The sequence below is a fragment of the Thunnus thynnus genome, chromosome 11, assembly GCF_963924715.1.
Source record: "Thunnus thynnus chromosome 11, fThuThy2.1, whole genome shotgun sequence".
NCBI lineage: Eukaryota > Metazoa > Chordata > Actinopteri > Scombriformes > Scombridae > Thunnus > Thunnus thynnus.
In genome coordinates this window covers 18,642,859-18,768,434 of record NC_089527.1, presented here as the reverse complement: position 1 = coordinate 18,768,434, position 125,576 = coordinate 18,642,859, and the positions used below count along the sequence as shown (strand labels likewise).

Sequence of the window (125,576 nt, the reverse complement as noted above, 5' to 3'; positions counted from 1 at the left end):
AAATGTATTATTGTGGTATGAGTTAAATGTTATTTGTTTTAGGTAAAAGGATAGGTTCACAGTGTTTCTAATCTGTTGTAAAATAACAGTCAGGTGCCCATATGAACATGAAAATAGGTTTTTATCGCTCTAATTCCTCCTGTTCATGCTGACCATTAGAAGATCCCTTCCTAATGTGCTTTCAGTGTAAGTGATGTGGGACAAAATTCACAGTCCTCATTTTGTGCAAAAATGCATTTAGAGTTTCATCTGAAGCTAATATGAGGCGTCAGCCATCCAAACTAGTTAAATCAAGAGGATATCTTTTAAAGTTACTGTCTTTTCAGTACCAAATTGCCTCTTTCTCTTCTTACTATCCTTCCTGTGCTGTTCAACAGGGAAACACTGTCTGTCCAGACACAAAGAGGGCATTTCATAATAAAAAGACTGTAACATTGGAAGATATCACTTGATGACTGACTTGATTGACTAACTCAGACTGCTGAAGTCTCTTTATAATGTCAGATAAAATTTTAAATACATTTTTCCACAAATTGAGGACTCTGGATTGTGTCCGCCATCACTTCCAATATAAGTGCATTAAGAAAGGGTCCTTTGATGGTCAGTATGAACAGGAAGAATGGTATCAGCAAGCAAAACCTGTGTCAATGTTCATTTGGGCACCTGACTATTACTTTAAGACAGACTTGAAAAACTGTGAACCTATCCTTTAATAATGACCTGGTGAGTAACAATGTTCTACCTGGATGTAAACAATATCCCTCTTGTTAATTAACTGATACAATGTAAATTGTAAAATATTAACAGTGATGTGTTAGATGTAGCCCACATAGTGCAGCAGCTCACACCAACTAATGCCTTGAATCTGCCTCTGCTTTTGTCAACACCATCTCACTCCCACAACACATTGTTCTTGAAAACATGATGGAAACGAAAGCTTGATGATTCGTGAGTTGCAGTTGCAGCAGCCTTGTCATTCTTGCAGAAATATTATTTTGAGAGGGATCATTTTGGCTCTAAATATAACAAATTTTATTATCAGTTGAAATGTTGGAACTTAAACAAGTGCTAGAATGGAAATAAGTGAGGCCGGTGTACAAATAGGATCAGTTAGTAAATCATATAAAAGAAGAAGAATCAAATTAAAGTTGAGATGTGATAGTGCATGACTGCATACAGGGGCCATGTGACCTGAATAAAGTGTCCAGTCAGCACAATAAGTCACTTCTCTGATGTATACTATTAGCATACTGCTGCAAAAGGGGGATAGAGGACATGGTGGTAACCTTATGGGAAGCCTATAGAATAACATCCACACTGTCATCATCCACATTATAGCTCATTGGGAATATACAGGGACACATACAGGGATCAAGCAAATTATGTAAACTACCAACATGAATGTCTGTAGTTAAACAGCTTCTTGTATAGCTGACTTCAACTGGTATGACACCTCGTCTTCTATAAAAATGGGAAACATTTCCATAATGGCCCTGAGAAAATGATGGCTTGTAATAAGAGGCCACATAATGAAAGGGTCATTGGTCTCTTTCAGTTACCTTGGCAACAAACTGCGACAGAGACAGAAGTATAGAGATTCAGCGGTGCAGCTCCAGAAGACGAAATGTTGAGGAAAACAGCTTGTATGTTTATGTTGTTACGTTTTTTCTTTTTGATTTAAACTGAGAACATTATTTGGGTTGCGGTTGTTATTACAAGGGGTTTTTTTATATTCTGTCATTATATCAACACAAAACATCACAAAATCACCAAGATAACACAAAACAAACAATTAAGTCCTTTTGCTTAAATAAAAATCTTATATCATGTAGAATGGAGGGTTATATGACTCATTGTCCGTAATACCTTAGATAACCAAAGTAAAGATAAGCCTTTTATTTGAAAGCTTGACTTATTAAAGGTGCAATCAGTCTTTTTTATACAATCTTAATTTAACAATATTTATATAGATAATTAAAAGAATAGGCCCATTTCACCAGTGTTTCTGAACATTATCGATGTAAACAAGTCTTTAGCTGCCATTATTAATAAGTGAAGCTGCTACATAGTGTTTTTGTTGTGTGATAAATTAGCTTTTGTTGATTCCATTTTAGGAATCAATATTTAAAATCCAGTACTGTCATATACCAGAAGAGGGCAGCATTCTCTCTGTAAAAAGTCAAAGTATGAGCATAGGACAAATATTCAATTCCCCATTTAGAGAGAAAAATGAGAAAAATTCTGACTTACCTTGTGTATAACAGATTGTTTACATCTGTAACCAGATAGATAGATAGATAGATAGATAGATAGATAGATAGATAGATAGATAGATAGATAGATAGATAGATAGATAGATTGTCATTGCATGTTAAGCACAATTCACAGTGGCAATTCACTCCACTTAACAGTATATATAACAAAGAACAAGTAACATTGAACCAAGGCCTCAGTCTGACAATGAAATATCTAATATGGGCAAAAATGTCCACAACACTGTGGGTTCTCATAAATGTTATCCATCATGTAATACATTTGAAATTATTTTGGAAACAATGTTGACAATTTTTACATGTTTTACATGTTTTTGACAAAATAAACTCAACTAAAAGTCAAAGTTCTTGAGTTCAGATTATTTTGTTAAACTATACTGTTTAAGGACAAAAATCAACTATAATGCTCACATTTTATGGGTGCAAATCTTCATCTTTTTCCTCAGAGTGAGTGGCATCAGCACTTCCCATCACATAGTCTGCCCCTTTTCTTGTTATAATAAATAGTGAGAAGGATGCCAGACTGAGCTCAGGCTGGGGCATGCACACACAAAACATACATTCCTGTAGTGCTGCATACCACCAACTCACAGCAGCAACAGACCAACACATAACAATGTGCGACGATGTCACTACTCACTGCAGTACTACACCTTTGGTATTACTTCACATATGCTACAAGTTCACTTGCATTCGCTTAGTTCTCTCAGAGATACCAATTAATCACACATTTGTGGATACTCTTAAAGTTTACAATGACACGAGTGGGTAATTCATCTTTTTAACCTTTGCATGTAAATCTTCAAGCAGTCCTGCATCCTGAAAAGGCTCCAGTTTTGCTATACTGAAAAGTGTCTGACTGACAGTGACAGTATTTAAACATCAAACACATTACAGCAAAAGGTAAAAACAGCAGGTGTGGAGACAGTTTTGTGTTGGATTGAGTTTGAGACATTGTCTCAAAGGTTCCACTGGCTGCTCTGACCAAAGATCTTCACCTGCTCCTGTTTCCATTTGGTTAGTCTTGGTCTTTCGATGTTGTTTGAGAGGTTGCCATAGGGACCACTGGCTTGGCTGCGGCGTGCCATGTTACCCCTGGGAAAAAGCCCACTGACTGTGTATATATGGCTTTTCAGACCCACAGTTGCTAGGAGATGATCCAGCAAGCTTGAAATGGTAAACACACGGACACATGCAGCCCTTATGTGCACACACAACATAATTTCAAATGCTGAAGAGCACTTGGAAATATGTTTGTTACTGCTGGTATGTAAAACTCTTAGAAACTCATGCAATTATAAAATACTGTATGTTTAGATTCAGTTAAAATTTATTTGTTTCTTCTTGTCAGATGAGAATTTGAGATTTGTTTTAGCAGTCATGAGTCTTATTTAAAAAAGAGCAAAGTTTAAATTCCAGAGTCAAAAGGAAATGATGTTTAGGACAGTGTGCTCCATAATTGACACTGTTAAGATTTTTCACTCCCATTTCTGAGAGCTCACAGCACCATGGTGGTGAAATGTCATAGGATTCACATACAACAAATGAATACAGAACACCTCAGAAAGCCATAATGTTCATTGCAATCAAACAAGACACTTAAATAAATAATGTATATGTGAGTAGTTTTAAGAATCTATATAAAACTGCACATATCAGATAACCACGTCTCAAATGGAATGCGAGGGCAGATAACTCCAAAGGAAATGCCTGAGGATTGGACCTTTTCCAGAGAGGTCTTTCTGAATGTTTTAAAACACTAATTTATAACCTTGATACGATGGGTTGAAGTAGCCTAAAATGCAGCAACATATTCATAGCATGTTTTCAAGAGAATCTGATAAGGAGGGCAAAAAGTGATGCTTTCCAGAAGAAAAAGCTCACAGTGTTGATGAGGGTTCAATATTTTATGTATTGTGTAATTAAATATGTAGATGGGATTACACTTTAGGCAACTGTTATTCTCACAAAAACATTCCTGCTAAATAGATCACCATCTGTTTATGCCTCTCGCTGCAGTCCAGGCTATTGTTTGTATTTTGTTACATAATTATCCTCATGTTTAGCTGCATACATGGTTTTAAACGATTTCAATATGTAGGTGGAAACAAAGACAATTTATCAAATTTAACATACAAAACTAGTGAAAACATATAATCTTAAATATATAAAAGAGCAATGCAAATTCATTATCTTCTACAATATATTCAAATATTCAGTTGATATACATAAAAGTGGAGATCAAAGAATATCTTCTCCCACTTAATCTGTCTTGCGTTTCCTAGGTTATGTTTGATTGGATGATATTTTTGCAATGTAGGTTCTCAGCCACCAAGGAAATCTATCTGCACTCTCATTCAGTATCTTTGTGACCGATCTGAATGAAAACAATACCTCTGTATTCTGTGACTCAAACAAGCAGGTACAACCTGTAATATAGTACATGACAGTTTTGCATAATAAGAGTTGCACACTATTGCTCTCTGGGGAAGGGGCCTAATTTTAACTGAGTATGACAAGTTAAAACTATCTACATCATGTTTTGAGAGAGAGCTCAATTTCTATCCAGCTTTCTATCCATGAAGTGTGTTTCAGTTGTCACTGAAGAACAGATCATTTTAGCATAATGAAGTTAGAAATCAGAAGTTGTCTCACAATACCATGCACAGCCTTCTAAATGTATGCAGAATATAGGATCTCTGCTGGCGACCCACTTTTATCGAGGCCAAATGTAATGTGAGCAGATGAACCGACAATTTTATGCGAAGGAACACTGAGCCACAAGACGCACCTGCTGTGACTTCAGAAGTTGCACTAATCCCACATCATAACCTGGAATAACACTAGTGAGGTGTTCATTCATACAGTGAGGAGGTGCAGCTTGTTTACTGTGCACAACAGAGCTGGAACAAACTTCAACAGGATATCAGACTGATTTAAAAATAGACAAAGACTAACGTTCATGTTCTTCACTGCCTTTGACTTAACATTGAGCACCCATCATTATCTGCCTTGCACTTACATATTTACCTGTCTTTAATTATTTGTTTAAATTGTTTTATCCCCTTATTTATGTCTGAATATTTTATGCTGTGTTTCCTGTTTATTGTTTTTAATGCATTGAGTACATTAAAACCTGACAAGAGGTGACACAGAGGGATGTAGACCTACTGAGAGACCTTTAGACCTTAAAGCATAGTTTCACAGAGCCTTCAGATAAGGCTTTGGCCACTCAAATTAGTCAAATCAAGTGGATATCTTCCATGTTTAAGTGACAAAAGAGGGAAATTTGTATTAAAAGACTAACTTTGGAAGATGTATATCCGCTTGCTTTGACCAATTTGGACATCTGAAGCTTCATATTAGCCTCAGATAAACTTTGGAATACAATTTTGCACAGAACAAGGACTGTGGATTTTTGAACTTTGAACTTGAGGAATGATAACAGCAAGCAAAACTTCGTTCAGTGTTCATTTGGGCACCTGACAATTGTTTTAAGACAGACTTGATAAAACTGTGAACCTGTCCTTTAAGAGCAGCCCTGCTCCAGTGAGATGAGATTTAAAGGGAGCCCTGTAGTGGTTCCCAACCTGGGGGTCTGTTCCAAGATGGATCTGAAGGATGATTAAAGGGGTAACAAAGAAAAACATATACATACACTGCACTTCACACTAAATCTGGTTGATTCTTTTCTGACTTTTCTCAAAAGCTAACTTTTTTAGTGAAATACTGGATACTTTCAACTCTTCTACGCCCATAAAATTCATTCAAATGAAAAAAATGTGAAAAAGGAAAAATTACCGCTGCCCTGAAGCATGTGACCTCAAAATCAACCTCTCAGTAATAGACCCCCCCCCCCCCCCCCCCTTTTTGGCAGGAAAGGTACAGGTGTAATCAATAACATTAACGATGGCTCCATTCCATTACTTGTCCCAGTAAACCATGTCAGTGAGTTAACATGCACAATAGAGCGCTGGAACTGGCTCAACTAAGTGGAATGCAGCCATCATTAATGTTATTAGTAACACCTGTGCTTTTCCTGCTTTGACAAGTCAAAATGTCTGTTGTGAAAAGGGAAAAGGGTTTATTACTGTGTTTGTGTGCCAAGTCATGGCCAGATTACCTGGTCAGGGGATTCCTGCATGGGCACAAATTTGTTGTTGGGCCTGTATGAGGTACAGTGCAGACAGAAGACTGTATGGCAGCTTGGTTATATGAAGCCCAATCAGTTCTCCAGTAATTTCTGTAATTTGATTAAATACAACTTTATTTAGAAATATGTACAATATGAACTAAATACAATAATAACAATCTTATAACTAGACTTTGACAGAGAGCTCATCTACAAGATGAAAAATGAGCTAATAACGACCTGCCAAAGTTTATGTTTTATTTGAGTGGGTCAAATTCCAGGGATCAAATTTAGCCAGCTTGCTTTTTCCACAGCAGGCATTTTGACTTGTCATTGTAGGAAAAACACAGGTGTTACTAATAACATTAATGATGGGTCTGTTAATATTCAAGTGTTCCAGTAAGCCGTGATGACAGTGTGACAGTCAGCCAGCATTCACAATGCCAGACCCTGAAACTAAAGCACATGAATTAAGATAAATGAAGTTCAACATCATAAATTGTATTAATTGTGCTTTTTATTCTATGAAAAGGGCCTATTAATCAGATAACCAAAACCCACTGACATGCAGTGAACCTGGGGCTTTGGGGCCACAGTTGCCAAATCTACTTCCCATCCATAGTACAGTAATGTTACATCATTTGAAAGGAAACTGATGCTTCAGCAAAGTACTTTAATGCTAAGATACTATAATAACTCAAATATAATAACTCGCAGAACATTGCACAGGCTAGTGGAAGGGTTATAAGGAAAGCTCCTTTCCTACTGGAAATATCTTAAAGCCTTGGCTACAAAACCTTCGCAGCGTAGATGAACTCGTGTAAGTTGTTTTTATAGTCTAGGTGTGGACTTCTGCCAGTGCAGAGGTCTGATATACAGTAAGCTCTTTCCCACGCTTTTGTCTTACAACTCCTCGTGTGTCCGCGCCGTGCTGTTGAGAGAGTAGGAGGAGTAGGAGTAGGAGGAGGAGGAGGAGGAGGAGGACTAGGAGGAGGAGGAGGAGGAGGAGGAGGGAGGGAGTGAAGTGGACTGGTGGGTTCAGTCCTGGAATGTGTGCGCGCTCCCGAGTCGGAGTCTCTCTGTTCTCATCCGGCGCGCCGCACAGACAGACAGACCCGAGTGCGCGCGCAGCCCGCGACAGGTCTGGAAGTGCAAGGAGGAGGCAGGAAAACGCTGGAGCGGGGAATGATGGCGGTGAGCAAGAAGAAGGGACAAGTTTGATACTGTAAAACTGGGACGTTGTAGGCGATCTTTCGGCGCCTTACACGATGAAGCAAGTAAGAGGTGAGAGCGTTGTAAAGTTGTCGACATTTCTGCGCTGTTGTGTTCAGGACCAGTGTTCACATTTTCAACGGCTCGGACTTCAAACTGCCACAATGAATTGTTCACTGAGACACTAAACGTCCGGGTTGAATTGAACTGTTGGCCCAATAAGTGTAACTTTGCTCCGTCTTTTTGTCTGTGATGTGGCGCTACCAACAACGCTAACATTGATTAACCGGTTCAACTACGTACAATAAAAAGTCATGGCGTGTTAAAGTTATTTTTCACGGTCAACTTTTGTGTAGCTAACGCCAGTAGTCAGACAACCAGCGAAATACATAAAGCTACTACAGCTAAGTTACTAGCACTAAAAAAACCTTTGAACGTTAACTAACGTTATAAGTTACTAACCGTTGACGTTAACCTAACGTTACTTCAAGTTCTAACGTACCTTTAGCTTACTTAACGTCACTTTTTCTGTTTTGATTTGCATGTAGATAGAGATAACGTTTCCTACATTTAACGTTAATCATTTTAAATAACTATGGGGGATGGTGAGATAATGATATCTGGTCTCTATATTAACATAGTTTACTGGTTCTTCTCTTCAGATGACTTCACTTTGATTCGTTAGTTGAAACAACAGTGCTCCAAAGAAGCTCCGCCGGACCCATGGCACCGCCTGCGTAGAGGTGGGGGAATAATAGTTCACCAAAAAAAAACACTCCAACCAAACAGTCTTTCGAATTGATCAATAGAAAAGAAAACAAAAATGATCAAAGCGGAAAGTAAAGGAGGCGAGAGGACCCTGAGGAGCGCGTCCCCTCACAGAAATGCATACAAGTCTGACTTCCACGCCATTAAGTGCTCCTTTGATGGGCCAAAGTCCGAGGGCGCCGCCAAATCATATGCAAATGGATCCAGTGACACCAGAGAGGACTCCAGGGGGAGGCCTTTTGGGACCCGAGTGAACAAGATAAAGAACATATTCCTACAGATGGATGGTCAGCAACAGGAGTGCCAAGATGCGAAAGTACCCTTAAAGTCTGAGGTGGCCCCAGTGTCCCCGCCAAAGCCGCAGTTTCCAGTCAACACACACAGAGCTAACGTAAATAGTGCTACAAGCCCAGAATCTCTTAATTTAGATAAAACACCCAAGGGAGAGGATGTTGAGATTGACAAAGTGGCTTTGGCAGAGAAGTTTTCTGTGACCAGAAAACTCTTCGAGAGGGGCATCAAAGAGCAGCCTGCAGCCGAAAAGCAGTCTCCAAACAGAGGAGTAACTCGCTTGTCTCTCGGAAGTGCTTCTGATGAGGGGAAAAGTGCACGCAGAGTATCGGGATCCTCTGAGACCACTGTCAAATCAGAGCAAACTCCTACATCAACAGTCAAATGTCGACCAGATGAGAATGCTGATAGTGAGAAAAGGCATGTGTCTAGAGTGTCACTAAATGCAGGACCCATATCCAAGAGGTTGGAGAATTACATGGCTGAGAATGACTCGGAAGACAACAACATATCTGCTACTAAAGGGGGAATGGTGTCTGCTAAACCACACAGCACCGCTGAACATTTACTGCCTACCTCTCCAACAAGGGACAGCATACACAAACCCACTTCTCCTGTTAAAGAAGTCACTAACTCTTCACCTGTAACTGATGCTACTAGCAAAAATATATCCCAGGCAGCATCCTTTGGGTCTAGTATTGGGCTTAAACCAACATTCCCAGTTTCCAATGCAGCTTACAAATCTGTTTCTCCAACAACTGATGCCACTAACAAACCCCTGTCACCAGAGCAAACAACCCCGGTTGGCCAAGGCTACAAGCGCTCCTCATCATCCGGGGATGGATTAAGTAGGACATCTGTTGGTGGGGATGAAGGCAAGCCACATAGTCCGCCCCCAAGGGATGGGAAGCAGCCTCCTCCATCCGCTTGTGGCTTTCAGAACACCAACATGGCCAAACACTCTGAAAAAGCCAAGAGTAATGACAATGTGGTACATAGTCCTACCAGGGATAAGACATCCAGCCAAACATCATCATTGGATCCCAAGGGTGTGGGTATGGTACGGGCAGAACTTGTAGTTGTTCAGAATGAGTCTTCAGAGAGTGAGGAGAATGAAGATGAGAACGTTGAAGGTAATGTGTTTGAGGAGCAGAAGGTGCAAAGCAACAAAGACCCACCAACAGACCCAAAAAGAATCTTTCGGAACCTGCAGAACAGCAACAATGCTCGTCATATCATGGCAAGAGATGTCACAAAAGAGACACGAAGGGTAGCAGAGACGGTTGGTGAAGGTAGAGTCTTGGAGGACAACGGGCTGAAAGAGGAGAGAAAGGAAGGCAGTTTAGGTATGAGTCAAGATGGTGAACAGAATCGTGAGGAAGATGATGAGGTAGCGGAGGAGGAGAGAGAGCAAGGGGGCCAGAGCATCCTGGATAGAGCTTCACCGGTAGTGTACGGTATTGAGAACGCAGCATTTGTGGATGACAGGGATGTAGACCAGGTCCTAAGGGAAGAGGAGGAGGAAGAAGAGGATGAAGAAGAGGAAGAGGAGGAGGATCAAATGTACAGAGAGTATGATGACTTTTATGAGGCCCCCGGTCTGTCAGATGAGGAGGAACCTCCCTTTAAGAGGAAAATCAAGTTCTCCACAGACCCCATTCTGGTAAGTACTTTATGTTTACATCTGAATCATTGCTGCTCAGCTCAAGCTCCTAAAAACATATTGCACAGCACCTTCATTATAAATCGCCGTCTCACTGATTCAGCAAATGTGTCTGGCCTAGGTGTCTCCCTGTAGACACAAGACAGTACAAGTATATGAGGCTGTGAATGAATGCTTGTGTTGGGCATGTTGACGTCACAGCTACTGCACTGTATCATTAGACAAGTGTTTTCACAGTTTGGAAACTCTAAACTATGGTTTATTTAATCTTATTGACCAGGGAGGCTGGCAGTTTGGCAGCCTTATCTCCTAGTTCGTAAACCCTGGGGAGGAGATCAGGAGTAGTAGGGGTAGTCTGGTGACATGAGGTAACAACATTGTTTGCTGTATTTTTGTAGACATTGTTGACATTGCATAAGAGTTTGTGAGAGCAGAGCTACAGCTGAATGAGTGCAGCAGTGAGGTAGAAACATGAGAAACTTAAGAATGTACAGTAAGAAATCATGGCCACCCCTGACTCTGTGTGCTGGATGGGTATTTTTACTCCTTTAGAGTGGTTCCCCCAATTTGTGAATCATGTGTTGCACTCATAAGGGACTTTTCACTTATACCCATCAACCCATCAAAAGGGATTTTTTTCCCCCTTATAATTACTTTTATAGACCATGGCTAAGTTATCTTATTACTGCTGGGGAATTCCTGATTTTTCTTTTTTGTTATCCATATATTTTTAAGGATATAAATCTTTTGTGAAAAGCAGTCAGGCTGAGGGAAGAAGTCTTGTTTTTGTAGAGCTAGGTGATGTTGAAGTCACTAGTATCACATGATTTTTAAGTCTGTATCTGTGTAAATTATGTGATGATATTTTAAATACGATTGTAGCCGCTTTTGTATATTATCTAATCTCAGCTAGGGATGTGAGAAATAGTTTGGAAAAAGTGATGATGATGATGGCCAAGCAGAGAGAGGAGCAACATTCATTTAACTATCCTATAACAATCAACTAAGTTCTGATAATTGTATCAAATGATGACCAGGAAAACAAAGCACTTTATAACAGCATTACAGCAACTAAAATCTCTAATGTTGTGTGTAGACTGATATCATAATATCCATATTTCATATTTGATGTCTTCCAGCTTAACAGTTTTGTATTTGAAACTGGTATTCCAGCTGGCGTATTCTGTTTTGGTTTTGCCATGCATCATGTGTTGTAAACATTGCCAGTGGGTGTTTTAGGGGTGTGGTGGAAGTGGAGGTAATATCTTCCATCATAGAGATTTCACCATCACCATATCTAATCAGCATTTTTGCTAAAACAGGGAAAAACAAATCACTCTAGTGCATTCCACACAGCTTGTGAACAGCTCAGTGTTTATCCAGGCTTTAAAATGTGCTGTTATCTCAGGGTGTGGATTCCCCACCATCCCAGTCATCCTGGCAGGGGGTCCTGGGAGAGGGGACCAGAAGCTGACCTGCTGGAGGCGACACAAACAACAGTGCGTCTCCTCTGCTCCAAGTAGAGCAGTAACAGAGATAAACACAACTTTTATAGTTCACAACAATTTGCTAGATTGTGTCTCCTCTCTGTAGCAGTTCACATACTGTTCATAACAACAGGGAGACTTTACGCAAAAGAGAATAGCTGACATAAGGTTGTAGCCGTTGATATGTTAGCTTGTTTCAGTGTACATCTTGACAAATAATTATTTTTAGAAAGTTTTTTCTGTGCTAAAAAAGGAAACAGTCTTGGTGTTCTTTTGTGGGATCGGTGTTTTCAGTTAAGATGATTGAACCAGGGTTGGTTGAAAGACACTTGCTGTGTCCAGTTGTTGTACATTGTACATTTTAGCATGTGCAATGCTAGCACGTAAAGTTATGTGAGTTTTATGTGAAAGGTATGAGTATGCATACAACATGGACCAGGTATTACAAGCTGATTGTCCTGGAATGAAGGGCTACAACTAATAATTATTTTCATTACTTGCAGATTATATTTTCAATTAACTGCTTAGTCATTTGGTCTAGCCTATTGGTTAAGATGCATATTTTTTATGGAGATTTCTCTTTACCCCTGTTTCTGGTCTCTGTGCACTTTCAGCTGTCACATGAAGACAAAAATGCAAAAGAAGGTGACATCTTGAGTTTTTTCCACCCAACAGTCCAAAACCCAAAGATATTCTGTTTACCATCACTATCAAAGAAAAGCAGCAAAGCAGAATTTAAGCTTAAATGATTTAAATGATTACTTGATCATCAAAATAGCACATTATTTTTCTGATGATTGACTTATTGATGAATTTACTAATTGGTTCAGCTCTACCAGAATGATCAAACTCTCCCACAATACTAATGGGACAAGTACTATGGTTATTATGGTATTGTCCATGTCAGTGGGTTTTTTCTGAATAGCAACTGAGCAAGAAAAATGGTGATCCATGTTGATCAATCCAAATTATAATCGATGTATATTTCTAACATCTTGATCATAAAGTATGTGTTAGCTTTGCATCAAAGCTAAATAATATGGCAACAAAGTTCTTGTATGTATTTTGGACATGAAAGTCAATTCGATATTGAATTGTATGGACTAATAGTATGTAATGTTCAGTAAATACTTAAAATATTAGTAAGTATGTACAATATTAAAAGAATTCAGACAGTTTTGCACCCTGTCCCTATTCCACCCTGCCACCTGTCTGCTTTGAAATATGGAAAGTAGAATCAATGTAATGTGAAGATACTTAGCCAGTCCAAAAATGTCTGCATGTTATTTTAAGTTTATAATTGCATGAATTGGAGCATGTAGTAGACAGACTGGAAGGAACAGATTTTTCAGAACAGTGACATACACTTGGATTAAAACTATGGGGTCAAGGTTGCGTGGTATGCGTGTTAGCCAACTAAGTCACACACATGTCCCTCAACCAACATTTCTACCTGTGACCAAGCTAACAAAAGCCTCCCGTTGGCACTGCATGACTCTCCACAGTCTGCTAGTCAGAGCTGCCACTGTGAGCGAGCACTCTTGTGTTGTAGCCGACTAGGAGAGAGGAAGTGCTTTGTGCTTCTGGCTCACAACGGGATTAGGTCCCTACGTAACCCAAGTCTTCTTGACAGGGGAGGTGTCCTGTGTGGAAGAAAGGTTCTCTTTGTGAAGGAGAGGAGACGTCCATTCTCAACATAGATCACTCTTATCAATGCTGAAAAGACAAACTGGATGAACAGGGATTTTCTAAGACAGTCAGGATTAGTAGAGGGTGATTTGATGATTGCTAGAAGTGAAAGTCCTATGTCAAGGCAAATATTGGATGTCTACAGTTGCTATTGAATGTGCTATGGCATGTAGTTCCATTGTGATGAAAATAGCCAAAATGTGTTTGAAAGAAAAAAGTATTACAGTTGTTTTATGATGTTTTGTGAGAGGAAGATTCTTCTGCATATATGGTAACACAGTCACACTCGCTGCATTCCCATTGCTGCTGTATCAATAAGTCTGCTATACCCTCTGGCTGTATGAGCCGTATAAATATTGCACCACTGCTTTAAAAATATAAGTTTGGTCTCCATAGAGAGGATGTTGTTTCCTCTACAAGTGCAAATGAAAAACAGGCCTGTATTATTCAGTTTGCGTGCATGGAAATGTTTTTATCCAGAGAAACTTTTCAACCTCAGATCACATTTGTTTAGCAGTTTACAGGTTAGCATCTACTGGAATTTATTTAAACGCTGAACCCTATAGTAGCAGCAAAAAGCCAAGGTTTATTGAATGATTCACACACCCAGCTGCAGGTGTGTTATTTGCTTGAGGACAAAGACTACACAGTCATTTCCAGGGCAGTTATGTTGGATATCTGGAGAGGTCAACTCGGATTTTATGTGTCTTGTGTCACGTTGCACACGAGGGCATGTGGAAATGGAGTCGAGAACCTGTTAACTATTACAGAAAAAGAAAATGTCTGAAACCAGGCACCTGCTGCTTTTCCCCATCCTCACAGAGTATCAGGAAGTACCGCCAGCAGTTCTTGGTCAAGTGAACTCAGTGTCACGTCTCCAACACACAGGGTGTGGTGAAGGATTGTAGAGTTCATTGTAACGGAGAGAATTCAGCATTTCTTTCTTTGTTTGCACTGTAGATAATTACACTGTCCACATTGGGCATTGTTCAAGCACACACCTCCTTTTGTCAGTTTAATGTCCCATATATGAAAAGTAAAACTTGTGTTTAGTATCTGTAGACATTTCACCTGTGTCAGGTAGAGTACAGGTTGTAGACAGTAATGTGGAGCATGATGACAAAATTTTAATTTGTACCCTGTGGTGTCTTTGCAGAAGCACATTCTGCCAATTCATATATGCTGGAAAGTTAACATCTGATTTCAGTAGGGCTTCTCCATCTGTATTTCATGTGAGTGAAAAGCATAAAAGGGCATACTCACAGTTTGGACTCTGGCCCCTGTAGCAAATTCATCCGGTAGTGTTACACTTTCCACTTCCTATCTGAAATGGGTCTTCTGCGGGCCAGAGGAATGTCTGACAAGACTCCACCCTCATCCAACCAGCAGAAAGGCCCTCATAGTATCTGGGCTCCCTTCAGCCACCTGGGCTTGCGGGTGACTATCTGACAAGACTATCGCCACATGGGTGGAATACTAATGCGGGCAGCTCAATGCTGTTCATTAAACGACTTGGCATGGGATGAGTCTCGGGCTGATTGCGATTGCCTTGAACACTTTCATTATGTGATTAAAGGCAGACACATCTGCGGGTGCTGTGTATTTTTACTGAATGTTAACAGTAACTGTGTGTTAAAAGTTTTCAGCAGCCCTTGTGGGACAAAAGTAGCTTTTGTGGGCCATTTATAAACAAACCTGTTTAGCCTGTTTGTGTTTGATGTTCTTTGGAAATGTGATTCCATTATGTCACTGTGTTCCTCTCTGACTCCACCTATTCCTGCTGTAGGTCATGCATTAACACTTTGAAGTTTCAGGCATATAAACATGATTGTATCTGTTTTAGTTCATCAGTGCGAACTTCAAAAAGTGTTAATTATTTCAAGGGCATGTCTATATATATATCTATCTATCTATCTATCTATCTATATATATATATATATATATATATATATATATATATCTTGGCCTAGAGTCAAAATTCTTTCATCATTTTAACCTCTCATTTGCATCTTTGCTCAACTGGTCTTCTGCTCTAAAAATGTCAAATTTTGCAATTTATATATATATTTTTTTCTGGACCAATCATCCCAAACTTAGTCAAGATCTTCTACAGACTTCACTGATCTTAAGTTGAGAAATTTTGATACATCAATCCATTTCAATTATACAAGCAAATCAATTCTTATTAAAATAGCTACAGCTGTAGTCATGTGAAACACATCTTTACCGAAGGTTGTAGGTCGTAAGCTAAATGTTACTGAGAGTAGATTTTCATACCTCAACAGAGCATCAGCATATAGTGATGATCACAATTAATTTAATTTAATTTAATTTAATTTAAAGAAAATCAAGAGTTTTGCTCCTTGTCAATTAAAAAAGACACAAGCATCCAAATGCTCGCAATCTGCTTGGACCCTGATCATTGCCGCTTGTGGCTATATTTTGTTCTTTTTCCTGGTGTGTTTACACTGGACTAAAATACTGGGCCTCATGCCTTCTTTCCTAATTGCTCTATGATCAGCGCCAGGCCACCACCCCTGCCCCAGCTGGCTCACGCAGCATGTTTTGATTTGTTGTCTTTTTGTAGGCCCGCTTACATTACAAGCCCTCCAATCCAGTGGTCAGCCCTCGTTTTGCACTGGCAAAAGATTTCTCTGGTTTGCTTTCCTCGCAGCTGCTGACTCATTTCCCACATTGGTATTCTGTTGTGGGAATGGGAATGAGGGAAAGATGGAAAGGTATTCAGTTTGGGTGTGGGCATGTGTACATCTGTGCATGTGAGCACATCTAGATTAAACAGACCACTGTAGTTGTTGAAGACGGATGACCAGCCCACACATACTGCTGGAACCAAGAGTTCTGGAGGAAATGGAAATATGAAGATGGCATAACAGTCTACTGATCCGCATCACAACTGTAGTGGCCACAGTAATATTTTAGAAGAAATTGGCATCAAAAGGACACATTAAATATCCTTTTACGTATGAACTTGAATACTTTTTTGCCTGCCTGATTAAAAGTGGTGTGTTCGGTCTGATTACTGGAGACAGTGATAACAATGAGCTGTCTGTAAAGATTTTTCCAGAGGGAGTGCTTAATAAAGAGATTGATTTCTGTCTTTCTTGCAAATAAGACAGTGGTTGAGTGATTAGGTTACAGCAAAGAACAGAACATTGTTCGAAAAAGGCCTGGGAGTCCATGGCAACAGGAAAGTCAGACATGGGAGTCAGGAGGGGAAGTAGGAGGGAGAAGTTGAGCTGAACTGCTGGGGCTCAGGATGCAGTGGGGCTCCCTATATTCTATTAACCTACATTTTTGATCCTTGATTACTTTCAGTCTCCAAAGTCAGAAAGTGAAAAGCATTTTTCAGCCTTAATGACATTTCTGTCTGCTCTAGTTCTGTGAATCCATTTTTAAGCATCTAAATTAGAAGTTGATAAGCTTTGTCTGTCCTATTAATAGAAGCCCTTTCAAACTTGTTGTTCAGAGACATGGAGTTTTGGTTTCAAGACGCAAGCATGGCAAAAATGAGTTACTTGTTGATTATTTGAAAACAAGTTTTAATCTTCACTGTTTTGTGCAGTGGCCTCGCCTTTGTGTAATAAAGATAAGAGATCTATATGCCATGGGAGAAAACACAAAATAATTTTTTGGGGGAGGGAACAAAGCCTTGTTATAAGCTTTGCTTAAGAGATAAAGGAAGGAGAACTCACAAAGGTTAACAGAGGGTAGAGGCCTCATGATTAGCATTCTTCTGTCATTCGGTTTGGGAGGCTGCATGAGATGGGTACCTGCAAACATACCAAATACACGTGCATCTTGTTTTCATGATAAAACAGTATTATTCCACTTTTATAAAATGTGTGTAAACAGGATCTGAAATTAATACCCGCCAATTGTTAAAGGCAGGAAGATTTTCCGTTTGGCAAGTAAATCTTGGGAGGTTATCCGCCACACTGGTGGGTAAATGTTTGTACCAAAACAGTCATGTAATAAAATATCTGGCATGATGGCTCGGAGGAAATTACTCATGTTTGTCCTTATACAGTGTAGATACAAGCACCATATGTGTGTTTTACGTGTGTCTAAACAGTGCGGTGAAACTGGAGGAGTGTTTGAGACGGTCTGAGGTGAAAGAGTGCCAGCTACAGACCGTCTCGAGTCCTCCTACAGTTTCGCGGCACTGTTTACCATACAGGACATCAGCTACTCAACATCGCAGCTCTCCACTAAACTAAATTAATACCTTATTATCTCAATGAAATGTACTGAAACAAATGTATATTTGACAATTTATTATTTTGGCTGGTAAAAAAATATGCTTGAACGGTGGATTTTTTTAATCTACCAGTCCACTTGCAGGTGAGTCAAAAAGTTAATTTTGGACCCTGTGTGTAAAAAAATGAGCATGGATGTTGTCAAATGGAAATGGTAGTAATTCACCATGACATATTGAAACCCCCATGTAAGAGTTTGGTGAGTTATTATGGAAACATACTATCTGCACAGCTGTTCTGGGCCGTGTCCAAAGGCTACACAGTGAGGAGACAGAAAGACAGTGGGAGAAGGAGATTGTTTGTGGCCGATTCCTCAAGTCTGGACATGCTGCAGGATCTAGACCTCAGATTCTGATGCCCAGAGTGGAAATATTTACTTGATTACATCAGACGTCCTCATGGCAAATGTCTGAGTCAATCCTGTAGTCCTATAGCATTACTCCCTTTTTTTTTTTACTTGGTTAATGGTCATATCCTCTTGTTGTTGGAATGATTTTGATTGTGTTAACCACACTTTGGGTTGCCACTCTTTACATAATGGGAACACAACTCAAACATTTGCCACAGGGACAAGGATAAGTGGCTTCAGATATCTAAGATATACAGTAGAATGCAACTCATCACCTAACTGCTCAATTTTTGTGTGTTGAGTAAGCCAGTTTATTAGGTTCTAACATGCTGGAGCTTGATGAGTCATTGGATTGTAATGATTCACCACTAACAGTAAATAACATCTGAGGGATTTGAAGTTGCAATCACAGAGTTGTACTGTTATTTGAGAAATGTAGCAAAAAAGCTCAGAGAATATCACAGGACATGGATGCCCTGTAGTGTCGCTGTCGTCAGAATGACAAACTAGAGACCCATAACACTGACCAAGTGCAACACTATTATTAAAATATGCTCCATTATCTTCGTAGTGAAACAATACTGTGTCCCCTTGACCCCCTCCCCTCTCTGTGACGGTCGACTTTTCACTCTGCCTTTGAGTGGAGCCGTTCAGAACAGCGATAAACACGTTTGATTTCAAACAACACGTCGCAAGAACCAGTTCTGAGAGAGAAAAATGTAGTTTAAAAGTATTAAAGTAAAAGTAGTGGTTTGGTCCCTCTGACTCATACATTATTATCTATGACATCATTAGATTATTAATACTGAAGCATCAGTGTGTAAGCAGCATGTTACTGTTGTAGCTGCTGGAGGTGGAGCTAGTTTCAACTGCTTTATGTACAGTTAGACAATAAAACAGCTATTAGCAGGGGTTCTGACTCCTTGCAAGAAACAGAAAAGGTGTTTTCTTTTCTACGGCAGCACAACTTAAGTGTTTCAGTAATAGTTTCTACTGCAGCACAACTGAACTGTTTCAGTAATAGTTTCCACTGCAGCAACTAAACTGTGAGCCATTGTTGGATGTTTACATTTTTCAAAATTAAGGACCAAAATATTATTTTCTACCTTTTATTTTTCCCCCTGCTATACGAAAACGGAACCGTGACACCAAACCAAGGTTGCATCCAAAGTCTGAGACCACTTTCCCATTCTCAGACTTCTGGACCTTACCTTAATGCTGACTGACCATTCCTAAGACTGACTTCTATGACATTTGCTTTTAACCATGATTTTATACCAATGACATGTTTCAAATGCCCACTACAGAAAATTCTCACTTCTCTATAGTAAAATACAGTGGATTTTCATATGCGGTGTATTGCTGAATTGTGTTGAGGGCACTTTTTTCACAGCATTACCCTTCCCAAACCAAGTCTATTTGGATTCTGTTGTTGGATTCTTATAACTACAATATAGCTCCAACAGATAGTTGTTGTACCTCTCTAAACAACATCATTGCAGTATGTAGAATAACAAATTGTACATATCTTTGTCTGTGAATGACATTTTGGCAAACAAGGAATATTTGTTCATGCATTGTTCATATATAAAAACTAATATACTTCCAATGTCAACAAAATTCAAAAATGCTGGAATTAGTCTGTGAAATACCCACCATGTTTAAATTTAAACTGCAGAATCCAAATCTCCTGAGCTCCCTACAATCCCCAAACTCTCCGAAGAAATACAGAGTAGTGGTTGGTTTCTGAGGCTTGGGGGAAAATATGTTATTTATAGTCTGCAGTGTGTAAAAGCAGAAAGTTATTGAACATTGCACAGAAAGGGGGATGAGCAGGGGGTCATTTTGGGCCCACACCTCGTTTATGCCCCGGGGTCCCCCAGCAGGTTAATCTGCCCCCCTCATGTATGCCAATGGAGTGGACAAAATATTAGGAACACCATTCAATGTAATGCAGCCTAGTACAGCACCACCCCCCACTACGACCTCAATAATAAACATAAAGTAGAATTATCACCTTTCTGACAATGTCAACAAAAACTGAAAATGTATAAACCTCATAAATGTACAATTTATGGCATCACTGCTGTATTGGATTGAATTAGATTGCACAGCTGTTCCTAATGAAGTGGCCAGTGAGTGTACATCACATTACAAGTTTGCTGATTTGTAAATTTTGTTGTCATTCAGAATACAGTATCACAGGCAACAAACAGTCATATTTTGCCCAAAATATGTCTCAAATAGACTGCTTCTGTCTCGGCCCTCACAAAGGGTGTTTTTGAGCTTGCGGGCGTTTGCATGCCTTGGTTTGTGCATGTTATAGCCTGGCTCCTGCTCTTCCAAGGAAACCTTTATCCCAGCTCTCTAACTTAACTTAATTTGATAATGTCATACCCACAAAAAACATAATGTAATTTAAAAAGAGAAACTGGCAAAAAAAATCTGGTCAAAGCACACACAATACTTGATGCAATTAGTCACGGTTCAAGATGCTTGTGTGCCTATATGGAATAATGAATCAAAAAACTTGAGTCTATCCTCCTGCGTCAAGACTAGGATGAAATCCAAAATTAAATCCCAAATTCAAATCTCAAGTTTCTGAAGTTGCAACTGTGAGGTTTAAGACTATCTTCTAAATCATTTTTATGTATTTAATTCAATTATTTTTATCCTTTTCATTCATATAAATCATGACTCTTAGCTTCATTCCTTCCATAACGTTTTCCTTCTGTCTTCTGTTTAATTTTCCAGAGGCAAATTTCTCCTGTTTTGCTCCATTCCGTCAATAAGCCTAAAACTTACACACTTACACACAGTGGAGCCAAATAATCAGCTACACCTGTAGGGTGCATCTTTTGACATCCTTCTACCACCACCATCATGACTCCACCCAGATTAGGAGGACTGATGATGACTTAGCAGGGGGTTTACATTACGGACCCACTATTGGGTTCATCCCCATAATCAGGCATTAGCTCCTGATGGAGTCTGCTCTAACATCTAATCTATTTGATTAAATGCTTTATATTCATAAATTTGTCTCATGAATGAACTCACTCATTGGTTATGAAAAGATTCCTTGGAAATATTTTAATAGACTATGATCAGTGATCTTGCAGAGTTCAAAGAAGACTTGTAAGAATCTGCTTGGATATCCCAGCAGGCCTTGTTGGCTTGAAGAGAATTCACGGGGCCTTGCAGTACTGCTAATGTTGTCTTAATACTGAATGAGCTGCATACTGTTACTACGCTGTAGCAACAGAGTCACAACAGATGGTCGTTTCCAATCCATTTTATGCAGAATACTGTAGTGCTCAATTTAGCTCGACCCTGGGAGTTTTTTTTCCGAGTGGATTATGGATACCATTTCAGCTTGAAAGTATCAGTGCTATTCAAGGTAAATAGCACAGAGTATTGTTTATGAAATAACCCGTAAGGCTGGTGTTGAGCACTGGGTCAGTTCACTAAAGGTTATGGGATTTGTTTTTTGGGGGGGTTTGTTTTTATTGCTCTTTATTTTATGTAATTTTTTAAAAAATAGTACTGATGACAAAACTTGTCACCTCTGAACATTGATCTATGCTGCATTCACTGCTTAGCTCTCCCCAGCTGTGCCCTACTTTCTGCACTGCTCATGTTCTGGCGCACTGTGTGTGTGTGTGTGTGTGAGTGTGTGCTTTGTAATTCCAACCAGAAAACAGCCGCAGGGACTCATCCAGAGCTTTTTGCGAGGCCTGCCTGCAAAGTTCACAGCTTCTTAAAAACTCTGATCAGAGTCCTCAAGAGTATGTCTTGGGAACGCATACTGTAATGTCAGTATGACACTTGATTTACATGTGTTCAACATTTTCACGTGATTTAATAAATCATTCACTTAAGAAACAAAAGACATTCATCAAGAGTTGCAGAGAAACGCAGCCCATAAAGTTAGATGACTAAAGATTATGAAGCTTTATAATCTCTGTTTTACACTATTGTGGCGATGAGAACAATGGGCACAGTTTGATAAATAAAGGAGTGACTTTTCATCAAAGGGCTCTCTGGTGTTCATCAGCATCTGTTTAAATGTGCTTGAGGAATGCGCTGAACCCTGGATTTTCCCTACAAAGGCACCGTGAAGAGTTGAAGTATGCTTGTATTTCTCCCTCCCCGTGTAATTTCTCCCAAATTAAGAATACGTCCTTGGTCAGTTTGCCCAGATAAATGATCATTTAAAATAACTAAAAAGTGAAATTAATACGCCTATATGTGTGCAGTTCCCAGAGATACTCCTGAATCTGTCAGAAGCCTAACTTATTGGTCAGGCCACAAGAGGTGTTGTATTGTTGCTAAGCACTATTTATATTTTGACAAACACAGGTCTTCAGTACCTTCTCTAATGAAGATTATGATCGACGCAATGAAGATGTGGACCCTGTTGCAGCGTCTGCAGAGTATGAGCTGGAGAAGAGAGTGGAGAAGATGGATGTGTTCCCTGTGGAGATTGAGAAAGGTGAGTTTAATAACACTGAACATAATTTCCTGCGAGTCATAAGCAAGTGGTGAGGAGCATTGCATAAGGAGGAAAATATTCATATGTGCTGCCCTACAAAGATAAACAGTATGTGTGACTTTGGTTTGTGTATTTGAATGTTTTAGGGTTGTGATTTAGATAATTATGATGAGGGTTGATGGTTCAGGCGTTAACTGGCAATATTTATGTTGACACATGCTATAAAATGATATATAAACATGAAAGCTGTTTCTCAGTACCACAATTCCCACCATGTCTGAATGTCAAAGGCAAAAATGTGTGGAATTAAGCAAATTTGTATACAATTCTTTGCTCATTTCTAAGTCCTCTGTAATGTCCCTGCATCTAGGAGACAATGGACTTGGCATCAGTATCATAGGAATGGGAGTGGGAGCCGACCAGGGTCTTGAGAAGCTTGGCATTTTTGTAAAAACCATAACAGAGCAGGGAGCAGCTGAGAGAGATGGACGGTGAGTTACAATGCTGACACCCTCTTTTTGCACAACCCAACTCTTTTTCTTCATAAGGGTTTCACTCTTAATGTTTTTGATACAACGGGAAACATGGCGCACACTCACTGTACACTGCACTACAACAGTTTTTAATGTCATACTCCAGGAATTCCTCAAACCAGATCTATTTATAACCTCTCGAGGAAGCTTAAGTAAACAGTCTCACTACTTCTGTTTCCCAGGCAAATTTAGATTTGATTTATTGCCAGCTGCATTTAGGCTACTGTATGTTTTGTAAATCTTTGCAGTTACCTTAAAGATGGTGCATAACTCTTGAGTGGAAATGCTTTGAAAACCTCTCCTTGTCATTATTGTGTTCTGTCTCTCTAGCATACAGGTGAATGATCAGATAGTGGAGGTGGATGGTGTGAGTCTGGTGGGAGTCACCCAACTGTTTGCTGCTACAGTCCTGAAGAACACCAAAGGCACAGTGAGGTCAGCTCAAAGGCCATCTCCTCCGCTCCTAGAAATAACCTGATTGCAAAGATTTTGTTGATGACCAGATTGAGCCGCTGTTATCTCACAGTCATTAGAAATAACTGGTAAACTGTTTTATTTCCTGAGAGTCCAGAGGCCATGAATGAGTAGTGTTTATCCTTTTAAGCAAAAGAGGAAACACTAGGCACATGATAGGATCAGGCTTTAACTGAATCCACAAAAATTTGCATTTCCCTGTAGTGAGTGAGCAAGAAATGACTGAAGCTGTAGTGCTAGTAAAATATACCATTATATGGCACACTAACATGCTCTAACAAACAGGTTCTTGATTGGTCGGGAAAAGCCAGGGACGCAGAGTGAGGTAGCCCGCCTCATAAGTGAGACACTAGAGCAGGAGAAGAACCAGCAGCAGCAGCAACAACACCTTGATGACCCCTTTGAACACTCCACAGAGGAGGTGAGTCACCTGGTCAGAAAGTCTCGTCACTGCTGATCCTAAGCCCTTCTACCACCCCTCTATCTTCCAGGTTCACTGAGCTCAACAGGGAAACGAGCAGCTGGCTATGAGTAAGCGGTGTGTCACCATTCTGCTGTGGTGGATACTCAGCCGCCGGCTGTCTGCCTTAGTTGTGAAATGTTTGCTTTCTGAAGTTCAAGCAGCCACAGGCTTCTGTTTTTACAGTACACATACCGAGAATATGGGCTTAGAATTAGGGCTGCATCTACCGATTATTTTCATTATCAATTAATATGTTGATTATTTTCTTGATTAGTCAATTAATCGTTAAGGCTATGAAATGTTAAAAAAAATGGCATTCACAATTTCACAGAGGCCATAGTAATGTCTTCAAATTACTTGTTTTGTCTGACTAACGGTCTAAAATGTTAAGATATTCAATTAAAATGTATTATATTATATATATATATATATATATATATATATATATATATATATATATATATATATATATATATATATATATATTATATCATATATGAAAAGGGAAAAACTGCAATCTTCACTTTTCAGAAGCTGGAATGGTGGAACCATCAAATATTTTGCATTTTTGTCTTGAAAAATGACTGAAACGATTAATCGATTATCAAAATAGTTGTTTTCTGATGATCGACTAATCGTTGCAGCTCCGCTTCGAATATATGTAGGATTTACTAGAGCAGACAAAGACAAAAAAGGAATGTGGCATAATTTACAAGAAGGAAGTTCACACCATTCTTGGTAGCCTTGTGGTTATGCACAGTGTCTGTATTCACTGAGAATTTAGTTCATGTTAATGTGTTTTATGTCTGCCATGCTACAGACGTGTAGCCAAACTTCTGTGGCGCCTCTTGTGGACCAGCCCTCTGATGTTTGGATATGATGATGTATTGATTGCATTGCAATGTTCTCCCCAGACTGCGGTGAACTCTGCCACTGGGAGTGTTGTTGGCACATGCTGAGCATGTTCCCAGGCATGTAGGGTGTGTTTACGTTTGGAATATTTGATGCCATGTGTGATATCATATTTCAGGAGGAGCGCTATGAGGAAGAGGACGGACTGGATGAGAGAATTCTGGGCTCCAACTTCTCTCCAGGGCAGAACGTAGAGGTGTTTGAGCTGCCTGATTCAGAGTCTTTGTTTATGCCGACCAACATGGACAGCTCTCAGATGGCCTTCAAGTTCAAAGAGGTATCAGCCGCACCGTGACTCTCAGTCTCATGTGATTTAGAATCAAAATGAAAGTTTCAGTGCTCTGTTTAGGCAACCAAAGATTAAATAACATAATGGTTGTAACAAAATGTTTCCTCTTTCCATAGCTGCAGCTCAAACACAGCATTGCCATAGCTGAGATACATCAACTCAAGGAAAAGGTATGATGGAACTAAAATCAACATTCAAAATATTCAAGTCCGTATATATGATATCTTTTTTTTGGTGTTTTCTCAGTAGACTGTCTTTGCTTCTAAACTTTGTTTTTTAATCAGAAGTTATGTTTTGTAAATTTGGTTAGGTTAGGTTGTACACTTAAATTCAGTAGCAAGATCAAAAAAATGTTGTACGTGAAATATTGATGAAAATGGGCTAATGCTCAACAAAATGTGTCACCCAGTTCTTTTTAAACGATTAACTTATACAGGAAGTGACACACCAACTGTCTCAGTGCTGTGGCCCAACTGCTAAACAAATATAATTTAGTCAACCAAAGTAACATGACACCATCTCTTCATAGCTAAGAGTGTCTGAGGAGGACAAATCATTGTGGGAAGCCAGAGAGTCTGCGCTGGAGCAAAAGATGGAAGATGGCAACGAGAAGATCCTCAAGTTGGAGAGTTACTGGCTGGAAGCCCAGGCCCTGTGTAAGAGCGTCAACGAACAATTATCTGAGACTCAGATGCAGTATGAGACCCTGGACAAGAAGTACAACAAGGCCAAGAAACTACTCAAGGACTACCAGCAGAAGTGAGTGAGGGATCGTGGGAGGGGTTGAGATAAGGAATTTTATCGTTTCAATCTTGCCAATACACAGTTTAAAGGAATTTTTATATGCAGCAGGTGTTGCAGCTAGATAAATAGTGACATTGTGGTTCATTACTGTTTTTATTGTATTGAATAATTTGGGTCTATGGGAATTTTTGGAAATAATCTGAAGGGGAGTTGGTGCCAAGCAAAACGTGTTGCCATGTGTAAAGGTGTTACCAGTGATACACTGTGTTGGGGCATACACCCATTACATTACTTGCTCACTGACCCCTGTGTCATTTTGCTCGGTTTTTTATAGAAATAAAACCCATTTTCGCATATCAGCGCCCTCATCAAATAAAAAACCGTATGAAATACTAAGCGTGATATCAATACTTAGTGGGATGACAGATGTTACAGTTATAAACTGAAAGCGTCTGCTCCGTGAACATCCGTAGCACCAGAGTCTCGGCACAGAGTAGCGGAGTGAGACATCTGTCCTCCCTCCTGCTCTCTGCTGTAAACACACATAGCTGTTATCGAGAAGCTGCTCTCATGACTCCCCAAGTCCCAGTGCTTGTTTGCGGCAGAAATTCTCCCGCTCTCTGCCTGCTCAGCCTGCTCTTGAATGGTAGGCGGGTTGCTTCACTAGCTGCAGCCTCACTGTCACACGCACGCTCTCTTTCAACTTCACACTCGCTCCGCACTGAGCTATTCCCTAAAGGAGCTACGCTACTTGTATAAATCAACATTCAAAATATTCAAATAACATGCATTTTAGTTTAGAAAACATCTTAAAATACTTATTTTTTTAAAATCCCTGTTGCTCAGGCCTGGCGGGGGGTCAACTGAGGCCCGGCGGGCTGCCAGGCTTGCAGTACACTGCCGGAAACCATGAATTTAGTGATAATCACATAAAATAGAATATGTTTACAAGGTGAAGGACTGATCTGAAACCACATTTCCTTGTTTTCCTCCCCAGAGAGATAGACTTTGTGAAGAAGGAGGAGGAGCTGAAAAAAAATCTAGATGAAAAAGACAAGTGGTACAAGGAGCAGATGGAGAGCTTGCAGAACAGAGTAAGACCCAATCTCAAAAAAAAAAAAATGTTTGTACACCACAGCAGACTTGTTAGAGACATTGAATCTGGATGTTGTTTTGTCCATAGGTAGTTGCCCTGGAGTCCAGAGGGGCCTCAGGTGTGGACTGTCAGAGTGGTCATGACTCAGCAGTGGACGAGAGACAAAGCAGCCAAGACCCAGTGACCAACACACAGTCTGTTGACTCACTGTTAGGTACAAAGGGTGGAATAAAATAAAATTTACAACAACAGTACAACATCACACTTTAATTTTGTGTTCTGTAAAACATTCACAAGTGCAAACCATAAACTCCAGTTAACTCTGGTAAATAATTTAAACCGTGCACTGTCCTTTGATTTATTTGGTATGTGTTTGTTTTCTTGCTCCTGTAGAGCAAGACTGGAGTGAGTTGGTCCCTGAGACTGAGCGGCTAGACACCAGCGCACACAAAGCAAAAGGCCTGCTGGCTCAGAAGGCCAAACGTCAGCCTCCATCTCGAAGCAGACTGAAGGAGAACCTTGTTGTGGCCTCATGTCACTCTCAGGTCAGCCAGAAACAGATGAAAGTGTAATACTTGCTGCAAACCAAAGACCCACGTTGTATCAGCATGATATTGGATAGAAGAGTCAGCCACCTGAGGTCAGACGTCAAGTCAAGTTTATTTATGAAGCTCATGTTAAAACAACAGTTGTCCAAAGTACTGTACAATCAAAACAGCAAAAACCACAAAACACCACAATAAAAACTCAGACTAGTTTTAAAAGACGAAAAGACAATAAAAAAGCAATAAGACCATAAGAAAAAGAAAAGTAACTTTCATACTGAATTAAAAGCCAAGGAATCAAGATATGTTTCAAGATGGGATTTAAAAACAGGCAGTGTAGGGGCCAGCCTAACAAGAGAAGGCAGCTCTTCCAGAATTTGGGGGCTACAACTGCAAAGGCACAGTCTCCCCTGTGCTTCAACCTTGATCTTGGGACAACCAGAAGCAACTGGTCAGCAGACCTGAGTGACCTTGATGAGACACGTGGTTGTAAAAGGTCAGAGAGATAGATTGTTGCTAGCACATTTAATGATTTCAAGGCAAACAATAAAATCTTAATCAATCCTAAAATGTACAGGGAGCCAGTGAAGGGAGGCCAGTACGGGGGGAAATGTGCTCTTGCTGTGTGTTCTTGTTAAACGATTAGCTGCAGCATTCTGGACCAACTGCATGCGTGAGAGGGAGGCCTGTCTGACACCAACATTAAGGGCATCACAGTAGTTAAGTTGGGATGAGATAAAAGCATATATAACCCAATCCCTGGAGTCAGTAGCTAATAAAAGATTGTTAAAAAAAACTTTTAAAAGTGCAGATTCAGTGCTGTGAAGGGCTTTAAAACCAGACTAGAACACCTCAAGAATGCCATGAATGTTTAAAAGAGATTGCAATGTAGAAGTACCAGTTTCTCCAAAATTTTTCAAAGAAACAGGAGTTTGGAAATTGGTCTAAAATTGGAGAGGACTGAGGTGTCCAGATTGGATTTTTGATCAATGTTTAGATGTAATGTTATGACACAAAACCCAAAACAAGTCATCTTGAGTCAAAACTAATAGTGACAAAAGCACCCTGTGCCTTCCATGTATAGAAGAAGCAGAGCATTCATTAACATGAATAATATTTAACTTGGCCAATCACAGTGAACAGAGTTTGATATTATCTGATGATGGTAGCTTATAATTTACAGCAGTGTTGGGTGTCTTTTTGCCTTTTCAAAACAATAATACACCACATTAATGAAGCATAAATGTTTGATAAATTGAAAGGTGTTTCATGGTAATAGTACAACGTTGCTTGTATTATGCCTAGCCTAATTGTGATATGTAAGTATCACAGGTGTGTCATGCACAGTGAGTTTGTAAATGACTCAGCCAATCAGAACTAAAAAGAACTTTCTGTTATATAAATAGCTTTTATCCTCGCTTCCTTGCATTGTCCTTGTAAATAATTAGCGCTGTCCCCACAGGAAACTGAAGAGGACGACGACCAGGAGGAGCAGGAATCTCCCCAAAGGAGATCCATCCAGGAGAGCCTTTCTCTCCAAGTGCCTGTCTGCTATCCAGGGAACGGACAGAAAGACGATCCCAGCGAAACGAGAGATGGATCCAGGAGTAAGCCGGAGCTCTCCAGCAGCCCGTCTTTGTCACCATCACAGGCAGACAGCATTGAGAGCAGTGGAAGTCCCTATTTGTCCTCTCCAAAAGACTCCTCATCACCACATACCCCCCCTGGATTCATGCGTAACGTGAAGAAGAGGGAGTCCAAAGGCAAGGGAAAAGAGTCCAAAGGTATGAGAGACCCAAATGTGATGGCTGCAATAGCAAGGCTTTATCTTACATTGTTACTGAATCTGATCACTCTTGATTCATTCCAGAGGACTTAATTGAGCCGGTGACAGCAGGAAAACCTAAAAGACGATTTCCTGACTTTGGGTAAATCTCCACAGTAATCACTATCATTCATTTCCAAGTTGTCACAATTTTGTGCTTCCTAATCCAACATTACTAATGATCAAAACAGGGGCCTCCGGAAGTCAGGTGGCAAAGGAAAAAAACATGACAAGGAGGCGATGAGAGCATCTTTGGACAGCAGGTACTACTGTCCAAATTCACTAATGTTAAATATTATAAATAACAACATATACTTGTTGGTCCCTTTCCATGTTTTGTAACACTTTTGTTGGAGATAATGCTGGAAGTGCCTCTACAAGCCTTTAAAGTTAGATGGAAACTTTTTTTTATTATTGGATTATTAATGGAAACAATGTCACTCCATTGTTGGATAATGAAGGCTTGTAAAAGACTTTAACAGCAGTATTTCTGGAATCCCTCTTAGCTAAGCAGGACTAACTTTCTGCTTTATTGTTGCCATATCTTAATATGGATTATCTGTTTCCTCCTATTCCTCCTATGGTTATTGCTTAATGACTCATTTTTAATGCAACACATCATGTGTTAAGCTGCCTGACTATTGTTAACATCCTCTTTCTCCAATGCTTAGGGGGTCGGCGGAGTTACTGGAGGAGTCTGGAGGTAACCTGTCTCCTGCAGACTCGATGACTTCCATCCCTACCTGTATGCCCTTCTCCTGGTTCGGAGACAGAGAGAGGGACAGAGACAGGGAGCCCTCCTCCTCCAGCAGCAGCCTGCCATACACTGCAACTGAGACCAGCAGTGAGCAAAGCCAGGATCGCAAGAATAAGGTACGAAGCTTCTTGTCGCTTTCCGTGAAAGTAAATACCAGGCACAGAGTATTTGTATCCAAGACTAAGTTAATATTAGTTTTATAGTATTTAACACTAGATAAATGAGATATAACGTCAATGGGGTCAAGAGCATGATCCCTTTCAGGCAGTCATCCTCTGTCCTCCATCATCATAACATATTTTTGTCTTCTTTTGAAAGGGTAAAACTAGTAGAAACATAATAGGAGGCTGTTTTCCTGCTTCCAGAGATGTGCCGTCACTGACTAATTCTCCAAATAAGCTACACCAAGCAAAGGCAACAATAACTGAATCCATATGTTGGCCATCGGGAGAGCTAGCAGGGAAGGATCTGGTGGCTTTTCAATGAATTTGCAAATAGTGACACATCAAACGCATCCAGTGAAAGCCTGGCTGACTGTCACACATGCTGCGGTTGAGCTGGCACTCCCATGATACTGTTTAATGAGTTCAAGACACAGGCTGAGCCAAGACGAAGTGATTACCAAGAGAATGTCGCTGTGCATTATGGTAGTTTTTGTCAGTGCTTTGCCGCCTGAACATACATCTCACTGAACCGTGTTTCCTTTAAACAGACAAATCTCTCCTGGTCCTCTTTATTCAGTCGCTCATTAGATTTGGTACAGTATGCACATTTTTGTTTTACCTTTTTGATTTTAGATGACACGGTAGAGCATCACTAACAAATGTAGCTCTGGGATTTCTCACCTCAACGCATCCTATGAATAATTCACTGCTTCTTTTGTAGTGGGTATGTGGTAGTGTTACAGGAAACTAATGTTAACTCATTTCTCTTTTATCTACATTCAGAAAGCCTTGTGGCTTATGTTAGAGGAAACAGATGAAGCCAAATGTAGTTTTTAGGGTTTGTTGCACCAGCTGATAAGAAGTCTGATCAGAGATTTGAGTGTTAAGTCAACACTAACTGCTACATGTAACTAACTTGTAGTGTTCAAACTGTTTTACATACAACTTTGAAATTAAAGTGCACTTGAGCTTGTACTTAGCTGGTGCAACAGCCTGCAGGTCTGGATAATATTCGCACATTTGAGTCTGAAAAACAAACCACAGTTTAACTTTGAGATGGGGCTGCAACTACAGCTCGTCTTCTTTATCGATTAATCAACTAGTCATTTGGTCTATAAAATGTCAGAAAATGGTGAAAAAAGTGTTCCCAAAGCCCAACCTGAAATGTGTTGATTTGTCCCGACCAACAGTCCACAACCCAAAGATATTTAGTTTACAATTACAGAAGACTAAATAAACTATAAAATAGTCACATTTGAGAAGCTGGCATCGGAGAATTTGGGATTTTCAATTAATTTTCTGTCGATCAACTAATGAATTAATTGACTAATTGTTTACAACTCTAGCCTGCATTACATGTAAATATAATAACTTTTAACCAAATAGTTACTCTAATAGCATCTGCCGGACTAAACTGAAAACATTACCCCATACCTGAATATATTTGTGTTTTGTCAGTAGTCGTGTTAGTTGTTGTAGTTTAGAAGTTGTTATATTGTTTTTGGTGGTGAATGGGTGTCATTGTGCTTCATAGTAGACACTTGATCTTCTCTCTTTCCTTTCACATGTTGAACATCACAGTGACTCAAAATCAATGACCTGGATTGCTAACACTGATCACAGTTTTAATCATTTATCATATTAATGTCAGTCCTTTTTGAAACAGCCCTTCTCTCACCCCTGTCGTGTTGTATTTGTTCCTTTCCTAGTGCAGAACTGTTGTTTGGTGATGTGTTACTTTAGTAAATGCGTTCCTTGTTTCCACTTGTTCCAGAGTTTTTCAGTCATAGATGATTCTAACCCTGCCAGTCCCAGTTCAGACATCTCTGGGTTAGTCGCTGAACCCAGTCTGTCTGGGCGCTCACACACTTTAATCTTCTCTTCCAGCGAGGTGAGTGCTCTCCTTGTTGCGCAGTCACAAAAGCTGTGTGTGACGCCTTGATGAAGCTGAAAGGGGACATTTTCTCAAGCATGCTCTTTGAGCCTCCCCTTTCACAGCTGAGATTAAATCACGAATGGAGAGAGAATAGAAGAGAGCTGCATGTGTGTATTAAAGCTGTTTTGTTTTGTGTTAAAGCAAGTCTTGCGGCCCAGCTTTTCTAAAGGCAGCTGTGATGTTAGTAGTTTGTACGTTTGCCTCTGATAGAACCATCAACCAGTGCTTCATGTTCTTTACAAGCTTTGGCAGACCACAGAACAATTAGACTGCTCTGCTGCCTGCTCAGTGGTGTTTCAGCATCTGTTTGTTCTGATGTTAGTCAATTCTTTACAAGTGTCTCCGTCCATCTCAGTAAAATACGTGAAGACACTGACATGCATCTGAGAATGTCATTGGTGTTTTGCTTTCATTAACTTGCTCCCTATGCACGCTTGTTTTCTCAGTGCTAGCATGGGGATTTGTTCACTGCACACTCATCAACAGAAGTCGCACTATATGTTCTTTTTGTTTGTTGTATACACACTGTAGTTGGTGTAGGTGACCCCCAACTTGAACTGCTTTTCAGCACAATACTAAGAATTCATTTACTCATATGAAATCATTCAAATGGTATTTATTTTAGGTGATTTTGTTAATGAAGTGGATCACATGACTTGTCACCTGACTGTTAGCATTAGGACCGCTCATCCAAACCTAATACATACATGACATGGCATCATATAACTGATACACAGTGACAGACATCAACAATATATTTTTATGGACTTCTTTTTAAATTTTTTCACATCTGTTAAACAAAAGATTGAATCCACTCAGACTTTCAGAAATCCTGCACAGAAATGTTCAGATAAACACACTTTGAGATACTTAAAGTAGAGGAGAGTGAGTGCTCTTACCAGAGCAAGAGTATATCTATTTTTCTATGTGATTGTATTATCTGTGTCCCCTGTAGACTTTGGATGATGAGCCAGTAGCTACAGGAAAAGAGTATCAGTGGCAGAACCGGCCTGTCTCTGAATGGACCAATCAGCAGGTCTGTCACTGGTTGATGGGCATGAATCTGGACCAATACACAGCTGAATTCACAGCTAAGGGAGTGGACGGACAGCAGCTCTTACACTTGGACAGTGACAAGTTGAAGGTAAAAAACAGCATTTTGAAGAGCAATTTAGTTTTGATGATGTGCATAATGATGTAATGTATGATGTATCAGAGGCTGTAATGAAGTTTTTATTTTTATTTTTATCATACAAAGAAGCCTTTCAATGCAGAATCATTATTAGTCAGACCTTGCCAGCCTGTGACTGCCACCCTGTGGCCAGTGTTTTTTCTGACTCACTATTTATATTTTACATTTGTGGTGAATTTCTTAGGAAAAGTTTGTTATATTAATGAGAAAAATGATGGCAAGAATATTGAAGTGGGAAGATAAGAGTAAACATGTTTTGGTTATCTGTGAAATCATAATGAAACAGTCATTTAATCTATTTGTTAAAGTCTGTGTAAATAATAAATATGTGTTCTGAGTTTGTCACTCTACAGAAAAATGTGTAACTAACCACCCAGCCAAATTATAGCCAGCCAAGTATATAAAATTAGGTTTCAAAATCGTGGAAAAATGAGCAGTATTCTCTGCTCAGAAACACTGGAGGCGTGAAGGCGCTGAAAGCACGGTCCAACTGAACAGCCTCTGAGTTAATGCTCATACCAAACTCCCGTATAAAACTACACAAATTAAAATAGACCTTGTTTGTAGGTGTAAGGCAAGTAACATGGATGATATTCTAAAAATAAAGGTTAGGAGCCACCATTTAATTCTGTGCATATTTTGTGGTAAATGTAAAAATGTAACTTAAATGACTAGTTAACAAGCAAACCATCACAAATCATCGTTATGTTAAATTGAAGTTTTTTTCAATGGATTTCGATGTACTTAAACTTACTCACTTTTCTGCTGGAAAGTCCTTGGCAGCTTCATTGTGGCCGTCACCCTTGGAGCAAAAGCCTCTCACGCTGTGCTTTTTGGTGAAGTGTTGCCCGGCAAATGCTCTCCCTCTGGCCGGGGACCTCCCAGCCGCACAGCCGGTGCTGAAGCCAAAGAGGCAGCAGGCGGCTCCACCTGTCAATAGACACTTCAGTTGGATTTAAAATAACTCCTTGACCAAAAATGGCCTCATTCATCAGTAACAGCGGATTAACCGAAATCAATCCCAGTTGTCTCTGATGAAAGTTTGTTAAACTACCTGGTGTAAAAATAGTAACTATGAGTACGTGCGTTTATATAGTAGTGGTGGGTGGGGGTCATGCTAGTAACCCCTCTACGTCATGGATCCACCATCTCAGGCCCGTCCAAAAAATCCTGTTTAAAGCTCTTACTTTACAATTCAATACTGCATAGTTCAGTCTCTTCATGTTTTCAGCAATTATTTTCTAACATGTGTGATGTGTTTATAAAGAAATCTCTGATTTTCCTTTACACCAACTTTAATTGGCAGAAAATTAATTGGAAAGATTATAATTATTGAATCATGTGTAACACTTATTTTTCAAGTAAAAATGATGTTCTGGCTCTAGCCTGTCAAATGTGAATATGTCCCACTTTAGTTTGTTGTACCTGAAAGAAAATTTAATATTATAGTTCTGCACTATTGTTTGGACAAATCAATCTAAAGACAAGCTCTGGGAGCCTGTGATTTGTTATTTTTAGTATTTTCTGACCAAATTAGACCAAACTAATAAATGATGGTGATTAAAAACACTCAGCAGATTAATTGATGAGTGAAAAAAATTTGTCGCAGCTCTACTTTGGTCCTTAGTTTGTGACATGTTAGAGAAATACAGTAACACCATTCTGCCCTAAACCTGCACTTTTCCCTTCAGATGCTTGGTGTGTCAAGTCAGAGTGACCGATCAACCATCAAGAAAAAGCTGAAGGACATGCGGAAGACCCAGGAGAAGCTGGAGAAACAGAGAGAGAAAAGAGAGAAGGAGGTTCGACGCAGTGGGAGACTTCCAGCCAGTACTGACTCTGTCTGCTGAGGCAGCAGCTCTGTGGTCTAAATTCATGCAGCTCATAAAGTTCATCACCATGCAGAACCCCGAGAAAACCTTTTTCTCAAACCAGTGCCATGCTGTTCTTGTCAAATGGTGTTAATGCCAACAGCCACAGGACGTGACTGTGCCAGCAGTTGCACCTGTGCTAACTGAGGTGTGATTAATGTTCATACTCTAGCTCCTGTTTCTGCCACATTTTTAACAAATGCTCTAAATATTTTAACTACAAGATGGGGAACATCAAAAAAGGTGGATATGAGACCAAAAAGGTATCCTAACATTTTTTTTACCACTATAAAGCTTGAAACTTATAATTATAAAAGTCAATTATAAAGTAGTTGTCGCAGATCATGCACACACGTACCTGTGGAAGTCAAATGTATCCTGTTTTGTCAGCATTTTATATTTTTGCTAGTATAACTTGCCTGTTTCCACGTACAACTGTTATGCAGTAACGGTTATTGTACAGTTAAGATAAAAGCACTATATTTGTCTTTTAAGCTTCAATGGGCGACAAGGTTTTAAATGTATAAATAAGTTTTATACATGTGCATATTAACTGCATAACTTTTTTTTTTTCTTTTTTTTTTTACTCAAAAACCATTGTTCATTTTATACTATCTACATTTTTCTACTGAGTAGAATAGCAAGGCCGTGATTTTTGCTGAATGAAAAGCAACAAACAAATCAAGTAGGGACCAGATGAATGCTGCTTCTGCTGATTCTGGCTGTATGTCGCCGGGATGGTACCATGATGCTCCATGTAAATACACACAACACGCAGGTCTGCTACATGTATGCTTCACCGGTCCGTTAGACGGTAAGATGTGCCTACGACAAGGACTTGTTAGTCAGGAGCACAGTGTCGTGTATGAATGTGCGGCTGAACGATGAGCGTTCACAGCCAAACCCCCAAGTGCTTCCTTTCTTGCTTCCTCTCAAGCGTGACTCCATGTTCTGTACAGAAAACGACATGTTGGACTGCAAGAAATTTGTTTTCACATCTTCTGAATCAGAGAAACTTTTCTTGGTACATGCAGCGTCGATAAACTGATTTTAACTGTATGTGGTTTCCTGATTTGCATTAAGAATAAACTGACGTGTTTTTATACATTTAATACATGAGAAATCAACACCAGAGAAATTATACAATCAGACACAGAACTCCTGTAATAAATACAAACTTACCTGTATGGTAATGTTTGAGACTAGTTTTGATATTTTAGACTGCCTTATACCATCATATCTTTGCTCCGTCATATATTGTGTGTGTAAATACACCAAACAGTAATTACAGCTTCAATACGTAGCATAGACCTAAACAGAAATTGAGCATTTTAATTGAAGTCTTTGTATTTATTGCATTTGTAATAGGGTACAGGTGTTGATTTTCTGGTCACAATTTTCTGTCAGGTAGGATTTTCTATATGCAATAATTTAATATGCCGGAAGATGTAAGCACAAACATTTTTTTTGTAACTTTTATACACAGTGGACTCCTGAGATTATACAGAATATTCACTCTTAAAATATATTTTCTGCCTCTAGACATTTACAGTGTTAAATCATCAGAAATAACATTTCTTCAGATGCATTCCTCCCAACAAAATGCCACAAACACTTTCAGAATCGGTGGCCTGGTGTGAACTCTAAACTTTGTACTGTTTAGTCTCAAATCAGTAGGCAGGTGGTCTGAGAACATTTCCTCCAATGACTGTATTTACCAAAAGCAAAGTTAGAGAAAAATGTGGCACTTCAGAGGATAAAAATAGCAAAATTATCACCCCGTGTTGATCTATTTACAATCAGTAGGCTGACAAATCTGCATCTGATGAGGGCTTCATGCCAAAACATGTCAGCATATTTGTCAACCTGTTGAATGTAAATCAATTTACCCAAAAGATCAACAGGAAGTGATTCTAATGCCAGTTTTTTCCTCTGGAATGTTGCCTGTTTTTGGAGGGGAAATACAGATGTTGACGTTTGACACTGGTTGTTGCAAACTCATTTCATCCAATGATGTACCAGCCTGGAAATCAAACATTTCCATATTAACAATGATTTTTATTTTAATGTCCTCAGGTGAACTGTGCCAGGATTCAACTAGAACATCACTGTCACTCTATTTTAAATTTACATTGCACATTCAAGGAGTGTCCCTTTAGACAAAATCAAAAAAATCTACCATTTCAAGTTGACTTCCATCACTTTTACTCCAACTGCTTCAAGCTTTTTGACAAAAACAAGAGTCTGTCTGCTTCAAATAGTCATTTTTTAACGGAACATGATCCAATCAGCATAATATGCTTTTGTCATGCTAACTATGACTGTAGTTTAATATGAACAATATGAATCATAGCTTATTTAACATGAGTCCTAATAATATAACCCAAACTGCATTATGCTCTTATAGGTGACACAATTTAATGAGAAAACAGCTTGTTTCAAGACTGCATCTTCATATCAGCCTAGATATTTATTAGACTTCAGCTATGTTACATACAGTAAAAGTGTGTGCACACTTTACCTTTACAGATGGTGAAATAAATACTTCTATCACATGTTGCTTGTAGTTACCATACAGCTTAAATAGAAATGCCCTTTATGGAAGCAGGAAAACCAAAATGACCAAGAAACAAGCAGCAACTACTTCTGTAACGTGTTTCTCAGAGCATCACACAAAGTCGAGGGGATGGACAGAGCTGAACAAACTGTAGCGCTTACTGTTCTACTTTCATCAAAATATAAGCAGTGAAGCAATCAGCCAAAAGCAGCAAACTGAAAACTTATTGTAAAGACAATGTGTCACTATACACATCAGCTCAAAAGGTTAAAGGTCACCCAAATGACCTACTGTAACACGCCATGCAGATTGCTCCAATTTGATTTTGAAAGGTTTTGAGATCTCTGTTAAAACTTCGGCCACCACCTCAATACACGGACGATTAATTGAATTCTGTTTGTGGAGCTCCAAGCATCAAAAAAAGGACATTTTACCTGTCAGCTGATGTTAGCTTATTGCTGATATATGTTTTATATGTTGTAACAAGAAATCAGGGGTTCAGAAATGTTTGAGGTCATTTAAAAACAGAGTTGCCATTACAGGGAGTACTGACAGATGTGTCTGCTCAGTACACATCTTATTCACAAACCTCATGGTTTTGTGATTATGATAAAAACAACAACAGGGTTCCTGCAGTTTTCACCAAATTAAATTTAAGACTTTTTATGGCCTTTTTAATACCACCTTGAACACAATTTAAAACCTGTTTTATGGTCATATCGGAATAACAGAATGACGGACAATGAGGCCTACAATTAGGGGCTGCTGTGGCTCTGGAGGAAGAGCGGGTGGTCCAGTGGTTCGATCCCCGGCTCCTCCAGTCCACATGTCAAAGTGTTCTTGGGCAAGATACTGAACCCAAAGTTGCTCCTGAAGGCTGTACCAAGAGTGTGAGTGTATGTGTGTGAGTGATTAGAAAATCCTCCTGATAAGCAGGTTGGCACCTTACATGGCAGCCTCAGCCATCAGTGTGTGAATGTTTGCATGTAGTGTAAAGTGGTCAGAGGACTACACTACGCTCTATAAATACAGTCCACTTTAGCATTTACCAATTATTTATGAAGTACAATCATCTATTGACATTTTTGTCTGTACTTCTTGGCAATAAAATTATAATTGATCAATTAATGTCACCTGGGCTCAAATAAAAGAAAATCGATGGATGGATTAATCAATTACAAAATAATACAAAGATTTTGTACTTCAAACTGAGTTAATGAGCTTCCTACAGTAGTGACGGTGTTTACAGCTGTGATGGTGCCGACTGAATCTCCACTAAAAAAGATTTAACAGCTTCCTGCAGCACAATCCACCGTCACACCAGCCTCACTTGTAGTAAAATATTCAAGACTTTTTGTCAATGAAATTCAGTTTTTTCAGAGTTCAATTCAGAGTTTTTAATACCTTCTGAGGCCTTTTATGAGAGAACTGAACTTGATGCTTTTTAAGACTTTTCAAGATATCCTGAACAAATATTGGCCAGTTTATCAATATCGGGATTATTTTAAACTCAAACGTCTAAAAAAATCCAGCATTGGTTAGGAAATGTTACTACCATTGGTGTAAGTACCATTAGGTCTGTGGGGGCGGCTGCACTCTAAAGTGTTCATGGTAACAACATTATTGTTCTGTATGAAATATATGGCACTAAAATTTTGTTCTGTCTTTGTTCATACAAACAAATTTGAACTGATTCGTTACCGTCACACACACTCACTCACACACACACACCATTCATTTACACCAGTCCACCGACCATGTTGTGAGAACAATCTTGCTTGCTTTGCTACGGGATCGCAGCCATTTGACTCTAGAAACTACGAAATGTAGTCATATCCTTGGGCTCTTTGCTCGGGACGCACCAGTCATCGGCCTCGTGGATCGTCTTGTAGTGTTTCCAGGCTGACTTGTTGTACACCGGGAGCCTCTCGATGGACTCTGTTGAAAGTGCCTAACAGGTGATTGAGAGAAGACCAGTCATTATGCATCAATGCTCCTTAGCTTGTATAAAAAGACACACATACACACACACACACACACAACTCATTTACCCGAATGTAGATCACTGCATCGGTTCCATAACCCTCCAGAGAGTACAGCTTCAGGTCCCCTTGAAAGTACCGGGCATAAAGGCGTGAGATGGGTAGACCGTACCCGTAACCAGCCTGGGAAAAAAATAATTAACAATAAATATATAAATAATAAATAACTGAGCAGTGTTTTGGTATAAAGCAAAACTTCTACAATCAAATGTGTTGGAGTAAAGACGGTGAAGAAATGTAACAATCATGTTAAAAGCTCAGAAAAAAAGCTAGTAAGTGGACCTTGAGTGGGATTTATTAGTCTGTTTCAAAGTGAAGAATCAACTTTTAAGCCAACTTGGACGAAGAAGTCCTAAAAGTGCTATGAATGATGAACTAGTGTCAACAGATCCATCTCCATGACAACTGAACAAACTAGGGCTGCGACCAATGATTATTTTCATTATCAATTAATCTGGCAATTATTTTCTCAACTAATCAATTAGTCATTTTGTCTTTAAAATGTCAGAAAATTGTTAAAAATGCCCGTGATAATTTCCCAGAGTCCACGGTGACATCTTCATATGTGTCCAAAACTGAAGATATTCAGTTTAATATCATTTTAGAGAAAGAAAAGCATCAAAGAATCATTTATGAGAAGCTGAAACCAGCTAATTTTTGGATTTTTTTCATAAAAAATTACTAAAATGATTATTTGATTATCAAAAAAGTTGCTGATTAATTTTTTGTTAACTAACCCTTGTAGCTCGAGAAGAAACATTCGTTGTGAAGACTGTGTGACACGGTTGAAAGCTCTGGCAAAAGCTAGTGAGAGGACCTTGAGTTGAGTCTGTTTTGTGACCAAATTGTACAATGATTTCAGTAAGAGGACAGATTAAGATTTGGGAAAAAAAAAAACAACAAGATTTTGATGACAGCCTTTGTTCTTACAGCTTGTGGTGTGATTGAAATCAATACGACAATAAGAAGAATATTGATCAGATTTTGACATATATTTAGCAGATCTTTACAGAATCACATTGAAAATAATCAAATTTATGTTCAGACTAGTGATGTTTCGCTCTCAACAGATTATTCTACAGTGTCACAGCAGGATGTTTTGATACCATGGCAACAATCTGCCACGACATGTACAACAGTGATCAGATTTAATAGTATAGACGTTATTGAACAAATTAACAATAACAAAAAACAGTGAGACCATTTACATTCTGACTAACTGTTTCATCACGGTCTCTTTATCTGTCCATATAAATGCTATGTCATGAGTTGCCCAGCAGATGTCGCTAGTTTGACTATCAAATGCTTCGAAACAGTGAACCATTTTCAATTAAATTGCTTCATATTGATTCAGTTATTCAGGAAGTTTGATTTCCTGCATCACAAGTTCAGATTCTCTACAAACTCTACAAATGCTCTCATGTAAAAAACAAAACAAAAAAAAGATTCATTTATTTTGTTACTTTTTAAATCACAATTCGGTTGGAATCAATTTGGACATTTTGTAAAATGATAAAACAATGTGATCATAATGATTTGTTTCCAACAAAAGTCAATAATACTGAATTGCTCAGTAATATAATATAAATACACACGTCGTTTCTGACTTGTGTCCAAATCTTAAAGTTTCATCAGCTTTAGAAAACAGAAGTGACTGACCAGTTCAACAGCCCAGAACATCAATTTGTCTTAATTCACCGCCGTTGAGTTTACGAGTCGGCTAATGACATAAAATAAGCAAAACAAGCACACGAATGACAGAATTCTCCGGAACAAAGATCCTGTATCCTGGTTAACGAGGGACTTTACAACACTGACTACTGATTAATAGATCAATACAATCTTAACAGTCTGATATGTTTGAGGCCAAGATACGAATGTCTGAAGTAGTGAGTGTTTACTGCATAAAGCGATTTTAAAAAGTATAAGATTATAGTCTGTGCTTCTGTAGCATTTCAAGACCTTGATGGTGCAAAGTTCACATCTGATAGTCAAGAGCAAAGTGTGAAAAGTGGGCTCACTGTGGGCTCACATCCACCCACAGTCGTTCAAACACTGTTAACTTGATATCAGGATTACTAACCAGAGGAGCGGCACGTGACCCGTCGATGCTCGGCCGAGGAGCAGTGGAGTACGTGTAGGTAAACAGCCTGTCGATCTTACGCAGCGGCACGCCTCCTCCACGATCACTCACCTGCAAAAGAGTTTATTGTATCAACACTGTCCTTATCCAGCAACTTCATCTTCAAGAATCCAGCTGATTGCCGAGAGCGATACATACAAATCACAAAAAAATATGTCGCTTTAACATTTCTAGGCTTCACTTTACAACTGGACAGCAGTAAAAACAAAAAAAAAAGAATAAATTAGTCATAAATTCAGCAGATCAGACGGAGCTGTAGCAGCACAACTTCACCTTGACGGTGAGATCTTCAGTTCCTAGAGCGACCTGTGCGTGGATAGAAGGATACTCCATGGAGTCGCCATATAACTCCATGGTGGCTCGCATGGCGTTCTACACAAAAGATAAAGCACACAAGAGTTTCTCCAGATGTTTAACACAAGAGAAAGACGTCACGTGCAAGATTAAAAATGTTGTGTAGCAGCCGTCCGAACCCAAACAACCTCACAGCATGTTTAAGGGGAAAAGATTGAAAAGCAAATCCTACCTTAAAAAGTTCAAACACCATGTGATACAAATGAGATGGAACGTAGACCATCGTGATGGGCTTTTCTACCTCTTTGACTGTCAGGACAAACAGATAATTAAAGATTAGACTGATATGTTTGAATCAAACAACCGATCTGTATTAATTAAAGAATATTTATGTCACTACATATTTTTTCCTGACTAATATCCAAACAAATTACCGTTGAATTCATCCAGTATGAGATCAGGAGAGTTCATGTAATACCTGTCACAGAGGTTTCTTGCATTTTCGTAGGCATCTACAGGGAAGAGGGTTTGTTTACAGGAAAGATCACATGAAAACTTGAACAACAGCATATTTGATCACCGAGTCACAGCAGGTTCCTAATAAAACTGTGTTCCTCACCTCTGATCACATCACTGACGCGACAGTTCGGATCAATACTGCCGATCTGTTTGGGATGTGCTGGATTCACCTTCACCTTCCCACCGAAGAGGAGAGCTTGAATAAAACACACAGGGATGTGACTATGCACTGCAGTATGAAGTGATTATTATTATAAAAAGTAAAATACACCTGAAATAGACTAGATTTAAAAAAAAAAAAACTTTTTAAATGCAGTTAACCACTTGTTATTTTTATTAACTTTTTTAATCTGCTTGTTACTTAGACCTATTATCCCATTTTTTCTATTCAATCTATTATTTCTTACTGTTTGGTGTGTTTTTGTTGTCATCAGTATTATATTATTATTATAATTTTATTGATTCTTTGTGCTCACTGTCTGGGAGAGCCGGAAACCTGCTGAAAAAGCTTTCTTTATATCCGAGTTGGCTGACAGCGTGTTTTTTTTTTTTTTAACATGATTCTGCTGTTTTTCTGCCAGAAGTAAACTGATCCACTGAATGAAGTGAATCCAAAAGATAGACTGTAAAAGTAATGCAGAGACATATTTTTCATGAGCAAAAGAATATTTGTGGTATTATCTTTCACAGTGTAAATCTAAGCAGGTTGACTTATCCTTTACGCATGAATTAGCAACTCGTTCAGTCATACTGTGGGTGTGGATAACGTGCAAGTCATTTCAAAAACAAACGTGGCAACGCCAGAAAATGACTTCAGGTCTGGTGGTTTGTTTGCTGCTGGCATGCTGTGGCAGGAAACGACTTTACCTCATTGATAAAACATTATAAAATCTACGACTGATAAAAGAAAGAGATCATATTTCATTACGTGGAAGTTAATCTACTCACTGTGCTGGTTGAGCAGCATCCTGATGGATATCCTGCTCATGTAGAAACGATCCAGAAAATACTGAAGGTTTTGGCTGACGACCGGGTCGGTGCCGTAAGCCTCCTTGTACTCCACAACTCCCTGAGCCATGGTCGGAATGACATCATTGTGTCGATTTCGGATTTTTATCACCGCGTCTGTGAAACTATAATAAAGACGTTTCGTAAGGGTCAGACAAGCTTTAGAGTTGAATAGAAGAAATAAAACAATAATGTGTGTGTTTCATTTAACTTACTCATATGTGACTTTCTCATCATCTGCATTTTTGTCTCTGAACTCAAGAATCTCCTGAAGACTTTGCATATACCTGCATATGAAGAAAACACATTACTGTCTATTTTATATGCAGGCGGATCTGAGAGATGATGGAGGGAAAAAGAAGAGAACGAAAACCTGCATACCAGCTCTGGACCAGCCGGACTGACGGAGTCCTGAGCAGGTTGTCCGGCAACAAATTGATCTCTTTCATGATGTTTGCCAACCGCACAGGTAACTCCTGTCTGAGGAAGGCGAATGATGTTTTCTCACATGCATTTTCTGAACCTGGAGGGAAATAATGAGAAATCTGTGATATTATTATTTCAAAAGATCAGTATAGATAGATATATAGATACTTTATTAACCCCAAAGAGAAATTAAAATGTTTCAGCAGCCAACAATGAGGTAAAAACAAACAAACAATGAGGTAAGAAAGGTAAAAGAAAACAATGCAATTAAAGGCTGAATTATATATAACTACATAAACTAACTCGTATATAAAAACTTAATAGAACAGAAAGGATAGCATGGTTAGGTGGATATCGCTATGGTAATAAGGTGCAGAATTGTCTCTTGATGTAAGACTTGAGTGACTAAATATTGATACCTGAATAATCTACGCAATGCATATGATAACAGCAGCAGCATATACCCAAAATATGAATCTGAAATACAACAGATGTTATGGACAATGTAATAAAGTAAAATAAAAGTCCAGGTGAGCAGTCTGTCTTCACTGTCAGATGAGTGAGTTTAGTTGAAAGTAAACCTTTCAACAAAAAAAATGCCTGCCAACATTTTATCATCATACAATTATGGCCATTGTGTGCTTCACTGCAATATTGGATTTTTATGATCTGAAGAAGTGTGGTCTGTCCCTTTTTGGAGACAAATTTCAAACTTAGGACCAGTTACTTGAGGACAGACAGCTCATCCAACTGGGGACAAAAGCCGAGTTCCCAATTGGGAAAAAGCTGATTTTTGGGTCAGTGGTTAGGAAAGTAGTGGTTATGGTTGAGGTAAGTCTCCGGGACATTAATGTAAGTCTAAGTAATGTCCCTAAAAGTGACTATGAGCTCATGTGTGTGTGTGCGTGTGTGTGTGCGTGTGTGTGTGTGTGTTGTGTCACCTCTTACCGAAATCCAGAAATTGCTTCATTGAAAGAGGGGATGGCGAAAATTTAGAATAATAGTCTATGTCCTTTCCAATGGACACGCTGCTCCGCAAAAATCTTAAAATCCTCATTGTGGCCGCCGGTCCTCCGCTGACTGTAATTATTAAATGTGATTACAGCTCCTTAATCTGTGTTGACATTAGCTCTAATGCTAACTTCAGCAGCTCGCAGAGACACTGCTGGGATTAACATCCTGGTATCAAGCGGTTTGAAGAAATGTGGTCATCCATGGGCATCGCTACAGCAAAAATATGTCTGTTAAATGGTCCCTTATCTCAATTGCTCAACCCTTACAGGCAGAAATGTCAACATGTCGAGAAGGCTGTCCGGACAGGCAGCTAGTCCGCCCAAAGAGTCACGGCGCCGTCAAGATAGTAGCCTTCCACTTTGTTTAAATACTTTATTTGAAAACTTTATTGACAAATGTTTCCTTTTTATATTCGCTATAACTACAGTGTTAAACTGTGAAATTTGACGGCTATATGACACAAAACAAGTACAGTCGAGAAAAAAAGAGAGAAAAACATGATGGCATTTCAAACGTTTATAAAGGCAACTGTCGGTAAATTGTGTATTTAAATTTCACAGTCTTTAAGAAAAACTGTAAGGCGAATGACATTTGTGAATAAAAATCTACATGTAGGAACTATTACAATTTTCCTTTATTAGTATATTCTACGATTGTGCTCATTTGTTTTAGTGTTAGCTTTCTTTCTTTAGCTTACACCGGTTATAGGCCGTTTAAAACTGTTTATATTCGATATTGAAATCAGTACCAAACAATATTAACACTGTTTAACATCAAATAGACCGTCATTTATTCATTTCTTTTTACGCTTAACAGTCGTTGATTTGATTTCTCTTCGTAAACTAGGTACTCTTTGAAAGATTTTTCGTCATCTTTCCCTGATGCGTGTTTCTCAGGTAACGAGCTGTACCAATGAAATTTAAGCTTGGGTCTACACAGGTCACGTGGTTGGTGGTTGGACCTGTCAATCATACTAAGAGAGGCGGGACTTGTGTGCAAATGCGGCTGACAGGCAAAACTCAGGGCACAGAACACCAAAAACAGTTGGTCCTCAATGCCGTCATTTCCTTTAGTCAGCTACAGAGACGCCTGATTAAAGAAACGTCGAGGCTCTGAACCACGTTTCCGTGAGGGATGTGTTGTTAGTTTTTGGTCGCCGTCACGTTCAAGGTAACGTTAACTAAACCTGTGGCAGACTTTATCACCCGTTAACGTGTCGAGCGTCATCGTTGGACTTAAGTTTCCTCCAGTAACTTCCGTTGAACCAGCTCGTATTTGTGACCCGCCAAAAGCTACAGCGTAGGAAGTGACCATTTTGTAGGTTAGCTGTTAGTCGGTAACGTTAACAGCTCAATCTGGGAAACGAGGATGAGTGGCGGATTCAACTTTGGGCAGGCCCCCACGGGCTTCACTTTCGGAGCTCAAAAGACCGCCGCCGCAGCTACGGGCACCGGCTTTGGTATGACAGGCTCCACACCTGCACCCTCCGGAGGGGGCTTCACCTTCGGGACTCCTATCGCGGCCAATACCAACCCTACCGGCGGGTTTAGCTTTGGTACCCCTGCCAAGAGCACTACAGCCGCTGGAGGTCTCTCCTTTGGGACCCCCGCCACCACATTTGGGCTGGGTGCAGCTCCTCAAACCACCACAGCAGCAGCAGGGCTGACGTTAGGCTCCGCAACAGCGCCAGTGGCGGGGTCAGGGTTCACCCTGGGCCAGGGTTTGTCTGCGCAACCCACTGCGGCCGCTCCTGCAGGAGGGGGCTTCAGCTTTGGCGCTGCCGCTCCAGCTCAGACCCAACCAGCACCACAACCAGCGGCAGCGGCGGCGGCGGCAGCAGCAGCAGCAGCAGCAACAACAGCAGCAGCAGCAGCAGCAGCGACCACATCAGGTGGCCTCTCATTTGGAGGGTTCAGCTTTGGGGCTACCAAAGTCCAGACGACAACAGCTGCAGCCACTGCTGCTCCCACAGGGGGAGGCTTCTCCTTTGGCAGCAGCGCTCCCTCCAACCTCACCCTGGGTATCCAGCCTCAGCCTCAGGCCCAGGCCCAGCCCCAGCCCCAGCCCCAGCCAGCCTCCACCGCCGCAGCCACAACAGGACAGGGTGGAGGATTTACCTTTGGGATTAAGCCCTCATCAACCCCAGCTCCTCCAGCATCAACCCAGGCAGCCCCACCTTCAGGCCCCTCACTCTTCTCTGCTCCTGTCTCTACAGCACCTGCTGCTGCTGCTGCTGCTCCTATTGCTGCTGCCCCAGCATCAGCCACAGGGTTTACATTGGGTGTTGCTCCAACTTCAACAGCAACCCCCGCTGCTGCAACAGGCACAGCAGCCAGTGGCCTGTCTTTTATGCTCAAACCTCTGGGGGCAGCCACCACTATCTCCACCTCTGTTCCAGCCTCAACTGCAGCTGCCACAACAGGCGCTGCTACCAGCTTTTCACTGGGGCTCAAACCTGCATCCGGCACAAGTGCCACGACACTCTCTACAGCCTCCGCAATCACTACAACCGCTGCTCCTCCAGTAATGACCTACGCCCAGCTAGAAGGTCTCATAAACAAGTGGAGTCTTGAGCTTGAGGATCAAGAGAGACATTTCCTACAGCAGGCGACTCAGGTGAACGCCTGGGACCGCATGCTGGTGGAGAATGGCGAGAAGATCACAGCGCTGCATAAAGAGATGGAGAAGGTGAAGCTGGACCAGAGGAGGCTAAACCAGGAGCTGGATTTCATCCTGTCCCAACAGAAGGAGCTGGAGGACTTGCTCTGCCCGCTTGAGGAGTCTGTTAAGGAGCAGAGTGGAACCATCTACATGCAGAACGCCGATGAGGAACGTGAGAGAACGTACAAGCTCGCTGAGAACGTGGATGCTCAGCTTAAGAGGATGTCACAGGACCTGAAGGAGATCATCGAGCACCTGAACACATCCAGTGGCCCCGCAGACACCAGTGACCCAGTAAGACGAGACAAAATATCAGTTAAACCTGCCTTGACAAAGTTTAGTGCTTTGACATTTATTGTCACCATTTAAACTAACATCTGTGTTTCTTCTCTCTCTTCTTTAGCTTCAGCAGATCTGCAAAATTCTTAACGCCCACATGGATTCACTTCAGTGGGTTGATCAGAATTCAGTTCTTCTGCAAAGACGAGTGGAGGAAGTGTCCAAACTGTGTGACAACCAGCGCAAGGAGCAGGAGAAAACCTTTCGTTTAACATTTGATTAATCCGCAATAAACATGCTGATATGTATATTCTCCTAATGCTAATACTGAAATATTTGTTTTGGCAGTAGTCATAAACAGGGATGCCTTTTGAGGGGTCAATATTATATGAATGTACAACCAAAGCATTCATCACTATTCCTGTTAAAACCTGCTTTTTCTCTCAGCTGTTTGGGTTGCATAAAAAATGAATATTTTTCAATGCAATAGCTTTTATATAGAGTTGTGAAAATGATCATCTGTTTTCATGTAAATGCTTGTTCTAAATAGTGTGATTAAATAAATCTTTGGATTAATGATGTGCCTTATGGGTTCGTAAAGCAACACAAGAACTGCTGCCAGTTATTTCAGTGGTAATGTTTTAGTCAAAGGTAAACTTTGGTTAACAGATTTTGTCACTTATTGTATATTTAAGCTTAATATTCAATTATTTGTCTTGTTTACAAGAGACACAGGCAGATAGAATCAGCTGAAACAGTTGATTAGTTGAATGACAGAAAATTAATTCTGATAATTGATTAATCTGACTTTTTTTTTTAAGCAACACCAAACATTCCTTTGTTCCAGTTTCTCAGTGTGATGTTTTGCTACTTTTCTTTGATTTATATGATAGTAAACAGAATATTTTTGGTCTCTGTACTGACTGAAAATATCAAATTGGGCAGTTGGAAATGTTTCACTATTTTTACGTTTTCTAAATCAAAAAATCATTAAAAGAAAGAATTAATCAATCATTAATTGCAGCTCTACTTGTATACAGGATACACTAATAGTAATGAAATTCAACAGTAGCACTCAGTTTTTAGGCATTTTTATTACACTTGACAGTTCAACAAGACACTATTCATTAAATCTTTAAAAAGTCACAATTCAGGTGCTTTTTTCTTTTTACTATGTTCCCTTTGGATTCCTCACATGGAACAAAAAGAGTTATCTTCGCTTCAGTGATGACCTACAGTACAGTGGATGCTACCTGGATGCCACAATAGTGAAAATAGGCCTCTGCTCGCATTTTGAGTCAGCTGCGGTCATTTGTACATTTTTCATGATAATATATCCAAATGTCAAACACTAAACATCAAAATTTATATTGATTTACATTCATAAGAGTCTTAGCTAGCTGTACCTTCTTTGCATAGATTTACGTCCGGTAAGGTTTCAGACAGTACGCCTCCTTAAAATCAGTAGCAAACTTTGCCCCTTTCTTGTTCTGCTTGCAGGGCAAAAATAAGACTGAAAAAAACTCTTTGGCTGAATGAAACTGTTTTTTATCAAAAAAAATAAATATACAGTGTGCAGAAGTATTTAAATATATACAAAACATACAAAAAGACATTTAATCATCTATACAGTGTAAAACTTGAAAGACATGATGATGATGACATGATACATTTTTCATGTTCACCAAATTAACAAAAAAACAAGGTTCAGTGGGTTTGTGGCTTGTGACACTATTTAAGAAAAAAAAAAACAGGTTATCCCTGTTAAATCATCTAACAGAAAAATTGTTCACGAGTAACTTTCATTATCAACCCAAGTTGTCATCCACTGTTTTTTCTCAAAAGTATCCAGCTTGACTTGTCCATCTGTATACTGAGGACATTCCTTTCTTATTCGCACAGCGTGGTATCGAGGGACATTGTCATCTTGCTTGGAGCGTTTGAAGAATCCACACTGGGAAAAAAACACAATGTGTTATTAAAATTGATAAATATCTGGAGTAATTGTGCACACTGTAAACAACAGAGTTACAGAGATGTGTAGAAAAGTTGAGCATGCTTTGCAGTTTTTAATAGGACAAACAGCCAAGCAGTAAAAGCGATGTCAGCGAAGCACCTGCAGAGCACACAGTTACAAAAAATATTAATATTAAGCCTGTTGGTATGAAAAGCATTGATTTTTTTGGCAAAATTCAGAGACACATATTGTACAAACACCAGAAACCTTATGAAAGAGTACACATTTCTACTCTTACACATACACAATTGGGGTTTAATGTTTTTGTGTGATGTATATTTTCCCAGATGACCAGTTTCATTAGCTCAGTACAATATGTGTCTGATTGAATTTAAAGTATAAAGTCTGCAGATTTAGCTTTTTTTTAGTGAGTTCATTAGTCACTGCACATGCTGACAGCTAGTTTTTACCCCTGTTCAGAGAGTATAAATCAGGCCTCAGCAGAGAGTTTGTCTTTGTCAGAGGGCTGAACATGGATCTCTGCCTTGTGATACGCAGCATCGTATTGGTCTTTTGTTGCTCTCTTGAAGAAACCACACTGAGGGGGAGCAAGGGTGATGAGTTGTTAAGAGTGACAGACTAAATCAGTAAAAATAGTTTGCCAATATGACTTCTATCAGCAAACAACAGAAAATATATGTTAAGAAAATACTGGACAGCTCAAATGTTCCCTTTTCACACAATAATGAACATCACCTGAAACTCTAAATCTTGATCTTTCTACACAGATGAATACAATACTTGATAGTAGGTTTACATGGAAGCAAATAAAGGTTTTACTGTTATAAGCAACTGAATACTGAAATTTAAGCTTATTCGCAGTCTAGCGAAGAGTTAGATGAGATGATCGATACCACTCTAATCTTCTCATCTAACTCCTGACGAGAAAAAAAAAATTCCCTAAATGTCAAAAATATTCCTTTAAATGCCACTGACTGAATAATATTTTACTTTGACAACCATCTATCCAAATATATGTGGTTCGAATTCCCCTCTTTATTTCAAGTTTTGCAATTCCAAAAATATGAATATTGAATTTCTCTCTCTTAGATAATGACAGAACTTAGTCCGAGAGGTCAGAGGTCTGATCAGGTTCTGTAGCCCAAAGATCATGTTTGAATTTTTCATATTGAATTTGTCGGGATTTGACCAATCTAATTAGATTTTTAAACTGAAAATACTAAATACATTTAAGCAATTTTTTAAATATATTTGACACAAGAAAAGTCTGAATTTGTGAACCCTAAAAACACACTACTTAAATTCGTTTTTTTCAAGTAAAATACTACATTTCACTGCTATAAGTTCAGTGGTATTTATATTTCAATATTAAGTATTCATTATTGATTACATTTCACAATCAGGTAATAAGTTGCTTATTAAATTAAAATGATATTATGGCTTTTATTTGCTTTCAGTTTGCATTATCCAAATAAAGTTTGTTGCTTCTTAACTGTTCAAACTATCAGTCACCACTTAAATTAATTATTTTTTGGACAATAAACAGTAGTACACATTGTGAATAAAACATTTGTTCAGTCACGCTACCTTTTAGATTTTTTCTATATATTTTCCTCTACTATATTTTGTATAATACAAAATATAATGTAAATTCAAAAGCACAACTGCAACTAATTCATGTTGATTAATCGGATTTTTTCTTTCAATTTCCAATTAATCAAGTAATAATTAAACCTAGAAAGGTCAAATGCCCGCAACAAGTTACCACAACCCAAAGTGAGGTCTTCAAAGGTATTATTTTATCTGACCAACAATCAAAACAACAACAAGATATTCACTAGAGATGCACTGATACTGATACCGATATCAGATATTGGTCTGATACTGACTCAAATAGCTGGATCAGGTATCGGCGACAATGTTTCGATCTGATATCGGATACCATTATTTTAATAAATAACAATTCAGTAAATTTATATCTATGTTACATTTTGTTTTACAAAGTTAGGAAAGCAACATTAAAGTCAAGCTTGATGTTGCCTTACACATAAAACAATGATCCCAGTCTCTTCCATACAGTGAGGCATACAGCTTATTAATTCAACACTTGTATCAGATCGGTACTTGGTATCAGCAAAGCCCAGGTATCGGTATTAGGACTGAAAAAATTGTATCGGCGCAATCCTGATATTCATAATAATATAAAAAAGAGAAAAGCAGCAAATCCTGAAAAAAATTTAGCTTGTTAACCAGCAAATTAAAACTAGCAAAACTTTTTCATGTTACTTTTTTACAAGTTCAAAGTGTCCTGACAGGGTTTAATGAATTTCATGTTTTATCTCCCATTTTCATTCATTGTCTTCTTTTTTTTTGTGTCTTACCAAACATGGGCAATATGAAGATGTAACATCCCTGCACTCACCTTCCAGAGTAGAAATACCAACAACGCCAAAATCAAGATGCCTGCGAGAACCGCCACCAGTATGATCCACCAGGGAGCTCCTCCATACTGTGCAACTACATTTTCTGGAGACACCCTCAGTATCACCTGCAATAAACATCAAATGTGAGTTCGGATTAAGACAGTAAACAGTTGATAATTTGGTCTGGTCGTTGTGATATTTACGTCAGTGTCAGGCGTTCTCAGGATCATGTTTTTAGCCTGAGTATGAAGCACGAGCAAGGCCTTCACAATGATATCCAAGGACGAAAGAGAAGCGTAATCCTGTGTGAAAACAAAAACAGATGCTCAGATAAGACAGAGTGTGTCAAGAGGTGTGATTCCAGCAATATCATGAGACACGGTTGAAACACACAATGTGTTACCTCAAGAAAGGTCGAGTTCCACAGACGAGATCTCAGCTCCACTGTTGTACCGTCCAATCCCTGCAGGGGGCACTTGAACTCCACACATTTGAGCCCATTCTCACACGACTAGGAAGGAAAGAGATCTGTAAGACATCATATCTATCTATACCTCTATGAAACATGAATGCATCTAAACCAAAACTCACCAAAACCTTCTTTTTGCCTGACAGTGAGGACTTTTTGCGACCAGTTTTTATTTCTCCAATTTCCCGTTTTGTCCTGGATGCAGAGGACTCCTGAAAGCACATTTCTTTTCATGAATTCAAAAGTTAAACTAACCAGCGCAGGTTTTCTGTGATAGCTGACATCTGGCCAATCCTGATTTTGCATAAAGGTTCAAAAAACACTACCTGGATGTGTTTGAGAGAGTTGATCTCAGACTCAGGAGAGCAAAAGATGTCCTCTGTTCCTCCTTTAGCAGTGATCTTCACCAGGTACAGAAGCCATTTCCCATCTTTGTTCCATTTGGGCCACTTGATGTGTAGTGATGCTTTGACAGACGACTTCCACAAGTCATTTATCTAATGAAAAAATCAATACGGTTGGATTTGCCTATTTCATATGAAAAAAATATATGATAATACTGATTCAAACATCTGATTAATAAACATACTCTGAATGTATAGTTAATCAAACTTCCAATCTCTTCTTCTGTCTTCATGGCACTTTCTCCTTTCACAGAACCTCCAAAAGACACCGAATTAGGGCTGACTTCCCTGAGGTAGACAAACATTTTTATTTCATGTACTGTTGCAGTTGTTGTATTTCTAGCCAAAATGTTGTTTGACAAGATGATCTACAACAACACACTTACCCACTGACCGACAACGGCAATTCAATCATCACTTTGGCTTTTACTTTCACAGAGCCAATATTTTTTTGTACGCTGGTTCTGAAGGACAAAAACACACCAATATAGTGTCATGCACTGATCTGTATTAACAGCAACTTACTTAAAAATACAGGAAATAAGCACGAACATGAAGCAGCTGCACTTACGTTTGGAGCTGCAGGTCAATGTCGATCTCTGTGGTGTCCAGAGTCATACCCACAGTGCTCAGGATGATGTAAAATGAAGTCTTTTGGGGGAAAAAAAAGAAAAGAAAAAGAGCTCTCTCATTTGACGTACAACAATTAAGTGTCAGGATGAGCATGTGATGAGAGCGAGTTCGTACCTCTGAGTCTCTCTTAAAAGGGTTCCCCAACTCACAGTCCGCCTGAGAGCCGTTCTGATTGGCAACACAGATAATCTGCTTTTCCATCTGAAAAACATGTTGAAAAAATATATACATATACTACTGGATGGTGTTTAAACTACAATTCACAGTCATTAGAAATATTGCAGCTGCAGTATAATTTTCAATTTTTTTGTAACTAGACCCCAACCAATAAATCGCCCGGCCGATAAACATATCAGCCAATATTATCTTATTTCAGATGGATAGATATCTGCATATTTGTTGACCAAAATCTCACAAGACATTGCTGAACAGAAATCATAAGATATGTTTGAGGTGACCTAGAAACAGTGGTTCCATTATTCCTATGAATGCATCCACAGATATTTATGGGACCTGAACAAATGTTAACATTGTAACATTATTTACATGTTAAATACAGCTGGATATCAAACCTCAGTAACCCAAAGGTAGCATCAAATGTTCTAATATTCTTTGAAGTTTTGACAATCTCAGATTATTTTATTTAGACAAAGTTCTTGTAAAGCTGCTTGTGGTTAGACAACATTTGAGAAGTTTGGCTTCCTATGTGAAAAAAAAGGATTTTGAATTTCTCATTTTGTTATACTGTATCTTAGCATGTTTTAAAACTACTCAGCCCTAATGCTAAATGTTATCATGGTAATGATAGCATTACACTAAAGCACAGGTGAGCCTAAGTACCGTCGAGTCTGGAAAAATACAGCTTAGAAAGAGGAAATCTGAGCCAAGTCTGATAATGCAGGAAGGAGCCTGACAAGCTGAGGCTGAGACTGAGATCTTCTCACCTCAGGCCAAACTTTACTTTTTCTAGTGGTAGTAAAGTTATCTCATCATTTCTCATCTATGCAACATTCATTACACCCACATGGGGTCACTGGTGTGGCTGGTTTACCATCTGCTGTGAGCGGACTCCAGAATATGACAGAGTATCTGGGACCGAGCACACCAGCTTTGCCTCATAGGCGTCGTCTCCATTCATGTTGTTCACTGTCACCCGCAGAGCCAAGTCCTTTCTCTCGTAATTCAGATAAAACACAGGGATGTTGTTCTCGCTGCAGATACACAAACATGACCGCTCATTTCAGGTTGAGCTTGGGGAGGAAAACAGGCTTGTGGTACATTGTTTTCATGTAATAATATTGCCTTATCAAGATGTTTTATCCAACAATTATTACTTGCCACATTGAGCAGACACATATACTGTACTATAGTTGTTTAATGCAGATTTAATTAATACATGATACCTTATCTTAAGACAATTTTAAAATAGCATTTAACCACTTTTTTTTTTTTAGAAGAGTTGAAATGTTAGAACTTACATGGGTAATGGAGTGTAAATGTCTTTGATGTCTTTGTTGTTTTGTTTGTAGAATAATTTGTAGTCCATCTTCAGGTTACTCCGACAAATATGATCATTTCCACATCCCTCTTTTACAAAGTTAACCTGCAACAATGACAAATAACAACAAAGCCATATACAAACTGTGAGCATTATGTCATTAACTCTATTGAGTTTCTATGTTTAATAATAATTATTCCAGCCTGATTGTTTACCTCAATGACTTCTTTGCTCGGTTGAGAGGAGTCCAATATGGGCATAAGCTGGGGGAGGCCGTTCTTTGCCTTGTGACGCTTAGTACTCATGATTTCTGCAGACACCTCAATAGGAACGCTACGCATCTTGTCCTTAATATTGTCCTGTGAAAATCAGAAACAGTCATGGTAGTGTAGAGCATAATAACTATTTTACAATAGGAATGTTTCTCTATGTAAGAAGAGATTGTCAGTATTTTATTGAAAAAAAAGATAACATTATATTCTGCTTGTATTAATTAAATTACTATCCTCTGCTGCAGGTGTCTTTCAAAATGTCTAAAGCCATTTCTTTATCATAACCAGCCTTAGTCTTGATCGGCTCCCATCATAGGAGGAGAGAGGCTCAACTAAGGTTCAAGACCATGATGGTCAAAATATTCTGCAGCTTACTATCACAGTATGCATGCAGACTTTACACATTTTCACTTCAGCAACTGTAGCAAAAATGTGCACATGAATTTCTCTATTTGTGATGCAATACACACAAGAAAGGAAAAGCAGAGAGATATTGTGACTGTTGAGTTGTATGGACGAGAAAAAAGATTTCTACAAGCTTGCAACTCCAAAAATGTATTGATACATGATGTGCAAGCACTCCGATGAATTGCTACAAAAATACATTTATATAGCTTTTCTTTTACATTTTAGAATTTAATTTAACAGACACTTTTATCCAAAGCGACATATATCTGAGAGTTGATACAACACAAGCAGGGATCTAGTCAGGAGAAAACAACGTGATTAAGTGCATTGAGGCAATGCATAGAGTGCATAGAAGCAGATCATTATTTTTTTTCAGTCCATGAAGTGCGGAGGTGTTCACCAAAGAGCTGGGTCTTTAGTCTTTCCTTAAAGACTGAAGTAACTCGTTCCACCACCAGGGAACTACAGAAGAGAAGATTCTGGCTCGCGACTTAAGGCCCTGTTGTGGTGACGGTACCAGGCGCTTTTCATTGGCAGAGCGTAATGAGCATGAGCAAGAATACACCTGAATGAGGGAGTTCAGGTTGGCAGAAGCTGCTTTAGTTGGTGTTTTGTAAGTGAGTGTCAGGGTTTTGAATTTGATGCGGGCAGCGACTGGGAGCCAGTGGAGGGATATCAGCATTCTGGATCATCTGCAGAGGTTTGAATGTACATGCGGGGAAGCCTGCCAGTAAGGAGTTGCAGTAGTAAATGCATGATATTATGAGAGCCTGTACCGGGAGTTGTGCTGCATGCTCAGACAGGTAGGATCTAATCTTCCTGATAATGTTCAGGGCAAAAAATAGACACGATCAAGCAATTGAGGCCACATGATCCTTAAAGGTTAGTTTTCTGTTTTTCTACCATTAAGATATTGTGCCATCACTACTCTAAATTCAGTAGATCTTTCAGAAAATTCCTCCAACAGGTGCTGACTAACCCAAATTGCTCTCTGAGTGGATTATATCCCGCTAATGTGATGTAACTGTGATCAATATCTTTTACCTTTAGTTTAGCTTTTATCTTGACGCACGTGTCCTGGTTTTGGCCACGGAGGTCCACGGTGCCGTTAAACTGGTAGTCTGTTTCGGTGCGGGATTTGTTCAAGAACATCACTCTGGAGGGCAGCCCTTGTTTCCTGCTGTCTCGGTCCGCCTCGACAGAATAGCTGATAGCTGCAGTGTAGAGGGAAATTACATGTAAGAAAGAATGACTGGACTATCTTGGATCTGGGAAATACTTGTTTGTCACTTACTTATTCTGGGGTTGTAAGATGCATGGTTTGCTTTGTAGGCAAAGCACACGTCCACAGTGAGGCTATGAATAGAAAATGGATTTTTGATCAATTATAACACAGGGAGTTTTTACTATGAAGCCCATTGAAATGTTTGAATATTAGAGTACCTACCAAATGCTGTTACCACAGGTTTTGATTGTGAGGTCAATTTCCTGTGGAGATACTTTGACATCTCTGCGGATGCTAATGACAGGCCGTGCCCTGTAAGAAAGGTTGTTAAATGAAGTTGTTGTAGCAATCAGTGGGGTTTGAATTCACTTATCATGAGTAAGGAAACAATTGCCTGTAGATTAGAGCTGTGTCTGCCAGAGAGCCTACAGCCAGGTCTGGATAAGAGTTGCTGTCCAGGTCCATGTTCCCGGCCAGAGAATATCCAAACATTCGGATGTTATGGTCTTTTCCTGAAAGGATCTAATAAAAAAAGAATTATAATTTAACACAGGAAAAAAATCCTGTTAAGCTATTTTATTTTATAATATAATTTTCTTATTTTGTTTTATATATAGGTAAAAGTTTTTTCAAATCCAATCAAATTTAATTGTCCAAAAGAGGAAATTAATTTGGTCAGTGGTGCATACAGGGGTGAAAAGACTACAAACAGAGCAGAAAACGCTTAAAGTACAACATTAAAGACAATCCTGTGTCCAGTGTGTTCTCCCTCCCTGTCTGCTGGCTTCTCTATAATTATCAATTCTGCATAAATAAAAATACCATTCTCTGATCTCTTTTCACATAACACCCTCCACAAATCGATGTCTTGACCATCTGAAAAGTTTTCTCCAGAATTTCTTAAACAAAGCCCACAAAACCAACCTGTGCAGGGCTGGTGTTGATTCCTTTTGCAGACCCGTGATAAATGTAGACTTTTCCTGCCCCGCCGTCAGCGTAGGGAGCTCCAATGGCGATGTCTGTATGAGAGAGAGAAAGAAAACAGTTTATGTAACAGCTACTGATAGAGAAACCATTAATAAAGTACAAACCAACAGCTAAATTACCTTCATATGAGTCTTGATTGATGTCTCCAATGTTCTCCACTGCCAGTCCAAACATTGAATCTTTGGTTCCATTGAGACGGAGAGGAGTGACCCTGTCCCACCTTCCCGCCTTGTTGATATAAACATAAGCAGCCCCACCAACATCTCTGTCCTTCATGTAGAACTGTGGGGCTCCTACAACTATGTCTTGCCATCTAGATCAAACAAAGGAAGTAAATATTTATCAGGATCATACAGAATATAACCTAATAGATTAGTCCACTGAAAGCTAATTTCTAACATTTTAGAAATAGATAAAACATAGTCATATTAAAAGATGTCAGGTCCTTTTTTTACAAATTAATTGCATACTAGCGCAGAAAAAAGGCAGTGAGACATGTTACATACCCATCTGCATTCAGGTCCACTATAGCCACGTCGTATCCAAAAGAGGATGCCAGTCCTTGCCCGTACAGTGTATGCTCCTTAGAGAGACTGGTGGAGCTTTTGTTGTCTTTTTTCAACAGGACCACAGCTCCACTGTGATTGGCTCTGGGAGCTCCAGCCACCACTGTTAGGCCACGGTTCCTGGTGACACTGTGTCCCGAATCAAGGGAGAATCCTAAAGTGCGACAGATGTTGTACAACATGATTGTCTCACATAAAAGAAGAAGAGCGAGTTCCCCCTGTTGTACGGTCATTGCCAACTTCCACTGATGGCTTGGGGAGGGTGTAGACATCTAAGTGTCTCCTCAGATAGAAATGGAGTTTTCAGCCATTTCTTTTTATCTACAAAGATTCACAGTATCCTCCGATCTCTGCACAGGTACCCTGACCAACCTGTAGAAGTCGCTAGTGAAGCAAGGACATGATCTCTTGTAGTTGTTCCCACACTTTTTCATGCCGTGCCCTTCTCCAAAGGAAGACAAAAATGCATGCCCTTTCCAATTTATATTTACTGCATTTTTTGTCATCTGGTAGCAATACTTGGAAAACTAGTACCAAAAGAAGCCAAGTTGAGCTTTATTAAAATACCATTATCAAGAACATGACCTTCAGTGCATGTTTCTCATTTGTTACTTGTTGTGAAAATAAAAAATGCAAGTTAAACTTTCCAAAAAGACACAAAGCTCTTCTGCTATATTGACAGTCAACTTGAGACCAAAATAAGCTTTTTCATATTTAGATAGGTTTGCTTTATTAGCATCACTGCCAATCTTGTACTTTTACACGTCATTTTGCTTTCTAAATCATTCTTGCAAACCTCAATCTTATTGTTCCCAAATGAATCAGATCCAAAGACCTTTTTCGCAGCAGATGTTTTGACTTCCACTGGAAAAGCGTGAGAGGAACTAATAACAATAATGACTGTGACGTTGTGACAGTTACAGCAATTATTCCAATGCAGCAATTCATAATATTAGTCACACCTGTGTTTGACAAGTTAAACTGTCTGCTGTGAAAAACTATATATTCAACTTTCCATCATCATCATATGTGCCACCCAGTATCGGATCCACTGTTTTAGTGGAACACACTGATGTTGTGGCTTGTTGTGGGAACTGAACATCTCATCTGTGTTGGTGGGAAATGCTTTTACATGTATCTTTGTTTGAAACAAAAATCCAAAACCAAAAACTAACTAAAGGTGAAAATTTACATGAAATGCCATGTTTACTAGTTCCTGTGAACACAAATTGAATGAACAACAGATGATTTTTTCAAGAAATAACGAACACTGATCTCAAGGTAAGCATGAAAATATATCCAAACAGTAAATCACGACTCACAACATAATTTTGTTGGCAATGCTGCCCTACAAAGGAAGTAATCACAACATATTATTGAGCCAACAGGATACGGGCAAACACATAAAAATAGCTACAGTATATCCGTCTTGTGCATAGACACTTACCGAGGTAGCTGTTGGCAGGTACGGGCACAAGGTCAGGGTTAAAGAGATTCTCATCTCCAACTTCATAAGGGCCGTCATCATACACTCCCATTTCCAGCAAAGTGTTGTTCTTTTGTTCCACTCGCACAATACCTGCGTTATAAATGTTTATTTTAGGATGACAAAGAAAACCCCAAACAAAAAACAGACCAAATGGAGTACAAATGATAACATTACTTGTTTAAAAGAATGAGAAACTTGGTTCCTACAATAATTACTGTAAATTTAAGGTGTAGTTATGGTTAATTAGTTATTGTTGGTTGGAAACCTTTCCAGTTGTAAGCTCCTGGTGCTCCAAACACCACATAATGGTAGTCCTTGGTGAAGGTGGCAGCCAGACCCTGCTGGCAGGATCCAAACCTCTCATGGCCTCTTGTTCTGCCCTCGCAGAATTTCCAGTTGCCACCGTCCTCATCAGAGGCCAAATCAATGGTCAAGTCCTGACTCAGGACATAGCAGCGCCCTGTGATGTCACGGGACTCCTGGGGGGTGTTCACAAACAAGCGCCTCTGATAGCGGTGAGCACATGTCTGAAATTACAGAGCACATCTATGTTTAAGTTCATATGTTGATGAAAGATAACACCAGGACTAAAGATCACTTATTTTTCAGACACTCAGTTTGACTTACCACAATCTTTCCTCCAGGACCCTGGCTCTGGACCGTCACCCCCATCCACTGATTCTCCTTGTTCTCAATGGATATGTCCTCTTTCAAAATTTAGCAAGACAATGACATAAACAGGGATATTAATCCTTGACATTTGGAAATAAATAAATTGAATCAAAACAGTCTACTTACTATCTTTTTTGCATGTGAGATTTCAAAGCTTTAAAGCTAATTAAGTCAAACTTTGTGCTTAGATTATGACAACAAATTCAAATACAAATCTGAAAAGTGTAATAATAGATAGATAGATAGAGTGATTGATTGATTGATACATATATCATTTCTCACCTTCAGTGTCAAATTCAATGCGCTCACAATCATTGGACTGGGTAATTTCACATTTATAGAGGCCTCCTGTGATGTTGGCGGTCTGTTTTCCCAAAGCTCTGGCTCTGGGGGCACCAATCAAAAGCCTGAAGAAAAAGAAGGAGAAAAAAAAACAAAAAACAATATAATGAAACTATTATTTTCTGAAGCATTACAAGATTCTGTGATAAGAGCTAGAAATTTTCTTTTTGTTGTAGTTGCTTGTTACCACCTTCAGTAAGTAATTTTCTATATTTGCAACCTTTCAACAAGCTCCACAGCAGCATCTTGTTGAATTTATTACATGTATGTGAAAAGATAAATAATGATAGTAACAGTGATAGTGATGGCATAGCAACAGCAAGAACTCTGTCAAGAAGAATGACAAAAACATCTTGTTGCATTTCTAATATTTTATGGAAATGCCACTTTTGAACCAATTATTCAAATGACACAATCTGAAACTCTTTGATACTTAAGCCACCATGACTCACAGATATATGAAACCTGCAGCCAGGGTTTGCAGGTTGACACTGTTTTGTTTTAAGGGGCCAAACAGGTTGGGAACCACAGCAGGGCGTCAGCAGAGAAAAGCATGAACAATGTGCATCATGCCTGTGTAAAGGATAATTTGATGTGGTTACAGCAGATATAGTTGTGTCTGACTGCTGACACCATTTTAATACTTTGTGTTTGTGTTGATCACATGCAGTACAATTCAGCAGTAATACAACAACCAAAAAAATTAGATAAAGAGTGCTGAGAATCTGCTTTACATTTCTGTTTTCAATGTATTTCAACTCAATATTTCAGATTCATTCAGAGTGGTTTCTCAGCAGCATATACAGTATAACACAAAACTATGTATAACATCAAAATATGAGACCTAAGACTTGATGTGGCTTAAGCTAAAAAAAATCACCTAGAACTTAATTGACACTTAACAAATTTTTAACTTGCTGTTGTTTTAAATTCATACACGTTTTACATACTGACAAACTGTTTGCAAGCTATATTGCAAGACTTGTGTGCTCGATAGACAAAGCCAAAACTTCCTGTCAGTGGTAGTTTCCGCCTGATGGGCACAAAAAAAACAGACCACATTTTGTTCAAAAAAATCGAAGGTTGCATTTCTAACATTGTGGTCAATGTTGGCAGAAGAATCCGTTCCACGTCTTCTTTTCTCCATCTGATTGTTAAAGTGAAAAAACAAAGTCTAAAACACATAATCTGAGAGAGTAAAAGGGGACATTTAGCACTTATATTTTCTATTACAATTGTCATCTGCAAGGATTAACAACAACATGTCCTGGTGGGGTAATGCACTGGTTCCCAACCTCATTTGTCAGGCGTACTCTCTCAGCCATATTAGATGAACTCAAGTAGGTACTCATCCTTTTGAATAACTGGACATTATTGAACTATTCATGATATAAAAGCGTATATTTTTTCATACAATTGAACAGTCCAGCTGTCCAACTACCACTTGAGTTCACGCTGGACCTTTCAACCAGCCTTGTAGCTAACTATTCAAACCTTTTACCTTTACTTTTGCTAACTATTTTACTCATTTAACATAACCCATTACTTTTAGCTAACATTTTTAAACATTTACCTATTATTTTTAGCTATTCCAACCATTTATCCATTATTTTTAGCAAACAACTACCGAGGGTGTCCGAAGCTAGACTTCTAAACCATATATCTTTTACTTGTAGTTAACAATTTTAACCATTTATCCATAACTTGCTAACTATTTTACTCATTTAACATCATCCATTACTTTTAGCTAACAATTTTAGTATTAAAACCATTCATCCATTAGGCTACTTTTAGCTAACTATGATAGTGTGAATGCAGCTTTTCAAAACTGTTACAAATCACTGTTAAAAAATAATGATGTTTTATGGTGTGACAAAGCTGTGGTTAAGGTCTGGTTAGGTTAAGGCACAAAAACTACTTGGTTGGTATTTGGGTAAATATCACTTAAAATGTGGTTAGTACTTAAACGTACAATATGTTATTTCAGCCGCTAGGGGTCTCTCAATCAACACAATAACAGAAGACGGAGAGTGATGATGGTGTGAAGTAGTGTGGGATTATGGGAGTTGTTGTCTTCATTGTTAAACAACCAGCTTCTCCAGAATAGGATTACTTCAGCGTTCACCGTTCAGGATGTTTTTACTGGGAGCAGAATTACCCGCAGAGGTCTCCTCCTCACCAAAACAAACAGACCCGGTGATTACAGGTAAAAGCACTGAATAAAGCCGTTTCACATAAAAAAATCAGTGTTTTTCTGACGCTGTTCGGCTGGCACCGGACGTCCGGTACGGGCTGTTAGCTGAGCCAAATTATCCGCAGAGGTCTCCTCCTCTCCAAAAATAAATGCACACACAGATTAAATCAGTAAAAATACTGAATAAAGCTGTTTCACCTAAAAAATCAATGTTTCTCCAATGATGTTTGACAAGCACCGGACTTCCTGGAGGGGCTGTTAGCCGAGCTGCTGCTAACGTTTGCCCAGCTTATTTCTCTGATAACTTAAGATCCAGACGTCCGATAAATAAAATCCTTCATCCAGCTAAAAGATATAGTTAAAAACAACCTAAATTTATCATGAAAATGTGGCTTAAAACCGAATAAAAGTCAATTTATAACAGTTTCTGTCGAACAACCACAATATATATTATCTTGTATGTGTGTCAGTTACTCTTTGGTAGACACAATTGTAGTGGACAAACGCAACGCCGACGCATGCATCTTGTGCACTATACTCTTTAGTGGAGGGGTATGACGCCATTGACAGGCGACCACATGAAACGGTCCGTTACCTTGATTAAAATGACAGATTTCTAATTGTTGGAAACATTTGGGATAATGTGAGTACACAACTCAACAAAATATATAACATAGGTCTAGTTGTTTTTAGACATTTTAATGTGGAATAATTACATATTATAGCTTTAAAGTTAGGCAACCTTTGTCATCATGTCAATTTACGATCTAAAGTGTCGTTTTTCGTGGGAGAACAGGCTCGCCAATTTATCCATTGCTTTTAATGCTATAGTTATTCCAACCGTTCAAGCCATTACTTTTAACTAACATGATCTAAGTAATTATATAGTATCGTTATCTAAGTAATATTATTAAATATTATTAACATGCCAAACAAAGCTGTCATGTGGCTATTTGACTGGTTCAATTAGTCTCTAAAAGAGCTTCTGTATTTTGTGATAAAAAAGAAAATGGGAGACATAGGCAGACAATCTAGTTTGGAGCAGGTTCAATAATGTACTTGTTCTGCCCAGTCTTAGCTCGCAGACCACAGCTTCTCCCCAAAACCCACATTCTCACGTAGCCTGAACACGAATGAAGTGATTCAAGGGTGACTCATGTTGAAGGGCACTGGGGTGACATAATTAGCAACACTTATCTGATGAAAGAGGTTTGTCAACTTTTCTTTTACATGTCAGTTTTAAGACCCATGTGAACTAGACATTATAGAAAGTCTATAAGTTGTATAGTTATATAATTTATAAGTTGTGTGAGTTTATGTGAACTCACGTCACAATCAAAATATTTGTGAATTTGGACTTTGAAAAGAAATAATGTGATTTGTCTTTGAATTAATCGATGACTTGACACCTGACCTACAAGTTTCTGACTCATCATGACTCAAAAGAGAAAGTAAAAAATTAATAATATAATTTCAGTATTAATTGCTTTTGTAATTTCATTTCTCTGTTAAGTCAATGTCCATATGGTTTATATGGTACTGCCACAGACTGACTGGAGCAGCCTCCAGTGGCTTATAAGGTAAATCTGAGACTTGGAAACAAGAAGAAAAGTTCTGCTAAATAGATTTGATTTACTTTTCTCTAATCTTGCTTTTTTGTGAAATACTGGTCAGTGTTAGTAGTTTTACCTCTTTGAACTTCTGAACCAATTATTCAAATGACACAATCTGAAACTCTTTGATATTTCAGCCACCATGAATCACATATATACATATATATATATATATATATATATATATATATATATATATATATATATGAAACCTGCAGCCAGGGTTTGCAGGTTGACACTGTTTTGTTTTAAGGGGCCAAACAGGTTGGGAACCACAGCAGGGCGTCAGCAGAGAAAAGCATGAACAATGTGCATCATGCCTGTGTAAAGGATAATTTGATGTGGTTACAGCAGATATAGTTGTGTCTGACTGCTGACACCATTTTAATACTTTGTGTTTGTGTTGATCACATGCAGTACAATTCAGCAGTAATACAACAACCAAAAAAATTAGATAAAGAGTGTTGAGAATCTGCTTTACATTTCTGTTTTCAATGTATTTCAACTCAATATTTCAGATTCATTCAGAGTGGTTTCTCAGCAGCATATACAGTATAACACAAAACTATGTATAACATTAAAATATGACACCTAAGACTTGATGTGGCTCAAGCTAAAAAAATCACAAAGAATTTAAATGACACTTGTTTTTTTAACTTAACAGGTCTTAAACTTGCTGTACTTGTAAGTTCACGAATTGTTCTTCACACCTCTGGAACGCAGAGACGTCTCTCACCTTTTACATACTGGCAAACTGTTTGCAAGCTATATTGCGAGATAAACAAAACCAAAACTTCCTGTCAGTGGTAGTTACCGGCACAAAAAAACAGACCACACTTTGTTCCATAAGTGAAAGGCCCCCACTCGTGATCAGAGCTTATTTAATAATTTTACAGTTACAAAACTGTGTGATGTTTAAAACTGATGGATTGTGGTACTGTGCCCCATGGACAAATGAGATCACTGCATCCCTGAGTCTATGCAAAGAGGCTGGCAAGTAAAATATTCTAATACTCATAATTATTTAGTATGATTAGTCTGGTTATAGACCAGAACTTGATACTGTGTGGCCAGTCAGCCTTGTTGCCAATTTGCTGTGCAGTATTGTAATCAAAAATGTAACAGCCCTGTATGACTGCACACGTTGAATGTTTAATTATTAGACATTATGCATTGAAGCGACTTGGTCTTAGCTGTGTTAAAATAACTATTAACAAACAGCACTGAAATGAAAGCATTCAGAGACTTTGCAACTGACTTGCAATTTTCTTATGAAGACTTGAGACTTAAGACTTTTTAACCAGAAGTTTAACAGTAAATTTATTGAGATCAGGACTTTAATGAATGTGACTCCAGACTAACGGCTACGCCAGTCACCAATGATTGGTTAGAGCCAAATCAAATACATTTTTGCCTCACAGGAAATGGCTAACAAGAGGGCAACAATAGTAAGTATGAATAATGGAGTAATAATGAAATGTCAATTCGGTCTTTTTTCATGCTTAAGTATAAGTGCCAAAACTACAAAAATAAGATCCATTGTTTTAGAATATGAACTTTCACAGAGATGTAAGGAAGCTACAGTATAATGTGGGAAAGACCTGACGCTGCTTACAGTGTAGGAATTTTCTCAAAGGATAGAGAGGAAATCCTCTCCACCCTTTTCTTCTCGCCATGGTTCTGTGGTTCCCTCTGTAACCCACCTATTGATCTATGCGGCCCCGTGCCTCTTCACTTGCTAAACAAGGACTCTCCTGAGGGGGTCTGATGTAAGACTGAAGACCAAACTGCAAACCCTCAAACAAAGGCCACTGAAATGCAAATATAAACATGAGCCTTTACAAAGTTGCTACAGTTTGACATTTCAGCTCCTGAGCGCCAGCAGTTTAGCCTAACACGTGTCATATAGGGTGACACTGAATGCCAAGCTGAATACAAACTAAAAATATATTTCCTGTGTAATTAGAAGGGCTGTGAGAACGTCGTTCAGTTATTTTATATTAGATAAACCTTGTGATATAATGCAATCCAACACAATAACACTGCAATCTACTGTACGGCCTCAGAAATGACCAGTAAGTAAAACCAATACACTAAATTGGATTGCATTGACTTTCACAGGTGTCCATCAATTTATTCCCACAAACAGAGATTTCATTCAAATCAAAGAAGCAGCACTTACACGATGAAAATGCAATGACAAAAAGAATGCAGTAGTACATTTATGGGACTATGAATTAAATATTTGTCTAAGTAGGACTTAACCCTACTATCTAAACATATGTTTTGCAGTACTAATAGCTCCCTCCTGCTGTTTTGATTCACAATCAATGCAAGACCACTTAAATCCACAAGGTCATGTGCAGGAAAACACCACATTTGTGAAGAGATAAAGAAAAAAATGCCTCCAACTTAACAGCAGGGCTTCTCAGGAAAGTGCCAGTTGAAGAATTTAGCAAGTAACTGAGGGGTAACATTGACATTTACACACCAGTCTAGCAGACACAGGAACTGGCTTTTCAGTTTACAATTTGAATGCATTTCAGTATTTTGTGTTATTTTCTGCGGAAAAAATGAACACAATGTTTTCTTGAGAGACTAATATACAAGAAATCCTCCCCCTTATTTTATGAAGTAAGTCATAACCAAACTGACTACAGCTGCAATCCATGTTTCCTTCCCAGGACAGTCACCTGGTAAATCCAATTACACACTGCAGAGCCAATGTGAAACCACATCCCATCATGCAACATGTCTTTCACTGCAGCGTAAATGGGAACGCATAGTGACCGGTGTGGGTTTACACAGTGATCTCACTGGTCTTTGTTAGCAGATGTGCTGCAGTGCCCTCACAGCTGTGTACTTAAAGCCACAAGGACTACTGCAGCTGTTCTAACTGTTTCAGTTTACACACACACACACACACAGATGCGTAATGATTGGTGCTGACCTGTAATCGGTTAGTTGCACATCACAAAAGGAAGCATGAATATTTAGATTAGTAAAGATTAACTTTAAGTAGAGGTAAAGTTTTTTTTTAAAAGATTTATATAGTCTCAAATTCACTTGTTTAAAATGTGTTTATTAACCCTTTCTAAGCTACATTATGTCTCTTCAAACAAGCCAAACTTCATCTATCAGGTTACATGTGCACAGATGGCCTTGCATGTCCAGTCAAATGGCCTTTTTCTCTGGTTTCACTGAGAGAATGTTTTAACCACATCATCAACCCGACACATTATTCATGGAAGAGGCATCCAGTTGCCTCTTTCCAATACAGCACATTATGTCCAGTCTGGTGGTGAAACATGGATCTGGTTGTTTCCTCCACTCAACCAATATGAGAAGGAAGACGTAAACACACAGTGCTTTCACTGAAACCATTAGAGGAACAACATGGATATCTCTTGAATCAGCAGAGGATTAGTTTTTTAATTACAGTAAAGTGGGAGAGATTTGTGTTTTAGCTCTGAGACACAGAAGGGACAAAAGGCTCGGGTTCGGGTTTGACATAAGAGAAATGTAATCTATCAAGTTACACATGTTGCTCAGATTCAGTGTTTATAGATGCCAGCGTTCATCTCCTCACATATGATTTATTATGATGAGATTAATGAAAGCAGTTGATGGCCAGCAGAGTTTTACAGCTGCTAGTGATCATCATCAAACACGTGTCTGTACAAGAACAAAAGAGACAGATGCAGCGTGTGTAACACATTGCTGACTTGTGGTTTCATGAGCCCAGTGGGTCTGAGAGGCCGATGTGCCTCACAGCTTTAAGTAAGGGCTGTTTTGTTGCATTACATACGTCGGCGCTCAGCGGAGCTTTCACTTGACTCGTCTGGCTGATTAGCTCAGGGTCACATGAGGATTTAGAGCGGAGATCATGGCCACGCGGAGGGAGCTGCTGTTTATTCCATACTTTACTTAATCACAACGACGAGCAGTGCAGAACATTTCAATACAGCAACTCAGTTTCAATATATTTTCAACCAAGATGTAAGAGACAATGTGGATGTGTTATAACCAAGGCTGCAACTAATGATTGACTTCATTATCTATATATTTTGTCCATTAATAGATAAATTGATTAGAGCTCAGCTGACAATTAGTCAATTAATTGATTAGTCCGAAAATTAATAGGTTTTGACGAGTGATCAATCATTTAAGTCACTTTCAAGTAAAAATGTCAAACATTCTTTAATTTATGCTTCTAAAATGTGAGGATTTGCTGCTTTTATGTGATTGTAAACTGAATATTTTTGGGTTTGGACTGTTGGTTTAACAAAGCAATCAATTAGACGACGTCAGCTCGGGCTTTATGAAACTGTGATGCACGTTTTTAATTATTTTTTTGATATCTTAGAGAAGAAACAACTAATTGATTAATTGAGAGAATAATAGTCAGATTAGTCAATAATCAAATTAATCATTTGTTGCAGCTCTAATTGTTGTGTCTGTAAAAATTGGTGCCTTCAATCATTGTTAAATTTTACACGCTAACTTTAACACAGTTTATGTCTGTTCACAAGAAGCAACGAGTTAGCTGAATTCTGTGTATGTTTGCCAAAACTAGGTCTCATGTAAACACGGCAAACCTTCACTCTCCTCTGACTTTTATTGGCTGAAACCCAACTATCAAGCCAGTGTCACATTTCGAGCCTCTGTTTGCCCAACAAATACTACATTCAGTTTCATGACTTTTCACTCTGTCTACACTTGTCAGCTCTGACAGATGTAAAAATGACTCATTTTAAGATGTAGAGACCTTTGTGTTGTAAGATAACACATTTTATAAACAGCTTCCAGTTTTGTGTGTTCAGTTCAAATCCTACATGAAGTCAAAACACCAGTTAGATAAAATTCCACAAGTTAAAGCTAATCTATGTGATCTTTGGCAAAACTCTCTTTGAGTCTTGTTATCAGGGCTTCTCATCCTTGTTCTCTTTCTCTCAACATGCCACTGCAGGGTCTTATATAGTAGCTCTTGCATGCTTCTTCGCCGCAGGCTTTGACATGCCACCCCTCTTCTCACTTTGCCCCCGTAGCAGGATGATCTGGCTCACCACGCTGACGTCTTTTCTACCCCCTCAGAGCCACCCAAAGGAAATGGCTTACTGTATGCACTGAAACATCACCAGACATCCCTACAACTCCTGCATCAAGGACACATTTTACAACTTCACCTCTCTGACCTGGATCCTTTGTGTACATGTGAATGTCTTCCTAAAAATGTGCCATCTGTAAATTTTCCATTTATACACACCAAAGTCAACTAAAAAGCTTCCTCACGCAACTTCTCACTGCTGTTCACAGACCAAACTTAACAGGTAAAACTGTAGAGTGGAAATGCACCTGTTTAATTATTAAAATAACATTTAAGTTCTCTAAACATCACTTAACAGTAGATCATTAAGGATAAAAATGTAGGCAAGCAACTTAATAGAAAAATCTTCTTTGTGAAAAAGTTTAAGAGCAATAATTTATCCTCTCAGTGCTCCTTACATTGACCTTACAGATGCATTTGCATGACAGTTATAACCATTGTTTATTCACTTGTTGTCTTTAGACTGCTTCCCATTTCACATTCAAGGCATCCCATGGAGACAGTCAATCTCTTTTTAAAAGGCTTTAGTAGACTGGTACTGGAGCAAAATTTTTATAGGATGCTTCTACGCCTGAAATCATGAGTGCTGCCAATGCAGAATCCTGTTTAAATTAAGAGGATGTGGCCCCTTGAAACACAGCCCAGGACAATCCAGATAACTTCGGATGGAGAGAAGTCAGGTTAATGATATGTTTAAAATGTTTAGATCTGGTGCTTCTGATAACGGAGCTGCAATTTTACAAAAACAATCACAGGTAGATGGAAAGCAGACATCACTCACATTCTTTTATCCGGGTTCAGTTGCCGGTGCATGGCAAGAGAAAACCCGAACAGACTCCCCGGCTCTCCGTTTTTCCTGATGACATGAGTGGTGTCCAGGTTGAAGGCGAGCACCAAAGTGGGATCCAGAAAATATAAAAGTGCAACATAAACAGCCGAGTGCGCTCCCTGCAGCAGCATTGCAGTGCGGTCCAGATGTTGTCCTGTAGTCCGAAGTTAGAGCTGCTCAGCCCGCTGCTCCTCTGCGCTCAGCCGGTGCAGTTTGACTGGAAGCTGCTGCTGCTGCTGCTGCTTGTTTCCCGGCCGGGCTCCTGCTCCACTGCGCCACCACTGGTCACCAGGATGAACAGTGTTCAGTATATTTTTGACTAGCCTTTATACTTTTTACAACTTTGTTTACTTACGTACTTATGATACAGATCCTAGTAGCAACAACTACAATAGATTCCTACAGAAAGAGAAACAAATTAAACAACAGTAAGGCTACAATAACCATATACAAAAATAAATAAATGCATATATTTAAAAGTAAATATAATTAAACAAAATAAATTTATATTCCAAGAGTCAATAGATCAAATTTCCATTTAAAATTGGATAAATAACTAAAAGTTATATGAATATGATGTAGGTTGTGTTTACATGTACATAATTGAAACATTTGTCTAAGATGGACAATCTGTGTTTTATGTGTTTCTCAGCTGATGATAATTCAAAAATATGAACCCAACTGGCGCCCAGATAGCCTACTGATTAAGATGCACGCCTTATAAATGCAATGGCTGTGGTTCAAATCTGGCTCCGGACTCTTGTTTGTCTGTCACCCACAATCACTCTCTCCCTTCAACTCCTGTCCTCTCCTATGTCCCTATAATGAAAAAAAGGCATAAAAAGCCCCAATATATATAAAAACATATGAGCCCAATTGACTCAAACTAGAAAAATTAAGTTATCAATAAACTTTGGTGCATGTCTAGATTTTGCAAATGCACTTGCACTTTTGACATAATGTGTTTTCATTGTACACTGCAGGTCAGCCATGGATTTTTTTCTTCATTTTTATGATTGTATTCCTCTTCTCAGATATTTAGTCTTGTGTGCAAATAAGTTGTTTATTATGATTTTGTGTTTTATGTTTGCAGACCAGCTTGCCTCAAACAGGCCGCAGCAGACATTTCAACTTGTCATAGCAGGAAAAGCACAGGTAATAACATTAACAATGGATCTGTTCTATACAGTAAGTGTCCCAGTAAGCTGTGACAGTGAGGCAACATGAACAGTACCAGGACTCTGAAAGTGAAGCAGCTAAATGGAATTCAGCCATCATTCATTTCAATGTCTGTGTTTTAAGTACTGTGACATGTCAAAATGTCTTCTGTGAAAAAGGCCTTTTGCCCCCTGAGGGACAATATGGAACTTTGAACTGAACGGAACTGAATCAAACTTTCTGCTGCTTATTGTTGCTTGTTTAAGTCCTTCTACAGTATGTCCTTGTAATTTTTTCCTGTTAAAGTTTTTTGGGGGGAAGTTTCCTTATCTGAATCGTGGGTCTGAGGATAGAGGATGATGTATGCTGTACGGATTGTAAAGGCCCCTGAGGCAAATTTTTGATTTGTGATATTGGACTCCATAAATAAAAAGTGACTTAACTTGTATGAAAGAATCTGTCAATAATTCTGAGTGTACTAACATGTTCCAGTTTTGCATTTTGAGTTTTGATGGTGGTTCTACTTTTTTTGCTCACATTTGAATTATAGATTAAACCAAATACAATAACAATTTCATTATAATTGACTTGCATCTTCCTTCATGTTCCCCCATGCTGAAAATGCAAAAAATTAATGTCAAATCCAAAATCACATGACAAGTTAGACAACCATACATGACTTCCTCTTTCACTGTTGTTGAATCACAAGAAAAATAAGAATTTTGTGGCTTACAGATCAAAAAGATTTGCTGAATATTAAGAATTAAAGATTGGATTGCAGATTGCAGATTTAAAAAAAACAACTGCAGAATAGCTATTAACAATATACATATTATTTATCTATCTGTCCTAATCTTGGCATCATATGTGGCCACTTTCCTCCTACATTTTGAGTATCCTGTTGTATTTGTATTGTGTTGTCATCTGTCATACTCCTTTGGGTAATATATTTGAATAGCAAGCAGACAAATGGAACAACCAAGACATGCTAATGAGCATTACTTTGCTATTTTTGTTGAGGTGGAAGCAGCTAAACAGCAAGTGTGTCAGTCAGCTGAACAAATAAACCTCCTTCAGCCAGACAAGGAGCCAAGCTGCTGTAGGTCATTAACAGCCTGTTGTATCTTTGAAAGGTTGGAAGTTCAGTTATATCAGGATTTATTGGAGTGTTATCTGACTCAAAAAATGATTTGAACAGGGATTATTCATCCAAGAAGAAATGCATGAATTATTAATGTATGCTCTCATCAATAACACCTGCTGAGTGACTACGCTGATAAATAAGTAATCAATATACAACAAAAGATCCCAACACTGATTGCATTTCAGAAAGTCATCTTTTCTAGTTTTGGTTAAGGTTTTAAATTCATCCGAAGGATTATCCTCCATCTGGGACATTTTATTGTCCTCCAGGATTCATAAATCTTTACACAAACTTAACTTAACTGTCATTTTGGAGATTTGCAGTTTCTACCCACCATTAGCAGTGATATGAGTCAGTATGTGTTATCTTCTAAAAAACCTGCCAGCAACACAAAACAGCTCCATTGTATCACTCGCTTACGTTTATATCTGCCGATGTTTGATGGTAGTGTGAAGTTTGAACCAGTCTGGGCCACAACCACTCAGTGGAGTACAACACAATGCAGGCATTGTCAAAGATAGAAAGCCCCATGCGTGTCTTTGTGTGTGTGTGTGTGTGTGTGTGTGTGTGTGTGTGTGTGTGTGTGTGTGTGTGTGTGTGTATGTGTATGTGAGTGTGTTTCTGTAACTCTGTGGGTCAGTGGGCGAGGGTTGGGGGGTTCAGTGGGGTCTTCACCACATTCCTAATTGCAGCAAATGACTCAGGAGGTTCCAGTGTGAGATATGTGAATGGCATCTCTGTTGCTGTGGGTTCGGTAACAGATGCATCAGTCTTAATCATCATAAGCCTCTTTACTGAAAGTGTGAGATCTCCTACATCCAGTAACGGCTGGCAGAAAACCTGGTTAAATGTTGAGGGCTGGTACACATCAGTGTCTCTTCTACTAGCCTCTCAATAATGGAAAACATATATTCTAATAAAGATTTAGAAATCAGATGTACAGTGATAAGAAATGTCTGCTCATTTACAGTCTGAGTGTGAGACAACTTTTTCAACTTTGGGCACGCTTTTTCACATCCTCTTTTGGTTGTAACTCTGCTGTATTTCACAATTCAAATCACTCTCTAACTGAAAAACATGTGAAACTTGATTTATCTCAGAAAGTTAACAGCTGCACATCCGGACTGAAACAGACTGAAAAGCTGGAAATCGACATGTGTCATATATTGTATATTATAGCAATTTTAACCCAAGCTAATTTGGGTTAAAGTTGGGTTAAAATCTGTTGCTTCAATGGCTTGTTTGAGATAATCCGGTGTGTGTCCCCGTGAGCGAAAAGGTGTGTAACTGCCTTTACCTGGGTTCAACCAACCACACAAACAGCACTTTCATGTCCACTATTGCCCTGGGTGGTTGTGTAACACGAGCTGTCGGAGGAGGTGAACCTGCCCGGCCTCTGTATTGTCTCAGGTCAGTGGGAAGAAAAACCAGAGAAACCAGAGAGATGGTGCAGGTCGAGCAGATGGACCCCTGCAGGTGACGAGGCCTCTCTTCACAGATTAGCTTTACTTTTGTAGGAACAAAATGAACACCGACTTGAGAAAGGTCTGTGTGGCCCCCTGGTCAATCTGCCGGTGAAGATATTAAGTTTCATTTGCGAACAGAGACTTGAAGCCCTTTCTAATGCTACCTACATATATATTCTACATGTTAGCTTACTGAAATTTAGCCAGTTAAAGGTAAAATATTGCTCATGCTACCTCACAGTTAAACAACCACTTGAAAGTTTTCAATATGATTTGAGGAAATAACACCTTCTAATATATAAATTTCTCTTAATGTTGCAGCCTCTCTTTCACTGACATACTTTTTGTTTTTTACAATATCCATATGTTGAAAGTTGACTTTGTCCCTTATTTGTCACTACTGCAAGGCTGTTCCTCTGAACATTGTTTTATAGTTGGACGATTCTAGCTGCTGTAATCCATAAACTTTCCATTTCAAATCTTCTCACTTTATGCGTAAACACAGGTGTTCTTCAGAGAAGCATACTTGTTAATGGTTGTGTTTGTCAATGGATTTCACTGATTTGCCACCTTCATGCTGAAATGTTTAAAGCCCCCCTTCAAAAATGTGTTTTGCTTCATGTTCCCTCAGTTGGATGTTTGAGCTTCACTGTGCAGAATGATGTATGTGCAGAGTTTGACACTGGAAAGGTGTTTTCATTTCACCTGCTAAAGGAGGAAAGTTTCTCTGTGCTCATTGAAAATCTAAGTTTAAGTTTAAGGCATATACCTACGATCATATTTTGTGACATCACTACTAGTTTGGAAGCCGATCCTGGTCCAGAATTCAACTTCCACAAGTGTGATGTTGAAATGTGAAACCTCCTGTACACAAACACTGAGAATGGACATCTTGTGTGATAATTGATTTTTTTGTGGAAAAACTATATTAGACACAAATTATTATTCAAAGTAGAGTATTTACATCTTAAAACATGTCTGGAGGGGATCTATGAGTCGTAGAAGCTCTGAAATCTAAACCAAGAAGACAGGCCACCTCCTTAAGTTTCACAGTAATGAAGTCAACATAACAGGGACTGATGGAGGAAACCAAGCCCAGAAGTAATCAGACAAAACATCCCCAAAATGCACAGTTGGCATTGGCAAGTTCCTGGTGTGCCAAGGCTTAAAACTGTAGCGATGACTACAATGCAATGCAAACAGATGCTGAGAGATGCTGATATGAGTGATACCAGTGTTAAAGGTCAGATTTTACTGATAAGCTACCATCAGACTCAAAATATTAAGTTAAAGAAGTTCTGAAACCTTTGGTGAGACAGAGGGACCAGCTCCTTACATTTCACAGTAATTAAGTCAACATAAGAGGGACTGACATAGGAAACCAAGCCCCGAAGTTATCGGGGAGGCAAGGAAACATGCCCAAAATGCACAGTTGGCATAGGCACTTTGCCAGCTGGTGGGCCAAGGAATTAAGCCGTATTGAAGACCACAATGTTAAACAGATGGATGTTGCAGCTTTAAGGACTTCTGATAGACTGAAGGCCCAATCTTATTTATAATGACATTTAAACAGCACCAAAGGCATGTAAAATGATGACATATTATGCTTATTTTGTTATTTTTCTACATCTTAGTTTAGTAGATTACTAATGAAACCGCTTCTACACCAAAATCTTCACTGATGTAGTCTCAAATATCAGTGCAAAAGTGTCAGCTGTGAGGGAAATAAAGAGATAAAGGGTACGTTTTGGACTTCTGGACAGTACTGGAATCTGGACAACTCACACTATTCTTGAAAGAGATACTGATAATAGTACCAGTGTATTTCATCCCCACTGTGTTGCTGTTGAGGTGCTTGGATGCTGACTGACTGTAGAAGTTGTGTCTGCATCAGCGGCCGTGTGAAGCACGGCGTTAAATCACACTGTGTGAAAGTGGGAGCAGCTGATCCTGGTCCTGTTGTGACAGTGGCACGGTCCTTTGTAGGGAGACCATCCGCAGTAAATCTGCTCCTCTCCTCTCGCACAAAGGACTGCCTCCATTTATGGTTGCTGGGTGGGGGTGTGTGCCGCTGAATCAACAATGAAAGGAGCGGGACCTCGCAGACCTCGCTGAATTCTTTCTCAGGCAGGCCGTGCAGATGACACAGGGAATTCTGGGGATTCCTTTGTTACCCCTGCAAAGTGCAAAATCATTTTTGCTTTGGTGTGAAGGAATTCCCTTGAGGGTGTATTATCATTATGTCATGACCATCTTGTTATTTACTAGGCAGGGATTTTACCTGAGTTGGGACTTTGTTATTTTCTGAAAAACGCATCTTTCAAAATAGAGAAATAAAGATTTTCATGAACACAAAGGAACTAGCAGGTGTGTAGAGCATTTTTTAATTCTGAGATTTCTCTGGTTTTCATATACAACATCAGGATCATCATTTCTCTGAGATAGGCTAATCTAAAATATACTTTATAGTTGACGGTAAATGAATCGATCCGAAAGACATAAGGTCCTGAGATGGAGCATCAAACATTAACCAAAGCATCTGTTACAAGCTCAAAACTGAACACTTCCCTCCAATTGTTATTGTCTTACAGTGCTCGTCATTAGAGCCTTTGTTGTTAAAAATAACTTTTCTTCGGGGGGAAAAGCCGCTGTGACTAATGCTTAGGAAACACATGCTCAATCATGAACACCCTGGTGAATGTTTCCATCTCCTCTTGTGTCCGGAGTGCTTCAGAACAGGCTCAACCCCTCAAACAGAGAGGTCAAGAAACACTTGGTAAGATCATTTCCATGCTTACAAGAAGCACATGAGGTACATGTATATGCAGACACTGCAGAAGCTTTATTTGCTGACAATGCGTCTTTGGGCTAATGCTTGAAAACATTTGGAAACAATGGAAGGACAAATAAACCACCTACTGTTACTTTGGTTTGTTCAAAAGTGTTTCATGGAGGTATTTAAACTTTTAAGCCAAAGCTGAAAAAAGTCATGGTAATGTGATTTGACTAAAAGGGTGAGTTGCCAAGGTGATGAATGCTCCAATACTCCCAGCAGGAGACCAGCTAAGAGAATCCACCAACAGCCAAATCACTCTGAGCTAGAAACCTGCCCGCATTTAACACAGGAGTATACTGCTCCTGTTGACCCCGAGTGCAGCACACAGTGAAAACATATTGCATCCTTTAGTGAGAGCAGAATCACAGGGGATGGGTTAGTTTAGTTCACACGCTCTCACAAAATAAAAAATCTCAAAAACAGCTCATATACGTGGTAAAATATTGTGTCCACTAATCAAGAACAGCAAACACATGGAGACTCCCACCTCACAGAACAAAAGCAAACAAGACTTTCATGCAAAAAACCCCCAAAAAATAAAAACAGTGAATCTTTTTTTCACCGTTGTAGGTGTGTACACCATCCACATCTTGCCAAATGGCAGCAATGTCAAACTTCCTGCAAGTAAGACATCATCATCATTATCATTGTTCTGCACACAATAGATTATGCAGAACACATTATAAAATAAGTAGGTTAATGAACAGTTTCTTCAGAGATGTTTTTCATTTCATTTCCTTTATTTCGAATCAAGACCATGACCCTAACCCATGTGGAGCAAAAACAGAAAAATATTAAAATAACAAAACAATGGCACTCAGCATGGATAAAGTACAACATATTTTACTTAAATTCTTCAAGAAAGCCCCTAATTTACAAATAACCTTTGGTTAATAATTGAAGCATAGATGGGCAGTATAAGTAATACTTTGGCAAGTACCTTTGCCTATATTTCACTATATTTACAAAATATGATTCTTGCCCATCTATGTATCCAGCTCTTTATATCTTCCAGGGGAATTCTGGTGTTGTGCACCCTAAAGTTACAAATAGCCTTTCTGTACCTAATAGATACTTTCCCAATTTAAGCTCTTGTTTAAATTCTACATAAAGATCACACACTGTCATATTTTGAGCCCACTTTGCCATTTCTGCATGAACTGATCCTTCAGCCTCTGTTCAACAGTCAGAGGTAAGACAGTCATCCAGTATCTGCTTGACCTGCAAGAGTCATAGTATATACACCTGAATTATGCAGGTTGAGCAAATAGTTGTACATTATCTGGTTGAGTTTAGTGTCTTACCCTTTTATCAGCCTCCCCCAGAAGCCAATAATTCTCTTTTTAACTGTGACACAGACTGGGTATCTTTCCAGTTCCTCATAGACCATATTATTGCAGGTTGTTATTTTAACTTTTAGGGTGTACTCATGAAATTTGAGGTGTAGCTACCTGTTCTTGTATTTTGTACCACATCATAAGTATATAAACGTTATTTCTTGAGGACAGGGTTGCAGGAAGAGATTTACTCCTGCTCTGTCAGCCCTCCTGTATTGTGTTTTATTCTATATCATGTGGTAATTTTGTAAATGGCAGTACCATCATTGCCAGTGCAAATGGACAGTGTGTGATGATGATTTCTGTGACTCACATTCCTCTATTGAGCCCTGACTTCAGTTAATGTTTCTTAAACCTCAACTCACGGTGTGAAAATGGTGTGTCATTGGAAAGACCTCAGCTTTTGTTTGCCTTTTGAGCTTCCACAACACAAAAAGATAGCAGACGCTCAATAACTCCTCCAAATGTCAGGGTTGTTAGTTTTCCCAATGACTTCCTGTTTTGTTGCACTTTGATTCCTCTAGACACAATGTCAATATCAGCCATGCAGCGTTGCCATTTTATGAACGTGTGTTTTCTATTCCCAACCTTTCTAAGGGGAACTCAGAGGCTGCCATCGTGTACAGGCTGTAATCATAATCCAGTGTTGATTGAAATAGGCTGCAGTATAATTATATGGACTATACTGTATATAGCGAGAATGTCTCCAATACAAGGTGTCAGATACACTTTGTTTGCTTGTTGCAAACTTTTAAATGTAACTTTTCTTTTTCTTCAAATATATTTTGAACATGTTCATAAAAAGGATAAAACATGGCAAGTTATAAGTGTGTTGAATTCTAAGTAATACTTCAGTGACAAATATGTTATGGACATTTTTACATAATTTTTAATAATGTGTGGCGATGTTTTCTAGCATTCAAGAAATATTAAATAATGGATGGGCATTTCAATAAGCATTAGGCTAAATTATTAATAGCAGAGCAAAAGACAAGGGCAAATGCTGCTGTTATGTACAGTGTAGTTTTGTCCTTAATAACACAGAGAAGAAACAAAGATGATACAAACTGGAAGAAAAGATGCTACTTAAACACTAATGGGTGTAAAGAGCAGGTCAGGAGAAGCTTCTGTAATAGTAGGAACTTGGAATGCATACTAAAAGCGCCTACGTCTGTGTCCTGTCTTTTGGCATCATTTTCGTGTCACTGAACACTGGGAAGCTCCACTGTACCAGCTGCTCCGTAGCAGAGGAGAAAACATTGACATTATAATCAATTAACTGGACTAGAACATTAGCTGCAATCATTTATTTCTAAGGCCGGAAGAGAAGGTAGATTAAGAACTATGCTGCCCAATTGTTACTTCACAGTCTGTGCTGTCTCGAACACTCTGGCACATCCTGATATTGACTGTGAACTCTAAGATTGTGTAATCTTCTCTGACCACTATGTTAAAGACTATGACTTTTGTTCCTCAAAAGGAAGCTTCTTCTTCTTTCAATTGACTTTGAAGCTGTTTTCATTTTCCTTGTGAAACAACTGAATATTTTACACTGGAGCTCAGAAAACATACAGGATCACAGTTATATGGCATGAATTACATAAATTTGGGTTTATGGGTAAAAGGCCCTTTCAAAGAAAACTCAGCTGTGCAAAAAGTTATAGACATAAGAAATTATTTGTATTTTCTTTCCCAGAAAACTGTAATGTAGAACAAAAAAACATACTTACACTTATTCAAGCCATCAAACAACCTCATCAACCGAACCTTTGATGAAAAGCATCCTGAACAGAGAAGATAATTGCTTACATGACTTCCATTTTTAACTATGAGAATAATTAATTGCAGTAACAGGCCTTTTTTCAGCTTCTACATGACTCTGACTGGAGAATTCTTGCTCATTCTGGCTCTGCATGCCTCGCAGCTGAAGACTGTGCTCTGCTAATGAGCAGTGACATGCAGCCCCATTGGCCCGTGGTGGGAGAGGAGCGCTTGCCTTTCAGGAAAACAATGGGGCGGATAGAAACCTCCCTAGACTGGAGCTGGAGGTCCTGCCACAGAGAAGCCAGATAACTCATCATGCACGCACTGACATTTGGGACAAATAAAGGAAAGTAACAACATGTGCAACACGAAACGGATCAAAGTGAAGGGTGATTTATTGAAATAGAGCTGCAACGGCGTAAAGCTTTCCCAGACTAGGAGGGGTAATCCACAGATTTTATGAAGATGCGTTTACCCATCACAAAGAGTTTTACTCAACCAGTGAAAACAATTGTATAATGTCCTCTGTGGCTCTGGAAGGGCGTCTAAGAAAATTGCACAAAACACAACATCCAGGTATCTCGGCTTGAGTTTGGTGAACCCAAATTTATGAAAGAAAACCTTATTACAAACTTGACATAAAACATGTCAGGTCTAATAAAACGGTCCAAAAGTGTCTAAGAAAAGACGCTGTCGAGTTGCATTACGAGAATTGTAGAAGCTGGAAGGACCAATAAGGACTAAAAGTCGGGAAAATCTGTCTCTTTCAAGTCCCCAAACTTTATGGAAGTGTTTTATGGAAGTACTAAATCACTACAGTTCCCCTTTAAGCAGGATTTCATCAACAGGTTAATTCTGTGATGAAAGATGGCCTGTTTGTACATATTCTGCCCTTTTCCCATCCCTTTAAAAACCTCTATCATCATCCTATACCCCTGTAAGATTTAACAAGTGCTGCTATTTACAAAAGGGTGTGGAGTCTCCAACAGGCAAGACAGAGCTTTAGTGTTCAGGTCCATTGTACTGTAGGGGTAGACACAATATCAACAACACATAAACAAGATAATCCAGTACAACAGCCTTGCAAAAACATCCCACTAGCTTGGCGAAAGTTATAATATTAAAATGTTCTTGAGACTGTATCAGACAAGGTGTTGATTCAAAATAATGTTTGTGTCTGTGGATGCTATTTTAAAGATTGAAGATGGCAAACCCATTCATTCAAGACCTCACAGTTTCCAGAGCTGAATGTGTTTTCGACAGAGACTCAACAAAATATTTAACATTATAAAGACTGTATAATTGTATTGGCTTGCATTGATGGTACATGTGTTCATGTTACTTTGTCCATCTCTGTATATCCACATCACACTACCACCGGAGTGCTAAATGATGCTCCAGTTGACAGTGAAACCAAAAAGCAACTTGAGATTTTGGAAGTTAGTGTGAACAACATATGCAGTGGTGTTGAACTGGGTCAGTCTGTGCCCGCAGCGTTAATAAAAGGAAATATGCTGCCATCTTGTGGCAATAAAGACGAGTGCCTCAAGAACTCTTATCACTTTATTTACTGCAGTCCGTTAGAGTTACAGTAGAATCTCAATGTTAAGTTCCTCCGGTGAACCAAGACTATGTGGACCTCCTCACAGCTTTGAAGGGAGTTATTGTCTGAGGAGGTTTGTCCGTCTCTACTTTGCTGCTCCCAGTGCAGACAAAAGGAAATGCAAAAATAGAAAAAAGGTTGCAAGTGATATTTCTAACACCTGGGGGCGCTTTAGCTTTCCTTTACCATCACCCAACACCACCTGCAGCATCATCCACAGTGATTTTTTTTTATTTATTTTTTTTGTATTAACACCTAGATCCCATCTTTCCGACTCTGTTTTGTTACTTTCACTTAGTTGTCTGAGACGTTTAGATCAAAATGTAGTTTTAGATTTTATGCAGGCTCCTGTTTCCAATAAAGCTCCAACAATAAACTAAAAAAACGCGTGAAAATATTCTACTGACAAGCGTAAACATTCAAAAGAGGGGGGTAACCGTTATGCCATTGAAAACAAATTTGTTGCACGGATTTTAATGGTGTTTGTCTGATGTGAAACCTACACATTATCCATATGAAGTCACGTTTTTCTCGCTCTACACGGCTAATTACGCAAAGAGATGAATTACTGAGTTCGTGGGTTAGGACCGAACCTGTTGGGACATACAGGTTTGGTCACGGTACCTTTCTCTTGATTCTTTGGAGATGCTTTGATGTGAAACTCTGCAGACAACCGGGACCGACAGACCTGAACACATAATGGAGGGTGGACGCGGTGGGGAGTAGTCAGTCGTGCAGCCCTTATTCATTGGTTGCCTCAGACACAGTAGCTCTCCCTCTCACTCTCTCATAAATGCGCTCCCACCACCGAGAGAAGCAGATAATCACAGGCCACTGTGAGAAGGACACACCTTCCGCTGATTTTTTGCCACAGTTTACACGGGGATGCGTTTTGACTCACGTAAAGGTGTCATCAGCACAAAATCTGAGTCGTGTTTTCAGCTCGCTATTTCGCAATTTTGCAAATTTTACGCGTAGGTTTAAAGACTACTCCGCTCCAACCCGAAGATGACTGGGGTTTTTGAGAACTTAAATACTGATATGCATTCGAACCAGATTACCTCAAGCAATTACCACAGCTTGCACAAATCGCAGGAGTCCCCGACTCTGCCGGTGTCCACGGCGACGGACAGCAGCTATTACAACAGCCAGCAGCCCGGCCACTGCGCGGGGTCTCCGTTTGGCCAACTCGGCGCTTACCAGTACCATGCCAGCGCCACCAGCACCGTGCCATATAACGCAAAGTCATACGACCTTGGCTTCAACTCATCGTACGGTGCATACAGCTCCTACGGCTCCAACCCCTCTCCTACTCCAGCCGATACAGGTAAGGACGGTCTTAAGTCGTTTTTGAGCACATTTAAGTGAATGTAATGTTTTTTGTTCAAGGTCAGAACTTCAAAACGTGCTCATGGCATGAAATATCTGAGGAGCAAGTTGAATCATGCAACACATACTTGACAAGATAATTATTATATGGTCAGAAATTATTACACGTCTTTCTTACACAGACGCGCATAAGTGAATGTTCAGTTAATACATATATATTTTAAAAACCATCTCAAGCTAATTTTGACAATTTCGCCTGATTTTTTCATCTGCAATATAATATTAAAATCTGATTGAATAAAATTAATTATCAGGCTAGCTGTACACACACAAACAGTGCTACGCCAACTGGAAAACGGCCATAATCTTCATGCATAACGTCAATTGCATTTGAATGTTTCTCCAGAGAAAGAAGAGAGCGAGCCAGAAATCCGGTTGGTTAATGGAAAACCAAAGAAGGTCAGGAAACCTCGAACCATTTATTCCAGCTTCCAACTGGCTGCACTTCAGCGGAGGTTTCAAAAGACGCAGTATTTGGCTCTACCAGAACGGGCCGAGCTGGCAGCCTCACTGGGCCTTACGCAAACACAGGTGGGTACATGTGAGACACAGGACGCTGTAGGCTATAAAATATCCACTTAATGTTTAATATGAAGATAAATTAAAACTGTCAAATGTGGATATGCGCCTAAACATATTGGTTAATCAATTTTATGCTTCTACCTGTCACTCTCTCAGGTTAAAATCTGGTTCCAAAACCGCCGCTCCAAGTTCAAAAAGCTGTGGAAAAGTGGAGAAATCCCCCCAGACCAACATGTTGCGACCAGTGAATCACCCCCCTGCACGTCTCCACCAACTACTGCCTGGGACTTTCCACAGACTCAAAGAATGAACAATGTCAACTCCAGTTTACCTCAGAGCAGCAGCCCTCCCAACACGACTGCGCCTTCATCGTTTTTGGCAAACTACTCCTGGTACTCAACCACGAACTCTACGACGCATCTGCAGCCTCCTCTGCTCCAGCACCACCACAACTCCGCCATAAGTGCGGGGACGATATTCTAAGAAAAAAACAAAACAAAACAAACAAAAACAAACAACAAACATCGGGTAAAAATCGGACAATACTGGTGAAAAAAGAAAAATGCCAATACCTTCATTTTACAGACCTCGTGTGTGCGCCATGTGAACTTTACACGCAAGCATCTAGGAGAAGTTAATGGAGCCAGACAGGTTCATGGACCTTGCCAGTTGTCGCGCTGGCAAAAAATGTTAGACACAGATTTCTACAGTTATTTTTGTATTTATTTATTTTGATTATGTCGAGGGATGAATGAACCACTATTACCCAAAGCAATCACAGCCTGGGCGCAAAGCCTTCTTTAACGCGGACGTCACTTTTTTGCCATTCCTGCGAAACAAAAACCTTCACAGCAGGACAAACCTGTCACAGATGTAGCACAAGTTAACTGTATCGTGCCTTTTTCAATATGACCTCATTTTGTTGTGATTTAAAAAAAAAAAGAAGAAGAAAGAACAGCTTACCTTTATCCATTCCTCATGTCATTAGCTGTTTTGAATATATTGGGGGGTAAGTGTCTGAATCCACGTTTGTAAATATTTTACCACAGCTTTTTAATAGCTCATGTCGTTTTGACTTTTTTTTAGGCTATTGGTGCAAATCCATTAACCACCGTAAGCTACTGATTGTCCTACCCTCTGATTTACTTGTATCACAATTTATTGTATTTTTGTCTTATTTATTTTAGCAGTGTTTCATATATGGCCAGACGTTATTTAAATAAAATGTTTTCTGTGCACATGCATCCCTCCTTTTTTCTTTCCTAACAGACATTTATGGATGACTGGGAGAATTTGTATATTGTTCCTGCTATTTATTTAGCATTTATTTAGTGGGCCTCATTACAAGTAGCCTGTAGCTACGTCTGCATGTTATGTTGTTATTAGCCTGTTTCAGTTTAGAATATTTCATTTTATAGCCATTTAAATTATTTTAAAGCATAACATCTGTGCTTGGTAAGTGCTGCATGATTTTCCCACATTAACTGGTTTAATTTAGGAAATTGTCATGAGAATTTAAAAAAAAAAACAAAAACAAAAACACACAATACAACTTGTTCCCTCATCTCTTTATGGGTGCAGGCTGCCACAAATATTTAATGCTGGTTTATTAAAATGACAATTTCTCAGGGTTTTTTGGATGTGAAAGGCAGAAATTTGTCGGAAAATACCAAAAAATAATTGATTTGTAGCGTATCACAAGAGTTTTAGAGTGATAACCCGAGTGTGGACAAGCTTAAGATAATTCCTGTCTCGGGGGTTATAAAAAATTTTTTTCCCGGGTCCGTCAACAGATGATTAGCCGAGCCGGAGCTCAGGCAGGCAGGCAGGCAGAGGCAGAGAGAGGCCCGGGGCGCAGGCGGAGCTGGGGGAGGGGGGGTGTGGGTGGGAGCACAACAACACGCCTTGGCATGCGAGCAGAGGAAGATGAGGGCGGGTATGAATGAGCACGAGCTCCTCAGACTCGGTGGAGTCACAGAGTCGCTTTCCAGACGTTTTATGAACTCAGCCTGAGAAGAAGAGAAAAAGGGGAGAGGAACTAGGTCCAAGACAGCCTGGAGCTACAACATCATGGAAACATTTCTCACGTCTCACAAGTAAAGTCTCTGATCTCTGAAGACACACAGATTGACCTACATATTTACAGTGGGTGGCTCATGTACAGGGGCGGACTGTACTATTAGGGAAGGTACAACTGCCTGGGGCCCCAACTAAAAGGGCCCCAACTAAAAGGGCCCCGAACAGCTATAGAGATTTATTATGATGCTAGGATATGAAAAATATTTAATTATGTTACTATTCTAACTCATTGTCCCTGAAATAACTTACAAAAGGTCCCAAAAGCACTTAAAACAAAATGCAGCTGTACTTACTTACTGTGTACTTGTACTTCAGAGGGAAACATTGTGCTAGTACATTTACCTGACTGATAAATGTTACTAGTTACGCTGCAGATTCAGATTTTACTCACAAAATTAACATATGACAAAATTAGAATATGACGCATTATTATTCATTAAACTATCCAGCATTATATAAGAGTTAAAAGCTCCACCTTGATCAGACGTTAAGTAAATTTAAGTACATTGTGATAGTAAAACCTCTCTTTCACTCTTCACTTTAAATAAAAATTTGAATGCAGGACTTTAACTATTACTCTGTTGTAGGCCTTCTAATAGTTTTACTATTAGGATAATAGTTAATAGTTTTACTTCAGAATAAAAGTTTTTGAGTTCTTCTTCTACCACTGCCAATACCAACATTCCCAGTTGGAGAAAGGGTGAAAAGTAAAGCAAAAACCCCCGAATCACTAAATCCGCCCCTGCTCATGTAGGGGGACTGTAGGCTACATGGAAAACACAGGCACACGTCCAAAAACACAATTTACTGCATCCAAGTGAAGAAAAAGTATTTTATTGTAGCTATTTTATTAGAGCCTGTTGTAGAGTAGGGAGCTTGTTATTGATACAGAGAGCCATCACTGTATATCCCACACACGACCACGGGCCATAAAGTGGGATCGTTTTGTTTTTTGTACATAATTAGGACTGTAGCTTGTCATCAGCGGTTATATAGTATATCTACATGATGGAGCCCCCCCACCACCACCACCACCCTCCTTCCTCCTCCTCCTCCTCCTGAGGCTGACAGGATCAAATCCCAGGCATGCAGCAGGTTTGTGCTATGAGCCAACACAACATTACATCTAGGTGTATATAGGCCTGAGTGGACCTTTTGTAGAATTAATTAGTCTCTTCTGTTAGTAAGTGTAACATCATGATCACTGCAGGCACTGAAGTAGCAAAATATTCTCAGGTTTTCTCCACATCTCAATAACTTTCCCTATAAATGATATTATATTAGAATATTTATTGATTTCCTCCTAAAAAAAAATAAATTTAAAAGAGGGATTTCTGGATGTTTTTTTTGTTGTTGTTGTAACTTCATTCATGGATTTGAGCTGTGGTTTATACTTTTGCATTTGTCTCGGCAAGTTGTAAATGCCATACCCCCCTATCCTAATTTATACCCTGATCTGTAATTTTATCCACATTTGCTCTGGTTTGAGCATTCTGGCTTTCAAACGTGAAAGCCTGCAATTACTATATAATTCTTCGCAATTTTAGATGTCCTAATATGGGGTGTAATTTTTACACAAGACAATTTCCCGCTATTTCAAGCATCAACATTGTCAAAGTTGTATGTACATAATAAATGGGAATATCAATGCATAGTTTTTAGCCTAACATCTTGACTCGACGATAATTATATCCGTGTGGAGCCTACGCAGAATTAGTCTGAATTGCATGGTGACTGCTGCTTTAAATTTTAAAAAATTACTCATAATTTCCCCCAAAGATTACCAAGATCTCGAGTGCACAATGTCATCAGCGTAATGAGGAGTAAACATTTATGCTAATAATCTACATTTTTTTCTCCATCAGCTATAAAGAGGGGAAATAAAGCAGACATTTTCAGTCATATTCTGAACTCTGCTGCTATAGCGGACAAGACCGACACATGGGACGCATTTAGTGGGGATTTAAGCGCTCATCTTGTGTGTGTGCTGCAGGATGCTCGTTGCTGCTCATCTGCCTCCATGCTGATCTCTGAAAGACACAGTTTTCCACTTCAACTTCAAGCTGGAAGGTGTGTATTATCCGTTTATTTCTTCGATTTTTTTTTTTTTTTTTTTTTGCAATGAAAGTATAATGTGGAGACTTGCTGCATTGGTGATGATTAAAAACAGACTTGATTCTCGTTATATGCTTGATTTACCTGCCTCTCCTCTCCCACATTTATTTATTTTTCTCTGCGCCTGTTGCGGATTATTTGATGATTTTAAACTATTTTAAAGACTAGTTCATTAAAAGTGAAAATATACCTTATACCCTCCTTTAAATTCGGTTAAACTAACATGCAACCAAGGAGCTTCTTTTCCTGAAATAAAAAGTCCTCTAGCTGGGGAATCTACTCACATCGAGAGGAAATGTGAGGAAGGGGAGACACAGAAGTTGTCCTTTAATTCAGTCGCTGCAGCTCTCATTACTCTTACATTGTGCTTTGCTAATTTTGAAGCCTCTTCGCATTGACAACTCCGTGATGTCGCCTACACCTGCAAGCAATTTGCCAGCCTTATACATAGGCTAAGTCTGTAAGGGGAACACTGACGAAATGGCAGCTCACCTATTTCGCTGTTTTTTTTTTTTCTTCTTTTCTTTCTTTCTATTGCAGCAGCAAATTTCTTTCAGAGCACATATCTCTTTTGTCAACGCCGAAAGATCCTCCGTGCGAAAAAAAATTGCCCATAATTACCTCAGAGATAAGAAACTGCATTAGAATAAATAAGGGGCGAAATTACTGTAATTATGCTGGGTTTGATGGGCTCAGCTCGTATAATCAAGGGGAGAATACAGCGAAATAACACTGACCCTCTTGGATGTGCAGCTGCGCCTTTCTGGGGTTGGGTAGCCAGATTTATGCTCACTGTAGCAGCAGCAACAACAGCAGCACAATTCACACTCTTTCTTAATGGTATCGAATAGGCCTATTCTCAGTAGGCTTGTTCATGAAGGACTGTATATGTTTTGAGTTTTGCATTTGAATAAAAAAAAAAAAAGAGAGCAAAGGTTGAAGCAGAACAGATAATATACATAAACTAGGCCAGAGCTTTCTTTTTGTTAACATGTGATGGTGAGATAATGCAGAAACTGCCTTCAGCACTGTAATAATAATAATAATAATAATAATAATAATAATAATAATAATAATAATAATAATAATAATAATAATAAATGCAGATATGATCCATTAATGTGTCATTATGATGGTCTGATTTGCCCTTTTTAAGCATGAAACTAATTGTAAATGAATGAAGTGCTCGGCTGTGATGTTACATCTCTGGACTCATGTTGTTTTTAAAGGGATTCTGTGCAGACTTGCATCAAATTTGTCTTTATAATTGCAAAATACAACATTGTCTATTCATGTGGCAGCTGGAGGAGAGCGAGGACAAGTCACGCATTTACAATTTCATTCTTTTTTTTCTTTCTCAGGCACATATTATTTCAGAAAATAAATGTGTGTGTAGTTTCCGTGAATATTTTTTTCCTATTTATTTTCTTCTTAATTTAATTTTAATTGTATTTTACCGTGTATAACCAGTCCAGTGTTAATGGTGTTTGAATGGACAGCTTAGTTTCTGTTTCCTTTCCTTGAGACAGACATCAAAAGATCAAAACACATTTTTTTAAAATACACAAACTGGTACAATTATTACCATTTTTTCCCGATCAAAATAAATAGAAGCCTTGCTACAAGATTGACTAATAGAGTAAATGAATGAAGTGTGAACCTCAAACGAGAAGGCCTTTGAACTTTTCACTTTCACTGATCTCCTCTGTGTCTGCTCATCCAGTCTTTTTACAGCACCTGCCTCTTGCGCAATTATTCACTTAACGCACACAGTTGATCTTTCCCATTCATGGCAGAAAAACGGGGATTGTGACAAGTAGAAAGAAGATTATCTATAAGAAAAGCTGAAAAGAAATAAGCTGTGTTGTTGAATGAATCCAGATCTCCCGCAACGCGACGGTTAAATCACAAATATAGAAATGATCCAGCTTGTATCGAGCAAAAGATTCGTGTTGTTTCTGACATTTTTTAGCTTGGTATGTTCATTTTTAAAATTTTTCCTTTTAATACATAAAATGTAGCTGAGCCACGTGTAAAGATATTTTGATGTAGATGAATAAGTGAGTCAGATTTCTAATTCTCAAGTCGCTGCAGATGTTTGACAACATCTGCAACCAGTGAGCAGCAGCAGCAGCAGCACAAAACCATGTGGGCTAAATGTTAAACATGACCATAAATCTAAACGACGAGCCTTTTGCAGCTCACACAAACGCACTCACAGGGTGTCTGCTACAATAACCAACATGATACTGCTTTGTGTCAGCTCGCATTAAACCTGCATCGTGCTGAAGCCTTTTTCTTTCTCCTGCGAGCGGAGGATGAAGAGTTGAGTTTGAATCAGACACCTTTCTTGACATAATTTAAATCATTATTTTACTGCTTTTTGAAAATTTGCACAATATGTACATAAACTCCAGAAACTGATAAATAAATTAAAGTGATCAATACAAAACTAAATATTTTCTATGTTGACTAAACACATCTCGACGAATACAGAAAGCCTAAAACCCTTTTTCACAGCGTATCCAGTACAGCACAAAAACAAATCAGAAAATTATGTACAAAATACAGTGACAAATGAGCTGCTCGCCCTCAGGATCATATTTTTTTTTTTCTAAAGCAGCAAATCGTCAGGCCTTTTACATTGTTCACATAACACCGGGGCACGGCATAGAAAAGCTTTGCTTGCGTTAGTGCAGCATTAACAACACAGTGTTGTTATTTCAAACACACTTACAAAATGAACACAGACTGACCTCAACAGAAAAACTAGTCTGAATAATTTAACTTAAATAACAAACATATAAACAACATAGTAGCGATTTGAGGCTTTGCACAATATGCTCTGGATGTGGCCTGGTGGTAACTGGTGGAATTTATTAGTCATTATTATTATTATTATTATTTTGGTGAAAGAAACACCCCCATGGCCTAATTGATCTTTACCTGTAGATGAATGTAAATTTATTTTCATCACATTGGGTCCGAAATCTGGTGTAAACAAACATGTGTTTTCTTATAAACATATAGCCTACAGCTCAACAACAGAATTGCTCTCACAAATATGATTTAAAAAAAGAAATAGAAACTGACAGAAATGTGATAAACAGCAGCCAAAAAAAAAAAAAAAGGATCCATTTGTCTTCGATTTCCGCTGACTGTCACGGACTTCTTGCCCTTGGGCGCATTGTGTGCCTTTTCTGTCTCTCAGCTCCCTTTCTTCTTCTTCTTCTTCTTCTTCTTCTTTGCTGCTTGCCGCCATCCGGTATGAGGAGGCCACTGTGTCAGCTGGCGGCATGCGGGAGCAAACTCAGGGGTTGGTGTTGTGCATTTTCAGTGCTGGGCCGCGCTGAGCGGCTGCAGGGCCCTTCACCATCCTGATACACGAGCCATGGCAGAGTCGATGGCTGAGGTCTCTGTTCACATGAGCTGCGACTGTTGCATAGACTCTTGGTGTGTGGTTGGATACCATGAGGTGTAGCTGGGAATGTAAGATCCGGTCGTCCCCACTGAAGTCTTCACAGTGGTCGGCGAGCTCCAAACAGGTGCCACCGAGGGAGAACCGCTCGAAAGTCCACGGCCACTGGCTAAAGCGCTGGCGTCGATTGTGCCGCCGCCTTGCTTCATCAGTTTCTTGAATTTGGATCGTTTATTCTGAAACCAGATCTTCACCTGTTAGGACAACAAAGGATATAATCTGCATTAGAAAATAAAATTAAGAGTACAAATTAAACGGCAGTTTAAAAAGAATTACGCACAGTTTACGCACGTTGTAGACTTCACACACAAATGCAGAGCGAGAAAAATAGGATATTAATATCTTGCCATTGATTATGATATTACCATCTTAACACGTCATTGATATTAAGGCATGAATGACATGATAATAATTAGAGATAAACAAAATGCATCCTTGGTTTGGTGTCCAAAATTGTGCATCATAATATTATTTGATGACTTGTATTAGATATAATCTGTAAATAATAATAATAATAATAATAATAATAATAACAATAATAACAATAATAATAATTTTAGAGGCTTTGGAAGAAGGAATGACGTTAAAAGGTGTAAAATGCTGCTGCTGCTGCTGCAGAGTGAAGCTATTTGTGCGTTAGTTTGTTGGACTTGCCTGTGTCTGAGTGAGACCCAGCGATGCTGCCAGCTCAGCTCTCTCTGGTAACGCCAAATATTGAGTTTGCTGAAATCTCCTGTTCAGAGCTTGAAGTTGTAAACTGGAATAGATAGTCCTTGGTTTTCTAATCTTTTTCCCTTTCCCGTTGAACCGAACTTCTCCGCCTTCGACCACTGTGTTTTTCTCTGCTTCTGGCGCTGCGAGACAGAAAAGAGCAAAAGAAGAGAAGATGAAAAAAAAATGAGGAGGCAGTTGTAGCTTACAGTGCTGCGCAGCAATGAATACTCCAGCGCAAGTTTTACAGGCTGTACTTTAGGTATAATTACCCTTAATTGCATACATTGTTTATAGCGTTACGCAATAAATAATTACCAAGCCTAATTCCAACATCTGGGTCTTCTTTTCGATGCAGCGAGGACTGTATACATTAGAAAGCCGTGCCAAACATAGAAAGTTAATATTTCAGATCCAAATACGCTGTTGGACACTTACCTGCTTCCTCTAACCGAGTCTGTGTGAGTGCCGAGCTGTTTTGGTAGGTCTGTACTGTACTGAGATATGGACTGGTGGAATGGCTGCCGACGGAGTTTACGTATGGATAACCCAAAGATCTGGGGAACGATGAGGCTGGACTGTAGCTGTCGTGCTGGGTATGACCTGCAGAATGTAAACAGTGCATGGGATAGTGTCCGTGAGACATGGAGGAAGGCGACATTTGTTGACTCGGGGGTCCAAACTCCATGAAAACGGTTTTTCCTGAGGCAGGGCTATTAAGACTTTCTGGAATTGTAGTCATTGTCATCTCTTCTGGCGGTTCCCCTTGTCTTGCTTTTGTTGTTTTCCTTCTATGATCTCAGTGAAGGATGGGTCCCAATTTAAGCCGAACTGACTTTTTCTCCTTCCATTCATAAGAAAATGTAGTTTGTGCCTGTGAAAAGTCCTAGGTATGATGCTGTGGACCAAGAGAAACTCGCTCAAAGGTTTGAATCTCGGACTCATGAATATTCATCAAAGACTGTCGCTGATTGGTCCACTCTCTCCAAGAGGGAAGCCGATTGGCGACGCTGGGGCTGGGTCCGAAGAACCTGATAATGTCAAGGAAAACTACAAAACCTCAGATTTCCTCGTGACATGTCAAGATTCACTATTATTATTATATATTATTATATTATTATTAGTCGTAGTACTATTTATAATTCATCAAATAATAACATAAATGTAACATCAACATATCCAGTATTCAAAATATTGGATATCATATGGTGATATCATCTTTTTCTGATCTACTTTTGTCTCAACAAAACCCAAAAATTATGATGTTTGATTGAATATTGTCATTAATATTTTTTAAAGCGCTTCATAATATATCAGAAGCAGGTCTGTCATATTAATATATGAATTAATATCCGTTTAAACGACATTTAATAAAGTTAAACAATATTTCCAGCCTCGTTAAAGCTGCTCTGTCTGACCGGTTTAAATAAAAAGCTTCTTTGATTAAAGCTCCCCAATGTTCTGTCTGGAGGAAGGTTTATTAGCATAACACTGGCGTTCAATTTTCATAAGTAGGGCTGTAATTAGTCATGTATTTAACACTTACAGTGGCTGGAGGGCTCAGTTACACCTGGCAGCAGTGCGGGACGGTAAAACAGTTGTGCTCTGATGTGAAGTTAGCAGGTTCATTGGCTCAGGTAGACCTAAAGATAAAGATATAAAACCTTATAAAAGCCAGGAAATGTAGTAAAACAAGGATTTTTCATTGACTCTGCGCTCAGTTTGGACTTACCAATGTGTAATTAAATCAAAGTCTTTCAAAGCATCTGGTAAATTAGTGTTAATTTAGTGTTTATTTTCTTACTCGGGTGTATTTTTCCCACTCAGCACCCCCACCCTCCTCCCCCATCACAGCTTTTTTTTTTTTTTTTTTTTTAACAACACAGCCATGCACGCATGTAGGCCTGTTTTCTTATCACATTTTAATGCTTTCCAAACGACTTTACGCACCTTCTATGGCAATCAATTAATGGTCACAGTTTTGTTAAACACTGGCACCTCTGATTATGAATATAAGTGAGGATGGGGGGGTGCGGCCAGCCTCCCACCGCCTAACAGGAATAATTATCCCTGGACATTTGATTTAATTGAATTGACGACCGGCTAAACAGGAGACATTTTTCTTGAGCTGCGGGTTTAAACCTCCACAAGAAGAAAAAAAAAGACACAAAGCTCATGCAGGATTATTGCTGCATCTGTAGATAGATATTAAAAAATATATAATTGCAATCAGCAGCTAAAAACAATGGACTTACTTAAGAGGTCATGTGATGGAAAAGAAGCAAATAAATCCGAGCCATCCGGGGTCAGAAAGCCGCCGCGGGATGCACTTGGTGGAAGAAGAGGAAGAAGAAAGTATCCACCAGCTCTTCATTTTATTAGGATTCATTTGTAGGCTGCAGCTCTTGTTCTGGTGTCTGTGCAGAGCTGAAACACCGCCTGGCTGCTCCATCCGCAGTCCCTCCATCTCCACCTGAATAACAAATTAAAGCCAGTTAAATTCCGTCACTGTGATTAGCAGTGTAATTACATAATTGAACTCAAAACAGAACTAGCAAGTTGCAAAAATGTGTTATCAAAAAAAAAAAAAAAAAAAAAAAAAATGCAGTCGCTGACATCACGGCGCGTGTGCCACAGTGTGCCAAGAGGCTGCGGACACCTGAATTTAAAGATTTCTGTGAAATATTAGGCTATAACGAAAGCTGGTCCCTTGTCCCCCAAAAAATGGGCCAATTTGAAGTGATTTCTCTGGAATTACTTTCGAAAAATGCTTCAAGATTTGCTCTATCAACAACGACAGTGATAATGGTAGTACAACCAATAATTATCATCTTCCAGAACAGAGGACAGATTTTTATGGGTACTTGGTGGGTGCGACTGATAACTGTCATTATTTTCCCACGATTATAGTATCTGCAAACTGAAACGCGGCTGTGAGCAAAACCATTAACAGAGCAGAGGCAGAATTTGCAGGGAAAAATAAGTAAAATAACACCACGAGTACTGCTACTAATAATATCAATAATGATAATGTGATCATAATAATCTAAATAGTCTTTTTGTTAAGTTAAATGTAATTTAGATCTAAAGAGGCTCAAATGGGAAAACTATATTCATTCAATGGCTTTTGAAGAATCATTTTCATTGAAGTGTTGATCAACCTAAAGGATTAAATTTTTATTGGAGTGATTTTCCTCAAAGCCACCCTCAGTGTCATTAAGACGGGTCAGGCGTGTGATAATATTACCACTTTAATTTATAATTTGACTCCTGCACATGCCGGCAGGAGGGCATGTGCAGGCCACAGCGGTCCTTCCTGCAGCCCCGGCAGCAGGAGCTCTAACTAGCCACACTAAAAATAAAGTCCTCCATGCATGGCTGGAGCGCGGAGGCAGGACTCATTAGGAGTGAGTAGCTCTGTGGCTGAGGGTGTTTTAACACCTGCTGCTCTTCACCTGAGGGTTATAGCGCATGGGTGGAGAGACAAAAAGAGAGAGAGAGAGAGAGAGAGGTGGTGGTGGTGGTGGTGGTGGAGGAGAGGGGGTAGGGGGGGGGGGGGGGGGGGGTAAAGATGTCACAGACTTCATTTCAGTCCGGTGATGGAAAGCCCTCCTCAACTGCCATGCCAACCCACATTTTTAACAGCCACCAAATATTATCCCGACCGCGGCGCGTTGGTAAACTGCGTCCTTGCTGTGTGAAGACTCAGCTCCCCTGTGAGCCCTGCAGACTCTGCATGTGAGCACTGATTAATATTTGTCATGGAGGTACAGCTAAGTTTTTTTTTTTTTATTCCCATTCCCAATAAATGAGACATTCTGCAGCTTTACAACATGCACTTCAATATGTTTATTTTTTTCCAGCTACATTTTCTATAAAATCTGATTGTAAATATCAGATTTCCATCTTAATACAGACAAAACCTCCCTAATTTTTATATTTTATGTTCACAACAATAAATAAATTGTTCTCACACTGTACAATGCTTTTCTTTTTTTTTTTTTTTTTACATGAACAGAGTAGCTCATTATTTCTGAAACTGCCCCATGATGGACATTATTACCACATCACCTCAACTAGCCTACAAACACAAATGTAACTCGGTGAATGACTCCCAGCAGAAATGTCAGACTATATGGAGGTTTTTTTTTATATGGCGTTTTAAAGGCTGTGAATCAAACAAGCGAAATTGCCTTTTGTTGTGCTTCCTCTCTGTCTTTGCTGCTCGCTGCCATCCTGCAATTTGCAGCGTCAATGAACGCAAACTAGATGCACTACAATTAACTCGATTCAGTGTCTGTTTTCATGTTCAGTGTGGCATGAAAATGCGAATTGATTTGGTTTACTGGGTTATATGCAAACAAAAAATGAGTTATAATATCTAATAAGGAGAATTGTTATATTGGGTAACTGATTATTATTATAAGGGTCAGGAGGAATGCAGAGGAAAAACGAAATTTATGTGAAGTTTTTGTTATTTTTAGAGGAGTAAATTTTCTTTTGGACTGTCAAATTTTCCTTTGTCAGTTTTTTTTTCACAATTATTAAAAAAAATAATACATATTGGCTGTAGTGTATTTTTGAATGACAATCAGATTTTAAAACTTGATTTTTTTTACCTGCAAGTAAGGTCACACTCAAATAAAATTATAGTATGAATTAATGGTTTAATTTGTCATTTCTGAAGGACTTAACTGGTCATTTTTATCTGTATAAATTAAAGTTTATCCAGATTATTTTACTTCTAAATTTAAAACATTTCTATGTTTCTCATTTGATCCTAATTAAGTGTTTATAAAGATCAGAAAAGATGAATAACTTGTTATTCCTTTCATTAAAAGAGCTGTCAGTCAGTTTGGGAGTGATAGCAGCTTCAGATTTTAGTCTTGGTGCTTCTCTTTTGTTCATGTTTGGATTTCACATTATGCTTCAAACACACACACTAAAAAGTAGAATCATTTGCTTTATTAACAGACAAAATATTATCAGTGTTTTTTTGGGGGGAAATTAAATTATGAAGCAGTTAAATCATGTGTATTTTTGTGTTTGTGTGCAGGAAAATAACGATTGCTTTCTTTGTGTTTAGGCAGTGAAGACTCTGAGAGCTCCTGCATCACATCAGCTGGGGATGAACTGTTCCTGTGACTCTTAACTGGACTTGTTGCTCCACTCTGTCACTGAGTGTTGAAGCCTGCTGCTAACAGAAATAAAGAGCCAGCGGATGTGGCATTAAATTGAATACAATATTGTTTTGCTTTTGTATAGTTTTTTGTTGTTTTTTTTTTTTTTTTTTTTAAATCTGTAGCTCTTCCCTCATGATTCTACATTTTATTACTTATCACAGAGGGAAGCTGAACATTTATGGAAAATTGTGTGCCCAAGTAACTCCTTCATCCCCAGCATCCCCACCTCTGACTGCACCAACATATTCTGTGGATGAAAAGGAGGAATCTATAATTAACACGTGTGTAATACAGGACTTAAAGCTGGTCATTGCAGTGCTGAAAAGTCATATTTCAACTCCTTTTCCTCCCCTTTTGTGTTCAGAGCAGCTCTCTCCTCAGAGAGCCGGGGTCACAGTGTGGAAAAGCCCCCAGCGAACTGGTAGAAATGCTGTCCCCATTACAGCAGCAGCAGGGGTCAGGCCATGGCAGCAAGCATCCAACCTGCCTGAAATTGGCTGCAAAATGACCAATTACCTGAGTGAAGGCTGGGGAGAAAGGACTTTGAAAAATATGGCTTTTACTTAATTATGAAACTAGTGTCACATTGACGCTTCATACTTGCTACAGGTTACAGTATCCCCACCTGTTAAGTGAAGATCTCAGCATCAGATGGTCAACTAATCATAAAATCAATTTAGCAGATAATCGATTAAAAAAAAAAAAGAAAGAAAGTAACAAACTCTTGGTTGTGTAGTGATGCGAGGGAGATGGATTACATGAATTAAAATCCATACAACATAGCTTTAAGCCGGGGAAATTATTTCACACCCACTAAAACAATGATTGATTAAACATCTTTACATGTAGGTCTTATTGAATTAATTTCCCTGCAAATGGAAAACATGCAAATTTGCCAATTAAGTCATTTGCCCATGGAGAGCTGGGCTGCTTGACGTTCAGCTGCGCCTTTAGTCTGAAACCCCTTTTTAGTTTTTGTTAAGAGTTAAGTCTCCAACAAAGACAGGAAGGAGGTCAGCACTCAGCCAACACCTGAATGCGCCTCTCTTTTTTGTGCTCCCCTTGATCCCCACAGTCTGTGCCTGTCATTAGTCTTAATGATGGAAAATTGTCATGTTGATACAAGTCTTGCTCTCCCCCTCTCTTCTTTGTATAAGTAGAAGGTGGAAGCTCCATTTGTAACAAAGTTCTTTGTGACTAAAAGCCGTGGACATTGCATTTGTGCCGGGGGAGAAAAAAGGCTGTAGATGCTCTTTCCATAGCTGGGATAATTATTCCTACTGTGACCTTAATGATTCGCTCTGTTCATCCTGCATCTCATCCACGCGCCAGACCCTCAGCAGAGCCCTGTGTCAGGGAATATGAAAAACCCATATAATGAAACCATTTTGGCTGATGGAAGAAAGGGCTACTGAAGCTGCACTTGCTACAAAGACGGCTCAATTATATGAGTAATTGTGATAATTTTCCCTCCATTCACTGCTTTCTCTGAAAGGTAAAAAACACAGATGCTGAAAGGGAAATTGCTTGGACAATATATAATCTGTGAAATGGTCACAACAGGAAAAAAAAGATGACTGTAAGAAAGTGTAGGACTATAAATAGGTATATTAATGCAGGGCACATAAATACACCCTCAGAAGCTCACAGACATAAACAAACAGCCCTACCCTGTGCAAGATCCTGTGAATAGAAAAAAACATGCATCAAATGACCATTGAAAAAAAAAACATGATAAAAGTAGATATGCAGCTGCCACAAAATTAAACCTCCTTGACAAATTTCAGCTCCTGAAAACGCACCCCCATAGTTGGCTATCATTTGTTGTTCTCTGACAGGAAAAGGATAATTACCTCTCTCAGAGGCAGGAGGACTGACATGCCCTTTAGACTTTGCCATGAATGCAGAGGCTTGATAGAAAGCTTGAGGAATAATTTTGTTCTTCGCCTTTCCTTTATGTTGAAGAGCATGTTTTGTTCAGGAGAACTTGGAGATGGCAGTATTGTAGAGTGCATTAAACCATGGGTGTTCATACTGTAAATATGACATCCCCATGTCTATCAGCTTCTCCATTCAGGGGAAAAACTCTGAAATGCATTAAAATTTCAATTTCATCTCGCTGGGAGACAGGCGAGATAGTGAGATATGCATTACTTTTTCCTCTCACAGCGTGTGGTGGATTAAACATTTCTTCTTCTCCTTGCTGAAAAAATAAAAAAACATCTTTCTGTCAGGCAGGAGCAGGGCCATAAATTCAACTTTTGTGAAGACAAAAATTCATTGTATTCTAGGAAAATGTCCAACATCTGCACATCTGCATAAAAGCAAATAATAAATTAATTCTTCAGTCTGTCTTGTAAGGGAGCTCAGTGCTTTGTCTCTAAGTGTTTTGGAGAAACTATCATTGAAATGTCTGGTCTATAGATAGGTGGATGGATACGTCTTAATTATTTTTCTGTTAAGTTTCATGTTCACAGCCTCTTCCTCAAAAGGAGCAGTTTTTTTTAGACAAACCTCCCACACATGTACGGCCGCTGACCCCTCAGGCACTGCAATCTGGAATAAATCTTTACAGACAAGCCGAGCAACATTACAGCCTTGCAGCTCAAATACATGTATCAGACTCAAATGATGAGTCTCTGTCACACACCATGTCATCAGTTTCACCCCCAAACCCCCCAATAACTTCCATCCCATTGAGCAGCCTTGTGTGTTACGAGGCCAAGACAGCCAGAGACCCCCTGGACCTACCTGATTGTGCCTCCTGTAACATGGAGAAGCAGCTTGGTCCCACCACCAGCCTATACTCAACATCGCTTTTGTGTAGCACACAAACACACAGATACCCACAAACCTCCAATCTCAATTCAACGCACCCCACTGTGCACTTCCTGACAGCCTCCAGAAATGTTTTTCAAGTTGTCAAGTTCCCTACAGTAATAGTCCTGGAGCAGTGAATACAACAAAACAATAATCATAATATCAGAAGTTTAGTTTATGTAAAGGCTGTAAGAATAAAACTGTTTCTTTCATTTGCTGCTTTGAGTTTGTTTCACATTGAAAACTGAAACATTTTTACTGCTGGGTCACTTTAACACTGAACCAAACTGGCTCCTCAAACATGTTTCTTTATAGTTACAGCAGTCGTGGTAGGAGAGCAAAAACAAGTTGTTACAAACAGGTTAATTTAGCTTAAATGCAGTAAGGGACTGTATGAAAATTATTAGAGGGAAGGCAATCTCGGAAGCCATTGGTTATCTGTCTGGCGACGATTTAGCCTCTGGGGCAGCAGCCAATATTTCAGGGGATATCTGTAGCAAGCAGATATCTGGATAACGGATATCCGGGACAAGACTTCCACTTCTGTGCGCCGGTTGTTGTTTACAGTCTGATTAACAACTTGAGATGGTCAAGACAACATTTTGGCTAATCTCTATAAACAGATATATGAATGCGGATAAATTTTTAAAAAGCAAAATAATCATCAGATGGGGTTCCCAGATTTCATTTTGGCCAATATATTCCGCCTCTTTTGCTCTCCGCATGAACTGTTTACCTGCATGCAACCAAAACGCGCTTAAATGTGATTGGTCAATATTACTCGGACAACAAATGGAGTACAAACAGAAACCAGAACACTACTGGTACCAAAATCTGGTCCCGTTGCCTACAGATTCTGCATTCATATGCAGATATCTGTTTATAGTGATGAAGGGATCAGAAAAGAGGAGGGTTATCTGAACTTTTTGGGAGAGTAGGGGAGGTTCTTTTAACTTTTTCTCATCATAGATTCTATTCTATTTAATTTAATTTACAAAATATCATCTGTTATGGCTTTCAATAATAATAACGGTTCACATTGGCTGGAATGTTCAATTAATGAGATGCACTATTTTACTATATTTAGCATAACTTTAGCAATAGATAATTCCAATGTGTTATGTGGTGGCTACGTGAAAGCTATTGCTTCATTAAGATATTATGGTTTAAATAGAAATACATCATCTTAAAATTATTCATTCATTTTTAGTTACTAATGGCGAAACAAATCATTATGAACTCAATAATCTTCAATTATTGTGAGGTATCATAGGTAGGGTGTTGGAATTTTTTTCCAAGTCATGAAAAGATGAATTACACCAGGGAGGGCTTTTCAATTTTTAAAAAGTGAAATATAAGTTTCAGCTCCCCACCCCTCTCCAATAATTTTTGAACAGTCCCTAAACACTGTGTTGCACATAATACAAAAATAATGGACTAAAATAATATGTTTCTGTCATCTTGTGAAAACCAACCATTTTTCATGTACTATGTCATTTAATCTTCATGCTCCTCTGTTGAGGGCCTAAGGATGGAGGGTGTTGGGTGTTACATACCGTTCAGGTCAAATTGGTCCCGTTTTTACATTTGAGAGCAGTAAAAACACACTTAACACCATTCTTTTAGCCTGAAATTTTATGACTTTCCCTAAAGTGACCTATAATATACAAAATGGAAATGTTTCAACTTTTTAAAAAAAATTTTTGTGAAGCTCATATACATTTTTGTACATGATATTATAGGTATTAATAGGTAGTATTTAGATTAAATTTGACCCATATATCAAAAATGTTGTTGCATTCTTCACATTCAGTAACATTCATTAAAAACATGATGGCTGTTATGTTCTCCTGTTTATGTAACATAGGACTATAACATAGTGTGATTATGAATGTTTTGGGTTAAACCTCTCTGAGGCAGGTTTGTGATTCTTGGCTTTATAAATAAAACTGTCTTGACTGTAATAGTAGAGAAAATTCTTCCACCTTTGGCCTGATTAAAACTCTTTGGCTGAAGCCAAAATGCACGGTGGACAAGCCAAAAATGAAAGGGCTTTTATTCCCCTTACTTCACTTTTTTGAAATATTATTTTTTCCCAACAGTGACAGTGTGAAAAACTCCTGATCATACACATGTGATGACAGATTCACAGATGTAGGCATAATCATTTCTATTCCTATACTGGCATAGATGCTGACCCCCAGACAAAGGTAGTCTGATTTAGTTCTTCATAGCAGGCAGTCTGATATAAACTGTCTGATATATCCCAAATGTATACTTGTATATGGATGGGCTGATAATAAAGAGAGTCTAAACCAGTCTGACCTACAGCTGTACCTCACTGATATTACTAGCCAGGGACAGAAAGACGCTTCTTCCAATTACACTGCATCGCCGCTGCCTGAAACTCAGCCATCTATGGAGAAAGCTAAGACAAGGCTGTCAGAGATTTTAATAAATGTAGGGACTCTGCATGGGAAAAGTGTTGCTGTCTCAATAGAGTGACACAGACAGACCAAGGCTGTCAATGGAGCCCCTAATGACAGAGTAAGATAATGACAGACCCCAGTTAGAATCAGCAGGAAGAGGAAGATCAATCTGCAGCCAGAGAGGGAGGGATAGAGGGAGGGGGAAAAACTGTGGGCTCTTTCTCTTCTATTTTCTCAGTTTTATCTCATCTCATACATACATCTCTCTACTGCAGCTGGCTGGCATCGTGGCGGGGCAGCTCTGCATTAAGCGCACAGTGGATCAATAGCCATTACAACTCCCTCACAGCCTGACACATCGCAGGGCCACAGTTGACATTTCACTCAGGACCGCATTGATCCCCGGTGCACAATATTCCAGCCTCCAGTTAGCTGCCGAGCCTGGGGTCTGGCTGGAATTGAAAAGCGAGGGAGGGGGGTGTAAAACGCCAAAGGGGTGGCTAACCAGCTGCCTGCGCTACAAGTAAACAGCACACCCCTTGATGCATTCCTCATTTTCAATCTACTGGTTTTCCTGCCACTACTGGCAATCTGAGAGGCTGCATCAGAGGATCAAAGCTTGACCTATGTGAATTATTTATACATACACCAGATCAGTGCATGTGTGTGTGTGTATGTGTGTGTGTGTATGTGTGTACCAGTATTCCACATGTTGTGGGGACGTAAATCTGTTTACACAGTCATGTTGTGGAGACTCGACTCCCTTATGGGGCAAAAAGCAAGTCCGCTTAATGTTAATCATTAATGTTAGGGTGAAGACTTGGTTCAAAATGAATGAAAGTTTAGGGTTAGGGTAAGGGTTAGGATTAGGGTTAGACTTAGGCATGTAGTGGTTATGGTTGAGGTTAGGATAATGTGTGTGTATGTGTGTGTGTGTGTGTGTGTGTGTGTGTGTGTGTGAGAGAGACAGAGAGAGAGAGAGAGAGAGATGGAAATAGCCACACTGACATCATTGTTGATAGCATCTACAGCTTTTTGGGGAAAAGGCAGACTGGTTAAAAAAAAAAAGAGAGGGAGAGGGAGAGGGAGAGAGAGAGAGAGAGAGAGAGAGAGAGAGAGAGAGAGAGAGAAAATCTAAAATAAATATTTGGTGCAATTGAAAAGCGGGAGTTTCCAAGAAAACTCTCTCAAAATAAACACAGAAAAACAGCAGACAACACAAAATTAGCCACAATCTCGGTTAATTCATTTTTAATTGCTTGCTGAGACATGAGATGTTATCTCTGTGGACAGTTTGACTTTGCAACATAATCACCAGAGTGCCGATTTCATAGTCTTACAGTAGCTACAGAATGTATTGATTTCTATGATGCTGATCCTACTTGTGTGATAGCAACATTAAAGATGTAAAGACTACATTTAAACAATAAAATACTGACAACATACCATATGTTCATACTTTGTATAACAAGTGTTTCTCCAAGTGCACATTCCAATGCTTTGTAAGTAATACAAACTCATGTATAACTTGCCTAAATGTGATTTGTATTGTTTTTGTCATCACATCAGTCACCTTTTTGAAAAGAAAACATCATCCCCCATCTGTGTCATCTATTTGTGCACAATAGTTTGCGTGTTCGCTCGGTGAGTTCTCAAAGCGTTTTAGTTAAGTGACAAAAAAAAAAAAGAATCTTCTCATAACTGCTCTGCCAGTGAACATTGCTCCTGGGTTTGATTTCTAAATTGCACTTCATAATTGAAAGAGAGGGGGGATTCCCAGATAAAATGGCAACAAGAGATTAAATACCTGTCAGGTGTACTGTGACCACATTGTTCTCTGTAAATACTGATGCGGATTGGGGAAAAAAGAAAGAAGAAGCTGTGATTTTCTTTTTCTGACAAGTTTAGCTGAATGATTTCAATCTTGAAACGAAGAACACAGGTTGTTTTGTCCTTGTTGATCTCTGCGGCTTTGCACCTGCTCAGAAAATGTTCATCTATATTCAAACCATGCACTCTGAACACAATACACATCGGATATTGAAATCCTTTCACATGTGAAATCTCTGCGGCAACTCCTAACACGCCTAAAACGACATAAAAATGTTGAATTACAGGGATTAATGTGATGGATATTCATAATGACAATTTACACAGTGCAACTTGTGAAGGAAGGTATGCATCAGATTACATGTCTAATGCCATAATTGCATTCTTGCTGTGGGCAGAAATTTGATTTAATCAATTGTTACTGGCTTGAAGTTTAAGAGGCCACACGCAGAATGAGAATGTAAAAAGTGATTTGATACAGATTAAACCAAACACATGCAGTACACAGACACACAAACATACACCTACACACTCTAACAATCTCTGGACCCAGTGAAACAACAGAAAAAGCTGCCTCTGAATCAGATCCTCATCTTTAATTTCTATGTGGTCGGCACAGTCGGATACAATGCCTGTCGTCACATAGTCTAGGGTCATTATGTACTGGGAGAAGGAGAAAAAAAGAAAGTGTACATGAAGATGAGAGCAGGTCTGCAGTCACAATGCTCCCATTTAACATAGCAGTGGTTGAGGGGGGCGGACTGGGATTGTGAAGCAGCGTCTTGCCCTCTCTGTCCAATTGCACGACCCAGAACAGCCTAGCAGAGAGACACCGGAGCCCCACAGGCTGACAGAGGACTCTCCCCATCAACACTCATATAATGCTGCTAAGGCACAGACTCACAAGTAAGACTTGCTGCTGGCATGTGTCCAAGTGGCTAGAGGATAGAGCTGATGTTTATGGTGTGCATATTGTTTGAATTGCTGACTGTCACACAGAATCAGATACAAATAAAATGTCTGGGTGTACAAACTGTATTTTTAGAGTGATAATCTGTCATTTTGATATTATTCATATATTTAAGAAGCTAGTTTCAATATAAGTGAAAACTTTCAGCAGAATACATTTCATTTTTTTATCTTTTTTTTTTTTTTTTGCAAAACCTTAAGGCAGCTCTTCATTTTGATTCCTGTCTTCTTTGAGATATACCTCTTTTGTCCTGCTACAAAGTCACTTGTTTGACTGGTCAATTACTATGTTTTTCTCCCTCACAGCCTCACAAAGTCAAATGGATGTTTTCACAGCTCCGGCTTACGACAACGTCTGTGTGAATTATTCAGCCTTGCTTTTATCAAATAACAATAACTTGAAATACCCTAATGCAGAAATAGCAATTCAGGGAGAAACTCAAACTCACGCTGCAGCCTCTGTGTTCTGTCTTGGAAAAAGGGGAGTCATCAAGGCACCAATCTTCCCGACTCAAACATCATTCACCTCTGTTATTCATGGTAGTATTGTGATGGAAGCACACAATGCTTTCATATACAGTAGCTGGTTAGATAGTGAATGTGTGTTTCATATTAGGAGCTTAACGGTTGAATTTCACATTGAAGATGACTGTGGAGAGTCACCCTTTGGACAGTGAAGGCAGCACTCTGCCCTGGCTTTGCTCAGAGGAAACACCTGCAGGGAGCGACATATGTTGGTCTCCGCTGTCTATTTTGCACTGATGAACTATTTCCAAGTAAAGAGGACTGTGACCCTGTTCTGAACATTTGTAGCTCTGGATTTTGTTTAAATACACCACTAGGGAAAGCCTGACAGAAAGGCATGCAGTGAGCAGCAGCAGCAGCAGTGGTGGATGAAGAGTTCTGCAGAGGGCAACTAGCTAAAGCCTGGGAGGAGCTTCGCTGTGCAGCAGCTCAGCTTCTCTAGGCCTTGTGAGAAAGTTTTCTCCCTCTATGCAGCCTGGTTAAATTAGCCCCAGAGCCAGAGTGTGGACAGCAGCTGGAGTGCAAGAGTCAGCTCTGGCAGTGGTGATAATCAGCAGGGAGGATGTGGAGAGAGAAACCCTCAGGGAGGAGGGGGTTGGTGGAGAGAGGAGGAGGGGTGTGGGGTGGGGGTGGGGGGTGGCTGTGATCTTACAGGCCCAATCAAGTGGAGCAGAGGCCTCATGCAGTGTAACAGCACACCATTGCGCTACAGCACTCAACATCCTGGACACAGAGCAGGTCTCCTCCCTAACCGGCTGCTTAACCCTTTCAGAGTGTGTGTGCACGGCTCCCCTGGCCCTCATTCGCTCATCATCGCGCTAATCAGCCTCAGAGACAGCAGCTGCAGGGAGCCCCACTCCTAACCTGGGCTGGAGAGGCTGTTATCCTCAGTGAGAGGAGTGCAAATACAGAGCTTAGTGTTCTCAACAGGGACCACAGAGCATCCACATGTCTAACACAGGCTACTTCTACTGTTGTGTCACATTCAGTGTCAGCGGATAATGTGGTTCTTTACCAGACAGCAGTAGTGGAGGAAGTACTCAGATATTTCAGTAAAAGTAGCAATACTACAACTTAAAAATACTTTGTTACAAGTAAAAGTCTCGGAGAAAGTACAGAAGTATCATCAGTAAAATGTATTTAAAGTATCAAAAGTGAAAATTCTCATCACACAGAATGGAGGCTTTTAGAGTGTTATATTGTATTATATTATATTATATTATATTATATTATATTATATTATATTATATTATATTATATTATTAAAGTTAGTTTTTTTTTTAGAATTTTGGTCCATCCACATGGGATTATAAGACACTGCTGTACATCAAACATCATAAATCTAAGACATCTTCAGACGACAAAACCAAAACAAAAACATCAACAATAACACTATCGATTTATAATTTAACTCGTGCAAAATTTCAAACAAAATACAAACTAAAAATAAAGATTTTTAGTGCACTGAAAAGCATAAAAAAGAAAATAAATTGCTACAAGCCTAAAGTTTATCTTGATAGATGGCTTTTTCCAGTGTCTCCTTGGCTTTCTTCAACTAACTAACAAGTGTTTTGTAGCCAATTCAGTCTTTGTGCTTTACCCATACTATATACTTATATGTATATTTGTATTATAATCACTGATGCATTAACGTGCAGACAACATTTTAAGGTCAAATAAGATAACACTTTATTGAAAATTAGGTGTTACAGCAGCACAAGAATATACAGACCACATACTATAGGTGCAAAAAGGGCAGAGCAACCAGGAATAGAAATATAAATATAAAAATGAGTGTGAGAATGTGAATGTGAAGTACTCATAAATCCAAATTAAATTCAATTAAATCTATATACAGAGACAAAAAGTAGGCAGTACGTAGAGAACAAACTGCACAACAAATTGAGATTAGAGGCCATATGCAGTATAGTACGTAAGTGTGCTTAATGTGCAATAATGAGTTATTGTATAAGTACAAGACTGAACCATTATTGTAATTGTCAAGGGGGCTGTTTCTAACTACTTTATATACTGCTGGATAGTTTATTCTGCAACTATGCATTATATTCTGTTATTTGATGATCATAGAGTATGTTTTAAATTGAATCTGAAAAGTGCAGTAAGTGGCTGTCAGATAAATGTAGCAGAGTAAAAAGTACAATATTTCCCCATGAAATGTGGTGCAGTAGAAGTAGAAAGTGGCATAGAATGGAAATATCAAAGCACCACCAAATTGTATAAATACTCTTAGTTACTTTTCACCACTCTGTCAGACACTGTGTTCAGCTTGAGTAGCCACATGTCGACAGTGGGAGTTTAAATAAAGTCCTGATGAATGTTAAAGGGAAAAGAATAATATACTGTATTCCTACAGTGAGTTCCTACAGTGCTGGTAGTTGTGGCACATCCTCACTAAATCAGACTTCAGGTCAAGCCAGCTCAGAGGTTGCACGCGACCAGTGGTTCATCAGCGGGTGCGAGACACATGGACATGATGGAGGGTGTGGAGGAATGTCCGGACAGGTAGGGTCAGAGTCAGGTCTGATTACACAGCTGCTGATCCTCCACAAACACCCAGAGACAAACCAGCACCCCAAACCCACCCCAGTCCTTGAATCCATCAATCCACTCTCCCACCAATAAAACAGGCCTCAGATACTGTACACCACACTGCCTTGTGGTCCAGTGAACAAAGTTTTGTCACATAACTAACTCTGATTTGAGCCTGACTTTCTGTGGAAGAGTTTGTGTATGTGTCACTGTGTAAAGGCAACAAACATGCACAGAGTTCACACAAATGAATTACTCACAGTCGACATCTTTCCACAGTGGCTGGTCCAAGAAACATTTCTACCAAAGAATTGAGTGATACTGGCAGAGCCAACGCGATCTCCGAGGCCCAGCTTGACATGACATGAAGCAATGATTTTATGTTGTCTGTCAAACATACGGGGGGAAAAAAATCAATGCAACTTGACAGCATTACATAAAGAGCCTTTGTGTCTTGATATTTCTTTTCTGCCTGTGTACTTTTGTCTGGGGTGTACAGAGTAGTTCTCGAGGCCCAGGGGGAGCAGAGCTGGCGAGAACAATGTGGGAATCCAAGGAGGAAACTGCACATGTTATCTTTTCTCTACAGTTTCTGCTGTGACTCCAAAAAGAGGCTGCATCTTTACAGACCATTTCATACAGCAACATCATCCATCACAGCGGACAGATTAGACTGCAGCGTCTACCCTGTTCCTTTTCCACAAATCTCCAACATGACCCTTGAATTCTTCCGAGATGAAATGTTCAAAATCAACAGTATCATGGATGTGCAGACCTTCAAAATACAGAATTAATGTGCTTGAATTAAGTGTTATTTTCTCTGTAGGTTCAAATTAATTTAACATGACATTATTGTTGGCCACTTCTGAATACTCGTCTGACTGTATCTTTATCATTTTCACCGCTGCCAGATACATTTTGAGGCTTTGTAATGACCGTTTTTGTAAATGAACAGTGATACATTGTATAAATTGTACATTTAAGTACACAATAGCATCAAACACTCATTCAATATAACCAAACTAAGTGCATCCATGTGATCTGCACATCATTAACCAGAGCATCAGTCCACATTCACAGTTTCATGGGAATATTGAAAAAAGTAAAGTATTAACCACTTACTGCAGCAGCGTTCATATTATCTGATTAAAACCTCGGCTGAGTGCTGCTGCTTTCTTGCAGAGGTGACAAAGCTACATGAGTCCAGGTGCAACTATAGGGAGGCTGAGTATGTTGCGTCTGTGTGGGCCTGCAATTCCCCGGGCTTCACCCTGCAGAGTCTCAGCCACGGCTGAATGCAGCAGCCTCCCACTCTCCCTCTCGTCTAGAAGAGGATCAGCAGCAGCTTAGAGCTGCCCAGGCTGGGAGGTGAACAAGTGGGGCTTTGAGGAGCCCTCTGCCAGTCAGACGGAGAGCTCCAGGCCTCCAGCCCTCAGGGGTTAACCTCTCAGACTGCCAAGCAAAATACTGAAAGAGGCTCGCAATTACAGAGACAGTCAAAGGCCACACGCAATTTCCAGAGCTATTTACACAGTTAGAAGGCCCCCTCTAGGACTGCCAAGAATAGGCAGAATTAAGATGGTAGAGAGAGGTAAGGTGGGCTTTTAAATACCCTTTGCCCTCCCATGGCTGTAATTCATTCACAAAGCAACAAATGGCTAAATTAAAAATATAAGTTTGCAGCATGTGAGTTATGACACATAAATAGATGGAAATCCACAGACACATTCACAAATACATTTCTAAATTCAGGGAGCTGACACATTAACAGAAGCACCTGTCACTGTTTAACAGCCCTGAAATAAACACGACTGAACCACTGAGACGCTTATAATATTCTAAGAGGTGTTGGATTAATTATGTGGGATGATATGGATAAAACCCTTATATAGCTATAAATATATTGATATATTCAATTATCTGTAAAAATCTAGTGAGAAATTGTGAATGGATAAAATACAAGACAAGATTGTCTGTTTTTGGCTAATCCAGCGAATTAAACCAAAGTATTTCATCACATTGATACAAAAATCACATAAAAATTTAAATATTGCCATAAAGAAATCCTGATCATTGATAGTCTAATGTAAAAAAAAATGTAAGAAATAGATATCATGGTAAAACAACATATGTCTGACAGTAGGTATTTATATCTTCTCACTGTATATACAATATTGTCATATCATCATTTGTAAAGTCAATGTCTGTGTTGTTTTTATGATTTACTGCATTTTTTTTTGGAAGCTTCATGTCCGCCTCCTGTACATTCCACATTATATCCAGGAACATACCTCGGTCCGGGTGTGCAGCCGTGTATGATGAGGTTGTGCAGTGAGTCTGTATAAAAACCAGTTGTACCTCCTGGCGGGCCGGTGCAGCGGTGCTCTCGGGGGACTATGGGGGTGCAGGGGGCCCCAGCAGCCTCTAACCCGCACAGCTGTTCTCCAGGTCTAGAGCCTCTCCAGAGCCCCGCAGTTCCTCCTGCTTTGGGGACCGCCGGCCCGGGGGGCATAGCGCACTAATAATAACAACATCCAACATGCAGGCCCGGGGTCAGACGCAAATCGTGACCCTCCCCATCACAGCACCAGAACCTGGACAGGAGCCAGGACACAGAGCCCCTGCTGCAGCCTGGGAGAGCCGGGTGAGGAGGGGTGAGGAGGGGTGAGGTGGGATGAGGCGGAGGGGAGGGTCTGTGGGTGGCTGGAGCTTTCAGGTCTCCTTTCACTTCCTGCTTAGTGCCCCTCCGCCACCATTTTGGGTTTGCAGAGTGGATTATTATGCAGGAGGGTGGGACAGTTCTTTGATACTGGTAGATTATATTTGGGAGCTTGTAGGTGGCATGATGGCTTAGATTTGAAAACATGGAGGCTAGATGACAAATGATGAATGTCATACGTGAATGTGCCAATGGTAAACTGCTCACTGGGGGAAAATAGCAACAAGGCGAAAGCATTTTTTCTTCTCAGCACCTGCATGTTGCCGTGGTTCACCGATACAGGCAGCACTGAACTGCAAGAATGTAAGTATCTTAAATGACAAGAGGCAGAGCGATATCTGTTCATGCATCTATCTGAACAGTGCACATTAATCAACGTTTTAGTTTCCACATCAATGTAAATGTGATGGAGTTAGCTTATGAGCTAATTTTCATCCGTAGTCCCTGGGCAGGTCATTACAAATTTGTGACCTAATGTCATCAATACAATGCTTCACCAAGTACTACAGAACAATACAATTTAATACAATACATAAATACATTGCAGAAGTATCAGCAATGTATAAAAACAATGAGAGTATTTATGTAAAGGCAGTGCCAGAGCTGAGGTAGTATGATTACTCATGATTGCATGTTTGGTTTGCTTTAAGCCATGTCTTTGGTAGGTGCCCTTGTTGCCCTGCTGCTACTATCCTTTTGCATTATGAACTGGCTCAGTGGGGGAGGTGCAAGCCCATGTAAGACCTTAGAGATGAAGCAAAAATCTACAAAACGTTTGAAATGATCAAAATTAAATAAATTGTACTTTTGTACTATATGGCAACGGTGATAGCTATTCGCCTTTCGGTCTAGTGTTTTTAGTTTTTCTTTGTAAAGCGACTCAGTTGGTTTCAGAGTTGTCATGCTTGCTTGTGTTCAGCTTCTAAGACAAATATGCTATGTGGGAGAAGATCATAGGATGCATAAAGAGGTTAACCGCCTCTACTGTTAAGTATGGTTATATTCCTAAAATTAGTCAGGTGGAATTTCATATTACTGGCCACCTTTTTAACATTTTTATCTGTCAACTTTTTAAATGTCAAATTCAACTTGAAAATGATTCCAAGGTGTTTAAAATCAGACACCACCTTGAGCTTTTCTCCTTTAACAAAATCATCAGGTTGGTGAGTTTCTGTGGGTTTCTGTGAGAAACATACAGAAAGTTTTGTTTATGTTCAGTTATAAACATGAATTGAACCAATCAGATACATAGACCATGGCTGCAGTTAGTTTGTTTGCAGCTTGTTGTTTGTTTTTATCATGTACATAAAGAACTGCATCATCAGCATATGTTTGTATGTTGACAGATGAGCAGACTAAAGGCAGGTCATTAATATACAAGCTGAACAAAATAGGGCCATGTACTACAGGTGGTAATATGTAACTGTGACATTTGTGTCACAGTTACCACATGTACAGGTGGTAACTGTGACACAAATGTTACAGTTAAGGTATTTTGATTTGAGTATTGCCAATACATACACTTTCCTTCCTGTTTGTTAGATATGAGTTCATCCATTTAATGGCATCAGTGGAGAAATTAAAAAAGGATAGTTTTGACAGGAGTACCTCATGGTTCACAGTATCGAAAGCCTTCTTTAAATCCTGTAAAACTGCAGCTATTTCACCACCTTCATCTAATTTTAACTTTACACTTTTAAGAAAGCAGCAGTTGGCTGTTTCTGTTGAGTGGTTGGTGTGACATCCAAATTGCTTTGGGTGCAGAGGGGTATTGCCCTTCTTCAGGTGAGCAGTCAGCTGCTTTGCTACCCATTTCTTGGCCAGCTTGGAAACTACGGGTGGAATACTGATGGGTCTCTAGTTTCCCATGGTTGTGTGGTCACCAGCCTTGAAAATGGGTGTCACAACAGCTGACTTCCAGGTGCTTGGAAAAATTCCTTGCTTATTTAGCACTCATGTTTGCAATAAATAAATTTTAGTCAAATATTATAGCTTACATCAAAGAAAACCAGAAAAAATGTGCCTTGTATGAAAACTGAAATAACAAATTCTTGCCCTGAGTTTGTTATGTTCATGTGTTCAGCACAAACACACAGCTCCACCCCAGTCAGGTCTTACAGGTCGGCCAGCGGTGCACTTGTGGTTTCTCACACACTCCATACGAGGGGGAATACTTGGCCCTAATTAGCACAGAGCATCTGGCAAATGTCAGTGTGTGTCTGTGTGCAGCATTCCTATTTACTTAGTAAGCTTGGGTTCAGCTGGAAAAAACATCGTGAGAGCTTCACAGAGCTTCAGTCCGAGGTCCTGGGAGTGTTTTGTTATCATATTGTGAGTGACATATGTGTAATGCAATAGCACACCTCTCACTATCCCCTGATTCCTGCATACCGTTAAGGTTTACGGAGCATTTCTCATTCGGTTGTAGGTCACATGCACACCGCCGACATATGCATTACTGTGTAAGTGCAGTAACAATACTCTTCACATGGATTTGTTTAATTCTCCTGGATGGCCCAGCTTGCTACCGATTGTGATTTTGTTAAGAGTGGAATCAAGAGCAAAAGCCCTCGTCCTTAGAGGTCTTGATATCACTGTTGTCTACATCTATTACTCCAGTGGTTCCGTTTAAAAAGGATAGTGTTCCCTGTCTGTTTGCCCTTCAGCCACTTTACATTTGAATCACTTCTCTGTGATTCTTGAACAACTGAGAACATTACACAAGAAGAAAATTTGAGTTTAAATTGGACACAACCTGACTGGACTTTAGTTCCCATAAACATAAGCAAAGAAACAACCTGTTTTTACATGTTTAGCCTTTACTGGTGTTATTCCACAAAGCCACCCTTCCTCTTTTCCCCTGAGTTTTAACATAAACTGATCCATTCATATTAAAACTATAACAGGGCATCAACTGTGCTCTCTTTATATATAAAGTTGAACATATTCCAACATGTAAACACTCAGGTGAAATCCAGGCTCCTGTGGAAACAACAAAGATGTACAGTAGTTCTCAGATAAGAGGAGTTCATAGCAGTTCAGCACACTCACTGTGAAGCTGCAGCAGCAGCAGCAGACAAGTACAGTTCAGTCCAGTCGGCCCGATCGCAGCCGCCATCTCCAACCTGACAAGATTACACAGAGGCTTCCTGTCTCCTCGGCCCGATACCATCTCAGACTGACCTCACGCTCCACTCCCATACGGCTCTGTCCCAGCCTCAGATAGCACCAATTACAGCCTAATGGGACAGTTTTAATTAGAAAACGACATCTAGCAAAGCACATGTTCATCCAACTCCACAGCATGGCTCATTTAAGAGATTAATACTCAGGCGGGCCCTGCAGTACAAGAAAAGTCAGTCTTGAGAAGTAACAGCTAGTCAAGGAGGCCATTCATGCACAGATCAAAACATAAAGCCCACTGTTGGTGTTTTCTGTTGAATTTTTTACAGAAGTAACTTGACAATTAAATCCTCCATGTTGTGCAGTACATTGAGAAATAATTCCCATTCCTCCGATGAATAATTACTTACAACTATTTTTTTTATTTAAAGCACACATTAGAAATCAACCATCTGTGGCTTTTCATCAATTCAACAATCCAACTCCCTGGTAGATGTTATGTCATATTTTAGTGCTGCACAGTGAGTAAACGAAAACCAAATACCACAGCAGGTTCCAGTCATTGATAATTGCATGCAGTAGGAAAAAGCTGTTTTTTTGCATTTGTTCAAATCAATTAAAAAAGCCCATCAGAAAACATGAGAGGAGGTTAAAAAAATATGTGTTTTTCAATAAGCTACACTGAACAGTGTAATCTTCATCATGTAATGAAGGAAAGGCTTATTTCTACTAGCATGCTTCATTTGTGACAAAAAAATAACAAGTCTTGTCATGCAGCTGTTCACTAACTGTCAATCACCATAACAAAATCCAGCGCTTTATGTACATGAAATGATCTATTTTCATGTCATCTGAATAGAAATCCAGCTTAATACATGCTCGATTTGAGATGCACCATGATCCCAAATCGTTTAGCCAAGAGATGTAATCACAACCGCAAGCTCTGGTTGTACACAGATGGAAATCAATTACCATGAATATTGTTTAAAAAAAAAAAAAAAAGCACTGACACTCCCAGGACTTATTCATTTCATGCACATCTGTCATTTGCTCTAAATCATAATGAACACTCATGTCTGTTTATTGCAGGAGATTAGATTTCCTGTGTGGAAACAAAACCTTGCTGCTATTTTTATATTTACTGATATTGAAGGTGAAACAAATACTGTATGCCCTTCAAAAGGAACCTTGTCAGGTTTATGAGGTGAACCAGCACACTGGACTCCAGGGATTTCTACTACTAAACTATCAACACCACCACTTTCATCACATCCTTCACTTGAGCAAATTACCATATCAGCAGCGTGATCTGAAAGCAGTCCAAGAACCACAATCTCCTGCTTTCTGACACACAATTAAAAGATGTCAAACTTGGTTTCTTTTACACTGTTTTGGTTCTGGCTGTCAGCGCATCAAACATTATCTTAAAGAGGAGTCATTTAGCAAAGAAAAGGGACTGGCCAGGTTCACCGGCCGTGCAGAGAGGGGGCTAGGTAGCCTCGGGGTATGTGGGTATCCAAGGAGCACAAAAGAAATTGGAACACGATAAGAAAGGCAGTGGTGGGGGGGACTCCAACTTTCCTGCCCCGCTCTCTCCTGGGAACCTGGCAGCTAAGACGCTGCAGCTCCTCCACACAGGTATCATATTCAGTACAGCTGGGCTCCAGTCCAAGACTCCAACTGTCTGCCTCAGAGGAGAGATGTGGAGGCGCCATAAGGTAACAGTAGCAGAAATGCCAACAGGTGAAACCAAATATTCAAGTCAAGCTTGATACTGTTGTTGTCATTTCACAAAATAATGGCATTAAGCCTTTCTGCCTGTTTAATGCAAGTTAAATGCAATTATTGGCATGATTAAACATACTGAAAGATGATGGAGAAAGAGAGGAAATGCACACATTAAAAGGGGCATATTATGCTTTTTGTGGTTTTCTGATATTTATGTACTGTTTTGATGTCGGATATCTATGCTGAACATGGTCAAAGTTCCAAAACTTGAGGTTGACGTATGTAAAAATGCTTCCTGTAAGTCACGCTTCGTTTGCACCGTTTTTTTCTACCTTGCCAACGAGCTGACACCAGCTCGTACCGCATCCACTTAAACGGCCGTCTGTTCCATAGTTTTGGTTGCTAAGGTTTTTCCATGTGTTATTTGCGTTGTCCACTCGTATATTTTGGATCGGATTCTGGCTTGAACATGTACAGATGTATTGGAGAAGTTGACATTTTGAGTAAAGAGCGAGAAAAAGTAGTGAAATCCTACTGCTATACTTTGTTTCACGGTTTGTTGACGTAGCTTCTGGAGCCAGCAGAAGTCTCCCAAGGAGCAACTTCCAAGAGCTGGCCAATCAGAACACAGCGGGCTCATCGGGAGGAGGGGCTTAAAGAGACCAGAGCTATAACAGCCTGTTTCAGACAGAGGCTGAACTGATGGGCTTTGTAAAGGGCCAGTGGAGTTAAATAAGAAATTTTTTTTTAACTGCAAATCATGCAAAGATATTCCAGTAGAGCTCGCACTTCAGAATATAGACTTGGAAACATACATAATATGTCCCCTTTAATGGATGTTCCTCCCCCCTTTTGCTTGTGAAATATGAAAAGTGAGAGAGGGGAGATTGAAACTCATGAGAGTTTCAGACATAAATCAACCTCCCACATTTCCACTCTGACACAGCATAATAGACAGTCTGTGTCCCCCTTTACAAAAGCGCAGCAACTGAGGGCCCACTGCTGGATCCACTGTAATAGCCTCGACTCCGGAAGAAAGTGCACTGCCTTCTGTAGATTTCAATTCACTGCACCTGAATGGCTGATCGACTGCAGAGAGAAAATAAGTAGAAGTGGACATGTTGAATGTTGCGCCTCTCAGCCTGGATGTAGCTTTGTTATTTTATACATATATAAATCTGACATCTTGAATAGCTCTTTTAAAAAAAAAAAAGAAGCTTTTTGTGACATCTAAAATACTAGAACAACCATTTTAAAACAGAAACATGCTTCATGATCAGGGTACCTGATTTGTAATCTGTGACTTTTCATGATAATTAGGCTGGAATGAAAATAATCCACAAATCGTTTTAGTCAACCGTTTAGCAAAGAGTTATTTTCAAAAAGTTCATGAAATTTGGCTTCATGGTGTCAAATGAACTCACTCTGACATCAGAAACAATCATCGTAATATTCAAATGAAAAAAAATCACCACTTGTGATGAGAATTCATATCAGAGGTAAACACTCCACCCTGAACCAAGCGGCACAGACTATAAAGAAAATCTCTAAGTTACAAGGTGTTTCAGGTAAGAGCACAGTCTAGCAACTACTGTTTACTCTAAAGGATGTCAGAAATGATTCAATGTGGTGCGACACCAAAATTAAACATACTTTTTAATATTTTGATGTCTACAGACAAGTGTGATGGGACATGAGAGCGCAGGATAGACTGAATGTGCATAATTAAGCTCCTGTAAACCCAACTGTGTGGTCTGAAGGACCAATAAGAGCTTTCACAAACTACAGTGACAACTACACAGAGGCCTGCAGATCATCCAAACTTCGTTCTCCTGGTCCACGAAGACTGAAGACTGGAGTAGGTGTATCAACATGCCACATAAAAGCCTGACCATGGCTCTATTAAACTGCCGTGTACTGCTAGTGAAATTAATGAGCACATAAACCCATGGTGCCTACTAAACAATAATGCCACTTCCCACTAGCAGGTCAGTCGGCTGAGCGTGTGCAGTGCGATGCGAAATGTGCACTCGCAGCAGAGAAAACTGCAGTGAGATGAGGCCCCTTGTGGCCACGAGTGGATTCAATCAATCTGAATTAGAGATGTGAAGAGTTCCAAGGTTTTGTCTTGTTTCAAGTGGAGAGGGGGGGAAAAATTGAAAATTGACCCGGCAGCCTTCATTTAGTGACAATGTGCTAAAGTATCATAAAGTATGATGGGTATTCATCACAGTGATCGGCACAAGCGGGGGCAATACAGTGGCACAAAGGTTTTCAATTGAAAACCATAATACTCATTAGTGTAACACTCAACATCAGCGGCAATCAGAAGTTGCATTAGCCACAAGAGGGTGCCTGAACAAAATTACATCCCTAAATCGGCTCGAATATATACAACACATACTGGAAAATGCATTAATCAGGCCAGCTGGGATCTATAGTACAGTATAATGCACTAAGAAAGTTTCCAAACTCCATATGACTATCTACATATTGTCTCCTTTATATATTAGGTTGCATTTAGGTGACATTTAAGTGGTGAATAGTTAAGTTTCTACAGCCCTGATTAGATTGATCGTTAAAAATCATGTTTTCTTCGCAATTTCACATCATTAATCAACAGACTATGATGGGGGAGCATATGAGAATACCAACAAATACTCCAGAAAATATAGCCTGCTATTCAAAATTAGAATAAAACATTCCCAGGCAGTAATAAAGCAATAACTGAAAGATGATGAACTGCTCCGTTTTATTTTCTTTACAATAACAAACGCACAATTTGAGCAATATACAAAACCATTTTTTATTTTCCGTATGAAGTGCTTCAAAACAGACATTGAGAATTGTTTGACAAAAAAATCTTCAGAAAATGTCTACAATGAAGAAGAAGCATCTGTAGGATATTGGACCTCCTATCACCTGTAAATTATGACATATCACTGAATCTCACACACTGTGATTAAACACGTGGGACAAACAGGAAGTCTCGTCCTCCAGCTGCACTACTCTCCTGCTCTACTGTATCAACATCAGCTGGGAAACAGACAGGCCTTTTTTCCACCGCAACCTATCCCTGCTCCGACCGACTCAGCTACTATAAACACTCTTCAATTAAAACTGTGATTTTGTTACATAAGGAGAGTTTCTTCTCGGTTGCAGCTAAAGTCTGTAGTTTATGTGGGCTTTGTACAGACGGGGCAGACCACCTGTGTGTTGAGAGGGTGGGCTTCCAGGCCAGCAGCGTCTCAGAGTCTGATCAGGCCTGCGCTGAAAGCCTCTCAATGATTCTCCTGTAGTCTTCCACCACAACCTGATAACTCTTCTCCAGCTCCTCGTGCTGCATCTGAGTGTCCATCTGACCCATGTGGGACACCAGCTCCTCCGGCCGCAGGCACTTCCTCATCTTCGTCAGCTCCCTCTGATTCTTCTGCACGACAGAAACGACACAGACGCACATCAGTGAGGCTGTTCCATCGGTTCGGTCACTCCCTCCAAAAGGCATATAAACATGTTAAATACCAAACATGTGATGAGGAATATGTGTTGTTTTTTTTAACTTTATAAGGCTTATAAAATGTCTTTTAATGACTGTCCTGGTTTTGGATTTTATTTATTCACCACCTGCATTTGTAATCTAGCGGAAACATCAGTTCCTAATGGACAGCATAAACTCTGAATAAAACATGTTAATACTGCATTTAAGGCTGCAACTAACATTTATTTCACAATTGATTATTTTCTCGATCACAATATCCTGGAGCCCAAGGTGACATCTTCAAATGTCTGACATACAGTCCAAAATAATCACTTTATGGTAATTTAAGACCAAAAAAAATCACATTATCACATTAAAGAACCTGGAACCATCAAATCCAATTCATTTTTAAGCAAAGATGCCCCCCCAAAAACTATATAGTATATACAATACACAAAATAGTTGCCAATTAATTGTCTTTCAACTGACTGGTCCATTATATCGACTAACTAACTAATTTTTGCACCTCTAACTGCATGTAAAGTCTGGGCATATTTCTTGGGACAACTGGTTTTATCATCCTCCAAGTACACAAGGTACCTGAGCATTTTTAGAGCTTATCGTCGTAGACTTTGGTTGTTTTACTTGTTCTGTGCTTACACATGGATATGATATCTGTCATATATTGTCTGGTTGTAATGTGGTTATTACCAGACTGTTCACTTTTCTGTGTGTTTATGTAACGTGATGGTTAGTGGTTACGAATGTCTGCCAAAAAAATCCTTATTATTAAATCCATTCATTATTATATATAATTTATGCTTTATAGATATGTAACGAGCCATTAACTAGAACAGATTTGGGTTTTTCAGGTTGTGATGCTTCTCTCACATGACTTGTAATATCTTTTTTAAGCAACTTTCTTTGTGTCTGAGTAACAAGAGAAACCCATGACCCTTTATTCATGACATTTTAAACAGCAGACCTGATTATTAGAATAAGTTGATCATTAATAAAAAGGTTCCTCACAAAGTGCATGTTGGATCATCCAGCAGCGTCTAAAAACCTTCTAACAGGCTGAATCTTTAACTGTTCGATAGTTTAATAGTCAAGTAAGTGTGAATAACTGTGATAATACTGCTACTGTTTTAAAACTATTAAAACACACCTCTAAAAGTAATATAAATAAAGTTGTTTCTCTGAAGACGGTTGTGGATTTGGGCCAAATACACCTTTATTAAGTAAATGTGATGAAGTGATTTTGGTGCAGATGCTCTGTAGCTCGGCAAGTAGTCAAGTTGTCCATTTAGGGGTTAAACAGACAAAGCACGTTATGTAAGATAACAATGGATCCCAGGCTCATTATCAATCTATAAACTAGTATAAACTATGAATAACTTATTATTATTAAGGGTTATTAAAGCTGTTAGTTACAATTTATAAACTTTTTATAAAGTATGCCTTATGAAACAGTGGAGCAAACATTAACAGTGAAGCAGAGCTGCAACGATTAGTTGATTAATTGTTTGACAGAAAATTAATCAACAAGTTATCGATTCATCATTTTTAAGGGGGAAAAAAAATGCAAAAATTATCTGTTTCCAGCTTCTTAAATGTGAATATTTTCTGGTGTCTTTGTTCCTCTATGATAGTAAACTGAATATATTTGGGTTGTGGACTGTTGGTTGGGACTAAACAAGACATTTTAGCTTACATTTTGGGCTTTGAGAGAAGTGATCATCTTTCACCGTTTTCTGAGTTTTTACGGTTCAAACGGAGAAAATAATAGTCAGAATAATCAATAATGAAAATAATCTTTAGTTGCAGCCCTACAGTGAAGTCAGAGTGCTGAAAAACTGCACGCACATGCAAGCAGACATGGTCTCTGGGGAACTGGGGGTAAGCGAACCCCGGGTTGAGCAGAAATATATAATCCCCCTCGCATTCACAGAGCAGCGGCCTCTACCATTCAACTAACTACATGCTAAATCTCCTCAGGGAAGGAAAAACGAACAGTCTGCATCTGGCCACCAGATCTCTCCTTGCCACTCTCCCAAGGAATTCCTATTTCCCACTTCACCACATAGGTCTTTTCCACGTCAGATTCTGCCTTTTTTGAGACTTGCGGTTACCCCGCTGACAGCAAATTCTCTAATGGTTGGTATGCAAAGGAGCAGTGAGCAGCCCAAATATAAAATGTCACAAGCAAACAGGATGTAGGGCTTTATGTTGGTGCACAGAGATCTATGTAGTCTTTCCCACAGCCAAGTCTGGTGAAACAGTATCATAGGAGTTTATAATATTCTGTTCACCAGATCTGAGTGTTACACTAAACTCTTAGAAACTCCGAAGAAAACTTGCCAAGAAAAACGTGACCCAAAAATCCCCCCAGGAAACAAAAAGCGTTGATAAAATCGCAGTTTCCCTGTTGAAGTTTGAAAAGCGCTGCAATAGTAAAGCTACAGAACTCTGAATAGTAGCAGCTTCTTGACAAAGTGCTTCAAACATACTTTCATGAAAATTATTCCTCCCAAAGAAATGCAAATCCTGACTAATGACATGTGTGCCTGAATAGAAAAAAGCTTAGTAATGCCACAGACAAATGGTGCGCCCTATTGTGGATGTAACAATAAGGCAGTGGTAATCTATCAATTTTCACAGAGCTGAAGATCAATTTTTCTGCTGTTTTAAAAGGCAACATAATAAACAGCGACAATACAGAGCTGCAAGCCGATGCATGCTGTAATCAGGCCATTTAACTCCCTACACTGAACAGCTGTAATGTTATGCTAACAAAGATGGAAGACTGCTGGAGTCTTGTTTGACAGCAACAGAGACAAGTTGACATTCAGATGTGTTCAGAATAAATGAAGAAATCACTTGTTCAAAATGTCAGTCTGCGTCTTTTTGACCAACTCCACACTGAAATGCAAAATACACCGTTGAAGCTGTGATGTTTAAAACCTCACCCTGTATGGTCCGAACAGCCTCTTCTTCACCTCCAAACGGTACTCTCTTGCTTTTTCTTCATCACTCATGTCTGTCGCTCTCAGACGCAGGATTTCGTATACTCGCCTTGCATGTTTCTGTAGAGGAAGGACAAAAAAAAAAAAAATTAAAAATAAAAGAAATTTCATTTAATTATTGTCAAACTTACAAAACACCCGTTTGCCTCAACAGGAACCTAGGACGTCCCAGCACAAAGGCTACATGACATCAGAAGCTACTCAGAACTTCTAGTTATCTGTTCTCAGGAAACTTTTCTCAAGAAAAGCCACCACGTACTGTCGGACATTTACATCGCAGATTCCACACCCTGATACTCAGCTACATGGACCAACAGAAAAGTACTTAGGTTAAAGCTGTAAATTTGGTTGCTGAACACAATATACTAGAAGTTTTGCAATGTTTATATAATTGAAAATAACTTTTAAAACGTGAGCATAGCAAGTTGAAATAGAGAATACATCTTCATTTATACGTTTTGACATATGGATTACAAGTTTTGATCTGACTTTCTGTCAGAACTGAGTTACATCAACTTATTTTGAGTCCCATTAATATCTATATTCATGGGTCTAGGTGAGTGAAATGAACAGTGGAGGCATGTATCTGCTGCCTACTTTTTAAAAATGTAAAATATTCTTTCAAGTTTCTATTTTGCAACCATTATGATCAACTTACTTTATACTCCAGAGTGCTGTGAAGCTTCAAGCTATGGTCTTAATGTTGGAACTGTTTACATATGTGCAGCACCAGCGCTAAAACAATTGCTCGATTATGGTCGTGTATTGAGCAAAAATGTCAAACATTCTCTTGGCTCCGACTTCTCCAGTGTGAGGATTTGCTGCTTTTCTCTGTTTTAAATCATTGTAAACTGAATTCTTTTGGGTTTTCAACTATTGAGTGAAAAACAACAAATCTGAGGATGTGACCTTGAGCTGTTATACAACCATTTGATAGAGTAAGCGACTCATCTAAAAAATAATCAACAGATCACTCGATAATGAAATTGATTGTTAGTTCGAGCCTCATACAACACCTTGTTAATTTTCAACTTGTCTTGTGCCTCTGTGACCATGTCGGCTGAGAAGCCGAGGGGCAGTTTGTCTGCAGCGAAGGATGGCAGGCCTTGACACAGCTTGACCAGCACATAGTCTCTCAGCTTCACGTAGTTCTCAGAGGGGTCTTCAGCTGCAAAAAACATAATACAATTAGTTAGCATTTTGAAGTGATTCACAACCTTTGAAAATATCTCATCCCCCTGAAATAAATGTCAGAAGTTCAAATCTCTTCAAGTAGCTTTTTAGTTTTTTGGGGTTTTTTTTTAGAAAGAATTCCTCTCTGAAAGGAAAAACTGTGATGCCTCTTTAGTATTCATCCTCTGTCTCCATGCAAAGCAATGATTTCGATCCAAGAAGTTTCAACAGAGCTTCGGCACATTCTGGTATACATGCCAGCCCTCCTCATTAACTCACCCCCTAAAACTGCAGTGACAAATCTTTTAAACTGTTTGTGGGCGACACAAGGACCTCAGATTTAATATTTTTCCACGCCTTCTTCAACACAGTAAATACCATTTTTACTCTCACCTGTGATGTCTTGCACTTTGGGCAGAATGCAATAAAATCTGTGCACTGCCTCCAGAAGCTGAGCTCCGTGACCCTCGCCTTGGAACGGAGGCAGGATCAGCATTTGGCTGTTTTAGTTAAAGAACAGACATACATGCAAACACAGAACCAATGAGGAAGCAGGTTTGTTTAAAATAAGTCTTGTGACATAACAAATTTATGTGGTGTCTGAGTAGGAGCAGAAACTCTTTGATTGAAAGCAGGAAAAAAAATAGACTGTTATACTGATCCATCAATGCAACAAATCAAAAGCTTATCTATAAAGTTGTTTTCAGATACAAATCACCCTGGTTTCGTAATGAACAAAATCTGGTTGAATGGTTGGCTATATAAGCCAGTAATTTGCGTTCTTTGCAAAGAGGATAAAGAAATGTATAATTTTCCACTCCTTTTTCATACAAAAGAATGGGAAGGCACGTGCTGCCCCGGCAATTACCTTACACGTGGTCGGGTTTTGTCTGGGTACACATAGTAATTATAAACTGTCATGTAGCCAACAG

General features: G+C 39.3%; 7 protein-coding genes across 10 annotated transcripts in view; 3 read left to right on the top strand and 4 right to left on the bottom strand.

Moving 5' to 3' along the window:
• Positions 1–7,502: 7,502 nt before the first annotated feature.
• Positions 7,503–36,549, top strand: ppp1r9ala (protein phosphatase 1 regulatory subunit 9A-like A). Of its 3 annotated transcripts, XM_067603558.1 has the most exons (20): positions 7,503–7,689; positions 8,280–10,339; positions 22,504–22,636; positions 23,007–23,127; positions 23,500–23,604; positions 23,929–24,064; positions 25,137–25,295; positions 25,424–25,477; positions 25,837–26,066; positions 27,049–27,145; positions 27,235–27,361; positions 27,541–27,692; positions 29,155–29,476; positions 29,563–29,620; positions 29,709–29,780; positions 30,189–30,390; positions 30,987–31,031; positions 32,213–32,329; positions 33,330–33,518; positions 35,258–36,549. In XM_067603558.1, the coding sequence occupies exons 2-20, from the start codon at positions 8,441–8,443 to the stop codon at positions 35,414–35,416; spliced, it is 4,377 nt and encodes a 1,458-aa protein (XP_067459659.1). In that variant the 5' UTR covers positions 7,503–7,689; positions 8,280–8,440; the 3' UTR covers positions 35,417–36,549. The 3 variants fall into 3 exon arrangements, with proteins under 3 accessions (XP_067459659.1, XP_067459660.1, XP_067459661.1); XM_067603559.1 differs by lacking the exon at positions 30,987–31,031 and having other exon boundaries at positions 7,504–7,689; XM_067603560.1 differs by lacking the exons at positions 30,987–31,031; positions 32,213–32,329 and having other exon boundaries at positions 7,505–7,689.
• Positions 36,550–37,870: 1,321 nt separating this feature from the next.
• pdk1 (pyruvate dehydrogenase kinase, isozyme 1) lies at positions 37,871–45,805 on the bottom strand. The gene is made up of 11 exons (XM_067603564.1): positions 45,375–45,805; positions 44,382–44,523; positions 44,216–44,287; positions 43,941–44,125; positions 43,093–43,188; positions 42,908–42,985; positions 42,706–42,782; positions 42,453–42,551; positions 42,120–42,230; positions 40,046–40,159; positions 37,871–39,945 (listed from the first exon to the last, which is right to left on the bottom strand). The coding sequence occupies exons 1-11, from the start codon at positions 45,481–45,483 to the stop codon at positions 39,805–39,807; spliced, it is 1,224 nt and encodes a 407-aa protein (XP_067459665.1). The 5' UTR covers positions 45,484–45,805; the 3' UTR covers positions 37,871–39,804.
• A 665-nt stretch (positions 45,806–46,470) lies between these two features.
• On the top strand, positions 46,471–48,957 carry nup62l (nucleoporin 62 like). Its single transcript, XM_067603563.1, has 2 exons — positions 46,471–48,395; positions 48,505–48,957. The coding sequence occupies exons 1-2, from the start codon at positions 46,809–46,811 to the stop codon at positions 48,661–48,663; spliced, it is 1,746 nt and encodes a 581-aa protein (XP_067459664.1). The 5' UTR covers positions 46,471–46,808; the 3' UTR covers positions 48,664–48,957.
• Positions 48,958–49,455: 498 nt separating this feature from the next.
• itga6a (integrin, alpha 6a) lies at positions 49,456–71,741 on the bottom strand. 2 transcript variants are annotated; one of them, XM_067603562.1, is made up of 26 exons: positions 71,442–71,739; positions 61,687–61,811; positions 61,360–61,439; positions 60,998–61,259; positions 60,691–60,822; positions 59,184–59,397; positions 58,797–58,990; positions 58,615–58,709; positions 58,085–58,212; positions 57,913–58,002; positions 57,760–57,821; positions 57,510–57,679; positions 56,001–56,144; positions 55,766–55,890; positions 55,339–55,498; positions 54,402–54,488; positions 54,226–54,305; positions 54,041–54,118; positions 53,840–53,942; positions 53,577–53,747; positions 53,373–53,462; positions 53,185–53,292; positions 52,985–53,083; positions 52,781–52,906; positions 50,808–50,935; positions 50,195–50,334 (listed from the first exon to the last, which is right to left on the bottom strand). In XM_067603562.1, exons 1-25 carry the CDS (start codon positions 71,618–71,620, stop codon positions 50,828–50,830), a joined length of 3,210 nt encoding a protein of 1,069 aa, XP_067459663.1. In that variant the 5' UTR covers positions 71,621–71,739; the 3' UTR covers positions 50,195–50,334; positions 50,808–50,827. The 2 variants fall into 2 exon arrangements, with proteins under 2 accessions (XP_067459662.1, XP_067459663.1); XM_067603561.1 differs by lacking the exon at positions 50,808–50,935 and having other exon boundaries at positions 49,456–50,334; positions 71,442–71,741.
• Positions 71,742–82,768: 11,027 nt separating this feature from the next.
• On the top strand, positions 82,769–85,656 carry dlx2a (distal-less homeobox 2a). The gene is made up of 3 exons (XM_067602641.1): positions 82,769–84,124; positions 84,533–84,717; positions 84,865–85,656. Exons 1-3 carry the CDS (start codon positions 83,806–83,808, stop codon positions 85,189–85,191), a joined length of 831 nt encoding a protein of 276 aa, XP_067458742.1. The 5' UTR covers positions 82,769–83,805; the 3' UTR covers positions 85,192–85,656.
• Positions 85,657–91,103: 5,447 nt separating this feature from the next.
• Positions 91,104–94,085, bottom strand: dlx1a (distal-less homeobox 1a). The gene is made up of 3 exons (XM_067602640.1): positions 93,530–94,085; positions 93,035–93,234; positions 91,104–92,574 (listed from the first exon to the last, which is right to left on the bottom strand). The coding sequence occupies exons 1-3, from the start codon at positions 93,837–93,839 to the stop codon at positions 92,323–92,325; spliced, it is 762 nt and encodes a 253-aa protein (XP_067458741.1). The 5' UTR covers positions 93,840–94,085; the 3' UTR covers positions 91,104–92,322.
• A 25,610-nt stretch (positions 94,086–119,695) lies between these two features.
• hat1 (histone acetyltransferase 1) overlaps positions 119,696–125,576 on the bottom strand; it is a 16,926-nt gene continuing 11,045 nt past the window's right edge. The window contains exons 7-11 of the mRNA XM_067603557.1: positions 125,513–125,576; positions 125,038–125,144; positions 124,488–124,639; positions 123,415–123,531; positions 119,696–120,397 (exon numbers count right to left, since the gene is read on the bottom strand). The exon at positions 125,513–125,576 is cut by the window's right edge and continues 41 nt beyond it. Coding sequence (XP_067459658.1) covers positions 120,227–120,397; positions 123,415–123,531; positions 124,488–124,639; positions 125,038–125,144; positions 125,513–125,576 — 611 coding nt within the window. The 3' untranslated portion in view covers positions 119,696–120,226. The remainder of the gene's footprint in view (positions 120,398–123,414; positions 123,532–124,487; positions 124,640–125,037; positions 125,145–125,512) is intronic.

Excerpts from the sequence above, each read along its gene's own strand:
- ppp1r9ala (XM_067603558.1), top strand. The coding sequence starts at position 8,441 with ATGATCAAAGCGGAAAGTAAAGGAGGCGAGAGGACCCTGAGGAGCGCG. Across the intron at positions 25,478-25,836 it reads TACATCAACTCAAGGAAAAG|CTAAGAGTGTCTGAGGAGGA; the intron begins GTATGATGGAAC and ends ATCTCTTCATAG. Across the intron at positions 32,330-33,329 it reads TAATCTTCTCTTCCAGCGAG|ACTTTGGATGATGAGCCAGT; the intron begins GTGAGTGCTCTC and ends TGTCCCCTGTAG.
- pdk1 (XM_067603564.1), bottom strand. The coding sequence starts at position 45,483 with ATGAGGATTTTAAGATTTTTGCGGAGCAGCGTGTCCATTGGAAAGGAC. Across the intron at positions 43,189-43,940 it reads GATGCTGCTCAACCAGCACA|CTCTCCTCTTCGGTGGGAAG; the intron begins GTGAGTAGATTA and ends GTTTTATTCAAG. Across the intron at positions 40,160-42,119 it reads GGTCACGTGCCGCTCCTCTG|GCTGGTTACGGGTACGGTCT; the intron begins GTTAGTAATCCT and ends TTTTTTTCCCAG.
- nup62l (XM_067603563.1), top strand. The coding sequence starts at position 46,809 with ATGAGTGGCGGATTCAACTTTGGGCAGGCCCCCACGGGCTTCACTTTC. Across the intron at positions 48,396-48,504 it reads CCGCAGACACCAGTGACCCA|CTTCAGCAGATCTGCAAAAT; the intron begins GTAAGACGAGAC and ends TCTCTTCTTTAG.
- itga6a (XM_067603561.1), bottom strand. The coding sequence starts at position 71,620 with ATGCTGCTGCAGGGAGCGCACTCGGCTGTTTATGTTGCACTTTTATAT. Across the intron at positions 55,891-56,000 it reads CGAGCAAAGAAGTCATTGAG|GTTAACTTTGTAAAAGAGGG; the intron begins GTAAACAATCAG and ends TCATTGTTGCAG. Across the intron at positions 53,943-54,040 it reads TTGCCGTTGTCGGTCAGTGG|GGAAGTCAGCCCTAATTCGG; the intron begins GTAAGTGTGTTG and ends TGTCTACCTCAG.
- dlx2a (XM_067602641.1), top strand. The coding sequence starts at position 83,806 with ATGACTGGGGTTTTTGAGAACTTAAATACTGATATGCATTCGAACCAG. Across the intron at positions 84,125-84,532 it reads TCCTACTCCAGCCGATACAG|AGAAAGAAGAGAGCGAGCCA; the intron begins GTAAGGACGGTC and ends ATGTTTCTCCAG. Across the intron at positions 84,718-84,864 it reads TGGGCCTTACGCAAACACAG|GTTAAAATCTGGTTCCAAAA; the intron begins GTGGGTACATGT and ends TCACTCTCTCAG.
- dlx1a (XM_067602640.1), bottom strand. The coding sequence starts at position 93,839 with ATGACAATGACTACAATTCCAGAAAGTCTTAATAGCCCTGCCTCAGGA. Across the intron at positions 93,235-93,529 it reads GACTCGGTTAGAGGAAGCAG|CGCCAGAAGCAGAGAAAAAC; the intron begins GTAAGTGTCCAA and ends TCTGTCTCGCAG. Across the intron at positions 92,575-93,034 it reads TGGGTCTCACTCAGACACAG|GTGAAGATCTGGTTTCAGAA; the intron begins GCAAGTCCAACA and ends TTGTCCTAACAG.